The sequence below is a fragment of the Lagopus leucura genome, unplaced genomic scaffold, assembly GCF_019238085.1.
Source record: "Lagopus leucura isolate 7727_CA_CO unplaced genomic scaffold, USGS_WTPT01 Super-Scaffold_741, whole genome shotgun sequence".
In the NCBI taxonomy this organism is placed as follows: domain Eukaryota; kingdom Metazoa; phylum Chordata; class Aves; order Galliformes; family Phasianidae; genus Lagopus; species Lagopus leucura.
In genome coordinates, this window is record NW_024962256.1 from 7,525,247 (window position 1) to 7,652,591 (window position 127,345).

Genomic DNA, 127,345 nt, shown 5'->3' on the forward strand with positions numbered 1-127,345 from the left:
TTCTGCAGCAGGGAGAGCTGATGATTTGTTGAACTCTTTCAGCTCTGTATTTCTTTCTTCCCTTCACTGCTTCATAATTTGAGAAGCACCAGGATTTGTATTCTTAACTTTATTCCTATCTGCTGTTAAATAAAACCTGGTTTCAAACTTAAAGTGCAATGGCTTGTAGCCTGTCAGGGCTATTAGCCTCTTCTTGGCTTTTCTGGAAAGACTGTTCTGAAAATTCCTTTTCTGAGCCTGTATGTTCTTAATGTCTATGGTAGTTTTTAAGGGGTTCCATAGAACTGCTAAGTGAGTAAGCATGCATTTCCCCATTGCGTTTTTCTTGCTAATAACAAGAGTCTAAATTTGTACTACCTAACATCTTTCCAAAAGCTATAGTCCTGACTCGTTGGTATATGGAGTTACTGTTCATTGGTACTGGTAATGGCTGTAAGGTATTTACGGTGCAGTAAGTGTGGCTACGTAAAGGGTTTTTGTGAGTCATTGTAGAAAGACTGCCTCATTACGTTGTGATAATCTGCTAAACAAGAGTCACTGTAATTAATATTAACGTATAGAATTCTATGTAATGTGTGATGCCCTCAGAGCCTTGTGTAGTCAATCACCCCTGATGGCTGCAAGCTGGTTTTCCTGCTGCTAGATCCTCACTGGTAGAGCTGTGGATGTTCACAGGTGCATTGGGTTTGTGTGGTATTTGTTTAAATACCAGCACTAATAGGTGCAAACGACCTAAACCAACCCAACCATGTGAATTTCAATGGGTTTGCTAGGAGAGATGGAGACAAAAAAATATCCTGCTCTCAACTGCACTCTGCTAAAAACTTTCTTGTTGCTTCTCCTTCACTCTGAGATTCCACTCGGTTTCAGGCCAGGGCAGGCCAGAAATAGCGCTGCCTTTGATCACTGCTGAAATCAGTGGGGGTCAGATGTGGCTAGGAATTGTACTGTGCGTTATTTTCTGTCTGTGATAAAGTGAGCTTGCAGGCATGCTTACGCTCTTAAACAGGTCATTAACTCAAATTGCTTCTTTATATGATATAAACCTCCCTGAAGTCTAAAAGTGGGTCAGTCAAACTCTGTTCAACTTCAGCAAATCTTAACATCAACTATTCTCGCTGTTAATGAGACTCTCAGGTGTCTGGGCACACTAGGCTGAAACCAGTCTGATGGGTGTAGACAGCATTTTAGAATCCATGTGTGTTACCTCCTTGTGTTTGTTTGCTGCTTAAGCCTGACAAGAGTGGAAAGAGTTGAAAGGATATTCTTGTAGCTTGTAAGTTTGGAATACCTCAAGTCATCGATTATTAATGCCTAATTCTATTTAGAATCATCCAGATAGTTTTTATGAAGGGTTGGTATTAAATAGAACCTTTATTCCAGGTACTTAAGTAGGTTAATTACTGATTATGCAGGAGAACAGCGGAAGAAAAATCTCACAGTTTTGTGCAAAGTGAAAATTCTGGTTTGAACTTGAACGCATAGCACAGGGTTTCTTGTTGCCTTGTTTTGTGAATTGTTTTATTGTTGGGCTGTTTTCCCCATCCTCCCTTCATTTATTTGGCGTTGTCGATTCCCGTAGGCCATGTTTTAAATGTGAGATAATATAAAATTGCTCTATCTTGCATTGCAAATTACTAACAAGATCCATAGGAATGTGGCTTTGTGCAAAAAGTTAGGATACAGCAAGTGTTGGTGACTCATACAAGAGATTAATGCCAGGGTCTCACTGGGGTAGTATCCTCTGGGCTGATGGCCAACAAGTGCACCTACATTAACAGATGAAGGAGAGAAGTGACATAATTGACCTCCACCATTCTCAAAATAAAACCCTTTCCTGTGAGTGAGGCAATGTGTCGTCAGCACCATGTGGGCTGAGAAGCAGCTGCTGTCCGTGTTATGGTGGCTGGGTCCTCCTTCCCATCACAGAGCTGCTGCCATTTGCTGTGTGCTGCAGTTATTAGCCCCTCTACCCTAATGTAAGCAGGAAGGACTGCAGTGATGTTTCTCTCTGCCTCTGGCCTCAATCCAGTCAGTCATTAATTTTAGCCTCTTCTGGAGAACATCTTGAATTTTTCAGGCCCCCTGGTGCGAAAATGTCTCAAAACCATTTTATTGATTACATCTGAGATCTTCCTTGTGTATGTTCCAGAGTGAGAACATCTGGAAAGCTGCAGACAATGACACTAATAAATTATCCTGCAAACTTTTTCAAACCTTCAAACCGCAGTCTGAATTTGGGTCACTCATTTGGGGCTCATTTGTCTCACCTTGGTTAGACAGGTGTACTCCAGTGACTCCAGCACCCAGCTGCGTGACTCTTAGGACATGGTAAAGCTGCTTCTGTTTGCATCTGTAGCTGCTGGGCAATGCTAAAATCAGTATGTGAAGTGCTCTGGTGTTATGAAATGTGACTGCAGCAAGAAATCAGAGCCTCTGAAATGGTTGGAAATTCTGACATGGAGAGAAAGTCTGTGCTGTGCTCTGCATTGTTACCTGTTTTGGCACAGTCTGCAGCAGTACATCTGCATGAGGAAAGTTCCTATGAAACCTGGTGTGACTTTATAATAGCATTCTAAAATGTGCGTGTTAAAAATACTAGTTAGAATTTTAAAAAAGCAGTGAGGATTGTTTTCACCACGCACTGTGCTAAAGAAAGTATTTCAAGGACTCCCACTAAAGAGCTTTTTAGTTTTATAGCAGTGAGGATGAAGATAGAATATTAATTGTATTTATTCTGAACAAATCTTCAAGATCTTGAACACCATGCGAAACTGTAAGAGTTCTGAAACAGTTGGCCAAAACATCACTGTAAAGGCTTTGTAATTTGGAAAGCTTTTTTTTTTTTTTTTTTTTTTTTTTTTTTTTTTTTTTTTTTTCCCCCAAAAAAGTGTTGTATATAGTATTGCTTTTCTATCTGGAAACTCTTAAATTCCTGGGTGCCATGGAAATTGCATGATTTTTTTGGTGATCTTTCTTGAAGTGCAACATGGAGAGTAATGATGATGTCCAGCTTAACGCTTTGTTGCAAAATCCATGTTCAGTTCTAATTTAGACACACCCCAAAGGATTTTGGAGTAAGATGTCCAGCTTCCCAAGTTAGCATTACAAATACTTATCACATGAACCTCAGATCAGCTTATTTGGTGTTCAAGTTGAAATTCTCTTTAAAGGATACTAAACTTTCAAAGAATTATGTTAATGTGGCAACAAATTTTATAGGTTGCTTCTATAAAGGATCTAATAATTACTTAAAGCCTTGGTGATATTGTTAAGAATCATCACTCAGATGTCAGAGAAGGAGGAAGGCTGTGCAAAGCTGAGGAGCCCCAAAGAACATGCAGCTTGGCAGTTCTGCATTGCAGAGCAGATGCTGACTCCTTGGCTTGCAAGGTTTCTGCCTCTCAATCAGCAAACAGCATCAGATGGAGGCTGGCTTAATCTCTGAAATTTGGCTTCTTGGATGGTACTTCCATACATCTTGAGTTTTTCACCAAGAGTTTATGTATGAATGGCTTTTATTTCCTCTACGTTAATTTGCCATGAATTATCCATTTTTAAATGATCTACTTCATTTTAAATCCACCAAGGGACAAGTCTGGAAGGACTCAAGAAAGAATGTGGATCAGTTACATGGAAAGCTGGCCAAATAGCTGGCATTTATCTTTACTGTTGAATTTTGATCGCTGATGGTGTACTAATCACTGTAATAGTCCAACTCTTCCACTCCAGGATGTTAGCAAGTGACTTAGAGTTGCTGAAGCAGGGAGCTGGCAGGAAAATCCTTCCCACTGGGGATGCCACACATCAGCACATTGCTTATGGACAGGACAGCTACCTCTGCTCCGGGGGGCGCACTTCTGTGGCCCCAGGCTGACAACGATGAGCAATAGTTAACCTCTGGCTGAATGTTCTGAACCACGTTGTTATTGATAGAGATTGGGTTAAAATCAAAGGTCAGAACATGAATGAGTGGTAAAAAGCCCCAAGATATAATCAAATATTTGGAAATAAGGTAAAATAAAAGTTTTCCAAGTAGAGAGAGATATATTCCTGATCCTTTTCAATGATTCATACTTCTAGAATCTAAAAATCCGTTCTAAAATCTGAGGCTACTGGGTAGTTAGACTAAAGAAAATCACTCCTTAGTTTTAGAAATCCATTACTTATAAAAGATAATAAAAATAACAAGAAGAAAGCAGTTTTGGGTAGCTCTATGGCTTGTGCTTTTGTTGTGACAGGTGAAAAAATCCAAAGGTGAAGTTTTAGAGAAGCATGTTGGGTTGGATTGAATAGTCTCAGAAAATATACATACTGCAGAGAGTGTGCCTGGCCTTTCTGACTGCATCCAGCTGCAAGAATGTGTTTGTGTTACTGGATGGTGAGTGAAGTTTAATAGATTTCATTACTGTCCTGATCAATGAATAAACGAGCAGAAAAGTTTATTGCAAATCATGTGTTTGAAGAAAGCCAACTCACTAATCTAATTATGTACAATTAACTCCAAGAATGTTGTATTAGCTGCGGTTGTTGAAGCATCTACTCAAATACCTGAAATTGCACAGCACGGAACTGATAGATGTCGTGTTTGGTCATGCAGCCTGCACCAAATCACTGTGCCTATGGCCACCAGAGTTGAGCCAGCTGCCCCGTGCTGCACTGTGTGCATGGTTCACCTCAAACTCAGCAGGTCTGTGTTTCTGAAGCAGATGGGTAATAGTTGAGGAAAAGACAGCACTAATCCTCAAAGAAAAGTAATCTTTGTTTCAACAGTCAGTATGCAAAGTATTACTGATATTAGCTTATTGAAATCCACTGCGAAGCCCTCACTGTCAGTCATCATGTGTGCTTTATCTTGTTGGAATCTAAAGTACTGTAAGAAAGCATGTGGAATTTCATCTGCTTTGTGATGATGAAACTTGGATAGGGCAGCCCAAAGGCTTATTGGTGCTGAATGCTGGCTTCTAGACTGCCAAGCTGTGTGTGTGCCAGGCTTCCTCCAGTTTGTGCTCTCCCTTTTGGGGAATGATGGTGTCTCAAGGGCAGAGAAGTGACCTCTGTGCTAATGATGGGACCTGGAGGAGCTTCACAGCAGAAAACGGACACCAGCCAACATTTGGTTTCAATCAACTGAGCCCTGAGGATGCTTTGGACTTGATAAAATTCACAACAGCTTTTGGACTAGGGCCATGCACAGCTGAGGAGGGGTGAGAGGGCACAAAGGCCCACGGGAGGTATTGGATTTCCTGGTGTTTTTATCTGATTTTTTTAGTGCTTGGGAGGTTCCTTTAAAGCCAGATTTGCTGATATTTGCAGTCTCTCTGTAGTTCAATAAACAGCTTCCACAGAACAGACCAATAAAGCAGTGACCCACTTGAAAACAGGAACTCTCAGTATCAGGATGTAGAAGTGGCCCCAAGAAGGATGTCTAATTCCAGACAAACAAGAACACACAATTACTAGCTTATTTGCAGCTTTATAAAATAGAGGTAGGAATGGATGAACATAGAAATAAAATTTTATATAAATGCACTGCATTATTAGTTTTGTACTGTTTAAGTAGGACAAATCCTTTACCCTTGCCAATAATGGTAATTATAAATATGGTTATTCTTTAATAAATACTCTTGGTAAGTGGAAGGACTTCAATATTATTCAAGTCCAACTATCATTAAATGAAGAAATACATGCATAAGGAAACTTGTCTTCTGGACAGCCCTAAGCCAACACAGCACAGCTCATAGAAGTGGTACCAAATTGGCTATTGTGACTTGTCCAGAATGTTCAAGAATATCCTGAGCTAGTGTGCTTAGCTCAAATCAAACATCTTTTAGTATTCTGCAAGAATGTCTTTAACTTTGGAAAAGGGAAATAACAAACATCCAAAAAATGGAGCTTTAAAAAGGCTTGTGTGGATCCTGTGTGTGCCCTCTGCTTGGATGTACCAATGGGGTGGCTTTGCCCCTTGTCACTCTGACAGATACATCATTTTCAGTTATCCCTTTTGCACTCACAAGTAACTTTGGTAGAAAGCAAAGAGATTAGTCCAATTCCAAGGCTGCTGAAAACTTGATCTTAAGGTAATATATCTACACGATACAAGAAACTAGTTCTTCATGTCTCCAGGTATAAGGGTCTTGTGGTAACTTGTTAGATCAGTTGTCATTCTAGGAAATAGGTCAGTTATATCAGTTGCCATTCTCTCCAGAAAATAGACTAAGTTCTATTCTTTTTCCATCATTATTTATCTAAGGAAGTGGTAGCTCTGGTGTAGTTAAACCTAAATACTGGATTCTGAATAAAAGAAAACTTCTTCATGTCATTCATTATGTGATACGAATTACTATAATTAGATGTAGATAGAATTTCAACAGCTTCTATGGTCTGGTCTTCTATGACCTTATCCTAATAGTCTGTGTTATATACAGTTATGCACATTAAGCTTTATATTATCTGTTTAATAAGGAATTAACTAATGTAACTCAAGAAAAGTGACAAGGAACGGTGAAATCCTGGGGCTCCTACTGAAGCTGATAGCGAATTTGAAGTGGAAATTGAATTCAAATTGATATTCTGACACATTTAATTTGTGTTGCAAACGTGGATGTGATCTGCATTTGTGTTTAGGGGCCGAAATAAACTTACCGTCTGTCATCTTAAAATAAGCAGTAGCTTTTTATCAGGTGATTTGGAATAGAAACTTAAAAACCATGCTATGGTTTTAAAAACCTTGCTGTAGATCCATTGATGGCTTCAGGTTGGTAGCTATCTGTGATTGGAGGTTATAGGCAAAGATTTTCACCAGCTTCCCTGTGGGCTTACTCGGTTACTTGAAACCAAAAATAATAAAGTCCTGGGTAGTCCTCCTAGTGAGGTCATGGAGAAGCTAGGCTGTTAGCTGATTAACACACCACCAAACACAAGTTCTCTTTCAGCATCCCAGCAGTGTTGATGGGAACATCCCAGGTCTGGTCCTTCTGTCAGGGTTACAGTGTCAGCAGCAAATGTCATCCCTTGGCTTCCTAAATGTTTGTAATGCTTTCTAAAATGGAAAACATCTCAGGCACATCTGAATGTTAGTACTTTCCAAGAATATGAATATAATCTTCCCAAATAATTGGAAAAGGGTGCATTTCTGTCTCACCATGAAATCATACAGTGACTTATTGGCAGTTTTGTAAAACAGAAAGTTAATGAAAGGGAAAATTGAAAGTGTTCAGATAATAGCCTTGCATTTTTATTCTGAAAATGCTTGGTTGTATACTGTCATTATCTTGGTCTTTAGGCTAAGAAAAAAGAAACAATATTAAAGTAATTTTGTGGAGTATGAAACTAGCTGCGTGGAAGTTATAATATGAATACTTACTTGGTGCTTAATGATTACTCCATATGATGGTAGGACTTAATTGCCCCATACTTTGTTAGCCAGTGAAGTGGAAGTCTTGGGAAAGCCAGGTTTGAGTTGCAGTGCCCTGATTCTGCAGCTCTCAATCTGCAGTTGGTGACAAAGTTCAGAGAATGAAGACCACCGGAAGGAGTGGGAAACGTAAATGGGGAAAAAGTGTATTCCCCTCTCTTAGGCACGTTCATGTTCTGGTTGTTCCTATCTTCCTGAAATCTCTAGAAAGCATTTTTGCAGGCAGAAACACTTAGCAAATTCACAGGCAGCATTGTGCTCCAAGCTGGGATTCCTCGGGTAGTTTGCATCCATCACTTTTAATTTGTTGTGCTAATTCCACCAGCTCAGCACAAAACCTTGACATTTATCACAGAATTAAAGCTATTATTCATCTCATGATCTCAGCAGTCAGGGCTGCCACCAGCCTAATTGTCCAGTAAGAGGCTGCTGATGGAAAATTGTGATCTGCAGAGAAGGGACAAGTGAATACCAAAACTTTGAGTGCCATTTCAGCTTGGACCAGTATCATAGGATTTAATTGTTTATATGGAACACTTTGAGTCTGAGCAGCTGCAAGATAATAAACACAGATTGAAGATGATTTGTTTCTTTTGGATGCCAAACTGGGGAGTGAAATGCAGACCTATATCACCCTGTCATACACGAAGTTGCATTTAATTCCTCACTTAGATAGGGTCAGTGGCCCTCTATGAGTCCAGTTCTGTGATGTTTTTCAGTGCTTTCTGAAATAATAGCCACACTCAGCCTTACACTTCGTATTCCATACAGAATGTATATATTTGTTGCATTTTTGATAGCTTTTTTGGTGCATTCAAAATTCTGCAATGCTAGATTGCTCACTTCTTAACGCAGCTCTATATAAGAAGTCTATCACTGTCCCCTTGAAATCTCTTTATCTGTGAGCTTTGGGCATTATATAAAGCTACTACTTACAGTTCTGTAACTACAGTCTAGATTAGTGACCTGACAAAAGTAAGGCATCTTCTCCATGTAAGCAGGAATTAAGTCTTGTTCCCATTTACAAGTCAGGAGAGGTACGTTCTTGCTGTGCTTTGCTGTCTGCTTTGCTTTCCAGGAGGTTCCTTTTCTTTCCAGGTGGTGAGCAACGTAGACTTAGCACAAAATTGGAATTGTTAGCAAATTTCCAGCTCTGTCTGATCACCAGCTGTGAGCACAAAGACCACATTGCACGTGAGCCAGATTCCCTCCTACATGGCAATCCACCCAAATGAAGGATAAGCACGAATGGCTTTTCTCAAGTTCTTCTGGTTTCAGGAATCAAACTGATCAATTTCATCTTTATACTATCAAAGTACTCTTGGGTTTTGAGAGCTTTCAACTCTGTGCGCTTATCCCAGATAGCCCTGTAACATATGCTATGCAAAAAAATTTACAAGAAAGTGTCTTTTGAACAAAAAGATGTTTTTCGTTTAAAAAAAAACTATCAGTTTTCATTATAATACTCAGGGCTTTATAAATCAAAATCTAGAATTGTAATAACTGTGCACTGTAACGTTGGATTTGGTTGTAGTATTGAAAAGAGAAACAGAATTCTTTGCAATGATATGCACATTAAAAATACTTTCTTCCACTGGAACTTAATTGTAACAGTAGTAAAATATTACACAACCTGAACACGGAGTCTCCTTTCAGTGAAATCTCAGGACGTATTAGAACTGTGATGTCAATCGTGTGTTATAATACATCTCAACTTGCTGCCTTCCTTGATCATCCTATGGTGATAGAGATGTGCACTGTGTTTCTGTATTCCAATTTCCTTAGGATTTTATTTTATTTTTTTTCAGTGGGGAAAACATATCAGGCCTTTATCAGGTCTATTAAAGATATGTGGTTCTTCTGATATGTATGTGCTGAAAGTGAAGGTTCACATGGGCTGTAGAGAGGGGAAGTTGCTGCTTTGGTTTAACTCATGATGCTTAGCTAAAATTAAAAGTAAGTAGAAGGATGACTGAGTAATCTTGATCTCATAATGCTGTAGCATCTGTATGGATTGAATCAAAAGTTTGGCAATCTCTGGAAGTACATAAAAGATTGATAACTATTAGTGATAATGCGTAACCTGCACAGTACAGAAAATGGAGTCAACCCATTCTCAGCAGCCAGAATGCAGAACTTTGATTTAATTGTTATATGTGAAGGATCTGATTTTGCTGGTGTGTTTCCATGTTTTAATTTCAGTGTTTTCTTTAACAGTTTTCTGCCCCAAGCAGTTGCTCTCATAGTAGTTGAATATAAACATTTGATATACCTTATTTGAAGAGACACAATGTATTTGATGAGCAAGAAGAGGGGTGTAAATTAATGGGAGTGAGAAAGCTGTTTTACAGGCCAATAACCTGATCCATACCAAATTCACGTAGACCAGAAACAGGCATTTCTATAGAGATCTGTGCTCTATAATAAAAGCAGTACAGTACTTATTTTGTTCGAGTTTAATTCTGCATCCTTTCTTGGAATATGCCCAAAATTATGAATAATGAAACTTCATTTTATTCCCAATGGCTTTTATATTAAGACAAATGTAGGTAAAATTCCTGATTTTTTTTTTTCTTTTTTTTTTTTCTCATGGTTTACACATCACTTTCCTGCTCCCAAGCAGGAGGCTGCAGTTGTTCACTAAGCAGTGTATCATGCCTAAAGAAGGCATACTATGAATGATCAGAGAAATCCCTGCTTTTCTTCATAAATAAATGATATCGTGTTATTATTTGGCCTAATTTGTGCTATTCTGGGTCAAACTTACACTTAGAGCCAGTTTGCTTTTACCACCTATTCTGAATGTTCTTCTCCATTGCTCATTAATTCTAAGAAGATGTATTAGTAAAGCAGGACTAGTCTTCCTCCATTTGTTCCTACAATCTCATCCTTTTCTTTAAAGCTATGTCTACCAAACTGCTGAGCCCACAGTTCTGTACAGGCCAAATGGAATTACTGTGGCTCGTGCTGTGAATGTGAAACCCTGGTTGGAACTGAATGGCATCGTATCATTAATGAAAGTGTGCAAAATCCTGAGAGAGGGAAATTAATGGGGTAGAGAGACTTTTGTGTTGCGGAAAGAGCTGGTAACTAATCTTCCTTTTTATTATATATTTTTGGTTGTTTCTGCAATTTTTCTGTGCTTTACTTAAAAATCTGCAGCTGCAGGTCAGGTTAGGGAAACCACGGACAGACTTTAAAAGTAGAAGAAGACAAGACTTCTGAACGTTGCTTGCCTATGCTGCCATGATTGTCCATTAACTCTTCTCCATTCCTTCTGTCCCTACCATCATGTTAATCAACTCATCAATATTTTTTCTTTTATTAGCCCCTATCTTCTCCTTACATGTTAAAGATAAAAGCTTTGACAAAGGTTTACTCTTGCAAATCTCACTGCTATAGCACAGTTTACTCTTTGAGACACCTTTTTACTTGCAAAAGCTTTAGTCTCTCTTTCTTGTGATGAAACCAGCCAACCAAAAATAACAGAAACAAGTTAATTCTATGCTCTTGCCCATTAAATTTTCTCCAGACAGACCTGCTCTATTGATTGCACAAGGCATTGTGAAAGTTACTGGGATGTAGGCCATCCACAGTTGACTTCATCATTTATGTGTGTAAAGGAACTCATGGTGTATCCCTGGGCACCGGAAGAGGTGGAATCAAGTCCTGGCTGGATTTAGAAAGCTTTCTATCTGAACTGTAGGCTACATACATATCTCCTGTGAGGGCTGCCATGCCAAAAGGGCATACCATAAAGGGAGTGGGCCAGGTCAGCCATTGTTGAGTTGAGCAGTAGCCAGGTCAGCCGTTGTTGAGTGTCTGATGTAAAGATCAAGGGTTTAAGATTGTGGAAAAACTTCATGTAGCCTATTACACTTTCCCCCTTTGTAGAAGACATTTACTTGACACGTTCTTGACGCACACAGTTGGCACATCAATGGTGTACGAAAATTTTCTCCATGATGGATGATTAATACAAAGCCATATTTCATTAATCTTCCTAGACACAGATAATTTTGTTAACTTTGATTCTAAATACAGTAAAACTTCTTGGTGTTTTTATTTTTTCTGAGTCATAACTTGTTTCTGGATTAAACTTTTTGGGATTTTGTGGTTGTTAAAATAAAAAAAAAAAAAAGTAAACTTTGCGTAAGAAAACAGATCACCACCACTACATGAGCCATATGGTCAAGAGAAGAAAATGTGCAAGAAGCAATTTACTCCCTGAAGCTCAGTTATTAAACTTTGGTGATTGAATAAAAAGTGCAAGGATAAGGTATCTCAGCTATGCTTAGGCAGCCTTTTTCAGGAGTCAGCTCCCATAGGGTAAGTTCATGCAATTAGTTACTGCTTTGACTGAATCCACTAATAAAATGCTTATTATTTAAAAAAAAAAAAAAAAAAAAAAAAGGAATTGATATTGGTGTATAAGCTCTGATTTGTACTATAGGTTAAATCATGCCTGGAACAAAAGAAACAAGACTGGTCACATGCTTGTTACAGTGGGAACCCCGCATAGAATAGGACAAGCTTTTTTGGTATGCACTTTCTGCTGCAATGTACACTTATGTTCTGAACTGGAAGATCATAACATAGTGGGAAGCTGGACTTGTTAGGTTAGAGCAGAGCTCCCTCAGTACAGAAATAATCCGAGGAGGGGAAAACAAGCAAGTCATAAGATTCTAGAGGGATTCCCTGGAGTCCAGCCTCACTGAGAAGGAAGCAGGCATTGGTCTCCTTGTCATGGGTAAATGGCAGTGGCAATTTTGCATGTCCTGAGCATGCTGGAGAGAATGGGAGTCCTGGAGTGAGCTGTGCTGGGGATTATTATAGACCTCTCTTGAACCTTGAAGTGCTTCTACATTCCACATCTCTCTCTGTAAATGTGGTTAGCCACCATTCCTGCGTTTGGGTTGTAAGATCTTCAAAGCATTGTTTGCTTTTGCAGAAGACAATAGGGCTGAACTTTCCTGCATTGTAAGCCAACAATAATCTTTTATTGACTGCCTTGAAGGACACATGCATATTTAAAATAAAAAAAAAAAAAAGCAAAGCAACAACAGAACAAAAAACTGCTGTATTCTCTTGCTTGATTTTTGAGGAAAAAAAGTGTAAAAGTTTTCTGGGCTTGCAGAGGACAACGTTATTTGTATCTTAAGATCTGAAGAATGGAAGAAAACAAAATATCATGAAAACTAAGTAGGGAAAATGCATGAATTATTAGAAGAGAATCCTAACGAATATGGTTTGTATATCTATTGTATTATCTCCTAGGTAACAAATGATATTTCCTACAATCCACCTCCTCTGTTTTGACTAATAAAGTAGCTAATAACATGGTATGGCAAAATGAAGTTCAAATATTTCCAAAGGACATGATCTTTCTTAGATAAACATCACATAGAAAGGAATTAATCCAGACTGAAGATTTTTTTTTTCACAAAATTAATTTGTTATTTAATACTTTGACCCAATATATCAACAACAGATGCATTAATCTCTTCTCGAATCACTGTCAAAAACGTTCAGAAATAGATTTTAGTTTTCCTATTTACCTGTAAATGGGAAGAAATGAGTCAGTGAAGAGGGTCTGCTTTTTGGCCTCAGGACCCAAAGTGAGCTGGGGATGGATGAATGAGAACAGAGGGGTCATTTTTCCACCTTTACATCCCCTGTGACTTGTAATTCATTAGCCTGAGTCATTCTATAGGTCTCTGACTCTTCCTGTGTACCGTTCACGAAAAATATATGAGTAACTTAGGTTGGAAAAGAATGATTGTAAAATCTGATATGCATAGAGAGAAAGCACAGTCTGTGCCTCTGAAATGCTCTGGAGAAGGGAAGTCTAATAGTGCTGCTGCTGAGAAGGGTCCTCGGGGAAGTTTTAACCTCAGGCTTTGGAAAACTGTTCTTGTAACAGTGTAGACGTTCTATAGATTGGGAACCCCATTGATTCAAGGTGTACAAGTGAATGTTCTCCAGGTCAGGTCAAATAAGCTCCTGTCTGAAAGACTTAACCTTTTGTTCATGAATGTTGGGGGGAAAAGTGAGGTCTGGTAATGTTGGTTGTCATCTTCTCTGCTGAGAGAAGCACTCTTCATGTTCTGTTTCCTATCTCAGGGACAAGTGAGATTTTGAGGTGACTCTCTCCTCAACGTGTTGGCTCTGCAGTTCCTAGGATCTACACTTTGTTGGAGTGCTGTGAACTGAACTCAAAATACCATTTAGGAATTCATATTCCTGTCTTCAGCAGGCCCTAAAATTTAGGGTTTGAAGACCTTGGTGATGTAAAGCCTTCTTACAAGTTGTTCTGTATTGTTAGCCTGATTGCAGGGTACTATGAAGGATAATGAAATGCTGGGGAAGGTTGTATGTCATACTAGTGAGGTCAGGTAAACACAGTCATCTTCTCAGAAGATGAGGAACAATATTTACACTTTTTGTTTTTTTTTTTTTTAATCAGTGTCTCAGAACAAATCTTTTAAAAGTAGCTAAGTTTCATCTCATAAATTTGCAGGTAACTCCTTACTTATTCTGCATTAAAAAGTAGAAGAAATGTTTATTTGCTCTGCAAAGGTTCGGACTGTCAATAATTGATAGCTGCTTAAAGAAGAAGTATGATTTCTCTAGTTAGTAAATCAGCAGCACAAAGGAGCTTTGCAGGCTTTAAATATTGATGGAACCAAGCTCAGCCAGAGACTGAAGTGAAGCCACTCATTGAGCTGTCCGTTCTTATTAGGAGAAGTTGCTCTTACTGCAGTTAATGCATTGAATGAGTAATAACACCAGTGGTATCGTGAACTATTGTGAGACTCTGATTCAGAATGTATAGACATAGACCAACTCAGTTAGTTGGTCAAATTACTGCAGCTGAACTTCTCTAATCATCTGAAATGTGTTATCAGTATAGGTGTGACATTCTGTAGCTGGAGACCAGGCTCAGCCTGCATCTGCGTCAGGACAATTGTCACTGCTTGGGTGGCATATGATGGGGCTGTTAAACCTCAGCAGCTTGGTTACATAATGCCTGATACCTCCAAACAAGTTTGGTATTAGGTGAATTAAAGTCCTGGGGGTGTCTGATTGTCACTAATTTGTAGGACTACATTTTATGCAGTAATAAAAAGAGCTTGAAATTGGAACAGAAGTATTCTGGGTTTAGGGACTGATACTGCAGGGATGGATACTTCTTATCAAATTTCTTCCTTATGGCTCTTTGAAATATGGGTTCTTTTTCATGCAGGAATCACCTATTACAGGACGGGAATATCAGTTTATGAGCACTTTCTGAATCATTGCAAACACGTATATTGGGATACCCAGAGCTTTAAATCATAGATCAGCGAGTCACCATGCAGCTTGTGAAAATACTTCTGAAGGCTGTAAACAGCATCACTTTCTACATCTCTGATTAGTTTCTTTTATGCTTAGGTGGCCATTAAAAAAGAAGGCAGGTATTTTTATTTGCATGCAGGCAGAAGTCCATTCCCTATGCACACAGTCTTAACTGCCAGAGCAGTCTCTTTAAGCTACCTGTACGCTTATGCAAAGCAAATCCTTCATTTCTAAGGTGAAATGTAAATTAGAAACATAAGAGACAACTTTAACTGATTATTGGAGGCCCAAGGAAAGTTGTTTTCTCAAGAAAAATGGTGGGACTTCTCCCTTCCTCCTCAGGTCACAGAAGAAATATAAATCACCGCAATTGTGGCAGTGAAATATCTCCATTTCAGATCCATAAACACAAACATATTCACAAGCACCCATTGGTTTCTGGTACCAGTGAAAATAATAATGGAAAATGTTGGTATACTTGAATCAAAATATGTATGAATGTCTGATAAGCAGCGAAGTGTGACTCTGCAGGGTGCCTAACAGCATCAGTGCCCTCTGAAGCAGGGGCTGAGCCATTCTGGGGTTGTTTTCTCGTTCTAACTCCCTCCACACTGTACACGCTACACTTTGTCTGTCTTTTAGAAATAAAATATTTGTTTCAGTTTTCCCAGGAATCATTTCAGATAGAATGTTTAGCAATTGATGGGCTTTCCTGAGGTTTTCTAACTGCACCAGTAAATATTAAGTATCGGGTAAATGTAATCTCTCTAGTGAACATTTGCCTGCCTGTTTCTGAGCAGTGCAAAGTTCTATTGCCAAATGACTTAGCCAATAAAGGCTTCAAGCAGCAATAAGCATATCCCAACCCTAACCTTATTTTACATTTTGTGTCCTCACAGGGATTTCCACTTCTGATTTATACCCCTCTACTCAAGCTTCCTTGTGGTATGAATTTGGCATGGGCCAGGTGCTCTGCATTGCAGCTCCACTGCTGATTGTGGATGGAATGTTCGCTGATGCAGACCTTGGGGTTAAGAATTTCACTGTCCCCAGATGAGATGGCCCAGAGTGCAGATGGCTGCCTGATCTGTATCCTCAACCAGTGACAATTCACCAAGTTCTGGGGAAGCTGAATGTTAGCAGAACATGCAACCGAGCTCAGGCTTAGCACTTGGCATCTCCAGTAGATACTGACCAACAAGTACAGTGTTGTACTTGTAGTTGTACACAGTGTTGTACTGTGCTAATGCACAGGTCCTGTGCAGCTCATTAACAAACTCTGGGAAGGAAGTGACAGTATAGCTTGGGCTCGAATTCCAGCCTCAGCAAGGCTATTCCAGCCTCAGCAAAGGCAAGTCTGAAGAGCAGTTGAATGAGACCCTATGAGGTCTAAATTCTTTCTGCCTTTTGAGAACACCAGAATATCAGTCTTATGGACTTTTTCTCTAAATTATTATTCTGTAAGGGTGGCTAAGTTGAATTTTTTTTTTTTTTTTAAGAAAGAAGAACATTTTGAAGGAAATATTTTTGAAAACAAAATGGAACAAAACAAAAAGCCCAACTATACAAAGTTGGAATGGTTCTTTAAAAATTATATATGTGGAAAAAAAATTAGGGGGTGGAGCAAGCTGTCATCGTTTCTTGTCCATCTGCAATCTTTATTTATGACAAAGGCAGGTGGCTAAAATGCTTAAAATTAGTTACGAGAAATTGATTTGCTGAGAAAATGCTTAGATTTTGCTTATTTTACTGTCAGTGACATCAGTGACAAAATGTGGGAAGTATATAATAGTATACAGCTATGCTTTGGAGCAGAAAATCACTTTTAAGCAATGGTGAAGGAGGACATACCAGTAAATAAAACCTGGCCCTGAAAATTACTGTGTGTCAGATGTATGTGTCTTCCCAACGTTTTTCATCTTTGTTTGGCCTCTTGGTCCCACCAGGAACATCTTATTCAGCTGTAATTTCAACTTTTCCTTTATGATATTTCTGAGGGAAGCTGTTTAAAATACGCTTCTGGATTTTTTTTCCTTTTTGACATTGTTCCATTTTGTTCTTCACAGAAATCAGGTTATAGCTCTCCTAATTAGATTTGGGTAACTTTTTTTCCCTTTGTTTCTTGAATGTAAGATTTTGAAAGCTTAGGCTTTTGCTAAAAGCCTATTTTGAGAAATGTCCCTCTGAAGCCTTACAGAACTTAATATTCCGGTTTCTTATCTTTCTGACTTCTTCGTCCTTCTCAGCATGGAGACAAAACCATCAGGGTACAACACAGAAATGGAAGAATTTTCCACGCTTCTCACATTTTAAAGAAATTAACTGAAAAGCCAAAAATCTAGAATTGTTTTTCTTGAATTTTGTAATTTTTGCGATCTTTAGAAACGTATGCAAGGAAAATTTAAGTACTTTGCTGGATACAAGAGAAGTAAATTTTGCTGATATAGATGTACAGAATGAATCTAATTTATATTTCTCTTTGATGTTTTTTTAGGAGCTAAGTCTATTATTGAGCTAAAATTGTAATACAACCATGGAAAAATACAATGAGTGAAAAATGTAGGCATGAGAGAAATGTGTTATGAAGAAGAACGAAACAGTTAGCCATATCCATGCTAGGAACTGCTAAAAATTATTTTACAAATAGATAAAATTAATTCATCATTCTTCTGAGGTTTCCTAAAGGTGATGATTTTCATCTTTGTTTGTCGTACGTAGCTGAAGGTGAACCATGGGACAAGCAGAAACTTGTATGCATGATAAATGTTTCATCTTTAGCAGCAAATTATTTTATGAGTCCATGATTGAAGCACTAGCATAGTAAGACCATTGCTTTTGTAATAATGAGTGACTATTCAGAAATGAACTTTGAGGTGAAGTTTTCATAGGTCCTAATTGTGATCTAATTAGAAGATCAAAGAGGTGGAATTATTAGGGTAGCAGAACCATCCCTAGCCTTGGTTTCCATTTGGAAATGTGGAAATCACCTGTGGCTGATGACTTCTCAATCTCCTTTTGAATCCACTACTTACTTTTTGGTAGTAATCTTATACTAACCTGGAAGTGATTCAGTAGTAGGGAAAAAATGGTACTTGTAGATATGGAACTCTCAAAGAAGCTCAAAAGTTGGTGAATAAATTGTTTCAAATCACTTATTCTAAAAATATCAGAAATCTCTGAGTATGAGCCTAACTTCTTATTATTGCATTTCTGGAAATGATCTACTACATTAACTTTACTTAACAAAAATTCACGGGATGAAATACTGTAAGTATTAGTTTCCCAAAAAAAGAAAGTGAAACAACACCTTTCTCTGTTAGATTCAGAAGCCTTAATATTGTGTGATATAAAGTAAGAAAAAGCTTCAGGTGTGCTTAGCAATAATCCATCCATGTTCTACCTTTATTGCATGTCTTATGGGCTCTTCACCTCTCTGTTCCTCACTGTCAGATGGGATTTTCAAGTGATATTCATCTGAACACAACAACCCCATTGACGTTCCTCCTGCTGTCATGCACAGCAGTGAAGACAAGTCAGCAAAAATGCATCCAAGATTTCCTTCCTTATCTATTTACAGAGAGAACTGCACTCATTTGGTGGAGATAAGCTCCAGGTACGCAACCCAAATCATGTTCTCTGAATCCTGGACAAGGCCAGATTATCGCTGTATTGTTTGCAGCTCTACCAGTCTTTCTCAAAGCTGTTCTGAGGTGGTTTCATCCATTTTTGGACAGAACAGACATCCTAATCATGAATAGAAAGGTTTTTGATAGGAACTTTATTCCGCCATTTTGAAATCTGTGAGTTTTCTACCACCAATGAAGCCAACTGGATTAGAGATGTATCTGGTGCTAAGGACACAGCTCACACTAAGAAGTTGTCATGTTACAACCTAAGCCATGTCTGAACCTAGCTTTGAGCTGCTTCCTTCCTCTGTTGCTTTCGTTTCCCTACAGCTTGAGCAGTGACTGCCATTAGACTGCCCTTGTGCTGAGTTATTCAACATGCAGCACATCCCCTAGTTTCTGTGCAGAATCCTAGAAAATTTATGTTGGATCCGACATCCAGAGAACATCTGGTCCAGTCCTGCCTGCTCAGGACAGAGCCAGCTCTGAAGTTAAATCCGCTTCCAATGCTTGATCTGGTGGCTCAGATCCTTGTCCAGCCAAGCTTTCAGTTTTTCAAAGATAGGAGATTTCAAAACCTCTCTGGGCTCCACTCCAAAGCGAAACTGCTCACACTGTGAAGTGCTTTTTCACAGTGTCTGGAGCAATCTCAGAATGTGGCATTCATTTCACTTGCTGAAACACATGTGCAGCAATTTTAATGTAACCTCTGAGGTCTGTCCATCTTTGCTTACTTATAACCTTCTGTTTAGGAGCCACAGACAACAACTAAGCGCTTTCTTTCCCACCCAGCCCTGATCCTTGTGGTGGTGACTGTAGTATATCAGTACCCCTCCACTGAGAAGCCTGCAGCAGCACTCTTCTCTAGCTGTAGTCTCACAAGAGTTTACAGTGGGTAAAATACAATGGCCTGGTGTATCTTAATTACTGCACAGGCACATGCTTTGCTTGCCCATCAGGAATGCTGGGTCCTTTTGTGATTTGTAGCCAGCCAGGCCCTAGCCTGCTCTGTTGTATATGGTGTTACTCTGTCCCATGTGCAGAACTTGCATTTGCCTTTGCTGAACTTCAGTTGATTTGTCAGCTTGCATCTTCAGCCTTTCTCCCTAATAAAGTTCTTCTTAACAAGTTTCCTCTCAGCCTTCACTGCCTCCATTTCCCTTGACACTTTGGTCTCCATCTTCAGGTGGATTGCTGATTAGTTTAACAGTTGTGTTGGCAAATTTAATCTTGTCCCACTTTGTCAGACAGGTTTTCTGTTCTAGTTTCTGTTAATCAGATATCCTTTATTGACTCCCTTGTCTTTCAGGTTGAATATTAGCCAAAATTTCTTGTCAGAAAGAGTGGTAAGGTATTGGCATAGGCTGCCCAGGGAGTGGTGGTGGAGTTACTGTCCCTGGAGATGTTTGAGATCCATGGAGATGTGGCACTGAAGGATGCGGTCAGTGGGAATGGTTGGATTGGGGATCTTAGAGATCTTTTGCAACCTTAATGGTTCTACGAATCTAGGAAATACCTGGACGTCATTTGCCAGTTTAGCTTCTCCAGCAGCACTGGTGGCACCTGGAAAAAGCCTAGAACTTATTTTCTCTGTTTGGTTTAGTTTGCCTCCTTTCTAAATCCTACAATTCTGTGCCCACAGACACTTGAATAGAGGCACATATCACTTGAGGGTTCTTTCCAGTCTATGCAGACTTTGCACAGACAGTTTTAAGAAGTAGTGGAGAAGTTATTCCTTGTGGATTGGTAGAGTAATAAAATTAATCGTGAGTGCCTACCAACAAAATATTTGTTGTTAAAGTTCAGAGACGCTGCACAGTTCCTTTATTTGGTTATTTTCCCTCATGACTCTTCTGCTGTGCTTTAATAATCTGTACTATTTTTATTCATCCTGAACAACTGGTCTCAGAAAAAATAAATTAAACCGCTAGGATCCTAATTTGCCAAGCATCACATAGGAGCTTTTTTATTTGTTTGTTTATTTGTCTGTTAGTTTAATTATACATACTTGAAAGACTCTAACTAAAAAGGCTGGAGAATATTAATCAAAATAAATATTATCTAGAAAAGTAATTTGTCTTCAAATGCGGGCAGTTCAGGTTAAACATCTCAACAAAACAGCCACATTTTGAAACTTTGAAATTTTAACTTAATTACTGTTTGTAAGATAAAGAAGTTTTTACAGTGATTGGATTCAGCAAGATCTAACTAAAATTCTGCATGTTGCTTTACCTGAGATGCAATTGCCACGCTATGTTTTCTGTTTATGCAAGCTATCGCCTCAATATGCTTTAAGCCAAAGAATTCATACAAAAATTTTCATAATACTTGTTTTAGAATGTATGAAAACAGTCAGCTGATAATTAAAAACTATGTCTGGAAACATTCTGAAAATATAGTCTATAAAGCTGCAAGCAAGTAAAATCATAGAATGAATCATAGAATGGCTTAGGTTGGAAGTTTAGCTATACCAATAATCAAATCTTCTCCCAGATGTTACGGAGTACTTAAGAACTTAATATCTAAGAGTGAGTATAAGGATTTTCTGTTTCATGCATATTGTGTAACAATTACAGGAGCTCCTAATAAAATGTAGTGATCTCTAGCATCAAGGAGCTTTGTGTTCAACAAAACGTAGAAAATCTTGCAGCATTTTAGGTAGGAAAGTGAAGGAGACTCTCAACCCATATGGGAAGCTTTGGGGAAAGGTAGGAGGAAGAGATGTCATTAACTGAGCAGAAATCTAAAGGAAGAAAATGTATATTTCTGCAAAGGAAGTTCCATGGTTCTAAGGGGTTTGTTTTTTTACTATTGTTTTAAATCCTTTTCAAAACATCAACATCAACAGAGCATCCCTGGCCTTAGCTCTGAGGTCCAAATACTGAGATATAGCTCTTTATTTATAATCCTTCAGATATTAATTTCTAAGAACCATCCCTTACTGCCTTAGCTCTGAGGTCAGGGTGTGTTTTAGTGTGGACTCAAAGGGATGAACTCACAACAAATGAAGTTAAACATCTGTCACACTGACAGTGTTCTATGTGTACTCTCAAAAAAATCACTTTCACAAAGTGCTCTCTCTGTGTTGCCTAAGACTGTTTTCCACTTTTTTTTTTTGTCTTCCAGAGCCACACACTTAATTCCAATCCATCACTTTTTTAAATGCCATATGCTAAAGTTGCTACAAAATGGTATTTAATGCACAAACTGGCATTCCTAAGGCCTATGTTGACATTTCTGTAGCAAGAAATGTGAGGGTAACAAACAGCATAAATACTTTCAGATGCCCATGCTCTGTTGCTCGTGTCCCAGATCTAATCCCCTTCTTGTGAAGGCAGATTTTTCTCCAAACCCAGCAGCTGATAGGGTAGCAATTCCAATAGGATGATGAATTAACTGTGGAAAAAATCTGGAAATATCAGAATGTTTTAGCATTCAATTTTATTTTAGTGTATGTTTAATTCATCTGATTCTCTTTATTCTTCCTGTGTATAAAAAGCTCCCTTGGTGTTGCTTCCCTTTTCACCCGCTCTATCTTCAGGCATGTTTTGAAACAGCTGGAAAAAAAGCCTACCTTCCTAGGTTTAACTGGGTTCATATGAGATCATTCCTTGAAAATTAGATGTGGATTTGCAGATAGGCTGTTCTTGCTCCCCATAGGTTTGTATATTGTGATGCAAATTCTGAGTAACTGGTGTTTGTATCTGTCTTGCTTTTAAGTATCCAGAAGCAATATGATGTTCATAAAGAGCTGTGTGTGATTTCCCTAAAGAAATGCTCAGAGTCTGTAATCAGTTATGAAAATTTCTGAGCCAAGTTTAATGAATTTTACTTGATATTGTAGGATGTCAGGACATACCACTATTAGTTCTATTCCCATTGAAAAGGACAGTAAACCATTAGCTCTTAATTTATAACCCTTCAGATATTACTTGATTTCTAAGGACCAAAATACCAATTTTGCTGCAGATGGGAGAAATAGGCACTGGAATGGGCTGCACTGTGGAGGTGGGGGTTGGAACTACATGATCCTTGGGGTCCCTTCCAACCCGGGTGATTCTGTGATTCTGTGATTCTGTGGTGGAATCACCAACCCTGGCGGTCTTCAAGGAACGTTTGGACATTGTGATGAGGGATATTTAGTGAGTTTAGTGAGAATTGTTGGTGATAGGTGGATGGTTGGACTGGATGATCTTGTAGGTGCTTGTAGAATGCTATGATTCTATGAAATGACAGAAGCACAAACACGCAATATAAAATTATCTACAATTTAGTTTCTCAGTATTTATGAAAAGTCCACAGGAGGTCTATATATATATATATATATATATTTTAAATAATTTGTTAAAACATGATCATCTTAATAATTACATTTGCATTTAGGATTATAATTTTTTTTTTTCACTCGGTAGTGAATGTAGTATGACATAAATGTTGATATTCCCCAGGATACTGCTGCTTTGTGGCATAGAATGGAGCTGCATTCAACAATTACTTATTCAGCTCACACAATTGGAAGCTTTTTTGCAAATATCATTGCTGTTGGGCATCCTAGACAAGCTTAAGCCAGATTTGGGAATGTTACAGAACCATGGCACCATCAGAGATTAGGGAAACCAGGAGGAGCTTGGGTGAGCATGGGTGCTGGTCCACCTGCACTACTGAATCTCTTCCAAAGACTTTGGACTTCAGCCCTTAAAAGGGGAGCCATTTCGATTTCACAGCAAATATTCATCTGAAGGCTGCTGGCCCAGATCTTTCTTTGTGAGGCCGTATTGACTATTATGTAAACCTCTCCTGTCAGAAATTTGGCCATCATATTGTTGGAAACCACCAGTGACAAAGATATAACAGCCACCTCTGGTAATCTGTTCCCATGTTCCACTGCTACTGCAGTCTTCCTTTTACCCAACCTCAAACTTCCTTGTCACAGATTAAAACTGCTACTTGTGCTATGCGATGCTTAGGGAGGATCATGTCTTCTTTCTATAATGTATTTGAAAATCCACCATGTTTACCCCCACTCTTTTCTTCTCTGAACTAAATAGGAGGAAAAGAAAAATAATTCCATCTTAATGGTCAAAAAATAATGACTGTCAAGATAGAATTAATTTTATTTTCCTCCTGTTTAGTCCAGAGAAGAGAGACTTCAGAGGGCAATTACCCAGAACCGTGAATGTGAGCATCTCTGACTTTTATAGACAATTTTGCCAAATTCTCATGTTGAACTCTTGAATTACTTTCTTGAGAAATCTTATGGACACCATAAATCTGATTTCAACAATCTGAAACATACTTTTAAAACAATGAAAGTTTTCTGTGTCATTTTTAGAGCATTTCCTTTAGTTTCACAAGCATAGTTCCACGATCATTCAATCCACTGCAGCTTAAGTTCTGACACCATGGAAAACTAGATAACATCTGATGAAACCCAGGAGATGTAGAAGAGTATATTTGGGAATAATTGGAGCCCATATATCCATTGCTTGTCTGTGCTGGCTTTGTCTTCCTTGTAAGTGGATCTGACAGGATACCATGTTGCTACAAAAAAGGACTTTGCTCCTTCCTATTTCCATCTGTCCATTGAAAGCTGCGGGTTTCGATAGTTTCCTGACAAGTCAAGATAATGCAACCATATTCCAGTTAAGGTTAAAATAATCATTCCAAAAGAGTTCTATCAGCTCTGCGTGTTGGATTTCAGAGTAGTCATGCCTAGATCTGTCTCTGAAAGTTAAAGATAATTATCAAGTAGAAACAGAAAGCAGCTCAGAAGGGAACTCAGATGTGCGCAGCGCTAAGCTCTGTGTAAAACTTCCTTGCAATTACATCTGTTCAACAAACTTTTATAGAGGAGCAAAGTAAATGAGGAAAAGCTAAACTACAGGGAAGTTTCTTCCTCCTGTAGGTTCAGTTTGATAAGTAATAGTCTATATAAGTAAGATAAAAAAAACAAACAAACAAACAAAAAACCCTTAAGTTACAGGGTCAGAATAGAGGAATCCAGACTTTGCCATCTGTCTCCTCCAATCCATTCCTACCACAGCCCTCCTTGACAAGCATGCAACTTCTCAGTAAGTGAGGCAGGATTGCAGCCCTGCAGTGCAAGGGGTCTGACTTGCTGGCATCTTTGATTCTGTTTGTGCCTTCTCACTGCCTATTATACATAGATATTTAATGAAAAAGAATGGCAAAGATAGGTGAAATGCACAATGCCAGGTGAGTCAAGGAACCATGAGTACTTTCCTCATCAACGTGTCCTAACTGTTAACCTGAAATAACACTTCTGGCTGTGATAAAGGATGCGGACTTTTTTGTTAGATGCTGAGAACAGTGAATTATTTTACATAGGTCTTCAAACAGATGTTGAGGAGGTCACTAAAGCTGTATCTAGCAGTGATCTATGATGCAGAGCATGAATACCAATTAATTCAGCTGTCAGGTCCAGAGAGAAAGAAAGGGCAGCAAGAGAGAGTGCAGGACAAGCTGAAGAGTAGGGGAAAAGAGGAAAAATAAGAGGAAATGATACTGTATGAGAAGTGCCCTGGGCTGATGGCACCCTAGCAAAGAGAAGTGGGCATTGCTGCTGGAGCACGAGAGAGCACGGCGGTCCTGAAGCTGTTTAAAGGACAGCTGGTATGGTGTCACTGTGGGCATGCTTGCTTTCTTGATACAGGACAACTACCACACCTGATGAACATATATACATGCAGTGACTTATATGAAGAGAAGAGGACAGCATCCTCTAAGAGTAGTTCTTTACTGATGTACATAAGAGTTTGGTATCTGTGCATGTGACAGGAGTGCAAAAAGGAGCACACAGATGGAAGCAGAGACTCCTGTTGTGATCATGAAAAGTGGTTGCCAGCCTGTCTGACACATCATTTAAAAGTAGATAGAAGGAGATCATACGAGGTCATCCAATTTATCATCCTATCTTCTTCCATCTAAATTACCTGGCCAATTTTTGATTTACGTCCTCTGAGCAATGCTCTACAATACAGAATCTGCTTTCATTCAGTTTGCCCTTTCTATTTCTGCCCCCCTGCCATCCCAGGCAATGCATTTTGGACCTCACCTTTGACATATCGGGAAATTGAAGGCCGAAAGAGGTCCTCTGGATCACTTTGGCCCAGCTCCATGCATATCATGCATTGTAAATTACAGAGCCTGTTTACTTGAAATCTGTGCAACAAATCTGAAAAGACCAAACTGTATCTGATTCTCTCACAAATCTGAGGGGAAAGCTAATGTTCTCGTTGGCAGTGGGATGAAAACAAAATACATTAAAATGCATCCCAGCCAATGTTTTCACTTTTCTTTAGAGAATATAACCTTTTAAACATGCTAATGTGCTATTGTAAAGAAAAGGTTTGGAACCTGTAGTATTTAAATACGGCAATTTCTAACTTTAAAGTGTGCTCTGTGAGTTGATATATTGCCCAGGAGAGCAGCTTATGAGCGCTCTAACGATGACTTTTGCTCACACAGTGAGCAAGTCTTGATGTGTTTTCAGGAAACATCCCAGGAGTGTGCAGGCAGTGCTGGTAAATCATTGCTGATTAATCACAGCTCCCTCACTCCATCCCTTGCCTCCCTCCCTGAACTCTTTCACTGACATTTCAGTGTTTACTTCATCAGTGAACTCGGTGGGATGCAGTGTGTATTTCAGACTTGAACCTATTAGGCAGAAGCGCTTACCAGCAGCAATAATTTACAAGGCAGAGAGGAAGGTAGGGAGTGGTGACAGCACTTTCTCAGCAAGTGCAATATTAAAGTAAGCAAAGGTTTCACCTAGGAAAAAATGTACCACAGCTCCAAGCTGATGCAGACTTGTGTATTGTTGAAGTAATTTCCAATATTTATTTGTTTGTTTATTTATTTATTGGAGAGTTGTATGTTGTACGTTACCTGTTTTTGAGAAATTGGGCTTGTTCCTGATGATAATTTTCTTTTGGTGTAGCCCATGTACTATTATTCTGATTGCAAGTCTATGGTTCCCATCTGTATATGGGGAAAATGCCACACTTTGCACATACGCTCAATAAAGACAAAGAAAGCTAGATTAAATCTATCATGAAATTTGTTTGCATGTTGACTTTAATAACCCAATATCAGAAAGCACAACTCAGAGTGCTGTCAAACACATTAATGTCCCAGTCACTCAATCGTCTGTGTTATGTCACATGTGAAGGCACCTGTTGCATTTCATCCTTGCAAAGCCTAAATGTTTCTGCAAGGATAAGAACCCCCATAGGGTACAGCTTCCATAAAAGTGAGAATTAAGTTCTTATTATATATTTTATGTATCATAAGATCATAATTTGATCTCTGGAGGTCCCTTCCAGCCCCTACAATTCTGTGATTCTGTGATTCTGTGATAAGTGAAATTTTTACATCATACAGGATGCTTTCTGCGAAGAGGGGAATTTGAAGAAATCAAGACATTGTGCATCAGATGACAAAATCCAAATTAAAGAAATGCAGGAAAAAAGTATGACCTCTGTTTTTTTTGTTGGTATCTTTTTATACATTTATTCATTAGAGTGTAATTTCCAATATCTTTATATGGTTTCTATTAAGTTCAGTTTTAGACATTTAGAAGGTACTTTTTCCAATGAGGTGATCCTCTTGATATTTGATTTGACGTGAATGTAACTGACGGAGTGGGGTGACTGATGGGTCACTTCAGAGCTTTGGTTTGGCAAATCTTGATTGGGAATAGGTTTTGATTTTGAGAGAAATTGTGGGTTTTGTTGTTTTTTTTTTTGTTTTTTTTTTTGTTTTTTTTTTTAGACACTAGTCTAAAGCACTTGTTAATTACTGATTTTCTAATGTTTCATGTTATTCCATGCAACTGAGGTCCCAGTTAATAATAATGTATTTCTATTAGCTGAACTTCTTTTTCCTACAATTTGCTAAATTGCTTGTGCAAGTCTCAGGTTTCCTCTTTACTAATGATGTCTGAAGGCTGTTTTTAGCAAGATGTAAAACTAGTAGGTTTGAGTTTATTAGCAGACTTCACAGCAAGAATAGTTTTATGATCAGACTTGGCTCCTCATGCAATGTTATGGATTAACCAAGCTGGATTGTAAATGACTTGTTCCTTGATGTGATGAACTAAGCATGCTGACTGCTAAAAGAAATGCCTAGCTGCTTAAAAATGTGCCTTCCATGACAGAGGAAATATGCAGGAGGTAATTTCTTGGGCAATGAAATGTTTTAGAGCTTTGCTTGTGTAAGAGCATTATGTTAGACTTGATACATGGATCTTAGAAATTTAGAAGTAAATGGAAACCACATCTGCTGAAATGTTAGCATATAAATCAGATACACTGGCTGCATTCATTCAGCAGAATTAACACTCAAATCTGCTGTGCTGCACCCACCAGAGTAAGGATTGTGACTGCATCCTTCCATCCCCACCAGCTACCTCTGTGCTCAGTACCTCGGCATGGTTCAGTTGTGTCACTGCATACTCAGTGATGCTGGTGCCTCCTCCAGGCTGGTTAGGCTCAGGGGGATACTTCATCCTGCTTCTGAAATTTTTAGAAGCAAGAAATGGTCCAGGAACCTGTAACTTTTCTTCATCCTATAACTTTTCTTCACCAAGCACATCCTGGAATTCCTGCTCCCTTAGGTAGGCTGCAGAACACATGGCTTTGGTGTGAAGGTTTTAGAGCAAGTACAAAAAAGGAGTAGAAAACAGTTTCACAAAGAGTTTGGCTGAGATAGAGAGGATTTGCTAAAGATGTTCTCTGAACACTCAGAGAATTTGCTAGACCTTCTTGAAGCTATTGCTTACGTGGAATAAATGCATCCTTTTTCCAACACCTAAGTGCAACGCAAACTCATTTACATGCAGAGATTTGTTCATTTGTGAATCCCCTAAAATCCCTCTCTAAGAAAACCCAGTCAGATGGCTGTTTGCAGATACCAACAGACAAAATGAGATGCAAGAGACTAAGACTTGGAATTATGCAACATAATCATGCATAATTTTTCCTCAGTTGATTGAGGCTGTTGATTAGTATCGAATAAAACCATTCTCCAACTTGTAATGACTCTCTGCTTACATTATTACCTACTGATGCTGTTGGCGATGCCATATTGTAATTGCCCACCTCAAAGCTAGAGGTGGCTTTGTTCTCTGCTTAATACTATCACCTCTTTAGAGAAAGATGCAGCCTTATCATAAGCAGTCCTGGATGCTGCCTGCTCCTGATTCTGCTCAGCATCTTGGGAAGATGAAAAGTATCTGTCCCTCTGAATCTCCCAAGGCTGACAGGCAAGGTGAGGATGAAATTTGCTCTGTCCAAGCAGTTATGCTGCCTGCTGAGAGAGCAGTGGGGAAAAAGAACAGGAACTATCTGTCCTGTGCTAGAGATATCATTGCTTTTCTTCTATTTGTGTATTTTACCAAAACACTTGAAAATGTAACATTTCCTGAAACTAAAGAAAAGTTACTGGTGAATGTATATAATGTGTATATAAAACAACTTCAACAGATACAGGCTTGTCTTTATCTGCTCCTGCTTAGGAGAACACAAATGCATTATCCGACCCTTCTTCCTCAGCCTTTTCCAAGCCCTCAGCTACCTTGGGATGAGTTTGTGGTATCTGTGTTGATTTAAAAGTGACTTTTAATCACAGCATTTGCAGTCGTTTGGAATAGGTATTGAGGAGCTAAAAGAGAAAATGAGCTTCCAGCTATCCATCTCTTTTCAGCAGATGGCGGTGACCTGTGGGCAGCCCACTACTGGGATGACCCATAGCTGGGAGCACAAGGCATGTCATGATCACAGGGAAGTATGTGGGTCCTGGCATAACAATGAACTGTTGCTTCCAGATTTATGGAGCTTGGGTCTGGCTTCTTCACAAAATTCAGCATTTTTTCTGCCAGACAATTTATTGCACCATGCTTTTGCCTGCCAAAGTGGATGTTACAGTGAACACAGGGGCTCTAGCAAGTGATAAAAATAAAAAAAGATTTATGTGTAAGATAGTGAGCCTATGTCAGTAAAGTCCAGGAATTGTAATGCAAAAAGATTCTTTCACTTGGAGAAGAAAAAACAACCAGAAATAAGTAATGTTCACTTTGACCTCAGGAAAATCTGGCTAAGACAGGCGTTCCTTGCTGTGTTTATAGTTTTCTTAATCAGAGTGGTTCTTTGCAGAGAAGTGCTTTTTAATGATTAGATGAGGGAAAAGAAGCCACAGAGGCACTACAGAGTTTTGTAGTGCACAATGTTTTTCTGTTATCCATATTTGCTTACAAGTACAAAATAGCAGGGCTGCACTGGGCTTGGCTAAAGCACTTCAGTGAACACTGCTTTCCAGAGCAAAGCATATGCTCTGGTCACTCTCATCATTGCTCCCCATCTCTTCACCTTGTACTGTCTTCTGTGCCATCCCATGCATGTTACCATTTTGTCCTGTATTGAAAACAAGTGGGATGCAATACCACCTCCTGTACTCCCAGCCACATTTGTCACTGTGCTGTTTGAGGCACAATTCAGACCTTGTTGAGGGGTCTTGAGTTTATCCAGTTGTGCTGAGTCTTATCCTTTTCCTTCTTTTGACTGATGAGCTTCCATTATACATGCAATCCCTGTTTTCATTACCAAACTGTGGTCTTTTCTATTGTCACATTTGGAGTGATTGTACGTTTTGATTATGTGCTTTTCTGATTGCAAGCTTCCCTTGTGATCATCTCCATCAGCAACTTGATTTTCCAATTTATTTTTTTTAATCTCAAAATATTACCACTTCACTGGATTTTCGTTAGTAGTAAAATCAATCTTAGTTTGGCATTTAGACATACATTTTGAGTTTCATCTCTATTCATCAGATGCTCAGTAGTCTACGTTTTCACCGTAGAAAATGAAATATCTGCAATGAACAAACCAATAATGCAGACACAGTTTGTTTTTTTTTTTTTAATTGAAAGCTTTTATAGTTACATTGGCAATCCCAGCCTTTCCTGATTTCAGCCACTAGAGGAAGACTGCTGCTCTAATTAAGAGCTTGATTCCAGGCTGGGCAGGGGAAGACTGCCCAGGAGATAACGTGGAGATCCCAACAAATCAATGTGTTTCTTAGAGAGCTGTGGGAGTTCGTTTATGTCTTTGTGTCCTCATGAAGAGTCATTTGCAGCCCTCCTTTCACAAGGGACAGAAAGAAGTGTCTCTGAAACAAATCTGTGTGTTTTCAGTCACCTTTTGGCCCATGTAATGGCTCCTGTCTTTCAGATGCTGGGTAGGGAATAGATTACATTTTTCCTTTCTTAAGCAGGTGAACAAATCACACCTATGGATTTCTGCCTTTACCTCTGGCAGTGCCAGTGCAGAGACTCTGAAATGCATTTGAAGCATGTAATTATTCTGGGGAACCCACTGAGGCCAGAAATGGAAAAGCTGAAGTCAGGAAGTGCCTGCTGGCTGCCATGAGGTGCCCAGCATGGTGCTGGCACCTGTAGGCTTCAGTGATGGGACCAGCACAGAGCCCACAGTGACTGGCAGGAGCTCAGGTGTATGGAGCACAAAAGGAACTGCCACAGCTGCTGGGTGGAATCGAACATGATTTTCAAGCTTGCCTTATGCAGCATCAGCTTGTGAAGTTCATGCTTATGCTTGAAAGGTCTGTGCCGAGCTGTTACAGGAATAGGAAGGAAAAGTTTTAGTCACAGGATGTTACAGCAGAACATTAAGTGTTGGGCATTAATTTTATTCCTTGTAAACGTCCTGGTCTTCAACTTTATGCCACTTTCTGGTCTCCAAGGTCCCCTTGTTGCAGGGACTTCCTTGGAGGCCCGGTGACATTTCCATTAGGCTTTAAGCCTCAGTAGGTGACCCCACTGTCCAGAGGCACCTTGCTCTCCTGCTTAGCTGAACCACCTGAGACAAAGTTTCATACAGACTGCTAGCAGCTGGGGAAACTGGGAGAGAACTTAAATATGCCTTTCAACCAGCCTGATTCACAGCGAGTTAATGGCTACATGACTGCTGAAGCAAAAATACCAGGCTGTATGAATCCTTCTTCTTGTCTGCATTTGTCTGTGCAGCATCTTGAATTTGTAATTATTAGGTTACCAAGGACACCTCAGGATGGCTTTTTACTGTTCAAGCAATGGAGAAACCTGCACACACCCTGTGATATAAGTAGATCCTGATGTCTTACGGCAGGCTCTTGGTGTGCAGAGCCAGGCACACAAGCAGGGAAACGGAGACAGATGTGATTGGTAACAGGAATTAGGATCTTGATTTATGGGGGAATTCTACAAGAGCTTTTACTTTTGGGCATTAAACAGAATTAGTTTTCTGAGAGAAAACAACTCCTCACACTAAGCAGATCTAAAAAGGAACAAACCAGTGCAGCAAGCACAGGAGAAGCACATCAACACCACAGTACATGAGGAAAAAGACACCTTGCTTGAGGCCAAAGGACTGAAGACTACTGATGTTTCTAAATGGGACCATGACTTGTGCAGGTGCTGGCACAGCCACCTGGAGGTAGGAGCTGGTGATAAAGATGCCGAACCTCCCAGCTGCAGACTGTTTTTAAACAAGAGCCAAGAAAAAGGAATAGGGGAGGTCATAAGCAAAGGAATCCTGTTGTGAAAGATACTGTCGTCTCCGATTTTCGCTGTCATCCTGTTTCTTTTAGTGTTCCCATTGCCTTCAGAGATGAAAACATTTAGCAAGACCTCATCTATTTGCTATTCCTACAGGCCGTTCCTGTGTGACAAAGTTGTGTCTGTACATGAGCACATTTTCAGTACATAAGTATGTTTTCAGTAATGTATTTTGGTAAAACCTAGGTAGTTTTCTCATTTCTTTGATGAGAAGAACTTGTGCATACCCAGAAGATGTGGGAATGGAGCAGCAGGACCTGGGGTTTAAATGAGAGAGGCTGCCTAGCTGTACACAGCTGTGGAGGTGTTATGGGCTATTCGAGTTCCCTGAAAGAAAAAATCTCAACCATCCATGTTATATAGAGATATTTCAGTGATCCCTGCTAGGCTACAGAGAAGCATGTCACAACCCAGCTCAGCAGAGAGCTTTCTAGCTAGACTGGATGACTTCTGGTTCACTGCCATATTTACTCACAGAAACCGTGCTGTGCATGAGCTTAAATGTCTTTAGTCTTGTTCTCATGCTGGGAGGTTACAGATGCGTACTGAGTGCCTCATTGTTTGTGGGTTCAGGCAAGTCAGTCTCAGCCTTCACAATTCACGGATCTGTCCTAATATTTGAGTCTTCGGAGAACAAAATATGTTCTTCTGTAGGGAGAGGGCCAGCAGATATTTTGTCAGGTTAATTAAATTCAGCAGTGTTGCCAATGTTGCAGCTGTTAGAAATTACAAAAGAACCAGGCTTCTGTAAGCCTGGGGAACCAGCAAAGTATTTTCTGGCTTATGCAAATCTTTGCAAATACAAAAAAAAAAAAAAAAAAGGGGGGTTGGGGTTCTCAAAATAGCTAAATCATAAAGCTGCTTCTGTCTGAATCTTTTCAGTGTCTTGGATATGAACCTGATGGATGTTCTTCTCCCCAGAAAAGTTATACTGTAATGTAAGTTGAATGTAATGAATTAACTTGCAGTATTTAGGAGCAGTATTGACAAAGCTTCATAGAAAACCATTTGGTAGTTAAAAATTCACAGTCTTTTTAATGAGACGACACTTAATATGCTTAATGATGCTGATGTAGCAAAATCCTTACTGGCATGAGATGAATGTTTCCTTAATAGAAGAGAAGGAAGAGGAAGATGTTGAGTCACATCTGCATCGTCCATCTGCCTGTTTAATGAGCACTGGATATTAACTAAAATATTAAGTAATCATCTCCAGTAAATGATATGGAAATGGGCTTGCTTCAGCTAGAGTAAATTCACTGACACATTATATATATTCACCTTGCACGGTAGCACTTGAGAAGTTTCATGTTTTCAGGTTTCTTTCTCTTCTTTTTCTATTCATACTAACAAAATCTTACTCCTGAACATCAAGGTTGAGTTCGTGACTTTGGACAATTTTACAGATTCTGTGAGGGGTTTTTTTAGCTACTTAGATTCATTATTTTTATTTTTATTTTTTTTAAGTTTGGACAAAGTTTAACAAAGGACCCTTAAATATCAGTTTTTGAAAGTATGCTTATAATGCTACATTATATATAATGTAATAAAGATATGGCTTATAGACTTTTAGCTACAATTATGGTAGGTCGAAGGTTATCTGAATATTGCAGCAAAGCTCCATACTGGTTGAACAGTTCTATGTTTTGATAAATTGCCTTTCACTGCACTTTTCCTTTGTCAGATTTGTTAGTATTTATTTTGCATTTATGAAATCGTTGTGCACAATTTTTGGAAAATACATCTTTAATGGTTTCAACCATTCAATCTCAGATTATAGGTACTCTAATTTTAGGTTGTATCTCAATGTTCAAATCAGAAAAAGTGTTTATACACTTCTTTGAGGTATGAAGACCAATTCATACCAAAATCTTCTTAAACTTTTGGATCATATTTTAAGGCTTGTACTTAAATTTCAATAGTTTAGGTGCAATTAAATACATTTGTACTTAAATTTCATGCTGTCTTAGAAACAAATTTAATTCAAATTTTGTTTTTGCATGCACAGCCATAGCACCTACAATTCTGTTTTACATTTTCAGAATAAATAAAGTAGTTCCAAGGCAGAAGGTAAATCAGTGTAGCGATGTGTCATCCTGAATGATCACTAATAAGTGCCAAGTAAACAGGTCAGAAGAAGCACTTGGCACTGCAGTGTTACATCCAAGGCTCTGACCAAGCTGAGCACTGTTACATTGAGTTTATGGGTTGTCAGCGGGCTGCTGGAAAAGTTTAAAATGCCTTTATCTCTCAGTCAGTTCAGAGAGAAATAAGAAAGTACACAGACTTCTTTGCAGACCAATTATAAATGAGCTCTCTGCTAGGATACAGGTATTACAGGCTATAGAAAATGCTTTCTGCAACTTCTTTTTATTGTGTAAAAACTGATGAAGTTTCAAAAGTCATTATTGTCATCGAAAACAACCTGTTCTAATTAGACATACTACACGTCAAGAATAGTGGATGATCATTTGTTTCTGGTGCCATCTGTTTTTACTGCAATAATAGACATTTCTGGGAAATTGAATATGGTAATGCTCTTTTTTGGGTCTCTTTTTTTTTTTTTTTTTTTTTAGTCTTTTGTGTAACAGGAATTTATTTCAACATGTCTCTTTTCTAAAGACACACAAAAATAAAGGAGAAAACAACCATTCAGCAAGTGTATCTAGCTTTCACTAACAACCAGCCAGTCTAAGTAGCTTGAACTTGTTTTGTATTTTATATCCCAATATCTTGTAGCAGCAAAAGATCTATGAAAAAAATGTCAAGTTATCCTTCTTTATTACTTCCATAGGCTAAGGGCTCTTCTGTCTGTGTACACTGTCAGCTTTCCTTTTTAGCAGTGATGAGGATTGAAAGGTCTTTATCAGAGTGCAATTTCAGAGCAGAACTCTTCTGCTTTCACTGCCAGCTCGAGCATGTATTCAAATGGTTTCAACTGAATACCAAAATTTTATTGCAACTTTCATTTGGGTTATTAAATGGGAAATCTGTGTTTGTCCTCTCTATTTAAAGGTGTCATAATGTGTTGGCACAACCAATTCAGTACAGCTGAACTGTACTAACTTTTTATTGGTGAGGTGACCAAGGGAATATTCTAGTTCTGAAATATTTCCATTTTCCTTTTACTCTCTGGGTAGATTTCATGCTGCCTTCTCTAATGAGAGTTCTTTTGAACTCACTCAGACTATTTTCCATGTTTTTTCATCTTCCTCATTCTTATGTTAAAAAGGAAACCAAGCAAGAGCAAAATATCATTGACTTAATGTATGTTACTGTTATGATCAATAATAGAAAAGAAGGCACAGTGGTTATTTTGGGAATATTTTCCTATATTCTAATGGTCAGGATGAATAACGCAAACTAAATAATTGTCTGTGCAAGCCTGAATGGGACTGCCTGATTTTCTGTGTGTGGAATGGCAAAATGATTATATCTGATAATTAATAGTTTTAAGACTCAGCTGGAATACACAGTGTTGAACTCAGCTACAGTTTAGCTCAGCCACATCCAGAGACTAGCTCTTCAACCTTGTCTACTTCAGACAATGGCTACAGGTTACGTCTCCAGATGATTACTGACTAGCAGCCCAACGTAATGTCCTCTCAAGCCCTGGGTAGCCCATAGTCAGGGTACTTACAAACCTGTTTGGAAGTTACCTTACTGCCTCTTTCCATTACAAGAGCCACCATTACTCTTAGAATCAGCTTTATGTGCTAAAAGATTGGAACTTGAAGAGGAATGAACCCATTCTTCACTGTATTGTGAAGGTTTCTCATGGGGCCATGTCAAAATAGTCTAATGGGGGCTTGGGGGGTGTGGGTGAAATTACTCTTCTAAAGATAAACAGAAAATATCACTGCGCTGAATTCCCAGCCAGCATCAGGTCTTTGTCAGCAATCCTATGATCTCCTAAGCACATAGTTCTACCATTGACGTTAATCTGTCTGATAATGAAAATTTAAATATATGTAGTTAAAATCCTGATGACTACAGAAGGAAAACAAGAAAGGATCATATTTTCCCCTTTGTAACAATAAAAAAAAACATAGTTATTGGGAAAGATGAAAATATACGAAACAGTGCCAAACATCAGGTTCTTTCTTTCCTCAAAGATCCATTAAATTTTTGCATATAATAATAACTTTGCTCCCTTAACAAATTCCTTTGAGGACTATACTTTTATCTCTCCTAATAAATGCAATCATTTAAATATTGGAGCATAGTGAGGTTATTATTCATCACAGGGCAGTATGTTTACAAAAAAAGATCTTGGGATCTGTGGAATTAGAGGTTTAGCTTTATGTGGTTCTTTAAAATGCAAACCAAAATTGCCCATCAGTTATTTCAAACATCATGTAGACTTTGAAATCCTTGCTTCTACATATAAAAGGCAAGGTTTCAAAGCTGCTTCCAGTACACAGCCATGGCTCCCTCTGTTCGTATTTAAGATGCCCAAAAATGCAACTTGCTTACATAAACTTTATTTCAACAGCTTTGCCTGTGCTACATACGCACCTATGCCTAATTCCTTCTATAAAACAAGATGTCTTATTTTTCTCTAAATTACCCCACGATTTAAGATAATTGGAGTCCAAACCTCAGTTCTTAGCTTTACATCTAATATCTGACATTGTGTGGGGTTTAGAAGCACAAAACATTCATTGAGTCTCTGTTACTTCTACCTCTAATTCTTAAGAGTCAGAACCAAGAAGCAGAACTGAGAGCAGCTGTGCACTGTTCTTGTGCTTTCTTTTCTTCTTCTTCTTTTTTTTTTTTTTCCTCAAAGAAAGGAATTTTTGACTTTTTTTTGGCTCCTTTTCCATCCGTATATAAAGCAAGAACACACAGAGATTCTTGTTGTATTCGGGTAAATTCTGAATTTAATTTTCACTTCATCCATAAATCTGGCCTTTTAGTTTTCAATTAAAGCCAACATTTGATTTTTAAGCCAGTTAAGTCTGCCCCAGAGAAAGTCCCTAATCCTGTACTAATATTTCGATGAATGGAGCCTAAATTGAAGCCAAACAAGTTCTTCAAAAGTTTTAGGCAAATCTTTTAAGTGTTCTTTTCTTCCAAAAATCCTGTTTCACCTTTATGCCTTCATGCCCTCTGCTGGATGTAAGCTGTCTTGTCCAGGCAGCTGGGGCTGAATCCCACAGGCACTGAGCTCCTCATTCCCCCTCTTGGTGACATCCTCACTTGGGAATATGCAGCCTTTCCACCTTTCCCTCCTCCTCACCATGGGAGAAGAATTCTTTGTGTTTGTTTTTTTTTAAGCAAGTAACTTTTTTCTTCTTGTTGGTATAATGAGGCCTTAGCAAGCTCAGGTCACAATTGAATTCCTCTTGCTGTCAACTGCTGCCAAATCTTTTAATCTTTCCAACACTCTGTAGTATCTCAGGACAAATACAGTCAGCTGTATCCCATTCCTGATCTCTTTCTTCTCTGGTATTCAACCATAGCAGTGATGGGATTTCCTAATGCAGATGAATTTGTTTTGCATTTTGTATATAGAGTGACTGTCTTCATAAAACAACAGTTTTTCAAAGGACACTGCAAACATTGTTAACATCATCCTGCGATCTGACCTGTCTCTTCTATCAATTTCAACTTCTGACACCAATATCTATTAAAAGTAATTACATTGTTCTGTCGAGAAGACGTGTCTTAAAGAGATACACATGATAAAAATCACACATTTTCATCCAAGGAAGTTCTTGTTCCCCAGTGGATGAATAGTTTTAGAGGAATTTTATTTAACATTTCCATACCTTTGTTTCACAGCTACAAGACAGAAATGCAGCACCCAAGCTGCTGTGACTCCATTTCCACGTATTGATGTAACAAGGTACTGCATTCACTGAAAAGGGAAGATTAAAAAAAGGAACAAGGTGGTTCTTCTGGAAATTAGACTGCACTTCCCTCGCACAGATCAGTGCACAGAGGATTATATGAGGGCATTAAAACAGAAAAAGTAGTCTCAATATGAGATTAAAATAACTTTGTCAGGATTTCTTCTCTGGTAAAATCCCTTTCCCCCTCATGTCTAACTGCAGTGAAAAGGTTTTCTTTATCTTGTTTATTTCAGAAAATCACTTTAGTAGAGCTCTGCAATTTTGCATGTTTCCAGCTAATGAAATGTTCTGTGCTTTGCTTCAGTGTCAGTTTTTACCAACAGGGAGGAAGAAAGCCCGTTAAATAACCTCTCCTCCCCCAAAGGAAAAATAATACAAAGCAATCATTAGCTAACTGAATCTGTCACATGCATGCATTCCTATCTTTGAGCTGTCTCATGACAGGCCACTGTGAACAAGGATCTTGAGTAATCTGTGTTGTGATGCAGCTTAAGTACAAGCTCCCAGAGCAGTGCTGGACATGTCAGGAATTGAGGCACATGGGAGTCTGTGATGATGATGTTTGGGCAAAGAACAAGTAGCACTGGTAATTATTGCTTGGCAGGGCAGACTGGAAGCACAAGCCAAGAGAGGTTTCTAGCTTGGAGTGTGGATGTAGGCTTGGCATTGGGTGGTGTGAACCAGCTCTCCCTGCTGAAGTTTGGAAGTGACTTTTGTGGTTGATGCATAATTTGTGGGACTTTACAAAAGACCATGATACTTTTGACAGCTTCTGTTGAACACAAGAGGCAACGCAGCCATAATTTTGCTCACCTTATGATAAGAATTCAGGAGCATATTTTTGTTATTAAACTAGTGAAGAGTTAAACAGACTGTCTATAACGTGCACTGCTGGTAGTTTTACATTCAGTTTGAGTTTCCTTATTCAAAGATGAGTGGAGGCTTTTGCTACCTGTAGGCACTTGTGGAAATCTTATCTTAAATTAAGAAAAAACACAGTATGATCTCCTGGAAGAAAATATCAAGGAGGTTTGGGGATAAAACCACAAAAGAGGCAGGTGTTCCTTTACCAGTTTGTTGCTCAGCTCTGCTGCCATCTCTCCACATTGATTTTCTTTCACAATAACATATTCATCATCACTGACAAGTCAATTCCAGATAGAAAACCCTCCTTTCCTATTGTGCAGCCTGTGCTCTGTTGGGGCCTCAGAAATGCCTGGTCTTGTCTAATACGAGGAGCTCAGACGTTCTCTCTGAACAACCCGCCTGGTTTGTTGATTAGCTGGGATGCTTTCCCAGTCACCCAAAGAAAAATTATTTCCTCAAGTTAAGATAATAACTGATGAAATAAATTTGAGTTAAAATTCAGTGAGCTGGCTCCATCCTTTCCCATTTCTAGTCTAATCATGACAGTACTGTTTTTCCCACATTGACAATGACAATCTAAATCCCTCTGTATTTTTTAGGGCAGGTTTTTTAATTTCATATCTACACCAATGACAAAAATGCAAAAAATAATACATAGTTTATGCCAGATGGGAAATTACTAAAGTTTTGGTTTTTTTTTTTTCCCCGAAGACCTCTTCCTATCTGTAATATTAAAATTATAGAACCCAAATTTTTGGATGTGGAGGAGGTCTTTGCTTCAAAACTTAATTATTTATATAATATAGCTTGTTGATAAACTTTCTGGTGATCTCTTCTACTTCTGAGCTCAACATGTATATGTGGCTCTAGTTCAGGAAACCTCTAAAGTATGGCTCTGCTGGAACCATATTGAGTGCAATAAAGTCAATAGAATAAGAGACAAAAGTTTAACTTCAGCATCTGCTTAGAAGCTGAGTTCTTTTAATTTTTGATGTACAGCTCCTTTTTGTCATCTGAAGGACTAACTCAATACAGAGCTACTTCTGAGCCTTCTGAAACAGATGTGGGTTGCTGAATACTATACTTCCATCATTCTTTACACACCTTCCTTTAGGACACAAACCTTCCAAATCTGAAGCAAAATGTCAGTGTGGTGTTATTGTGTAAAGAAGCACTACTACTTGAAGTCATAGAATATCTGTGATTAGTGAGAGGCAAGAATGCAGAATTGTGTATTTCCCCTGATGTAGTCAGGCGTATCCTCAGAAAGATCATCATGAGATCTCCTAAAACATCTATATCATTGATTCAATTTAGATAGAAAAATGCAACAATACTATATACTTTTTGAGAACTCAGAAATAATTAATACAACCACACCATAGGAAGAGATCTTCCTTTTTCTGAAGAGGAGGCAGTGCCTCAAAAGGCAGAATTCATACTTCAGTACCTTTAGGTTTCTCCATTCTACATACTGTAGAGATGCAAGATCTTCACCCCAAATAAATAGTCAAGACTCATTTATCCTGGCAGTGATTTGGGGCCACAGAACACTTGATCTTTGATTACAATCAGAAAAAATGTAGAGGTTTCTCAATTCTCTCCATCAAGTACAGGAAGATGTGACTTTCTCGTGAGTAATGCAGGAAACCACAGTGCTGCAGAGATGCTATAATAGATCTGGATAAACATACAAATGGAAGTGTTCATGTGTGAGAGCACAAAAAGAAACTGGAGCAGGTTTAAAAGATGTGCATGTACTTGTAAACCTTGCTCTCTGTGTCACACATCTGTGACCCTTACCAGACAGTTTTGATTTACACATCTCCTTGCTGCACTATGACTCCCACATGAGTTTGTCAGTACTGGAAGCCAAAGCAAAGTCTTGAGCATATCTTTCCTTATCTATGTTTATTTCAGAAAAAAAACAGATATTTGCCAGCAGTAAAAGGCAATGGGCATGACTGTCCCACCTGGATATGGGGCCCTGGGCACCCTGCTTCTAGCCTAGAGCCACAGCTCTGAAGAGTGTTTGACTTGAAGAGAGCAGAGGAATTGCACGGAGAGCCAAGAAAGCAAACTTTTCTGAGCTGACAGAGAAATGAGGAAAGCAGAGCTCTCAGCACATATAACCTTTCTGATTTATGGAGGAATCACAGATCCCTAATGAGCTCTATGAGTATTAGCAAAGTACTCTAGGTATCTAAAGACCTGGCAAAGGTGGTGAAATGAAATGTCATGGAGTGCTGTGTGCCTCTTTAGTCCTAAAGGTTGATTGCATGCAGAGGTATGGATTGCAGCTCCTGGTGTTGGGGGTAGCGTGCTGAAAGACACAAACCACAAGCTGGAAAATTAAAAAGTTCCAGAGGCAGATAGTCAAAGGAAAATGAAATCAAATAGCGGCAGCTGAGAGGAGGAGGTATTTGTTAAACACAAAGGTCTTCCAGGCTCTGATCATGCCTCAAAGGAGCAGCTATACATGCAGTAACCATGTGAGTTATACATGTGACAACTGCCCAGTGATTTTTTAATGAAGATGGAAATATTTCCGCATTCAGAGGAAATTCTGTTGTTGCCTTCAGTAGGGTCAGTGCAGCATGCAAAGTTGTGGCAGGCATGCAGTATAAAGGAAATAATTCACACCTGAGTTTAATTATAGCAGTTGCATACTTTTGGAGAGCTGAACCTAACAAACTAAATGAGAGAAACACTCCTGCAATAGGAAATGTTAGTGAAAGCAGCTGTTAAAATCACAGGAGGGCTCAGTGTGTGTGTGAGGTTTTGTGCATTTGCTTAAGCAGATGCATGCTCTTAACAGAACTGTGGGAATATACTGGGGGAAGAGAATTTCTGTAGGAGCAAAGGGATTGAAAAGTTAATTTACTTTTATTTACTTTTAGAAGTTATATCCTTGACTTAGGTAAGGAAAAATTTATTTATTTATTTTACTTTATATAAATTCTGTGTATGTGGGAATAAATGAGCATTCACTGTTTTACTCTCGTCCCCACATCCCATGAATTTTCTTTGAATCAAGATATTCTGCTTTATGTTGTATAAATGGGTTTCTTATGATGTGTGTTGGTGTCAGCACATACTCAATGTGATTTAAGTCTGCAGTGCTTGCAGCTGATAAGATCAGAAGCTGTGGAGCAACTCAGGGAACTTACTTAATGATGAATGAAGCTTTTCTGAGGGTTTCAGGAATAGAAAACAGTGGAAAACTTAATTTTCTACTTGGAAAGCTATCCCTAGTTATGTGTATTATTGATGCCTTTTTTTTCTCTGTATAGTTTCCTTTGAGTAAAGTTAATATTTGATAGCAAATGCTTTACATTTCCAGGGTTTCAAAGGTTTGAGTAAATTTAACCTGAGTGCAAGTGATGCATAAAATTCTCAAGACTAAATATCTTGATAATTCTATCACTATCTAATGTGTACTTGAAATCCACATTTCCACTTAGAGTCCGATGAGAACATGGGAAACTTGTTGATCAAGCCAGTGTCTAAGGTTATATATGTAACCAAGGAGTGCTGCAGTGACTTGTAATTCTTCTTAAGAGAAGGTTTGGTAATCCCTTGTAGAAATAAAAGTGTATGATTTGGTTGGAGAATAACTTTCAGAAATACAGACATGGCATCTCTTAAAATGCATCTGATCTTTCTGGAAACAAGCTGTGGCGAATGTAAAATGGAAGAAGTTATTAGAAGGAGCACCCTTTAGCAGTCCCAAATCTAAGCTGGTCATTTGGGTACCAAGAAGGTTGTAGTGAGGTGAGATCCAAAATCTTCTCCTAGGTAGCGGTGATAGGATAATAGGTCCTTATGTTGTGTTAGGGGAGGCTCAGGTTGGATATTAGGTACAGTTTCTTCTCAGAAAGAGCAGTGAGGCATTGGCACAGGCTGCTGCACAGGGAAGAGGTTGAGTTACTGTCCCTAGAGGTGTCTGTGAGCTGTGGGGATGTGGCACTGATGAGTATGGTCAGTGGGTATGGTGAGGGTAGATTGGAGTAGCCGGTCTTAGTCATCTTTTCCAACCTTAATTGTTCTGATTTCATATATGAAAAGATATTTTCTGAAAAGTTGTCACATCAAGGAATGTATTATTGCTCGTACATCTACCATTTGTGTTTGCCTGTGATGATTGTTGCTATTGTGATTAAACCTTTTTATGATTAAACCCTTTTTGTTTAAACAGCATTTGCTGGTGATGGCTATTGAGACCACTGAAGGCAGCTGAGGTCTGCTGCATGTTAAACAGAAGGTCAGGAAGCTGAACAATCCAGGTTGGTGTGCAGTAGGAGGTAGCAATGGAATACAGCAGGTTTCCGAGTGTTATTTTTGATAGTAAAATACTGTTTGTTGGTCTTCCTTGTGTCTCAGTGGGGCTACTGGGGATTGGATTCCAATTTCTATTCTGTAGGTGTTTTTTCATTTCCTTGTATTGTTGATATTGCTCTTTTTTTTCTTTCACTTCTGAATGAATGCATTCAGAAATTTCTTTGCCACTGCAAAGAAACAACACAGGAAACCTCATAACTAACTCATTCATCACACACCCTGGGCTTTCTGTAGCTTAAAGAATTGTTCAGAAAAAAACACCGTCACAGGACTCCTGATGGACATGCCTAGAGCTGTGTGTGGTGTGAATAGAGCTTTATCACTCTTCTTACGAGCAGGTAGAAAGTGACTGACACTTGTCCTTGTGGGAGGACTCTGCTGCATAAGAAGAATTACCAGAAATGTCTGATGCGTGACAGAGCTGCTTACAGAAAGCTGGAGGCAAAAGATGCAAAGGGATATTTGCATGCAAACAGCGTAAGTGGAGCTGTACAGCTGAAGTCTTTCCCAAATCTCTCTTTTCCTTAGGTGGTCACAGTGCTGCTGTCTCTTAAAGGGTATCTGTGGTGTCCTTGGCAGAGGCTGCTTGGCCTTGGGTAAATACCTGGCCTTCAGCTGCTGTGCTCAGCACTGTGTGCCCGTTTGGCTGCTTCTCTTGGATGTACCAGTTGGTGTAATGAAAGTTACTGCATTTTCCTACCAACTGTGCCTTCCTTAAGCATTCTGAGGAAGTCTAAAGAGGAATATAAAACATCAGTTCCTTATGTCTTTAATTAAAAACATCTCAGCATCAAGAAATCCAGACTCTTGTTTTTTTTTCCTGATATGCCTGTGTGAATAGAAATTACTGTAATTAACTCCAGGTTCCTAAATATTAACAAGTGCAAGTGGCTGTATACCCTCCAAATGAGCATCACTGAGAGAACACAGACATCAGAGGTCACTGGGATAATTCCCATCCAAAGAAAATATATGGAACCAACAACAGAAAACTGGATTTGTAAAATTATGTTCAATAGGGGAAATATTAATGTAAAATGTAACCATTTTACTGAAATGCAAACAATTCATCTGAATGTAGGCAACGCTTATTTGATTTAAAAAAGCAAATAAACCAAGCCTTGCTACTCATTATTGCATTTGGTGCCTCCTGTTTTTTATGAAACTCTAGGCTCAGAGGCTGGTATAGATGGCGTGTATTGAAGTACAGCTCAGTTCTTGGACAGAGAAATCCTGTGTACTGGCTGTGACAGTCAGCTGTAACTACAGCAGCAAATGCAATCATAAACATGTAAGTGCTATGGTAATTATCAAGTACTGGCATAGATAACAGGCAAAACAGAAAACAAAATAAGAGGTGGTAGGCTGGGAGAACGCAGAGCTGGCTTCCATCATTGATCTTAATGGATAACTTATTTGATTGGAAACGAAAGAAAGAAAATGAAATCTGTTTAATATTATATGTGCTACTCATGGCTGGGCAGCTGGATTTCTTTGATAAGGGTCAAGTGCCAGTTGGAGGAGTATATGATCAACTCTGCAGTCAATGATCTGGCCAGAGTCAGTGGCACAGGGGAGCTGGGGACCTCTGCACTCAAAAGGCAGCAAATGATGTATGGATTTGCCATTATTTGAAGGAAAATTATACATTTGAGCTGCCAAGAGGATCCATTCTGTTTTCACGTTCTCACATTAACATTTTCAGTCCAACTTCAAGATGTTCCATCTTTTTATTTTTATAAGGTACTTTACAAAGGAAAAAATAAGCTCAGTGCAGCAGTCAGCATGCTTTGACAGTGACCTTCAGAGCTATTTTATGCAAGTTTTGTCTCAGAAAAAGATATTCTTTCACATAAATTGTTTTCCATTAAGTAATATAATGTTCTGACATAACTCCTGTGAGTTTTTAAATTTCACTAGTGACATTTCTGTTATTCCCTGAGTCCTCAAAAGTAACCAAAGGGAAGTTATCATTAATTTGAGAACAGAAAGAAAAAAAAAATTGTTTAGTGAAGATTTCAAACTTCATGTTTTATTCATATTTATTTCACGTACACACACACAAAAAAAATGTAGAATGCATTGAAATACTTCATGAAATAATTCCCTGGTTTTAGATACCTTTCCTAACAGATAAACTCATTCTTACTCTAAATTCTTAGAATTAGAAATCATCGAAATGTGTTCAGGGTCATGATTCAGCCATGTGCTGTTAGAGTTAGGGTAGTATAGTTAGGTTGCAGTTGGACTTGATCTTTAAGGTCTTTTCCAACCTGAGAAATTCTATGATTCTATCTTATCAACAGAAGTGTCTGAAGTATTTGAAATGAGAAGTAGACCAGCTTAGGTAAAATACTGGCATGAAATGCAGAAACCAAAGGCTCTGTGCCCTATTAGATCTGTTTCCCTTAGTCTATTCTTGAGTCTGTCTATTAATTCTGTAGATGTTGTTGCCATTTCTTTTGTGCTGATTTTCAATTTTGTCCTACCAGACTGCCGTTTTGTTTCTCACTGGAAGGTTTTCTCTCTCCTCTAAACGCTGCCTATCTAACCCAGCAATCTGTCAGACTAATTAGGAGGCGGGCAATGCCAGTCTGAGGCCACCTGATCTCACTGAATAGTGCTTGATGTGGACTAGTTTTGTCAACTGGCCACCATTGGCAGCTACCTCTTCTCATCAGTCACCTCTGAGGTTGGTGCAGAGGGCCTCATGTGGAAGGAGGTCAGGGTACTCTGTTTTTGCATCTGTGTTGTAGTTAGGGCACTGGCTGAATGCAATTAAAATAAGATTTGATCAAGATTGAATAAATCAAAAAAAGGAAGATTAAAATACTAGCTGGTCTCAGTAACTGAATGGAGAGCTTTAAGGTTGCTTGATAGCATGTGAAAATTGAACAAGTTAGGGGAAATAAGCTGCTCTTCACAACTGACTTTAAACCTTTTGTGCAGTTCTGCACCTAATCTTGTGAAATTAAGAAATCTACTTTTTGGAGCTGTTAATTCAGTGGCTATCAAGCTTTAATAAGTTTTCTTTTCCTCCTATAACTGTCGCTCTTTTGCTGTAGTTATTGCAGCGGCTTCATGGACCTAAAAGTCATTGTCTAATCAGAACAATTGCATTTGAAAATGTTGACTTAAGTGATTGGCTCAGAAAAAACTAATGATACAGGAGGATTACAACAGAGAATTTCAAGCACTGTGCTTCCTGCTTTTGGGATAGAGAATCCTTTCCATCTTGAACTGGAAATGATTTTTATCCCTATTGTTCACATCCCCCTTTCTCTTTCCAGCCAAATTTTGGTATAGCTTTTCTCCATTTTAATGTCAAAACTTTCTTCCACTCTTTTCCACCACGCCAAAAACCCTTATTGATCTTTCAACCAAGTATTTTGTCTCCTGTGTCTCACACTCATCTCAAACTTGAAAGCACTGCTCTTTCTATTAGGTCTTCCTATTTTTATTTTTTTTTTTTCTATTCTCTTCTATTATCCCAATTGTTCAGCTGTTTTTCCAACCTTTCCTTCTCTTACATCAGCTCTTCTCTATACTCGGTGTTGATTTTCTAAATCTTCATTATTTACCGAGCTCTGAAAGGATAAGCTTTAATTCCACCTGATGTTGCTTTCCTCAAATTTCATTTTCAGCAGCAAAGAGGAAAGATGCCAAGTTTTTATGGTAATTCACGTCAACTACTAATTTGGACCTGCCAGTACAGAGCCACATGTTGACATAGATGTACTCCTGGGAGAATCTTTGTCTGTTTGTGAACTGAAGACAAGAGATGACAACAATGGAATGTGTACTGTTGTGAAAAGCAGTCATGGAAGATCATCTGCTAATTGTTTCCTTTCAGTACCTTCTGGAGAGCATTTTACTTTTGTTTTGTCAGGCTAAGCAAGTGATTCTATGGCTGCTGGGTAGAAACAACAACCTGTTCCCTATACAGAAAGGCTCTGATTAGAAGATGTCACACTTGGGTATCAATAGATTAGGAACAGCCGGGTGAATGGATAAGTGCAATGAACTATGAAAAAAATTAAACAGCAAGATTGTTTTCTGTTTTGTTTCTTGACCTCTCCGAATTGCTAAAAGGTTCTTTACAATAACTTGTCCAATAACGTTTTCTAAGATAGCTATGAGCTATGTGAAAGCAAGGGAATGTCAGGAAAGCTTTTCTGCACTGCTGAAACGCTTCCCCTGAGGGATGGTGGCCACTGTGGTCTGTGCGAGTTAATCCAGCAAATATAAAATGTTCGGAGCAGCTATGGGGAAAAAAAAAAAAAAAAAAAAAGCTATAAAATACCTGACTGTACCAATAGCTGCAACGGAGGTTTGCTCTTCAATCAAAATAATTAGTAGGAAAAGAAAACACCAAACCTTTGCAGTACAAAGGTTTTCATCTTGCTTAATTAGTTTCCATAGGGAAGAAAGGAATTTAAAACCCAAATGGTCTTTGTCAGGGGATTACAAAATGATAGAACAAGAGCCTCGGGCAGGGATATGAGAATGGTTATTCAAACAGACTGATACAGTGTGATGGGGCTTTTTTTTTTTTTTTTGCTTTTTTTTTTCTTGTCTCAAGCGTTTTTCTGTCTGTGGCAGATAGGGGTGTGCTTTTGGACTCTGTCTATACAGCCTCAGCACCCGCTGTCTGTGACAGGCAGACTAAAATGGATGTTTCTGGTACCTAAGAATTGAAACCCTTACTTTGTTAGCGATGATGGGCTTTCACTTTAAACAAAAACTGCATCTTGGAGAAAATGAAGCATGGAAACCCAAAGGCTGATGAGGAGCAATCAAACAATATTTGCAAAATCTCTAAGGTGGTTATGAATGCTGTGAACGTAGCATGGAATTTTGTTGCTCTGAGTGGGAAAATGTCACTGATTCTCAGCGATACAGGCATGTGCCCTCTTCTGAAGAGCATATTTTATTGCATGATGACAAGGGGCAAGTATGAGCATTAATTAGCCCTTGGAATGGTTTTATTGCTGTAGAGAACATTGGAAGGGAAATCTTCCAAATGCAATTAAAATATCAAAGTTACATTAAAGAGTTTGTAGCTTTCCAGAGCAAAGTAACTAGGGGACAGCAGGAATGGGGTATGATTGAACCTTCCTGCGTTGCTTTTAATGAGGGAAATGGGGAGCTGTTTGGAGCTGGGAAGGACAAAGAGGAATGCAAGCAAGTAACATACTTGTAGCTAAATTGGAGAAGTTATTTGTATAGGAACGCTAAAAATTGCCTGCAACAGCCTCTTTTTCATGGGGATACCTTGAAACAAAGGAAGGAAGGGCCAGAGGCAACATTTGCCTTCTTCAATCTGGTATTTCCAGAAACAGGGAGTGGATGTTTACCAAGCTGTTCTGTCCCTGAAAAACTGAAGTTATCCCACAGAGGAAATACTGCTTCTGATCAATTTTAAATTGTCGAAGTAGTTTAGATTACAGAACCATGCACTGCTATAGTTGCTGTACCATTGACTCCTGAATGATGGGTGGAGAAGAGTTGGAAAATCCAGGAGAGTTCTCTTAGAGTAAATGAGCCAGTGCAGGGGAATCTGTGGTGCTTAGGCAAGTAAACAAGAGCCCTGACTGTATATCATAAAAGACAATTTTAAAACAATAGATGCTGTGGGAGATTCAAGAGAGAGTAAAAGCTTTAACTCTGCCACTGAACCCTACTATCACCACTCTTTTCTCTCACCCCATTCTCTTCTACTCTAATGATAAATTGTTTCCTATTAACAATGCTTTAGCCGCATCCGTCAATTCATTGGCTTTGTTTCTTCTTTTACTCAGTTCAAATCCATAATCAATAACAACAGAAAAGCAGAAACTGTGTTCATAATGAGCTTATGAAGATTTGTAGCATCTGAGTGTTTTCTATCTGGTGTTCCAAAATATCTCGTTGCAAAGGTGTGAGTATGTCTGATGCCTGTGGAGAGGCAAATTACTTGTTAACGACAGGATGTTCTACAGTTATGACCATCAAGTCTGATTTATGTCACTGAGTAAATCCATTGCATGTTGCAGCCATACAAAAACCAAGTCATGCATTCTTTTGCTATCAATTTTAACAAGTAAATGAGTTATTAAATGATGATATATTTATGCTTCTCAGTCTGTCACGTACACCAGATTATAAACTCCATCAGTAGAGACTTCAATACATGCTGGAGTCCGATGAGAGCCAAAGCTGAGACAAGCATGTATTGAAGTTCAAGATACGATACAAATCTATTTTATGTCAGGACATACTATTGTTAAACTGTTAATGAACAATTATTGCTAATTAAAACGCATATTTCTCCTTGTCTTGGTACTTCTGTGACCTTTGATCAGCTCAGGTTTAATACCTTTGTACATGGTTGCTCAGAGAAAGAACAGACTGCTGCTTTACTTTTTTAAGCAGTAGAAGAGTGGAAAATGTGTACTTGAAATAAGTGAAGGTATTAATTAAAACGTTCCTTTAAAACAAAAGGAAGTACTTTTATAAACCTGAAGGCAAATTGTTTTTATATATCCTTGGTGTTGTGTAGCAGCCAAGATTTGCATTCAATTTTTGCTTTCAGTTACTATCTGGTACTGAAATAACACCTGATTTGCATTAGCACGAATGGGGGCCAAAACTTGTTATTTATGATTATATTGCTTAATTAGACTGATTCTGTGCTAATTAAGAAAATAAAATTATAAATACGCTTTATTGCTTAAAGGGCAGAAATGTAACTGAAGGCAGCAAAGGGAGATGTGGGTAAGTGCTGGTGAGAGATAAGAAACGAACGTCTTGCACATAAAGCTACTTGGGTCATATTCTGTCTTTGTTGCTGCCAAAAAACATGCTGTGAAGAGGAGCAGTTGTGAAGCTGGTGTTAGGAAGTCAACTGCTTTGGGATTCAGTGAGCTGAGTTTAACTAATGGCAGGAGCTACATCTAAAGAAAAGAAAAACAAACCTGAGGAATGATATCCCTGTGAGACTGTGTGATCAGGCACTGGGAGCATCTGCAGGGTGCTGCAGCCTCAGTACAAAAGTTGCTTACATCCAGTTTGGTTTAAGTGTTTGCAGTTTGAAGTAGTAAACCCTGACAGTGATAATGAAATACAGAGCAGTACACTTTTCTACTTCTGCACATTGCTTTGGTTTTTTCCTTTTACTTCTTCTGCCTGAACACTTCCCCTTCTTTTGCTTCCATCTTTTTCAGTCTAATTTTCCCCTCAGGCAATTTCTGGTCCTATGTACATTCTGTTATTTCATTCTCTCTTTTCTCTTGTAACTTTCATCTCTCTCTAACAGCTATATTTCCTTTCAAGTATTTTCCCTTCCTTCTTTAAGGAGATTTCATTAATGGTGATTTTTAGTTTCCCACTCTAGATCCCTTCCCTTTTCCTCTCTGCACCCTACTAAGTATGATTTTGTCTGTGCAATAAATTTTGTTTTTTTCTACATGTTTATTACGAGTTGTGGTCTTCTTAGGTGGAAATTTCATTCAGTAACCTAAAGATTATTTTGATAGATAACTATTTTCTCTCTGAAGGATACCTTTTTATCCTTATAATTTCAAGCATGCTTCACTCCTTTCAACACGAAAGCAAAGAATGGCTTGTTTCAACACCCAGTTTGGGGCCACTTGTGAGATTCGACCTTTTGGCAGTGAATTATTCTAAAATGAAGAGAGGGAAACACAGGAAAGATAAACTGGAAATTGTAGGCAAATGTCAATTTTCATGTTTCCTATAAGCCATTATGTGTCAGCCAACAACCCAAAGCATAATGGTGCAGGGGAGGAAATCTATTGCATTCAATTTGTTAGCTCTAATAGTAAAAGGAACTTTGAGAGTTGTTTGTAGAGCCAAATTAAGGTTTCCAATGGCTGCTGTACATTAGGGCTGATGAACAAGAGTGGTTTCATGTGTAAGAAAGAGAGCCTCAGGTTCCAGATGCAGACTCAGTACTACCAAATCAAAGCAGCAGTTTTGGTCTGATCAAGGATTTATTACATGTTTACTTTGTTGTTCAGTTGAGGTGCTGCTGATATTCTCTGCTCAGCCCATGTGTGATCTTAAACCTGAGGAGGCTAACGAGCCCCTAAGCTTATGACTATCTGCACCACAATTTTTGTCTTCAAGTGTCTTGGCAGCTTTCACACTGGAAGTTCAAAACAAATTGCACTACCAAAAGTATGTCAGGTGGCATTTTCTTAGGTGATTTCTCATGGTAAAAAAAATACATTCTATGAGAGTTGCTGCTATATTGAATGTAATGAGGTTGGGATGAGGAATGAGTATTTTTGGCATAAAACTCCATTTAGAATCAGGTAAACATGAAGCTGTTTTATATTGCATTTAATTTTTTTCATATATTAATTTTCTGCTACTGAAGTAAGTGAAAATACTTTCAAGCACAACGTTTGGGGATTTATCTTACAGGAACTTTAAAATTGTCTGGTTCTGACAGTATTTTGATCTGAGAGTACTCCATTCTAATCAGCTCCATGAAGCTCTGCTGAACAGTAGTTTCTTATTTGAGTATTCTTTGCTATGCAGTAGGCATTTCAGTACTTTGGTACTCTTCTGTGTTGATGGTGGAGATGTGGTTTTTATATTACCTTGAGATTCTTCTTTAATATTCATATCTGTATGTATCTGCTTGCCAAGGCTTTTAGCACTCTGCTAAGGCTGTAGTTAGCCAAGAATTATCCTTCTTGAAGGGAAAAAATAAAGATACAATCAGTCTGATTTCTCCAAGGTCAGGGAAAGTATGAAAAAAGAGAGTCTAAGCAGAGGAAGAAGTACTTACAGGATTAAAGACAAACCAAAAAAATATAACACACTACAACTGGCGTCAGAATCATAAGATCCTTAGAGTTGGAAGGGACTTCTAAAGGCCATCTAGTCCAACTCCCCTACAACAGAGACACGCACACCTAGATCAGGTTGCCCAGGGCCAAATCCAGCCTGGCCTTGGAAGTCTCCAGGGATGGGGCATCAAGCACACCTCTGGGGAACCTGTTCCAGTGCCTCACCACTCTCACTGTAAAAAGACTTTTTCCTAATATCCAACCTAAGTCTACCCTCTTTAAGGTTGAAGTCATTTCCCCTTGTTCTATCACCCATTATGTCTGTCCCTTCTTTCCTGTAACTCCCCTGTAAATATTGAAAGGCCACTATCAGGCCACCTCCCAGCCTTCTCTTCTCCAGACTGAACAGCCCCAGCTCAACCTTTCCTTGGAGGTGAGGTGTTCGATCTCTTGGATCATTTCTGTTGTCCTCCTCTGGATGCACTCCAGCAGGTCTGTGTCTCTCCTGTACTGAGAATTCCACATCAGGATGCATCCACAGCCTCTCTGGGCAGCCTATTCCAACACCTTTTGTCTCCCTCTAGAGTGAAACATTTATTCCTAATATCTAACCTAAATCTGTCTTCATGGAGCACTGATCTCTTGGGTGAGTTGGTACCTTCGAGTATTCATGCAATAGTTCTGGAGTTTTAAGAGTTAGTAACTGAATAAGCCTCTTTCATCTGGAAATGTTTTACAGCCATATAATCAATCCCTCATGAATTTGTAATTCAGGGAATCACATTATAAAAGCACTGGGTTTTCTAAAGATATGATGAAATAAGATGCTTAAGTAATAAATTCCTATGGGTGACCTGCTTTACATTCAGTTACTTCAAAGCACAGAATACTTAATGAATGTCTTGTATACCACTAGGAACTGCATAAATAATAACAGTAATAAGGATTAAAGCAAACTATAGTAGTAAGGATCATGTGGAGCTGAAATTACAAGGTAACTCATCAGTCTATAGAGCCAGGCAGAGTTTTAAGGTTGAAAGCATACAGTGTTTTGAGCAAGCTGCACTCGCAGGAATTGACAAAAATATGGTCTATGAATAAATTGCATTAATGAAAAACATTGTATGAAAGAACTGTAGCATGTTGAAAGATAATCACAATCACAATATTTGGATCTGGCTTGAGACAAAAAAGGAAGTATGCTCCTAACCTTCCATGGCGTGGAGTTTGGTTTCTAGATGCAGATATCTACTTATCCCTATTTATTAAATAAAAATTTCTTTACTTTCTTGTGTTTCTTGTGTAGATGTGCTACATGCTGATCTAAAGTCCTCTGGAACCAGTAGAATTATTTATTTATGAATAATTATTTATTATACACGAGATGAGACTTGATGTAGGTTATCATCTTGTATCTTTTGGGAATGAAAGTCTAATTATTTTGTGCATTTGATTCTTAATGGGGCTATCTTGCCCCATCCTTGCTTAAAACACCACATGCTAAACTCTCAGATGATACTCAGAAGTCCATCAGTGTATGTTTACTGTATAGGAGGTCAGCCACAAAGCTGGATTTGCTATCTGTACAGCCAGAAAGCTTGACTCCAGGCACAGATTATTGTATAGGCTCCCAACTGCTCGTGTACTGCTTATTTAATACACTAATAGCTAGCAGGCACAAATATATATACCTATGTCAGCCTACTTGTGCTGTTGAAACTGTAAAAACCTGCTCTGAAGCTAAGTGGATGAACTGAAGATCAGCCTGTGTTTTATGGGCACTTTTAAACCACTCATCAATATAGTATTATTGGCACAGATAGCCCAGCAGCAATAGATGTACTTTTTTGAAAGGGCATAGATGCAAATGCATAGTCAATTATTGCAATTAAGCATCAGGGTAACAGATAATACCATAGGCTGAGGAGGGGGAAAATGCACGTGTGTCTCCCATTCTGCTACATAATTCAGTATGAAATTTCTGCTGCTTCTCAGATATCTTTTAGTTCAGTCCTTCCTCTTCAGCAATCCAAAATGCAAAGTTCTCTTTATGTAGATGTCTTGCAGGTTTGATTATGCTGGAAGACTCTGAATTGATTCCAGTATCGAAGGACAGTGAACGTGTCGGTCACGTGTTCAGCTCTGCAGTTAATATATTTTCAATGTATAGGTAAGCAAAATTCCACCAGTGTAGTATTGGCATGAACTTTATTGGAAAATGCATTGAATGTTGATCTGTCTGACACCAGATATTGACATCTAATGTGGTCGATAACAAGAAATCTCATTAAGTACTAGCAGATAATGATTTAAGGAATTGGCCTAAGAGAGGAACAGAAAGATCAGTGTTGATATACAGACAGCTGTGCTGTTACTAGCTCTATAAAAATGACAGCAAATAAAACAAATTTCTGAGTCCAGGAGCATGTGGTATGTTTCTAGATAACAAAAAATGTCCCTGTCAGTTTGAAATATGAAAATGTTTTTGAGTATTCTAAACACTTCTAACTTTCAATTACTTGTTAATACAAGAGACATTCTTGAGAATTGAGATCTGTAACAATCTCTGAATAATTTCCTGCATGAATGACTTTATGTAATTTATTATAGTTGCATGAGTATTGCTAAGAACTGGTTAGGCTCTTCACAAGTTCTACTTTTCCTTATTAAACACTTGTGGGTTGAATGTGAGCATTGTTTTTGCTGTAACAACTCACTTGTACTGTTGATATTATGAAATGCAACTCTACGCTTAACAGAACCATATAACTTAGAAGTGTATTTTTCACTGTCTAGTTTATCATTCCTTATAGTATTCTTATACTGTTTTGCAGTTCATGCATACTCAGAAATACACAGAAGTCTGAAGAACACAGTTATTGTCTTTTAACATTCTAAGTATAAAAAGCAGATGAAGAGAAAGATCTTGTTTGTCACAGTCCACAAATTCTTATCAATTAAATCATGCTTTACAATGAAATCAGAGTGCACACTGTACTTTTATAACTACAAAAAAGGTTTAAAAAAGGCTATAATTCTTGTGAGAAAGTTATTAACCAAGGCAATTTGTGACAGAATCTAAGGAGCAACTGACTTCTCTGTAAGTTGCTATAGATTTTCAGACTGTATAAAGTGGCAGAGTTTTGAAATACTGAGAAAATGGGGAGTGAAGGGCACACATCAGGAGGCAATGCAGTGATGGGCTCAGCTTTGCTGTGCTGGCCTGTGCTGGGCTCTCTGGACAGAGGAAGGAAGAAGGACATGCAGGTTTGAGTTTCTGAAAAAGGTGAGAGGGCAGGCAAAGCATATAAATATACCTGTGCATTGTTGCATAAAACAGTGAACAAAGCTTAACAGCTTCATCTTTTCAAAAGCTGGATCAAGTTTTCCTCACTCTATTCATTGCATTTTTTGCATTGCACTGCAGCAAAACTTCTACCTGCTCTCCACATCTCTAGATATATTTCCCTGCCCCTAATATCCCACGGTCACAGAATCATAAAGGCTGGAGGAACCACAACAATCACAAGGTCAAACTCATCCCCACTAAGCATATCCATCAGTTCCACATCTCCATCGTTCTTGAATACCTCCAGGGATGGTGACTCCACCACCTCTCTGTGCAGCCCATTCCACCACCTCTTTTGGAGAAGAAATATTTCCTGAAATCCAATCTTAGCCTCCCCTGGTGCAACTTCAGACCATCAGCTCTCAGAGCCCAGCTGGTCAAACTGAGAGCACTTAGCCCATTTTTGCTGGTTTGGAACTTTCTTTGCCCAGAAGTCTCTTGAGAGGAGGACAAGGCCTGAGAACCTTCCCCACCTCTTCTATTCCACGAGTGTGTACTTCCCAGCTTCTAGGCTTCCTTCCAGTTGTTCTTCCCCTACTCATTCCCCAGGTCCATGTTGATCTATCTCAAGCAACAGAAAGGCAGCTCACCAAGAGCAAGGTAGTTGCTTTGAGTCTTTCTATTAACAGAACTGCAGCTCCAGCAGCAGTCACATCTCTTGCCTTCAAGACCACAACTTCTGAGGCAGACTGTGAATTTTGTGCTGAGGTGCAGCAAACTTTAAAATATCATCAAGCAAAGTCCCTAACACCTTTGATTTGCCAAACAGAAATTCATCCTTACGAGATACTTTTGTTGAGAGACCTAAGCCCAAAGGTTCCTGGACAAAAACAGGTGGTATTTGGAAAACCTCCAGGGAGCAACAGCTAGAATCTAATGTTTAAATTAGTATATTTCAGCTACTTAACTCATTTTCTGATTTCTTTCTTAGGTTGAGATGTTATATTTCATTTAATATGCATATCTTTATTCCATGCTGTTCTTCACAATTTCAGCTTTAATTCTGAAAATATGGCTCACAAGCTTCAAGACTGGTAAAGAAAAGAATCCCCAAGATCAAAGAGGAGGTAACAGATGAAAGAAAACTAGAGAAAGCCTTCAGGGATTATTAAGGAGTGTTGAGGAAGAAATCACCAAAAATGCATCACCAAAGCATGGAGAAAAATCTGTAAGGGAAAAAGTAAGGAGAACTATATGGATTATTTAGGCAAACACTGAATTTTTCATGTGTGTTGTGTGTGAGAGAAGGGAAGAAAAAGATTTCTTTTTTTAACCATTGTTCTAGAGGCAAAAGCAGAAACAGTGACCTTATGTTAGAATGTTTATTATTTATAACACTTCAGATGAAATGTAAAATAGTCCATGTTCCATGTGATTTGAAGCACAGGGAATGCCTTTCCTTTTCCAGTGTTTACAGGCTGTCCTAAGAAAACTTAATGTTTCTGTAGGAAACTTGATAGTTACATCATCACCTTTCACTTAAGTATGGGGAAGTAATTTAAATCGCACTACAAATACATAAGATTAAGAAAATGCTGACCTACACTAAAACATCTTTCCCAACAGTGCATTTAGATAATAAGCATACTGAAGTCCTAAGATGAAGCTTGTTATTTAATGGAAATTCTTTCTGCTGAATTTAGTTAGCTTTTGTTCAGGTTATGGAAGAGAAATAACTATTTGCTACCAAATTCTAGATAATTACTGCCTTTCTCTCTGACATTTAATTGGTGGCATTGGTGGTGGTAACCTGTTCTGCTCTGCTGGAAATGTGGTCGAGCAACTTTTCCATGCGGCAGCTGAGGGCATCATTTTTCTCACTGACCACATGCAGTCAATAGAAGCTGTGTAAGACCTAATGTTGGCTTGTATTGCATGAGTGACTTTCACTGCCTTAAAAACCATTTAGTTGTTCTCTCTTTGAGCCATCCCAGAATCTTAAAAACTGGATTATTTGGTTTCTTTTTAAAATATAAATTAGTCTGTGACATTAAGGACAGTTTGTAAACAGTGTTTGCAATCAAAGTGCTCTGCCTAATTAAAAGCAAAAAAATGGCTACTATTTTTAAGGGCTATTATTTGTTGCGTTCATTATCTGATGACCCTTTTGAAGACTATATGGACAAATGCCTTGCATCATGGAAAATATTTTAACTTCTTTTATTCTCTCTAACTCTAATAATTAGCTCTTTTATCTTGTTTTAGCAGCACACAGCCATGACATCTAAGGCAGAGAGCCTTACCTAGGACAATAAACAGAGCATTTTATAGAAAACTCTGCCCTGAAACCAGCCAAGCCTGCAACAAGTTTGGATATACAAAAAAGATTTGGGCTGGGGAAGACTGTTCTGTTAAGTGGGTAAGTGGCTGGAATGAGGAAGTGGTGGGGGTGTGCATTTCTACCACAGGTTGTAAAATCCACATGTAACTGCTGCAGGAAAGTCCCTTCAAGCCTCAGACTTGTGAAAAAATGGACAGGATTTACTACCATAAATGTCACCACAGCCAGTTATTTATCAAAGCACAGTCCATTGCACACTGGAATGCTATGTTTTACTGGGCATTTTGGCAGAATAGCCCCCCCCCCCCCAAAAAAAAAAATAATAATCAAGCAGTTTTAGAAATTATTTAAAGGATCCTAAATATACCCTGCTTGAGTTATTAAATTATAATTGCAACATTAGTCCTTCACAGGCCATTATTTTATCATTAGCTTAATGTCATCAGTTAATGATGACTTTCAAGAAACACTCATGCAGTTATCATATGTGATTTGTTAGACCACACAGTCATAGACAGTGGATGCAATTAAAAAGCTGCCAAAGATATCAGCTTTGCAATAAAGTGTTATCAGTATCTACCAGTAATCCAACAGCATGTTTTCTTGATGGTGGAAAACAGTTTTAATTTTACCGACATGAGTGTTTGTTTCCTACTAACCCTAATTTTGCCCTTACAATCAAGCTAGGAAAACTTCTGTCATAAATGATTTATTGTGCTTGCAATCTTATCCCCCACCTCACCTCTGCATTAGGCAGATTTCAGTAGTACTAAAGATGCATATTTAGCATATGCCACTAAAAGGAGGAAATGAAATGGTTTGAAAGAGTGTAGGCACCTAAATGATGATACCCCTACAGCAAAATTACCATGCTGCATTTACTTTTCACTTTGACTTCTTGAGACTGAAATTTCTTTCAGCAGGAGCTGTATCAGATTTCAGAAAATACTACCCACCTCTGCAAAACAGTGATTTAGCATCTTTTATCAATATTGTACAGTTTAACAAGTAATTAAGGCATTGTTTAATCTCACCACATTTTATTATAGGGAGTTTAAGACTCACTGTAGAAAAGATATTAACTAATTAAGCAGAGCAGTTGGTATGTGCTCTTTGGGACTGATTCAGCAAATGCAAGAGTTCATTTCACTGTTTAAAGAAAGGATAAATCCCAATGAACTGGTTACCATTTACTTCGCTTGCTAGTAGTACATTGCAATTCTGGCACAGTGTACCTGGAAAATCTTATATAGTAGCTACATTTCTTTTTGTCTGCTAACATTCCATATATAACAAAATGATAGCTGTAGTAAATTCCTGCCTAGTGTTTTAGACTAAAAAGATCCTCATACATAAAAGAGTTGCCAATTCGGACTGAATCTGAGTTGTTTTAGAACTTTAAATCTACTGTTTGCTTTCCATTATAGATTTCTTTTGAATATTCAGCCCAGACTGAAATGACAGTGGGTACAAATTCATGACATCTGTATGTCACCCCTGAGTTTTAAACAACGCTTTGAATGTTACTTTCATCTGTTGCTCTCTTTCCTCATGCTGTCCTTCCTGCAAGGTGCAAAATTATCACAAGTGGTGAGAAGGGGTTTGTGTCACATTAAGGCTTTGTAAAAGAGCCAGAATTCTCATACTTTATTAATGAGGATTTTCTTTTGACAGATGTGCTTTGTATTCCAGTAGCTGCAAGTGGTTTTTGTGTTACAAGGACTTTTATGGGAGATAACTGGGTTACTCACAGCTAAACAGTGATTTTCAAGGAAGAGTTGATAAGATTGCCACAGTGCGTGAGTTAATGAGGAGTTTTTGTTGAGCAGCTTCCTGCTGGTTGTGAACCCTTTCAGGTGAGGGAACATGTTTCAGGGCAGCAGACTGGGATGTGAGAGCCTCACACTTTCTTCCTTGTGTCACCACTTTGTTGGCTGCTCTAGATGAGCTTATCATCTGCCTGTGATCATAGAATCATAGAATGGCCTGCATTGAGAAGGACCACAATGATCATCTGGTTTCAACCCTCCTGCTGTGTGCAGGTCACCAACCAGCAGACCAGGCTGCCCAGAGCCACATCCAGCCTGGCCTTGAATGCCTCCAAGGATGGGGCATCCACAGCCTCCTTGGGCAACCTGTTCCAGTGCCTCACCACCCTGTGTGAGGAAAAACTTCCTCCTAATATCTAACCTAAACCTCCCCTGTCACATTTTAAAACTATTCCCCCTTGATCTATCACTAGACACCTTCATAAATAGTCAAGATCCTGCAAGCTTTTTACTAGAGCGCAATCAGCACCTAGAAAATGTGTGATGAGGAATGCTAATATGCAGTACAGCACAGAAGTATTCTTTTTCATTGAAGTTATAAGATTAACTAATTCTGTGTTTGGTGGTTGTTGTTTTTTTTTTAAGCAAATAGTAACCACTGTTGATCCCTTCTACAGATTCTTATTTTCCTATCCTCATTTAAGCAGGACCAATTAAACACAATTAACCAAAGGCAAACTTTTTGTTGTCCAAGGTACCACTGGCTTTTGACTAGTGAGGACTCGCTTTTGTAATTTAAAAGCATAACCAATGGGTAGCACTCACAGCTCCTAGCAAAGAAACTCCCCTTTCCCACTCACATGCCTATTGGTACTTTGTGATCTATATGCAACTTGTTCAGTTGCACTGCCACATTATTCAATTGCCTATTACTGAATCACATCATCACAGAGCTGTAAGGGTTAGAAGGGATCTTTGGAGACCACCTCGTCCAACTATCGTGCTAAAGCAGGTTTCTTAGGATAGGTATTGCTGAATCTTTTTGTACACTGAGGATCCTGAGCCACTCACTCACTGAACAGATATTGAAAAAATTATAAATCAGATTGTTTTCCACCTAATCAAAGATGTAAGATCTCATTTTGCCTGGTAGCTCTTCTGAGAACTGATGAAATCAACATGAAAATTGGTAAAAAATTGCTGACTAGCAATAACATACTTTTCATTGAGCTTCCTAATTGAATGAGGAATGTGCTTAATTATGTGATCCCAGTGGTAATATCTGATATAATCAGGTTTCTATTTGGTTCTCTCTTTATCCCTCCCTGCCACAACCTCGTGTAATTTCTAATCTTGCCACAATAATTGCTAAACTGCTCTCTGACATTTAATGCATAAGTAAGGATAGGAAGAAGGCTAGAACAATGTAAATATTTACAGTGCCACCATAATTAGTCTCATCCATTGAAAAAAACAAATTCATTGTGTGTCACATAATGAATCCTTCCAAGTTCTGAAAACATGAAAAATAAAGAAAAAAAAGTGAAGAAATGTGGTATCATGGCAGGGGAAGGAATCTCTGAAGGTTTTTTTTTTAATGTTTGCTGTGTTTTGTTTTGTGTTTTTTTTTTTTCTGTAAATGAGCAATTATCTCTCAGTAAATTGTAGCACAATGCTTGTCAGTACCATGTAAAAATTAAGCCCTTGAGATTACTTGTGTTTAAATTAATTTAGAAGGAATTACAAAACAGAAAATGATATTTCAGAGCTGGTTTAAAATTAGGAAAGAAATCGTGGCTGTTGGCCATGCAAATTATCTGCATGTATCCTATTTATTGGATTTTGTGTGCCAGTAAGTTCTGCATCCTGGAAAATCAGGAAATCAGGAAAATCTGGAAAATTCCAGTATCTTCTGGAATTTAAGATTTCCTATTTCCACAATCTTGGTGAATAGGAAATGGATATACATCTGGGTATACTGGGTACAACTGCATGTACTTACCATATGTGTGAGAAGTCTTATTTTTGGCAGTAATATACAACTTTTCCTAACCCAGATAAATGACTGAGAAATCCTTTAAAAGGAACTAAGAGCAATCCTAAGCTTGTAAATGAAACAATCAATGTTTACTCTTTGATAAACAGAATTTCAGTGCTGACCCACCTAGAAAGCAACTGTTGTGGATATTAGGGACAGAGCTGCAGATGGAATATTTGCTATGTATAAACATTTTCTTGGAGGATAATGGACACTGATGATGACAGCAGACAATAGATGAAGTAAAAAAAAAAAAGAAAACCACCATGTACTTGCAGTGTGCTTTTTACCTGTTAAAATACAAGTCTGAAGCTTTGGGCATTAAAATCTCAGAAATGCATTACGTAAAAATTTAGACAAATTATTTGTTTATAGGTCAGACATTTTTTCATTATGAAAATCAAGAATGCTTTGTAAATATCACCACTCTGATTTCAAATCCCTGTGGCTTTAATACTGTATAACTCTTGCTAAATATTTCATTTTTTGTATGTTTTTTGCTCTGAAGCATGCATGTGTGCAATGTGATTCAGACAGATGATTCTCTCTTCAAATCATGGATATTTTATTGAAATTTCTGTGAAGAATAGGGAGCTAGAGAACTGTTTGATCCTTGAAAATTGATCTCCAAGAATACATTATTTGAAAAACTTCTGTATTCTCCAGTATGTCAAAAAGTAGCCAAGGGGAAAGAAAGAATGAACATGAAAATACAAGGATGAAGATGGAACAGAATTGATAAGCAAGCAACATTTTTTTTAGCCTCACAGTTTTAGATCTGTTGATCTTGTCAGTGCAAAAATGATTGTTTAATTTGTATTAAAACCGAGTATCAGGCCTTCTCATGGGAGAAATTCCATAATTGTCAAAAGAAATAGTTTGCAGAATAGGAAATAAAGTGAAGGAAATCTTTCAAGAAGAGTTGAAGACTTAATCTGTAAAAATAACATTTATGATAGACTTAAGCTTACTCTGGGTCGGTAACAGCTGAGATCTTAATTAGCCACGTTGATCAGTGCCGCCCAATTGTATTTTCAGGGTCCTTCTTCTTTTGAACTTCCCCACTGCCTCTCGTTTAATGCATCAGTTACTTCTTAGAAGCACTGTGGCTCTGATTGGCTTTGAAAAATTAAGGCACCCTACAAACCCCAGGAGAGCTGATGTGAGGAATAACCATCCTAGGACTGAAGAAAAGTGATCATCTTCCCACTGAATGTAGGAGGCACTGGCATTCTGAGATGTATGCCACTTATTTTAGTAAACCAAATTCTGTTTTGATAATTTCTAATAGATAATAATTTGTGAAAAAATATGAGTGTCTTTTCATTTGCACAGTCTGCAGACTGGTGCCTCTCAAATCCATCAAGATTCCTTTGTTTCCCACTTCTGTACTTAATACCAAAGAGACGTAATGGAACTAGTTTCTGATTCTTAAAAGTGTGTGAGAAACACTTTGTTGTACTAAGCCTTGCACAGTCAGCATGCAGGAAAACATGATTCTGTCCATTGCTATTCCATCTCTCCACCCGAGGCTTACATCTGCCTCTGTGCATTAAGGTTTTGAAGATGAGGATTTTGGTGACAACAGATACTGTGCTTTTAGTACACACATGTAAGCCTTGAAACTCAGTGGTTACATATAACAGTAGTTGGAAGCAAAAGTTTCTCATTCCTATGATCTCTCCCAGCATGAATGCCAACCATTAAATCTGTTACGCTAATATTTCCTGAGATAACTGCCTTCAAACCGAATATATTTCATCCTTCCTGATATCATAGGGAAAAACAAAAGGATTTCTCAAGTAGTCCATCTTTTCTGAGATTTTTTCAATGTTTATTGAGTGACTTCAGTTGACCTTAATGATGTGCAGAAGAACACCATGTGTCCTTGTAGAAGTCCTACATTTCAGAGATTTAAGTCCTGAATTTCATTGCAATTCCCACTTGAGCAGAGATCATACTTCTGAGGCTTGAGAGCTCTCCAGCTGATAGCACTCCTAGAAAGAACATCACGCCAACCTCTGGAGGCCCGGTTGGTTTCCTTTTTGTTTGTTTTAAACCTCCCTTTGTTTGTCTTCTGTGCTTAACAGAGTAAAGTCAGAAATGGAAAGGTAAATAAAATCAAGTATGGGAATACTGTCATAGTGGGTAAGTTTAGAAGTCTGCTTATCACATGGCTGAAGCCAAACAGTCTCTTGCACGCATGGGAATGTACTCAAATAACAGCTGTTTTTGTGTGTGTGTGTGTGTGTATGACATCCACTGCATGTTGAGAAAACAGGATTACGTTTTAGAGAGTCTTCTTTAAGATAGAGGATGTGAAAATTGTAGAAAATGATCAGTAAATCAAAGATTCAACTTTCTATCCACTACTTTTACTGCAGGGAAAAAACAGACACATACTGCTGATGCCACAGAGTGTAAAACAACATATACAGCTCAGACAGGATGGGGAAGGAATACATTTTAATTCACCACCAGGTGGGGAGAGGTCAGATGTCTATTCCAATATCTTTTTTTTTTTTTTTAAATGGACACTTCAGAGGATGATTCCCAAATATATGCATACATGGCATTTACCTGTTAATACAGTATTCCAGCCAAGTCACTTTCCACTCCACAGGCAGATGAATAGGAGATTTTATGTCTTGTGAGGATTTTTGCTTCTATGTTGCCTTGATCAGTCCCATAAATATTGCTTTTTCAGCACTATTTCAAAGCGAAAAACTTATGGGAAGCATTTACATAAACTCTTTAAAATTCTACATCTGAACAGTAATACACTGCAGTAGAAGTACCAAGGGTCACTTGATTCTCCATAACTTAATGCCATGTGAGAAAGCAGTCTAAAGCATGAAAATCAGCCACTGAAGGAGGAAGCCTTATTGAAGAAACACTTGTGACTGCCTTCACCTGTTAACCATATGTTCTTTTTTTCCATGGTTCCTGTACTCTTATTACTATTAACTTTCATTTCTTCTCACTTCATATGCACATGATGTTTCTGTAGAGCTGCCTTCTACTGTCACTATCAAGGGACCAACTTTAGAAGAGGATTCTACTGACATTTAATATATAATGCTTTAGCTGAAACAATAACCTAAAGCCAAAAATGAGTACAGAAACTCAGAAAAAATAACTAAAATTAGTGAGGTTAATGACTGCTAAGAATTCTGCAGAGTGGATCTATAGATCATGTTGTCTTCAAACTGTGATAAAGTAACAAAGAAGCCCTCTACATCTCCAAACAGCAATTCATCAGCTTTAACACTGACAGAGACATTTTCAGATGAGAAGATTTTGAGAAATAAAAAGTTAAAGTTCAGCTGAAAATGGTGGTCAGCAATGTACTGTGATTCTACTGTTTTATTTATCTAGAAGAGAGTTGGAAAAGGCACCAGCTGCAGATTGCTCTTTGAGTTCCAGCTTGCACAAATTGAACTGTGATTAAAAAGAGAAAAAAGAAAGAGAAGAAAAGAGGAATAGCATTTTCAGTGGCAAAGTGATGCTCCAGCACTGCAAAAACATGAAGCTGGCATTATGATCATGCTAACTTTGGCCATCTAGTGGCATCTTTTCCATTATGAAAAACAACAAACAAACAATTATTAGCAATCTCTATTTTGAAGAGAGATAACCCCCCAAAAACCAGAATGCACATCAAGCACAACTCAAGAAACCTGCTTGGAGCTACATGCTTTCTTATTGATGCTGTGGCATAGAAAATATATGTAGAATCATAAAAATCAGGAAATGACTTGGGTTTGAAGGGACCTTAAAGATCTGGACTGCAGATGGGGCCTCATGAGGGCAGACCAGAGGGGGACAGCCCCTCCTTCACCCTGCTGACACCTCTCTGTTGGGTGCAGCCCAGGATGCAGTTGTGGCTCACGTCCAGCTTTTCATCCACCAGAAACTCCATGTCCTTCTTGGCAGAGCAGCTCTCAGTGAGTTATCCCAGTCTGTCATGGATCCGGGATTGCCCCGACCCCAGCGCAACACCTTGCCTTTGCCCTTGTTGAACCTCATTGGTTCCCAAGGTCCCAATTTCAAGCCTGTCGAGGACCCCCTGGACAGCATCCCTTCTTTCTGTTGTATCGGCTGCACTGCTTGTAACGTTTGGGTGCTTTGCACTTGGTGCCTTGCAGAGCAAACAGGCACTGCCCAAGGAGGCTGTGGATGCCCCATCCCTGGAGGCATTTAATGCCAGGCTGGATGTGGCTCTGGGCAGCCTGGTCTGGTGGTTGGTGACCCTGCACATAGCAGGAGGGCTGACACTAAATGGTCATTGTGGTCCTTTTTACCCCAGGCCATTCTATGATTCTATGAACCCCGCCCTGGGCCCGACGGTCGGGATATGCTCTCCAAAAGGCGGGGCGGCCCGGAACTGCCGTTCTCGAGGCGCGAGGCGCGGCGGAGCCCGGCGGGGCGGACCGGCGGGCGGGGCGGTGCTGCGCTTCCTGCTCCGCGGCGGCGGGTCGGGCCGCGGTCGGTAGGCTGTCGGCAGCGGGGCTGGGATCGGTGCTGCCCGATTCGCCATGCAGCCCTTCACAGTGAACATCAAGCTGTCGGCGCGGACGCTGACGGGCGCCCTCAGCGCGTCCAACCGGGGGGCGGCGGATTGGTGAGAGGGGCCGGGCCGGGGACGGGTGTGGGGCTACGGGGGAGGCGGTGCTTCATCCCTTCCCAGCCCCACGATGCAGAATGGTCACTGATACAGTGCTGATCCCTCCCGGCGGTACAAAACACCCGCCTCTGTGTTGATGTTAGGGGAAACGGCTGTTTAAGAGGGTGGACAGCGATAGGACAAGGGGGAATGATTTTAAACTGAGACAGGGCAGGTTTAGGTTGGATATTAGAGGGAAGTTTTTCCTCACAGAGGGTGGTAAGGCACTGGAACAGGTTGCCCAAGGAGGCTGTGGATGCCCCATCCCTGGAGGCATTCAGTGCCAGGCTGGATGTGGCTCTGGGCAGCCTGGGCTGCTGGTTGGTGACCTGCACATAGCAGGGGTTGAATCTAGATGAATCTAGTCCTTTTCAACCCAGCCCATTCTACAGTTCTATGATTCTATGATGTGAAGTGCTACTTGCTCTGTTTGTTGCCGGTTTGATGATGAGATGTGCTTTCCTAGGGGCTGGCAGGGTCTGATTGCATACGGATGCCATTCCCTCGTGCTGGTGGTGGATGCCAATACTGCCCAGACCTTGCAGGTTCTGGAAAGGCACAAAGCAAATGTTGTCAAGGTGAGGTGCACATGATTTGAGGTGTATCACTTGTCTCTGGTATACATATGGTGTACGTACCTATACAGACATGTATGTTTAATCACTTCAAATAACTGAAATTATATTGCATACATGTTTACATAATCACGTATTCAAAGCAGTTGAAATTGTTATTGTCAAACCACACATACTCAAATTGGGACTGCGGCTGGCGGTAGACTTTTAGATTTATAAAATCATATTTGACTCTTAGTAGGGAGAGGTTGTTTCTCATTTTTCGCACATAAAAGATTAACCAGTTAACCAGAGCCTGTCGTACCTTTTGGCAGCTTGTTTGGGCAAGCATCCACTTAGCCTCAGTTGTTTCTGGGCTGGCCTTGAAAATGAATAAGACATCTATTGTAGCATTGATAATTTTGGGCTCCTCACTGCAAGAAAGACATTGAGGCTGTGGAGTGTGTCCAGAGAATGGCATTGAAGCTGTGAAGGATCTGGAGGAGCGACTTGGGGAACTGGAATGGTTTTGTCTGGAGAAAAGAGGAGACTCAGGGGAGAACTTATTGCTCTCTACATCTCCCTGCAAGGATGTTGTGATGAGGTGGGAGTTGGCCTCTGCTCCCAGCTAACAGCAACAGGGTGAGAGGGGATAGCCTCAAGTTATGCCAGAGGAGGTTCAGGTTGTTTAGTAGGAGCAATTTCTCCTACTCTCCTAGAGTGATGAGGCACTGGCATGGGCTGCCTAGGGAGGTTGGAGAGACCCCATCCCTCAACAACTGTGGAGATGTGACACTGAGGGACACGGTTTGTTGGCGTGGTTAATGGTTGGACTTTATGGTCTTTTTCCAACCTTAATGATTCTACGATTCTGATAGTGTAAAAAATACAGAAAGTGCAAGCGGTATGGATATGGCAGCTTTAATGATGTCTGTGTTTTAACATTTCCACTGAGCTCAGATAAGTTATAGCAAATATTTTTTGACTCAGGAAATGATAGCATTTTAGTGTACTTCAGTTACGTTCAGATTTGAGGAGTAACTGTTTCAATAGGAAACCAGATTAAGTAGTCCAAGTAGTTTCTATGTAACTTACAAGATGCGTTTTTCACATCCACTCTTTGGTGAATTATTATCAGGAATAGACTGTAAGAAACTGACTTATTTGTGAAGAAAAAGACTGAAGAGAAATTCTTTTCCACTTTAAGTAGAGATTATTTGAGAGCTGTGATCATTGGTAGATATCTTTGTATGCGTATGAAATATTCTTCAAGTCCTGTTTCTATTTATTTTTTTAACAGTTTATAACTGCTAATAGCTTATATAGACTGGAGGAGATATATAAGAGATCAGCTATGTTTGTCTGACTGTTCAAATCTTTGTAGCAGAGGTTCACACCAGCAAACAGTTTTCTTCCTCAAATCCCCATGCTTCAGTTTTGAAACATTTCAAAACATACCACTGTTCTTAAAAAAGAAAGAAGCAGTTGTTTCATAAACTTTCTGCAGTCTGTTTAGCTACTGATCTTTTAAGTCTTCCTGTGTTACAGCTGCATCTGGAATTGGCAGCAATTGCATTGAAAAATATCCCACGTCGTTTGTCAGGGTGGTAATTCTGTGTTCGTGGGAGACTGATAAATTTGTACAGAGTGGGTTATAGCTTTTTGTTTTTTTTCCAGCTTTGCAAAGAGTGCTTGAAGGAGTGCTTTTACAAATGAAAGTGTAATTACAGGAAAGACTTTTTGATCCATCACAAAAAGAGTGGATTGAAATCTGCCTTGGTGTTTCTTTCTTCATGTTAATGAACAGGGCTGATAAGGCATCCTGGTCCTCTGACAGGGGCAGCACAGGGCCCTGGGTGCAGTTATAAATCTAACTTTTGTTGCAATTAGTGATGCCCAGATGCAACTGTATTACCTAATCACCTTTTCAATACCTGCAGAAAGAGTTGTGTTTGACCTGACCCTTTCTCCATCAGCTATGGGGACAAAATACAGCAAGATAGCTGCAAGATCAGTTTTGTAGTAGATGAATTCGATTAGCATAGTATTAAGGTTTATTTACTCCTTTTGCATCTTTGTTCTCTGTCAGCAGCAAGTAGCAAAACAATTCTGGATTGAATATTTAGGGAAGGAGTCAGTGTTATCTCCTTGTGTTATCTCAGTGTTATCTCTGCAGACTTGCAGACAGAATGTTTCGTATGTCAAGATACCTAATTTACGTGTGTATTGCCATCTTCCTGCAAGCCATTGTAGCATGCAATCCCAAACCAGGAAGTGGTGTATGAAAATCAGTAGTGGTGGCACACTCAATGGCACAGAGATAGCAGATGCAGTAATGGATGTTATCAAGTATTGCTATGCTTTTTTGGTGAGTTAATTATTGTTTGTTCATCAGTCTGAACAATATTAAGTTGGATTTCTCTGTTGTATGTGTTTTTCTCATTTGACCACTTTTCATCTCTGTCTTCAGGTTAAATGGGCTAAAGAAAATTATCATCACAATATTGGCTCTCCATATTCTTTACGTTTAGCTTCTGCTGATGCTACTGGTAAAATAATTGTGTGGGATGTGGCAACAGGAACAGCTTGCTGTGAAATACAAGAACATGCAAAACCAATACAAGGTAATGCATGATGTTTGATTGAAGGTTGCTTTACGGAGTAGCATGGACAAGTCCATATCCTCGGCTCAGTTCAGCCAGTGAATTTCAATCTGAAACATCACTCTGTATTTATGTTGTACAGAACTGTGTCAGTTGCGATGAAAAGAACCGTGCGCCATCTCAGATTGACAGTGGGGTGGTGTTAGTATTGGACCTGGAAACAGATGTTTTCTTCTCTATACTGTTAATAGTCTTAATGCACTTAACAAAAATAGAAGGGTATGACCGATAAAACCACAGAGAAGTATGCTTTCAGAAGACTTCTGTACATCTTGTTACTAACAAGTTGCCATTCACAGTGTATTACAGAAAAAGAATCGTTTTAGAACAGATTTTTTCTGAAAATTAATTTGGGTGTTTACTGGTCCTTCTTTCTTTTGACAGACATGCAGTGGTTGTGGAATCAGGATGCTTCTAGAGATTTACTGCTTGCAGTTCACCCACCTAACTATATTGTGCTGTGGAATGCAGACACGGGCACCAAACTTTGGAAGAAAAGTTATGCAGAAAATATTCTGTCTTTTTCATTTGACCCATTTGATCCATCCCACTTAGCACGTAAGTTTGTTTGTATAAAATAATAAGAAAAGACAGATGTAATTTTAGTTAATTGGAGCTAGCAAAAAACCAAAATGTCTGTATGATTGTGTCAAGAATTGTGGATACTTGTGTTATAGGATATAGTATCATCAGTTCAAATTGGAGGGGAGCTGTAAGGGAGGGGAAAAAAGGCGTGCTCTAAGTAACATAGAAAGGAAGTTGGCAGGTGTGACCAGGAAAAATGTGAGATCAAAATGTCAAAGTAGATAGAGAAATTGAGATTAAAGTAATGGAATAGATGAGATGATGTTATTAATGCTAGGAAGAAGTCTCTAAACAATGACAGGGAGTCTTTGGCCTCTATGAGATTGTCTAAAATAAATCGGAATTGGGAGAGGGGAGGGCAAAAGTGCTCACGAACAGAAAATATAGGGATCTGAAAAGAATCCTTTGTGATTTCATAAAGAAGTTGGAATGCACCTTGGAGAGGAAGCCAGGCATAGAGAACCCTGTTGAACTGATATAAAAGGCTATAAAATAATAGGATGCTGAGAGAGGATTCAGTGAGATAAGAGCAGACCTCAACTAAACAGTGTCTTCAACAGAAGTTTTTGTTAGAGGAGGAATGTGAGTATCAGTTTCAGAAACAATTCAAATGATAAGGGGGATGTAGCGTGTGCTAATTCAGGTTTTAGTGGAAAGAAACTAAGATAAATAAGAGTCACTACTTTTAGCTTATCTTGATCACTCCTGATGTGTTAAGAGATGAACTGCAGTTTCCACGATTTGTAGCTGTGATTTCCTTTTTTATATCTGTTGTACCATTCAGCATGGGAAAAGAGCTTTGCAGTATAAACATGTAGTAAAACCTTAGCTACATCTTTACAGTTTAGCTGAATCTTTATCCTGCCACACAAATAGCATGTGTTAATGGTTCTTTGAGCAATGAGAAGATCAAATGGTTATGCAGCCATTTTGGGCAACTCTACTTTCTGTTGACACTGTGAAACTTAACAAACAATAACTGATGACAGAATAACTGTACTGAACAAATATGGAGTGACAAACAAGAAATTTCTACCATTAATCCGTTGTGTTTTTTAATACTGACTTAATTCTGAAATTAATTGCTTTTTATGCATTTTCATTCATGGTAGTGGGCTATCTTTTGCTCTTTGAGTAGAAGGTGCCTGTTGTCTAGAATTATGAGTGTTCTGTGTTAATGCATTAATTAGGCTATTATCATTTATCTCCACCAAAACTTTATTGAAGTAAAATGCCAAAACAAAATTGCAGATTGCATTTTGTAATAATTGTTTTTCCCCATACAGTGCTTACCAGTGAAGGGATAGTGTTCATCTCTGACTTCTCTCCTTCCAAAGCTCCTGCCAGCTCAGGGAAGAAGGTTTACATCTCCAGTCCCCATTCCAGTCCTTCTCATAGGCTGGCTGCTACTACAGGGGCCAAGAAGGCCCTTGATAAAGTAAAAATCTTAATCAGTAATGAAAAACCAAGGTAGGTTTCTTTATGGATACGTTTTTTTAATGCCTGTGTGTTCAGTAAGTAGTATTAGATTACTGTTAGACTGAATATAATTTAATTAACTAAATCTAATTAAATATGAAAAAAATACATGTATTGTGGGGTATGTAGGCCAGTCATAATTTCTATTGTTCGTCTTCATGGCATTGAAAGTAAGATGCATCTGTGAGGAAGGTCCCTGGCTTCTTTTAATTTATGCTTATTCAGCTTTGTTTTTTTAATTGAGATTCAGTTGATGCCCTCTTTCAAAAAATGGTCCCTCATTTTAGTAACATCTTTCTTTTTAATATAATATTTTTATATAATATCTGCACTGTGTGATTTGGTTTTTTTAGTCACATCTATTTATAATATAGACAAATATCCTTTATTTGCAAAAATCACTTATTGCCATATAAAGCAAATACAGCCTTTAAGGAAAGCTGGATGTTCTCTTTTGATATCCCTGAGCTCTGAATGAAAGTTCTGACTGTCATTGATTTTATATCAGATAAGGAGAAGAGGAGTGGGAAAGTGACTGCAAACACAAGGTGGCTTATAGTCCTGGAGACAGAAGCTGATAGTGGGGATTTAGTGTATGGCAGATGTGATCAAAACGAACAAAAAACCCTTAAAAAGGGCATTAAATCAGTTAAGAACATGTCCAAACTGAACACAGTGTAAGAATAATTTTCTTCAGCATGACTTGCATACATGCAATTCATTGAATTTTATACACCTAACTTGAAGAAAGTTGCTTTCATTTTGTGGGCCACTTAAAGTTTATTTTTCATGTTTTGCAGTGCTGAATCTGTGACACTCAATGACTGCCTTCAGTTATCCTACTTGCCTTCCAAAAGGAACTACATGTTGTTACTCTATCCCAGAGAAATTCTGATTCTTGACTTGGAAGTGAATCAGACAGTGGGTGTGATTGCAATTGAAAGAACAGGTGTGCCTTTCCTACAGGTAATGAAAATTGGATTGGTTTGTAATGGATCATTGAAATGAATTATAAGTTCATGACCTACTGATTGGTGCATTTTGATTAATGCTAGGGGATGAAAAGAAAAATATTCATCAGGAGAAGTATCCTCTGTACCAACTGCTGTTTAACTTAGCGTTCTGGTGTCTGTAGCAAACCTGCTTCCTTTTGTTGCTGCAGAAGCTACCAGCATGGAAACAATGCTGTGAAGAATAGGCATTTCATTCCCTTCTGGTTAAGCTGCTCATCCAGAATTTAATACTAGTTCCTTGGGTGTTTGCCTTTGCTTAACTGGATGTCTGCATCTAGTCTGAGGTCTTATCGAAGCATCTTTATTCTCATGAACATCTTCAGTGATTTTCATGATCATCTTTAATCATGAACACCTCTGTTACCAAAACATAATGTTTTAAAACAAAGTGATAACTAGAGACTGCATACGAGTTTAAAGAAGGAATGCAACAGACAATTCAGACAGCTCACTGAAGTTCTCAAAGCCATCTGTTGGTACATGAATATGCCATAGTGTAGTTTTACTATTTGATTTAAAAATTTCTCTTTAGTAATAATGCTTTTAAGAAATCAAACTTAAAATCTTATCAGTCTTAAACACTATTGTGCTCTTGCCTGATCTTTTTTTTCTTTCTCTAACTTTTTCCTAGCACAGATTGTTGACTTTTCCTTCATTACAAGTAGCGTAGCTACAGAAATTCATTGAAATGATGGTTTAATGGTAATTTTTTGGTGACTTACATATTCATTCTGAGTTTTATGTTTAGTTAAAGAGTTTTTTGCAAAGGTAAAATTTTCTTAACCTTATATAATATGTTTTCTTCGTGTAGGTAATTCCTTGTTTTCAGCGCGATGGCTTATTTTGCCTACATGAAAATGGTTGTATAACTTTGAGAGTTCGCAGATCTAACTGCTCTGCAACTGGAATTCCAAATGAAGAGCCAGGTAATTTATGTGTCAAAAATGGCATGAAATCAACTTCAAGGCATTTTATTCAGTACTTTAGCATCAGTGTCAGCCATCATGCCTTGTGCAGAGTGGTGAATTACAACTTTCCTAGTGTTTTTTGTCTTCAGTAAATTTAGGCTGTGTTCTACCAAATTTATTTATTTTATTTATTTTTAATTTTTTAACTTTTTGGATGTTTATATGTTTTCTGATCTAATTGCTTGTTGTGGCATGTTGATGTTACAGATCCAGACCCAGTTCAGGAGCTGGTTTATGATTTAAGAAGTCAATGTGATGCAATTAGGGTAACAAAAACAGTTCGGCCATTCAGTATGGTGTGCTGCCCAGTGAATGAGAATTCTGCAGCTCTCATTGTCAGTGATGGCAGGGTAATGATCTGGGAGTTAAAATCCAGTATTGCCAGCAAAAATCTGCGTAACAGGTAATGACTTTGTTTTTCTGATCAAAGTTTCCATCTGATACATTTACAAGTGATATTTAATTATATTCTGAAAGTAATGGTGGTGTGCTTCTGTGTGTGACGTGTGCTATACTTGTGTATGAATGCAAGGATGAGGCAGACATTTGGAATAAGGAAACAAAAGATAGGAATGAATATTCGCATTATTTCAGGGGAACATTTTTTTGTAATCTGGCTTTCTGCAAACTGTATCATTTTCTTCAGGATTGGAGCCCTTAGTTTCAATCATTTGCAATTTGTCAGTTTGACACAAAGCAGTGTGAATGCACAGTAGGTGGCTTGAATATGCCTGTGTGAACTGTTAATGGTTTTACATATGAAGCCTTTACAATTTCAGGTTTTAAGCAGCCTCTCATACATATCAAGGTTATTCTGTTGCACTAAGCCTTTAATATATTATTGGATAAAATAGATAACTTGTTATTTAAAAAAATACTTAATATACTTTTAAATGCCAGAAATACTTCTCTTAACATTTTAAACATAAAACATTTTCTTTTGTTGCACATCAGTGTTGCAACATTTTTATCTTCTCATTCCCAAAAATATTATTAGATGGATTCACTGTGGTGTATAACCAGTATAGCTGTATAGGATCTATGCGTTGCTGGGATGTATTTGTTGGATTGCTGGGCTCATTTCTAAAGCATTGATTTTTGTTGTGGCTATATAATCCAGCAGAATGTTATATTACAAGCAGCTTTGAGCCTGGAGGAATCTGGCTCAGTGATTGCAATGAACAGTAGTGCATATTTCTAGTTGGTGCAGAGTCTTTAATGGCTACTTAAGGAGTATTCCTCCATTAGCTCATGGTTTTGTTGCAGCTTTGAATATACAAAGGCAGTTGCCTTTCTTTTGTTTACATGAAAGGCATTGCTTCAGCTACAGGTTTTTTTATCTGGAATTGATGTAAGAAGGTTTGGGAATCTGGTTTTTAATATCAAACGTGCTTAGCAATGTTTCTTAGCTGTATTTCTTAGCATAACTCTAATACATTGAAAAGCCTCCACTGAGTGATGAGGTGCACTTCAGAGCAAAGGATACATGAATTTGAGATGTGTGTATTTCTGTTTGCATCATCTGCTGGTAAGAGTTGGGTATAGTCTTGTCAACATACTCTGCAAGCAGTAAGTGAGAGAGCAGCCTGTGGAGAAAGCAAAACTAAGAACCTGAGTCAATAAGTGGTCAGTTTGCATCAGGAGTTTGTTTTCATTTCTTTCGCAGCAGTTCAAGTGCATCACCTTTGTATTCCCCAGTCTCATTCTGTGGAATTCCTGTAGGAGCATTCCAAAATAAACTTCCTGACCTGTCATTAGACAACATGATAGGTAAGAGTATTTTCTACTAATATTACTGATTTCTAGGATTTTTGAATCATTGTACATTTTGGTTTAAGATTGCATATGTTAGAATTATTTTGTGTGTAAATTAAGTACTAATTCTAAAAGAAAAGAAATATAATACCCATCTGTTAGAAAATATTAATCATTTTGAGGTTATTCTGTTGAAGACCAACATTCAAAGTTCACTTACTCTAAGAAAAAAATGGAATTTAAAATGGAATTTACCCCAAACCCCTTTTGTTTTTAGATGTAATCTTAACTGTATGAAGACAGTGTTGTTTGATAAAATCCATCTTTGTGAAATCTAGATGGCAACATCAGTACTGAGAAGTGTTCCACAAAGAACTTCCATAAAATGGTTACCTTCGTGTTTTTAAAACTAATTTATTAGTGGAAAAGTGGTGCTCCTCAAGGTGCACATTTGGATTTGCTTTCGGAAAGAGGATATTTAGAGCATGATTCTTCTCTGATCTGAATTTTCTTTAGTTGTTGGTCTCATAGCTGTTGTTAATTTGTACTTGATGACACTTGGACTTGCATAGTTGATTGCAGCAGGTGGGCAGCAGATGGGTTTTTGTACCCATCTTCAGAGGGCCCAGCTGTTCTGATTGTAATATTGGTGAAATGAGGTACATTGCTCCAAAAAGTTTTATCATACCAAGTTCAACAAGAAGAAATGCCTCTTCAGAGAAGTTTTGGTAGTTTGTAAAATTACTTGTAGTTTTTCTTTTATAAACTCCTGTGATACTTTCTGTAATCCCAGATTAAAATTGAATACTGACAAGATCTTTAATTTTTAGCAGGGCAGGGTACAGTTGCTGGAGAAGAGCAATTGAAAAGTTCTTTTCTGCAAGAAGTTCATCTCAAATTCCTGCTGACTGGACTTCTTTCAGGCCTTCCTTTGCCTCCATTTGCTATCCGCATGTGCCCACCTCTTACAACAAAAAACATTAAGCAGTATGAGCCACTCCTTGCTGTTGGTAAGTATCTTGACTGGTTTATTGATTACTCTGCAAATTATGCATTCTGGATTAAATACAAATACAGTCATGTGTTACCAGAAGGTCATTTCACGGGTGAGAAAGTGGACTTATTTTAGCGATTTGGTAAAATCTGTGCAGGGATTGTCCCCTAGGATTATTGGTGATTAAGATTTAATACTCTTCCTAAAGACATTTACTCATCTTTGAGTCATCAAAACAAACAAACAAAAAAACCTTCCTGTTTTCCTGCATCTGGATGCCTTGTGATAATACAAGAAGAATCAACAGGCTTTCCGTAGGCTCTACAGGTAGGTTCAGGAAAATGAAACTGATTCATTTATTCAAACTGATTTTGCTGGCTGCAGAATCTTGGAGGGTATGAAATCTGAGGTTTGAGAGCTAGAAATCAAAATACCTTTTCTAAAATTGGTAAAGTACTGTAGTTAAAAGTGGCAGAAAGGAGAAATAGCTGTAAATCCTGCATTTTCACTAAAATATGGAATAGAAAAATAAAACAAGTCTGAATATTCTATGATTTATTTTATTAAATCACTTTTTATAGGTACAAGTAATGGCTCTGTCCTGGTGTTTCACCTTACAAGTGGACTATTACACAAAGAGTTGAGCATCCATTCCTGCGAAGTCAAGTAAGAGTTTAATTCACAGAATCACACAGAATCACAGAATCACCCGGGTTGGAAGGGACCCCAAGGATCACGTAGTTCCAACCCCCCTGCCTAGCAGGGCCACCAAACATACACATTCAGATCAGGTTGCCCAGGACCCCGTCCAACCTGGCCTTAAACACGTCCAAGGACGGGGCATCCACAACCTCCCTGGGCAGCCCGTTCCAGGGCCTAACCACTCTCCTAGTAAAGAACTTCCCCCTAACATCCAACCTAAATCTTCCCTCCTTCAACTTAAAACCATTTCCCCTAGTCCTGCTGTTATCAGCCCTTTTGAAGAGTTTACTCCCCTCCTGGGTGTAGGTTCCCTTCAGGTATTGATAGGCTGCAATGAGGTCACCCCGCAGCCTATTCCTAGCATAATCCTTCAGGCAGCCAAAAATTAAAACATATAATGCATTCAAAGCAAAGTGTGGTGTCTCATTTCATTATTAATGACACCCAAGTAATTGCCTGTTGAGCAGTCTGACTGGATGGTATCTTCATGTAAGCAGTAACAGTGTTGAGATTAGAGTGAAAAATCCATTGAACTATAAATATTTGAATTTCTTCTGTTCCTTCTGATCTAGTGTGTGTGTGTCAGCTACTTTCCATTTCTTTAGCACATTCTGGTACAAAGAAATCTTTTTAGCACAAGCACTATTTCAGTGTCTTATTTATAGTCCTGACTAGCACACTGTGTACTTTGAAATAATTCTGTTTTGTACATCAGAATTTATTTCCTTTGCTCACTTGTGAAATTGCTGTTAACATAGTTCTAGACCTAACTGAAGTCCAAACAATTTTATCTTTAAAAATCACACGAAGACTTTGAAGACTACATACAGGACTCAGGATTTAGCTATCCTAAGGAACAGAGTCAGTTTGAAACCTGTTGCACGTGGTGTTTGTGTGTACACAATGGAATAACTATTCATGTAACTAATGGCAAAAATATTCATGATGGTGCTGACCAGATGTGTATTTTCAGACAGGATTAACCAAGGGAAATAAAAATATTTTAGTAGCAATATTAATTAAGTTTATGTCAGAGGTGTGGCTTGAAGCCTTCTTGAGACTAAGGTCTTCATTTTACTGTTCATTCTACAAAAAGAGAAGAGGAACAGAGCTGTCTGAGAATAACTTCATCTGAGAGAGCTCATTATGTAAAACTGCTTTGAATCTACCACAAAAATCACATAAGCAAATTTGCATTTGTGGTGTGATTAGCAGACACTTCAAAAATAGAATTCCTCTTTCTGTTTTAATCCATTTGAGTTGGGTTTTTTTTTGTTTGTTTAATGCCATGAAGAATACTTAGAATATAAATCTAATTTTATATTCTGTTATGCAGCCTGGAGAGATGCTGATTTTTTTTCAGAATAGTTTCTAGAATTCAAAATTAAAACCACTACTAATGCTTCACAAATTAATAAAAAATAAGAATAAAAATTGGAGAGGCAGCTTTGAGAACATATTTCTTTTTCTTCCAGTTCGTGTCAGTGTCAGGAGTGACTGGGAGTGCTGTTAGGAGGTGCTTTTCATGTTGCAAAATTTCTGCGATGTTTAACAAGTGTTCAGAATGCATTGCCTTCCTTAGCAGTTGTCCTCACCCAGGTGGTATTTTTAGAACACAAAGTGATTGTGAATTTTGTTCAAAGCTCAGTCATTAAATCCTTTAAATATTTATTTCAGTTTCTCAATCCAGCCCTTAATGGCAAGAGTGACTTTCTACTTAATCTTCAGAAGTTCCCGGGAGCGCTTTAAGCCATACAGAAAAAGGCACTGTGGTTATGTTAAATTAATATTCCTGGAGCATAACAGTTTTTCTTTCAGTGGGAATTCTTACTTTACTTCTGAAATGCAGATAATTTGCATAATGCCTCTGTGTCAGTTTTAACTGAAAACACACCTTCAGGGAGCACCATTTTAGTGTGTAGTTAATAATGCCCTGTAATTATAACTCAGTGCCTTGTAGTGCACACAGAAAATGTAATGGAACTAAGGGTCTTTATATTGGCAGCCATCCTTTACATGTCAGTTGTGCTAAAATAATAGCCAGTAAGTTTTCTAGATACTAGCAATTATTGCACCTTTTGGAGATTAGTGCTCTTTTCTTCCAAGCTAGATTATTTGGTCACACGTGGGTTATTTTTTTTGAATGTATTTATTTCAGTTCATGGCTGTTACTTTACCATTTCACTGGGACTGTGTGGATTATTAGTTTTCCTTTGAGTTTAATTTGCTTTCTATTAGGAGTACAAGGCAGGAGGAAACAGAAATGCTTCAGAGTCCACAGAGATGAAAACTCAATCAGGCTAAGCTCGGAGCATTAGTGGGCAAAAAACAGCAGAGATCATAGCATGTGTGGAAAAAGAAGCTGTGAGCAGGAGGTCGATCTTCCATTAAGACACAGAGAAATGTAATATTTTTTACTGATAAATGGAATGTGAAGACAAATGCAATAACTAATTCTTACAACTTTTTTTTTTCTAAGTTGAGCAATCTAAATTATTCTTGTACATTAATGAGGTAGAATCACAGAATCATTTGAATTGGAAGTGACCCTTCAAGGCAGTCTGGTCCAACTCCGCAGCAATGGAAGGGAACTCCTACAGCTCCATGAGGTGCTCAGAGCCCTGTCCAGCCTGACCTTGTGTGACTTCAGGGATGAGGCATCTCTGGATAACCTGTTCCAGTGCCTCACCACCCTTATTGTAAAAAAACTTTATCCTTATATCCAAACTAAGGTTAGATAGGTGAAGATAGTACATTTTCAGTGCAGAGGAAAATACATTCAATGTGTACATAAAAATGCCCCACTGGCTATAAATAGGATGGCCTGCAGGCAAAACTCAAGGGTTGCTGAGTTACATTCAAGTTTTGACAGTTGAGTTTACACTCATTCTCCTTTGGGAGACTGTTCTGCAAACATTCATCACCTTCTAGAAAAAAAAAAATCCTGCCCAGGGTAAGATAAATAAAATGTTTTCCACTTCTGCCATACAGGTGTTGGTGTGCTAGACTTCTTTCTGTGTGTTTTGTATTGTCTGATGAGTGTTAAGTGGCATAGCAATGAAATCTGCCAATCCAGAGCTGAATTCCAAAGTCGTCATTATGTGAGGTTGTGAAAAGCAAAGAGTATAAATGGGTTCAAGTGGACTGTAAAAAGTTTGTACATCTCCTAGTTTTGTTTCCATTCTTACCTCTTTCTTTCTTTTTTATAGTTAATTGAACTAACAGCTGCCTTGTTGTAAGATCACAGTAATTCTTTCCAAGCTAGAAATGTCCTTTGTTTCTTTATCCATTTTAGTCTACTCTGTAATTTGTCTGCAATGAAACCATTCATCAGAACAACTGAGTTTTACACCCAAAGTAACTGAAATGAGTTGCATGTCTAGAATCTCTGAATTTTACATTTTGAAAGAGTAGGTGCTATTTGAGAAACAGATTGCAGCTGAACGTAACCTGTAGTTCTAGGAAATAAAGCGGTCTCTTATGGAGAAATCTTGCAAATGGAATTACTGCAATAGGGAAGGCATCAGTTGTTTCCTTCATTAAAAGGTAAACCACTGTCTTCCTTAATTTGGTGAATAAGTAGTTCCTTCAAATTTCTCAATTTACATGTAGGACAGTAACAAAATTTGTATTGTTTCAGGTGCAAGCTGTTAGCTAGGCTGAGGTTTGTGTTTGATGATGGGTGCCCTCGGATTCTGTTATCTTCATTGGCACTGATACATGGCCAGCTGGCAGCAAACAAAAGGACTTGTGGTGTTATATCTGTGCAGATGAGTGAGGGGAAGAAAATGCCTCAGGTCTTTGAGTGAGAATGATGAATAACTGTTGTCAATAACAATGCATTATGAGCATTCTGTGCTTTTTCCAAAAAAGCACAGTGGAATAAAAGATAATAGATTGCCAAGGTGTCAGAATTAATGTTTCTTCCACTGCAGAATATCCCGTATTCAGGACTGTTTGGAGGCTTGAAATGAGAGACATTGCAATCATAGATTTCTGTTCAGTCTTGTAGTGTTTTGCTTAATAATTGTGTATTTCTAATGATGATTGAAGTTTCTGGTTAAACTTTTGCTAGTCTTGGTGGGAAAAAGATTGGATTCTGAATTTTTAAGCTTTTCTTGAGGACTTGGAAGTAATGCTTCCTTTTTTCTTTTTTTGTTGTTGTTGTTGTAGTAGTTTGAATTAGGAAGAAAAGAAAGATAAATATGGCTATAGTTTATGTATATAGTTTATGTATAAAATGTTATGGGAATGATTTTTTGCTTTTCCTGCTCTAAATTGTGTTTAGGAAACTTCTACTCAATGCAATCTAAATTGGATTTATTGATAATAAATGATAAATATGTGTTACATATTTCACACGTATTCCCTACAACAGACCTGGATGTTAGAAATGATGCAACGGAAGTAATCAGTGTTTGAAGGATTTGAGGAAAACTTAAACCCTTTAATTCCTGTTGAAATTAATTTAGGGACAGGTATTTTAGGACAGTCTCAGTTTTCTTTCAGATTAGTACTTGATTTAATTCACAAATAGAGCACTCAGATATTCCTACTGGCAGTGTGTGTAGACAGTGGGGAAGGATGGGACCGGACCCAAAGGTGCTTACATTGTTACACACATTGTAACTTTACAACTTGAAGGCATTTTGGTTTGTGGCTGCCTTTGCATGATCTAAAGGAGCAGAAAAAATAATACAGACTGTTAGTTTGTTTCTGGTAGCTTGTGAAATGTGTTCAGGGCCTCCCTTGTTTTATCACTTCTGTTTCTCTAGACAGCAAGATACCTGTCTTCTCACCCTGCTGTCCGCGAATATTTCTCCCTTCTTCTGTGCTTAAAAATCTGAGTTACTTAATGGGCAACCTGTTACAGTGGGAAGAACCAGCGAGGTTGTGGATGCCCCATCCCTGGAGGCATTCGAGGCCAGGCTGGATGTGGCTCTGGGCAGCCTGGTCTCGTGGTTGGCAAATGTGCGCATAGCAGGGGGTTGGAACTAGATGGTCATTGTGGTCCTTTTCAACCCAGGCCACTCAATGGTCTGTGATTTGGTAATCTACTCCAGTGCTGAGTACGTGAAGGATTTTTCCACAAAAATTATCTGTGCTCCTGACTGAAATTTTTGTTTAACCCAACAAGAACCTTATTACCAACATTGTCCTAAAGAAAGGCATTGGTTTTAACTTAAACTAGTAATCTTTATTTGTGTATTTATATCATAGTTGTAAATGCTTGACTTCTTTCTATGCTCAAATACAGTATTTCCATAAAATGTAGAAAATTACCTCTGTGGTATTTTCAAACTTGAAGAATTTGAGAATAAATAGTGTCTTTTCTATCCATTCGAGTATCGCAGTTAATATGCTCTGTATTGTTTCTTTTGGTCATAGGGGAATAGAATGGATCAGCTTGTCTGGTTTTATTTCCTTTGCCACATCAACACCTAACAACTTAGGGCTGGTAAGAAACGAGCTGCAGCTGGTGGACCTGCCAACAGGTTGGTGTTTCCTGAGACATCTGTAGAAGAGGCTGTCAGATTTGCTGAAGAGTCACAAATAAAAATTGTTAATACTTTATTTTGTCATGACAACAGAAGGGAAAAAAAAATAAAGAGGAATGTAATTGATTCTGTTCTTCCTTGTGAAAGCCACGTGGTGTGTTCCAACTGGTGCTCTAAGCCAGATTTGAAACAATACCTTTGTAGAGATTCCTGTGGCTCAGACATGCATGTGTGTCAGCAGTATCTTAGGAGCATTCAGACAACATTTCTATTAGTGGTATAGCGTGTTGACAAAAGGCATGTATTTCCAAATGTGTTTTTTTAGAGCCTGAGCCCATTGTTACAGGTTGTTCTTCTGAGTTCAGTAGTCTGTTGTTTTTTGTCTTTGTATTTCTGCATGGTATAACGCTGGAGTTTACAGATAAAAATACATAAGTGTGTATGAATGTAAAATCGGTATTGTAGTAATTATATATGTATAACCCTAACCCTATATATGTAGTAATTAAATAATAAAACAGGATTATTCTATAAAGGATTGGAAGGGTTAAAAATAAGTATCTTTTTAAAAGATATAGTTGTTAGCAAGCCTAATGTGTTTTTCAAACCATTCCAAGAATACCAAGAACATTTCTGGTTATTATTTGCAGAATACCAGGAGGTAAAATCTGAAATGTTAGAGAGCACTTTAATAATAATTTTAAATTATTTTTGAGTGGGAAACCCTAGAGCCATTTAATTTCTAATTGAAGAGCCTGAATCTTGCAGCGCATGGCTAATTCTCAATTGCTTTATGTAGCATAAAGTGATTTTTTTTTTTTTAAACTTATGTAAAAGACTCAATTTCTGCATTTCCATAGCTGCTAAAAGAAGCTGTCCTTCTAACTGGCAATATTGTGTATTTTTTTCTCAATAATGTCTTTTGTTTGTTTGTTTAAATCAAAACAGAAGAGGTACATCAGTTTCAGTTGTGCTCCAGAAGCAAGTCAGGGATTGTGATACACAGTAGTGTTTACATTCAGATTTTGAGATACAGTATAACAATGACTGGAGTAATGTCAGTTATGCAGGTCACTTGGGGATGTTCTAGGTAAGTGTGGTTAAGTGTTTTTCCTTCCAATCCACCATGGAAATTTTTATGTTCATATCATGATTGTGTTCCAGGCAGGAGCATTCCATTTCGTGGGGAGAGAGGCAATGATGAGCCAGCTATTGAAATGATAAAGGTGTCTCATTTGAAGTAAGTAATTATGACCTTTCTGAAGTTAATAAATTTTACTGTATTGTGTGAAGGTCCTCATTGCTCAATAGAAATAACAAGAATATCAGGAAAAAAAGAAAACCCACTAGTCCAGAAAGGATAAGTGAATATGTAACAGCATTAATGAAAGCATAATGTAAAGTATTAGAGGAAATGTTGGAAATGTTTTTGTGGTAGACTTTCTCACACGCTTCGGAATCCAATCACAAAAGATTGCTTTGCTTTCCTGGGTAAATGGAATTAAAATAGTGTTGAATTTAAGAGTTTTTTCTTTAAAATTGAGGGAAAAAAAGTAATCTTCTCTGGCTTGCATAGTAATATTTTGGAAAATGTTTATGTGGTCAAGTGTTCAGCCATATAATGGTCTTGCTGATATATTAATACTTAAGAACAGCACTGGCTTAAATGAAGAGACTACAAAAAGTTGAGTGAGAACAAGAAAGTGTAGTTTGTTTGAATAGAGGTTAATGAAGTTGAGAGGAGTACATAAAGCTATAGAACCTGTCTGTATTTTCATGCAACATGTGAAAAGTGGAAGATTGAAGGTGTTTTCCTAAATTAGCTGCACAGATGAAAGATCTGAAGACATGACTGACGAGTGGTTTAGTGTAAGAGGATTTTATGGTCATTTATCACTGGATTAGGAAGGTGCCATGTGTCTGGAGCAGAAAATAAATCTATCCAGACTGCAGACTTGGTGCATCTTTCTGATAGATTGTGCAGTCATTGACTTGGGATGAATGTGGCTAAATTAGAGGGGCTGCTGCTTTCTCTGGATTCATTCCTTTGTCTCCTGTACGGTAACTGAACAGTGCCACCAACCTGACAGAAATGTCTGATTATTTTAGCCTTGAAGGAGACCTTCATTTCAAACTGAGTCTTAAGCAGCTGAGTAAGGCAAGGAAATCACAAGCTTTGGATTCGGATCTGAGCCACATTAATTTACTCTTCTCTGTCTTAGTTTTTGAGTTTTGGTTGTGGGGTGGTTTATTTTTCTTTTCAAATCAGCACTTTCTGGAATATGGATGTGGAAAATGTATGAAGTAAAATGCTAAATTTAAAGTGAAAAGATTTCTTTTGATATAGTAAATTGTTGTGTGTTTCAGGCAGTATCTAGCTGTGGTATTTAAAGACAAGCCACTGGAAATATGGGATGTCAGAACTTGCACTCTGCTCAGAGAAATGTCTAAAAACTTTCCTGCAGTGACTGCTCTGGTGAGGAATAGAATCTTCCTTACTATTTGTTAAATGTAATTTGTTGACAAAGTATGAAAACCTATGAACATTTCTGCATCAGAATATTATTTTATCTGTAGTAGATATGTAAGTGCTTTCTCTTTTTTTTTTTTTTTTTTTTTTTCCCCCCCCATCTGTTACCAAATAGAGGAAGGAAAAGGAGATACTGCTAGATACTTGTCTGTCTTTTGGATGATGAAGGAATGTGTCAGAGAAGGCAATCTTCATTGAAACCATTATAATTAGCAGACAGGTTCCTCTGTGAGTTCTGGAAGCAAACATTAAAAAAGCTTTTTTACAGTAGGGGATAGTGAAGCACTGGAACAGGCTGCCCAGGGAGGTGGTGGATGGCCCATCCCTGGAGATGTCCAAGGTTGGGCTGGATGGGGTTGTGAGCAGCCTGGTCTAGTTGGAGATGTTGCATTTATTGCAGTGGAGTTGGACTAGTGATCCTTGAAGGTCCCTTCCAACTCAAATAGTTCTGTAGTTCTGTGATTAATATTTTTCATTTTTCTTCAACAAATTTTTGCAGGAGTGGTCACCTTCTCATAACCTGAAAAGCCTGAGGAAGAAGCAGCTTGCAGCCCGCGAGGCCATGGCCCGGCAGACAGTTGCATCAGATACTGAAGTGAGCAGCGTCGAATCTTCTGTTATCAGGTATTTCTGACTCAGATTTAGTGCTGTGATTTATCAGTTGTTCATTTCCCCATATGCTGTTGTTCTAAAAAAACAGCATATTTTCAAGCTGATTGTTGAGTACATACCAGGCAAAAACAACTTTCTGTGCCACTCTTGAACTTTCAGGCACTGATCTCTGATTTACTGCAGAACGAGGAAAACTGTACCAAGTGTAACTAGTGTCTGTTGCAGACCATTAAAGTTGTTCTTTTGCCCCCTGAACTTTTCCAGGAGTGTATAAATGAGTTAAGTGTTGCAATTCTGCTTTCAAGAAACAAACACTTCTGCCTCATTGTGTTCTTTTTCAAGCTTGTTACAGGAAGCCGAAAGTAAATCTGAGCTGAGCCAGAACATTTCTGCCAGGGAGCACTTTGTATTTACAGATGCTGATGGGCAGGTCTATCATCTCACAGTAGAAGGAAACTCAGTGAAAGATAGTGCAAGAATTCCTCCTGATGTAAGTTTCAATCTCTTGTGTAACGTTTAGATATGATCCCAAAACTGTGGAAAAGTTTATGAATATGGTACAGATCCATTACTTCTGATCTACATAAAGCGAAGCTGAGAGCTATCAAGTTGGAGAAACGTCATTTCCTTTTATTCCTTCTTTTAATTCCCACAGATAAGAATTGTTTCATTTTTGTTCTTTGTTTTAGCTAGTATTGTGTTTAATAATTGACTGTCACATTGGCATTTCGTTGTGACAAGAGATAGAGAGCTGATTTCTGTTGCTTTAAATCCAAAATTTCCCATGGGGGTCACTGACATTGAATAGAATTCTTTCCAGTTTTTAACTGAGAAGCATTTGTAATTTCATACAATTTTTTTAAAATTAAATATTAAAGCTTCCATGTTTATTCCTATTTGGCTCTACTTACCATAAGATTTTGTCCTGCTTCTGAAATATTTCCAGGGAAGTATGGGTAGCATTACATGTATTGCCTGGAAAGGGGATACCCTGGTTCTTGGAGATGTTGATGGAAACTTAAACTTCTGGGATTTGAAAGCCAGAGTATCCAGGTATGAATGCAAATGGTGTCTGGTAAGCTTGTGATAATGAGTGTTAGAATAGAATGGTTTTAGTCCCTCATGTTTGATCTTCGCTGCAGGAGGTGTTTGAGGGGAAAAACAGAAGTATTTTGAAATACAATTTCAGAAAATGCAGAACAATTCTCTACATCTTATTTTTTGTGTTTTCAGGTGAATTAACATTTTATCAAATATTTCAGTTTAGCAAGATATCATTCTCATGTTAAATCTGCAATGGCTTCTCAAAATTTTGAGCAATATTAAATGCCTGAAACAAGCAACTACCTTTTTACTTTCACAATATCTTGGATAGCCAGATGTACCTATTCTGTTGGTAGGGATTGTTGTTCTTCTCAGTTCTTTCTCTGTACCATATCATGATGTGTAGTATTCACAGAAGGGATGTAACTGCCCTCAATGTTAGCTATAGCATGATTGATAATAATTCTTGTGCTATGCTGTTCTTAGGGGGATTCCTACACACCGAAGCTGGGTGAAAAAGATACGTTTTGCCCCAGGGAAAGGAAATCAAAAACTTATTGCTATGTACAATGATGGAGCAGAAGTTTGGGATTCAAAAGAGGTAAACATTGGTTGTGTTTTGTTACATGTTTCTTTGCAAAATACACATATTGCTTCTGAATATCAGGAAAAGTCAAAGATGAAGTTTTACCTATTCATGATGTCTTGCTGACAGTTTTACATTGCAGGAGGGAACATAAATACCAGTTGGTATTACAGGAGGGTTGCAAATTTCTGACATAAAAGCGTAGTTCAGTTGTTAAAACATATCCCAGGTTGTTTTTTATTTTTTTGTGAATAGCTAATCATCACATTCCCATAATACTGTGTTAATAGTATGTTTAAGTATATTTATAGGCAAGTTCAGTATTTATCGAGGAAGTTCGTGAAAGAATGAGTTAATCTGACATAAAGGCATCAAAGCAGAAGCAAAGGATGGGAGTTGACAAAGGATTTCCCCAATTTGCCATGGAAATTTTATTATGAGAAAGATAACAAAAAGAGAGTTATACAGTTGTGTTCAAAAAGAATTTTTTCGTAGTTATTGATTGGGGAAAAAACATGGGTTTAGGGCAACTGAGTGCCTTGCTTAAAGGTTTGAGCATTGCCAGCTCTCCCGAGATTGAAATGATTTACAACTAACTTCACATTTTATTGCAATCTCGTGGCATGCCTCAGAGCATGTGACAGAGTCTCATACTGTATGATGGAGATTCTACTAAAAGTGAAAAATACCTCAACTTTTCAAGGTACAGATGGTGAGCAGTTTAAGAAGCGGAAGAAACGTGAATTACCGAATCCTGGATGTAGACTGGTGCACTTCAGACAAAGTGATCCTGGCATCAGATGATGGGTGCATTAGAGTTCTGGAGATGTCCATGAAACCATCATGTTTTAGAATGGATGAACAAGACTTATTAGGTATGTTGATTTCTATTACGCTATTCACTGCTAGATATTTCATTTTGAAGGAGAATGCTAAAAATGTTCAACAACTTTAGTAGAAAATAAAATTGTCATATGTGAATGATTAGGTATCCTGCACTGTTTTTCACAGTTGCAACTAAAATGAATCAAACTGCAGATAAATGGTAAACACAGAAAATTCTGAGATAGAGAATACTGTTTTTAAATTAGGAATCAGTTGAGTGCAGTGAGTTGCTATCCAAAATGAGTAATGCTTTGTGTAGATTGTTGCTGTACTTGATAAATATTTTTATTTGAATCTGTGTCAATTTTCATCTAAAAAAGCAAATTGAATTTGGTAAATAATCAGTTCAATCACGCATTTTGTTTGTAAAGGTACATAAGGAATCTACCTTCTAGATTCCTCCATGTGCACGATTCTGTTATTGATCTGGGAAACTCCTAATGAAAATTAAAACTAAGTCCTTGTTGTGATTCAGTACATTACCATTCCTTTCTGGTATGCTGCTTACAGCCCAATGACTAAGGAACCTTGCTGGACTGACAGTTCTGTCAGCTGACATCCTTTGCTTTTCTTATGACAGACCACACTGGCAGTTGTAACACAGAGCTGTATTTGTGCTTTGAGTACATTTGCACAGAATCTTCACGTGAATAATACATACTACTTTCTTTTGCTTCACATTAAGTTTCTTCACCTGGAGGCTTAAAAGTATCAATGTTGTTTTGTAAGCTGGCAATCATTTAGGTTACTTTGATTAAAATAAACTCTTTGTATTTTATAGCTATCAAACAAGCAATTTGGTCTAACGGCCCGTTGTTTCTCGGACATCAAAAATCAATTCTCTTTAATCTTGCTGTAGCTGGGTACTTAGCCTTCTTTTCTTACTACTAGAAAAACAAAATCCGCAGGAGTTCATATATTGCAAGACTTAAAACAGACGGCCTGCTGGCATGTGCTTAATGCAGGTAGATGTTCTTCTATATCATATATCAAAAAATGCTTTCTAATTGGGAAAAAAAAAAAAAAAAAACTCTTCTGGATTTTGAAATATGATTTAACAGAGAAGGTTGACTCCCAGTGTAAAGTATGGCTTGTAAAGTACAGTTGAATGGTAAGTTTTGGTCACTTATCACAGGAGAATGATGTGCGTTTGACCTCCTGAGGACTTTTTTCAAGGTGAGGCCAGTCTGTTCTGCAGGGTATCACAAAGCTGTACTTGCACAGAAGTATCCTCAAAGGAAAAGGAGATTGAATCACAAGAGTCAGATTCACCAAGAAACATTACTAATAGTAAACTGATGAACATAAAACTATTAATGGATAAATAAATCTTTGATACTGTTACCGGAGTCCCACTCTTTCCAAGGCAGCTATGCAGAAAGATTATATTTTCTGATGCTCACAGTGCCCTATAAAAAGAAAAGAGTGAGCATGGTCTGTGTCTGTGATCTTGAGCCCAGAACAAAAGGCTGGGGGTTATGAGGAGGCTTTTCATAATGTCTTGGATGCCTTAAGAAGCTCTCTCTCTCTCTCTCTCTTTAGAGAAAGACAGGATTGATTGCGAGGGCTTTCATTAACCACCTTCACCTTCTCTATTTTTACTGTTTCGCTTGTAGCCCAGGCCCATCTGCACAGGTTCCTTAGAGCTTTCAAATCAGGAAATAATTAAAATGCCTCATTATTGAACTTCTAAGGAATATGGGGAGTTCTTTCCTTTTTTTCTGCTGTTATAAATAACTGCTTTTGTTGTGATTTTTCTTTTTGTCAGTCCTGCCTTGACTCATTAATCTCCTTAAGTCAATAGATTCTGATTATGATGCTCATAAAAAAAATAACGATGTGGGAAATTATGGTGTGGAGTGTTTGGGGAAAAACATCATTTATCACAACCATTTTTTTAAATCAAATGAATGTTCTGCAGTGTTGAACTATAAAAATTAATGTTCAAAACCAAGCACATCAACATTAGAATATGCCAGGACTAAGGTTGCCTTCCTCTATGCTGTTACAATCATTTAATTATAAAAATACATTTACAGGACTCCTACACCATTCAGTACATGCAGAGCACTGGAATTTCTGAATATTTATTTGATAATGTAACTGGTTGATACCTGTTTTACCCATAAGTCACTGGGTATCAGGTACTGCATACCATCCAACCCTTATCCTGAATACAGAGTCTCTGAGCTCTATATTTGTATAACACAGGTAGTGCTATAATTTTCATCTTTTTTCTTTGCAAATATAAGCAGGTATTTAACTTCACAGCATCCCTTTGGGGTAATGAGTATTAACCTATGTGGTATGTTGCAGAAGCTCTGATTGCAATTTGAAAGTAAAATGCACATTACAGTGCATTTGGTGTAGCTGTGCTTACTTTCAAGCATGCCCTTGTGGCAGCAGTAAGTATTATATATGGCTCTGCTCGATGTTAGTGTGTCGTGTTCCAGAAGTCTGTAACTAAATTCGATATGGGATGTCCTGAAATTCTCATTTGAGCATGGTTGATAACCCTGTGCCTTCTACAAAATGCTGTTGCTTAAGTGTTACAATAAGCTTTTATCTCCAGTAACACGTGCTGTGTGTAAATATATGACTGTATGACTTACAATTCTCTTCTGGTGCTTACAAACAAGGTGGTACATTTAATGGTTTACCTAACAGAGTGTTATTGCACTTTGCCATTCAACAGTGAATCTTTTCTGTTTGTTTCAGAACCTGCATGGTGTCCCTATCTACTTGTTCCAAGGGCTTCTTTAGCTTTAAAAGCATTCTTGTTGCATCAGCCGTGGAATGAAAAATATTCTCTGGATGTTATGAACATGTAAGGAAGGGTCTTTTTGAATTCTACCTGTATATCTCTTATCAATATTCTTGTGTGAATAACTCTTAGCAAGCCTTCCTCAGTCTTTGGGACTGTCAGAAAGATAATAGTGTCACTTGGAAAGTAATAAATAGGAAAGGCTTAAGGTCAAATATTGTGTTTCCTTGAATTTCATTAGCCCTTAGCTACTTAAAAAGGATTTCTGCTTTAAGGTACTGCCAATGATTTGTTATTTACAGGTTATATTACTTTAGAAATCATCAGCGTGTTCTGTTTTTACAAGAAGTTAACTTAAGAACAATCAGAGTTGGTCCCTAAAGTGTAAGTGAAGATGTCCTAAGTGATGTCTGAAAGATGTATAGTTACTTTTAGTGAGCTATATTTCACACCATAGGGGGAGCACCTTTCTTTATCCTTTATTGCATTTGTTTACTGTTGGTGATCACTGACCCATAAAACAAAATTGTAAATGCAATATAAGTACGTGCTCAAAAGATACTGCAGTACACAACCAGGAGTATATAAGAATTGTGCTCAAAGGTAATAAACACATAAGCTTATATTATTCTCTGACTTGATATGAATAAATATGGAGCATATACAGCGAAGAACTTCTTGACAATAAAGGAGCAGTAGGTCATGGGATAAAAAAATAAAAGAAAGGGGAATCAAATTCTTACAAAATTTTCATTAAAGGATACATGGAGATTCATAATTCAGATGTTGCAATGAGGATGAGATTACTACTAGAGGGACATAGCAGTTGTAGATGCTTAGGGAACATGTATTTTGTAGAATGAGTAAAGCACAGGGGTAAGGATTGAAGATAAGACTGCAAACAGGGAAGAAAAAACAGGAACAAAAGGTTTAATGTGTAAGAAAGAGTTGCACTACAAGAGTGTAACTGCTAAGCTTTCAGTTTTGAAATCATAGAATGGTTTGGGTTGGAAGGTCCCCAGGGATGATCAAGTTCCAACCCCCTGTCACAGGCAGGGCCACCAACCTGCAGATCTGGTACTAGATCAGGCGACCCAGGGCTTCATCCAGCCTGGTCTTGAATGCTTCCAGGGATGAGGCATCCACAGCCTCTCTGGGCTTGGTGTTGGCATTTTCATTAATTTCAAGTGTGAAAAAACTGGGAGAAAAGAAAGATCATTTGTTCTGACTCTGAGGTTGAGTGAGTGCAGACAGTCTTTGATGACTGTCATGAAATTAATGACTAGACAAAAACCTTGCAGAAAAGCTTTCTTTAGAAGTATGCTAGATTAGTTTCATATGTCTTGTATATACTCTTGGTTGTTTTTTTTTTTTACTAAGAGTAATACACTTCCTTTACAGATAATGTGTCATCTTGGTAATCAACTTTTTTTTTTAATGCAGCGATTATCCAGAGGATGAAAACATCAAAAATCTGATTCAAGAGCAGCTGAATTCACTGTCAAAGTAAGAGTTTTCTCTTTAATGTTTTATTAAGGTAGTGAGTTCAGAGAAGGGGGGGAAAAGAAATATATTCTCTCATGAAAGAATAAACCCTAATACAATACAATTCTTACTATATAGGCAACTGTCTCAAAGTAGTTGGTTAAATATTGACCCAACAGTCAAAATGTGTTGTTCTGACCACATAAAGTCTGATGGAAGTCAGTACTGAATGTTTACCATTGTAGTAGTGACTGCCAGCAAAAGATTTAAAGGTACTGATTAGAATTAGTGTGTAATTTGTAACTGGCTCATGACATGCTGAAGTTTATTAATTTATACTGCTTCTCCAAGGTTTGTTGAGATATTTAGGCTCTCAAAAGGAAAAGAAAAACTCTTGTGAAAAATACTCTACTGGAGATAGACCTGCAGCATGTAATGTTCATGCTCTCTGCTCTGCTTACAAAGAAAACAGGTTGTTGGCATTCTGCTTGAACTATGGCAATTAGATTGGAAGCTTTTCCATTTTCCCTTTTCTTTCATTTAATAGGATGGAAAAAAAAAAACTTAGAGTATTTTTGGGCACTTTGAAAAATACATAAAAGCTCTCACTTCATACACTGTGTAATTATGTAATTATTTGTAATTGAATTAATTTTGTAATTTGTAGAATCAGTGCATATTGAATTACAGCATTGTATACACCCTTGTGGTGGCTTCCTTTATTGCAAGAATAAGGTGTTCTTGACACTCACTGTTGGTATTAAGCAGGTAGAGTAAGTTGCTCATTGTGGTTATTACGTGTCATTAAATGGTTTTTGCAATTACTTTGATAGAAACATTTTTTTTTACTTCAGAAAAGAAAATGATATGTTTTTAGTTCTGTTTTGTTTTAATTTGTTAGATAATATGTGCTAACAAAAACCTTGCACAGCATTTTATGGATTTCTCCTTTTGCAGTGACATCAAGAAACTTCTGCTTGATCCAGAGTTTACTCTTTTGCAGAGATGTCTCCTAATTGCCAGGTAGCAGATATTCAGAGAACTGTATGAAATATGTCAGAATAAAATCCTTATCCATTTAATGCATATGAATATGTCAAAATTTAAGGTGCCAGCTAATTCTGTGTTAGCACACTGAAGCTGCTGAAGTACTTTGCTGTGCATCTGTTACAGCGTTTTCAGGACTGAAAGTGAAAATGTTACAAAGCTGAGAGAGTTTTGTTTGCTTACTGCATATACAGATCCTTTGTTCTTCGTGATGCTTTCATAGGATGTATTTCTGCTCTAATGTGTTGAACACTTGTACAGCATTCCAAGGCCATAATTGAGAACTTTACAACATAGAATAGATAGTGTAAGCAGGGGAGGGCCTATTTTCATTTTATTTCTTTTTTTTTTGTGGTGTAGCTCTGTATCAGTCTGTATCCAGAGACGTGTTTTCAAACATTTCTTTTAGTTTGTAAACAGTGTTGTTGTTTAAGTGTAAAATATTAGTTAAAAAAATCCATCACTTACAAGCTGAAAATTCAGTGAGTTTATTTGCTGTTGTGAAAGTCTTTTGACCAACCTCTTATCTATCTGTCTGAATCTTTTCTTGTAGTCTGTCCCATTGATAATGCAAAATTGTCCCACAATAATGCAACTTCCTTGTAAAAGGACAAGTTAAATGTACAATATTTCTATCTTAAAAAATGCTGTCTTGTTTCTCATGCTGAATTCTGTTTTCTCAGACTGTATGGAGATGAGTCTGAACTGCATTTCTGGACCATTGCTGCCCACTATTTGCACAGTTTATCCCAGGAAAAACCTGCAAAACCAACAGATGCAGTTATCCTTCAAGAACAGCTGGTTAATCCATTGGATATATGCTATGACATACTATGTGAAAGTCATTACTTTCAGGTATTCCAACGAATTACAAATTATGCAGGGAAAAGCCCTAAGACGTATATTTCACTTCTATTGTAAGCACACAACTCTGAATTAAGTCATTCCCTGTTATTTAAATAGGAGCTTTTTAGAATTCCCCAAGTATTTCCTTGGGGTTTTTTTTTGTTGTTGTTGTTTTTTTTAATTGCTTGCTTCTCTCTCTTCTCTTAGTCTTATATTCTTAATAATTCTTCTTCATGCAGAAATTTCAGCTCGAAAGGGTAAATCTCCAGGAGGTGAAGAGATCAACGTACGATCATACCAGGAAATGTGCTGACCAGCTTCTTCTCTTGGGCCAGGTTTGTGGGTAATATTTGAATGTTGTGTCCTTCTGCTCTGTCTGTTTTATATTTTTGCCCTATTCAGTTAATGTCTGTTTTATCTCATGTTGTTTCATCCCACTAAATACTTTTTGCTGTCTTAATGTGTTATTATGCTGTAGCCTCCATGTGACTGCTTGGTGTATTATAATGCACATATCATTTTCATGGGAACCTTATAAAAACCTTTCCTTGTATTCCTGGGACTAGAAAAGAAAAATTACAATTTGAATCATACAAAAGTCTAACAAACCCAGTATCTTTGGTCTAACTCTGTCTGCACATAGTACTCTCATAATAGGTAATAATAGGCATGTCTGAGCTTTCACTGCAGTGTCTCTGATCTGATGGGTCTGTACTGAGCAGTAAAACACTGTAGAGAGCTGCTTACTGAGTCCCTGATATGAATAATTTGAATCTAAATGACTTCTGTACCACTGTGTGTTTGGGCACGGCAGCAAATATATGTAAAAATGGCAGAAACATTACCTCATTACAGTGAAGTGGCAGTGGTGCTCCACCTGTGGGGTTTCATTCCATTCAGAAGCAGGTTGTAGTTGGTGTATGAGCCTCCATAGTTCAGCTCTTGAGCAGCTACTCTAGAGTCGATGGCTGTCTTGAGATGCCTAACATTTAAACGGATGAATTCCTCCTTTGTTTCAAAATACCAGCTATTAAATCAACTGTTCAGATCCTGGTTTTTATATCTCTACATTATATTTCTCCTCTGCTTATTTTAAGTGCTTCTCTTCCTTCTATAACTTTGCTAAGATTCAAGGAAAGAAGTGTTCTCAACTAAACTTTTCTTTTGCCCCTAGTAGAACTCGTAGGCTGTGGTTAAACATTATGTGCATGATGAATGCTATCCTAAGGTTGCTGTACTGAAATAAAGCTATAACCATTACTACCCTGCTACGTATCTCTGCAGTCTGCTTTTGAATAACTTTCACTGTTGTTTGTTTCATGTGTTAAAAAGAGTAACAAATATATAAATATAAGGACTTCTGTTTGAGAGTGAATGACTTGAAGTCAAAGCTGTATGTTTTTCTCTTGTCAGACTGACAGAGCAGTACAGCTGCTGTTAGAAACAAGTTCAGAGAATGCACATTACTACTGTGATTCACTCAAAGCTTGCTTGGTAACAACTGTCACATCATCAGGTCCATCTCAAAGCACCATCAAGCTGGTAGCAACCAACATGATAGCTAATGGAAAGCTCTCAGGTAAAATGGGACTTGAATTTTGTTTGCTTATAAATTAAGCAATTCTGTGTGTTATTAATGCTTGTAATGCCACAGGGAGTGGAATGAGTCCTTTTCTGTAGCATATGTAAAATGGAGGAATGCTAGGAAGAGATGTATTTAATAGAGCTATTTTTTTCTGGTGGTGAATGATCTGCTCACAGTTGTATAGTAACACTTTTTTTCCCTTATTATATATTCTAATTTCTTATTTTCCAGAGGGTGTTCAGTTACTGTGTCTGATAGATAAGGCTGCTGATGCTTGTCGCTACTTGCAAACTTATGGTGAATGGAATCGTGCAGCATGGCTTGCAAAGGTTTGCAGTTTCTCTGCTTTTGCTGTCCTAACATGAATGACCTACATAGGTATGAAGCACAGTGATAGTATTAAGATCTCCAAAGTTAAAAACCTGAAGGATCAATTTGAAAATAATATTTGTTCTTTCCATGTTTTAAGCTTTAAGAAGCCAATGTTTTCAGCTAGCACTCACAGGTCCTTCAGCCTTTTGACTGCTGAGGTCTGCCCTACTCATCCAAATGACAAGATTGGACCCAAAATATAGTTGGAATACTAAGTTTTCTAACTTCAATTTATGAAATTGTATATAGTCACAACTACAGAGAATTCATTGTGAAGTGTAGAAACCCATTCCTGGAAGTGGATAAATAATTAGACAGTGATTTAGTGCAGAGCTCCATGTAGCATTTGTGCTGATCTTAACATGAGCACCAGCCACATTAGCACCAACTTTGGTTTCAGTATGTACACATTATAAAATCGTGTACCTGTAAAAGTACCTAGACTGTATTAAATTGTGTAGGAAACAAGTCACTGAGGATTATCTTTGAGTAGTCTGTTTCTCCTGCAGAAAGCATGGAAAAAGACTTTCTTGGATTTTTTTAAGTGGATCATTCTCTCTCTCAAGAAAAAATAAAGATGCATTGTCCTTCAGTCTTCAGAAAAAATAAACATTCCCAACGTCACAATACCTGAGGTTTTAGTAAAGTCTTATTTAAAGGAAAAAAAAAAAAAAAGAAAAAAAAGAAGAAAAGAGTTAAGTACATTTAAATATTGAGTGACCTGAGTGGACTTCTGATATATCTGTGTAATTCTTTTTTTCTTTGTTGTATTTGCTCAAAGGATTAGGACACTTTTTGAAATAAAATTGTTAATTTGAGATGCTTTTCCTTCTGCCCGAAGGACTGGAAGAAGTGGAAGAAAGCTCTGTTTAGCTAGAATTCATAATCATTTTTCCATCTCCTGAAGGTTCGCTTGAACTCAGAGGAGTGTGCTGATGTGTTAAAGCGTTGGGTGGATCACCTTTGCTCTCCACAAATCAACCAGAAGTCCAAAGCCATTCTTGTCCTTTTGTCACTTGGTTGCTTTACAAAAGTTGCAGAGATGTTGCACAGGTAAAACTGAAACAGCCATCATCTGTGTTTTATGAACACAGCAGCTTAGAAGTCCAGGGGGAAGGAGAGGGCCTACAATTTGCTTTTAGACATTTGTTTCTATTTCAGTATGTGTTTTGTGGTGTGTGTGTGTGATGTGGGAGCGTGAACATATGCCATGGTGGCAGCTCAGTGGTGGCACTGTTTTAACCCCGGTGATGTTCAGAAGCTCGGTACAGCTGTCAGTGCAGAAGAGATCTGCCACTCCAGAGCTACATGCAAACTTCTAGAAAGTCTGTGTGCAACTGTTTTGATGCAATATTGAATACTTTTCTGTTTTGCTGTCCTAACAAATAATTCCTTTTTTTTCCCCCCATTTTGCAGTATGAGATACTTTGATAGAGCGGCTTTATTTGTTGAAGCTTGTCTGAAGTACGGGGCATTTGAAATCAATGATGATACAAATATCCTTTTTCTGAAATCCTGTTTTTTCATCTGTGTTACTTATTTACAGTTTTGTGTGAGTCAGTGTTAGGTTAACCAGCCTGCACAGGAATAGAAGATTCTGCTTTTGTTTTCCAGGATGTGTGCTTGAAGGAGATGTGAGGAAAGAACTGTAAAGGAATCATTTGCATAGATACATAAAACCTCCTTCTCCTGATGCTCTGTGAGGTCAGTGGCACTGTGAAACAAATGAACAGTTAAAAATAGAAGTACAGATGATAAAATGTTCTTTACAGAGCTCAGAAGTTGTTACTTCAGACTGCATAGTAAGGTCAGTGGTTTGACAACCCTCTGTTGACAACCATACTGCTGACTGAAGTGCTGTGTGAAGGTTTCAATTTTGGGAAGGTGAAAACAAATGAAGTTAAAGGTCAGGATTCAGGGTAATCTGAAGAAGTATCTAAAGTCTTCTGCAGTACAGTCTGCCCTTCTGGTCTGATCTTCTTGAACTCTGAACATTTGCTCTTACACTTTTATTTAGGTGTGTGCAGTAAATGATAATGCACATGTAAATAATACTTGACTGTCATCACTGATGACTCCTTGTAAATTAAAAAAGCCACTGTCCCATTATGGGAGGTAATGTCAGACACATCAAACTGGTGACCACATGATCTACCTTTTTTTTTCCACAAATTTTGACGTTATATTGCTGTATATGCTTCTGCTTATATGGAATTTGTCTGTTTTATCTTATAGCACTTCATGTATTGCCTGGTAAATGGTAATATGCATTCAGTAGTAGAATTTAAAGCAGCATTTTTTTCCATTTTTTGGTTTAGAACATATAGCAGCAACGTTCAGCATTTTCAGCTTGGGAGAGCTGAGGAGTGAGTTTAGAAAATGGGTTCTTATATTTTCATTTTGCTTTTGTATCTTCCTTAATGCTTCCTTTACATAAACTGATCCATGCTGTCTATGCAGATTATGCCAAAGGCTTGAAGCTCCTGGGCTTTAGGCAAGGAGCTATTTTCTTTGCCTCAAAAGCAGGAGAAGCTGGTAAAGATTTATTGGTTGAGCTCAAACAGCCTAAAGGGGAAGCGATGGAAGTGACAGAAGAGTAGCAATTCTGTATTTACTGCTAAGAGGAGTTCTTCTATCAAACTGGATTGTCCATCAGATTGATATTGCACTGTGTGAAAATGCGCTTTCTCTTGAATCGCTGTAATAGCTCATGTGTGATTTGAGCAAATAATGTTAAATGTGTGGGGAGGCAAATTTAAGAACTGTTTTGTTTATTCTTAAATTGTCTTCATTTTCAAGAGAGAAGGAAAAAAAGGCTATGATAAAATTATACAGGAATATTTTCAACTTTTTCAACTGTAGCGGAAATCGAACGGAACAAAATGCTGAAAGCGTTCTGTACCTGTGTGAGAGCCTGCTCCATTTACTTCCAAAAATCAAAGCTTTATAGTTCTTCACTACTGTTGTATTTATATGTATAAATGATTCAATCTGTACTATAAAAATATGAATTTATGTAAAGAATAAACACAGATCACAAAACACACACAGATCATTCCTGGAAGGTTGTTTTCTCAAATCCAATTTTTCTCTTTAAAATTACTGTTATTTTACATGAGTTCCCTTTGTTGTCTTTTTCACACCAGGATGGAATGAAATCTAACAGATTTATTTACGAAAGATTCCAAACATTCCAGAAACCTATGACATGTCTTCTTTTTCCATTAAGATCTTGTTATATTTGGTGTCATTCATAATTGAGCACTGCCTGCACTCCTTAGGGACTAAATTCTGCCTTGTCTTGACTGTTTAATGGGATCAAAGGATGGGAAAATTATCCTACCTCAAAAAGCAGTAAGGTGGGCTCCTCAGAATGTTCAGAAGGATGCTAATGCTCTCTCCACAGCTACTATTCTGTAAGGTATTTCAATGTGTCGTGAATCAAGAGGTGGAAAGAGCGTTGGATGAAGCAAAAGGTGTTGGTTTTTTTTCATTACTTTATATGATATCACATCTTGTGGTCCATATACTTAGGGATGCTACTGAAAGCATCTCTCTTCATTTTTTTGCCAGTATTTCAGCAGGATCAAAACAGCTTCCCACAGTATTTTAGTGTTGATGCATTTGTTTTCATTATTGTTCCTCACATTAGAAATGTCTTTTCTATTTATTACTGTTTGACTGAGAGATTTTGCAGCTGAAGAGTGGATGCTAATGTTAGACTGCATTTGCAAATGAAAGACTGTGGCATGTGAAAATAAGAGTTGGCTGAAAAGGCTAATTATTTAAAGGAAGTTGTTGGAGCTGCTGAAGTTCAGTATGCAGCAGTGAGAAGAATCATATCATGTAAGAAGTTTCCCATCTGAATGTAATTCATGACTTTACTACTTAATGTAGTTGTGTCTTTGACTCTTCTTAAGCTTGAAGATTTGTAAATGCATATTCCATATTCCTTCTTAGAGCAGCACTACCTTCATTACCTCTCTTCAACTCTGGAAACCTTTTAATTAAAATCCAGCATAGCATTTCTGAGAACACACTGATTTTGTACAAGTTGAAAATGTTTTGTTGCTCTAAAAGTGAATGTTTTATATAGATAATGTATCTTATGTAGGTTGTCCCATATCTTATACACATCATTAAAGATGTTCAGTGGCTTATGAATTATACCTACATACTTGCTTGGGAAAACAAGCATACAATGAAATTTGCCTTAAGTATTAGCTGGTGAGCAACAAAGTTAAGCAAAGTAAAATGTCATTATCAGTGGGCTAAATTCAGGCTGCCATTGACTACAACAGCACTCCTGAGTTCCTTTGCTTGATTTCAATAGCAGTAGTGCAGGACAGGGACACCAGAGACTTAATGTAAGCACACTCAGACTTTGGCAGATTACACAGAATGGTTTGTCACTGGGTCTCTGGCAAAGGCCTTTTGCTACTGAGTGTTTCTATATACTTTCAAGTGTGAAGGTGCAGAATACCATGTGCTTATTCCCTCATGAAACTTTTATGATGAAAATACAGTGTAGAAGTGATTTAAAAGTTTTCTTTAGATAGAAATGCAATCACAGTAATAAAAGAAAAATCTTTCTAAATCTGTGTGTCTTTATTTAATGCAAAAATGTCATCTGTTGCACTTGGAATCTGGAACGATGCTCATGGCTGCTTTTAGAAGGGGAAGTGATCACCCTTTATATGTATTAGGCACAATTTCTCTACTGGTCCCAATGACAGTCACAGATTCTTTAGGACTAAGTGGGTTTGATCAGCTGCCCAAATCTGTATTCTATGATATGTCTAAGTACATAATTGCTGGTGGTGGATAAAGTAACAACACTGCTGAGTATGGAAAGTGCTGGAATGCAGAATAGTTTGCTGAATGTGGTATGTGAACTGTTTGATTCTGCAGTGTGGGCAGTAGTGAAAAGAGGGACCTAACATTTCTCTGCTGGGTCTGAAAATCAGGTGAGAAAGGTAATTAAGCTTGCCTTGGTTGTGCTTAAGTTTTAGCCTACCCAATTTGTCGCATGGTCTGAGTGGTCAGAGATATGGGTTGATGGTTGGACTTGTTGATTTGAGAGATCCTTCCAACCTTAGTGATTCTATGAAACTTAAAAGCACGCTTTGTGGCTCTGTTAATCCCAGCAGAATCATTTAGTGGGGAACTCGATTTCTGATAATACCATGACAGTTGTACTGCTTCCATTGGTCCATTTATGACTTTATGATAATATGTGAAAATAAGACTACTCTTTGTGTGTATTTGCTTTTACCCTCTGCTATTTTAACAGATACGCAGCTTTTAATAGAGTATCTAATTGACCTTTACAGTGGACTATTCTTGACTTTCCAGAAAGGTAAGGTCTGAAATTGATTTGTTTTTTGAAGCAGGATGGAAGATTTGAACACAGTGAAGTTGTTTTCTTGGATCATGTGCACAACTCCTTGTTCTTTTCAAGCTCATTCTTCTTAATGGGTGGGCACATGTTGGCAAAGCAGCAAGTGAGGCTTTGCTGTCTGCCTGCAAAGAACTGTGCTTTGTTGTGACTGCTTCCTGTGAGTGTCAGAGTTGCAGTTCAAAATTGGACAGAATGGGTGGGATCTTTGTATTTCTTTAAAGAGGACCCCAAATACAAGATTTACCCTTTCTAAATGCCTTGCTTCTGTGACAAGCATTCATTATAGGCAGTGAACGGAGAGGTCTGACAAAAGTACACACTGACAACTCAAATGGGAGACACTGATTTCCGTCCTGCAAAATTTAGCAGTGCTGAATAACGAAGAGAGACTATTGTTGATAGAACCAGTTTCAAAACTACCAGAATGCTCCCAGCCTCCCCCAATAGAGAACTCTGACCTTTTCAGTGTGTTCTGTTATTTTGCTGTCTCCTCAGCCCGTGTGAGCAAACAAAGTTGTAATGAGTTGGGAAGAGACGACCACCAGGTGACCGTGCAGCTGAAACGTCCTGAAGTTCCTGTTGCCCCAAGAATGTAAGTGTTAGTTCCACAGTCTGAGGACTTTCCAGCGAATTATTAGCACTGGTTTTTGCTGCTTTCTACGTTATACAACTTGTCAGTAGGAGCTGAAGAAAAATACTGCGGAAAAAGGCTTCCATTTCCCTACATTTAGGAAAGGAAGGCATGCACAGTTATTTTTTCAAACTGGAAAAAAAATAAAATAAAATAAAATAAAATGGGGTGTTTTCCTTCTCCTTTCCCTTTAGAAAAATAGTTCTCGAATACTTATCAAGCCAAAGAGACTTTTCTTTATGATAGTTTCTTCCAGCTCTGTTCTGCGGTTTACCTCAACATCTGCTTTCTTTTTCCACTTTCCCAACTTATGCCTGGTTTTGATTAAAACCAAGCCGAGATGCATGGCAAGAAAAAAGCAGCCTTCCAACACCAGGAGAGCAGGAAGGCGATTTGTCAGCGATCGCCCGGTCCGGAATGCGATATTTTCTGGTAGCAGCTTTTGCTCCTAGCAGGACTGGGCTAACATACAGCTTTTACATGATTATTGTATGTCACAACCATCTCATCCAAAAGCCAAGAGACGTTCTTTGAACCCAACCAAAATCATCTGTTTATTCTTTTGGACTGCTTTGCAGGCAAATTCCTCACCACAGAATTAGGGGCAAAGGGCATTCTTCTCTTTGTGATTCCGCCACGTTTTCATTTTCAATGAAGTTTTATAAATGTTTGTTTTTCTTCAAAATTCCACTGTTTTGTGGCAGCGTGCCTCTAACCTGTCAGCACAAGAGGTGGTGTAAGTAGGCAGTGTAGATAAGCTAGCCTACTTTTATATTGTCTCACTGGATGTCTCCCTCACAGATACAGACTGGTGGCTGGATATAAACATATATATTTTACTATTATATTTGTTTTCTATTATTATTATTATATTTACTCTCCCCTCTCTCCATTCAGAAGCTCTCACCATCACCCCTTCCCAGCTTTATTTTTGCTCATCCTCCAACTCCTGTCCCCTCCTCAGGGTAGAACTACATCTCCGGAAGCCGCAAGATTGCGGTATTTCATTGAAACCCTCCCAGAATTTCTCAAACCATCAGTTTCCAGTTCATGCAGGAGAGGGCAGCAGAGCTCAGGGAATGGGGACAGTCACTCACAGCGATAAAATGAGTTCTAAGGGGCGTGCTGCGTTTTACCCCTAATTCTGTCCTCGAAGTGGGGCAGCCCTAAGGAGCCAGCCAGGCAGGACAAGCTGATTTCGGTGTGATTTACGACTGGCTGCAGGCTGCTAGGGAGAAAAGGAGGATATTGAGGACAGCCAGGTTTCTTATAATGCGATAAGAAGTTGGAGATTGGGATAAGCTTAAGCACCAGGCTAACCCTCTCTTGAAATCTGCTTTGGCTTGATAAGTAAATGCTTGAAAATGCATGATAAGTACAATGTTAAGCATTACCTTGCCTCTAATGCAGACAGGTAGATCTGTTACATTCAGGTGGCTGGCTGTAGCCCAGTCTAGTTTGGTCTGTTTCTGTGTTGAACAACTGTTTCTTAATCATCCATTATTTACAATAAAGGGGAGATTTTGCTTCCAAGAAAATACTGAGCACAGAAATCACAGCAAGCGTGTGCTCTGTTCAGGTGTTGAAAGCAGTGTTTCTGCACTGACCTGGAGAATCAGAGGATGCTTATGCCAATAACCCATGGCATAATGCTGGCAGCGCTCCTGCGAAGCACCGTGGATCACAGAAGCTGATTCTGTGTGTGTGGGAGGAAGAAAAGAGCACAGAAAATTTACAACAGGAAAAGTTCTTTCTGACTGTTTTGAGATTTACATACCTCAGCACTGCCGGAATGGGCATTTCTGGTGCATAGCAATAGCTGGCTGTGAGTTTCAGTATGATTTGAGCGTTTTTAAGTAAGCAAGAAGCATTGGGAGCACAACTGGCCGTCTGTTTTGAACAACAGATATCCTTAATCAATCTATTATGAATATTGTTGTTGTTTGTATAGTTTCCTAACTCTTGCACCCTGCTGTGCGTCTCCTGGCTACACGGTGTCATCCTTTTTGGAGAGAACCCAGCCGGAGCTGCCTCTCATCCAACCCACAGCCAGGTAGTGACACTTCCAGCCCTACCTGAAACAGATCTGAATGCAGAGCAGTTCAGCAGGAATCCACCCCTGTGTGCTCAAATCAAGAGAGAATCAGATATATCCACCAGCTCAGCGAAGGACATGGTTTCTTTGGACCACGTGTGTATCCCCTTGGAGCTTTCAGTGGCTGGTGTCTATGGTGAAGTTTGCACTTAATACAAAGCATCTCATTTGCTAGATAGAATTCTTTAGCTAACATGGTAGAAAGCTGTGAGAAAGCCCATGATGAGTCCCACGTTGAAATTACTCTCACAACTACTGGAACAGGTTGCCTAGTTTTACTTCATCTTTCTGTGGTGGTGCTCACTTGTTTGCCCACGACCTTGAGGAGGCAGTGAGATGCTCTGAGCAATGAGTATTGCTGAATCTCTCACTTGCACATCTAGTCTGAAGCCAGCTCAGACTGACAGAAGTTGCACCCCAGGAGAATAATAAATTGCTTGCATAAACAAAGATGATGTAAACGGATGATGTCAGGGGAGCTCTTTCCTAAAGCTGTCCTGGGTTGTCCTGATGCAGTCTTTTCATAGCTTTCATCTTACAAAAAGGTCTAAGGAATGAACTTCCTTCTCTCAGCCTCTGTTGTGATCCAGCAACAAAGCTGGGCGCAGGACTGGGCTGCATCAGTCAGGACCTACCCATATAACCTAGCATAATATGCAGAATACTGATCGTAATATCACAAAGGAGGGGAAAAAAAGAAAAAAAAAGATATTTTATAGATTGCATGTATTTTTGGCCCTACTACAGCAGGAATGTTTTCATAGGAACCAAACATAATATTTGGAGGGGTGCCTCTTTGTATGTTAACTACATATCTGTCTTTCAAAATAAATCATTGACTTGATCAGAAAATAAGAGGGCCATAATTGTTTTATCTCAAAATTTCAGCAATTGCATTTGTTTGTAGGGATGTCTGACTAACCATGCAACCATTGTGAAGTATATCTATATTGAGAGAAATAGTTCCTGTTTAGTATAGCTCTCTGTCATACAGAATTTTCAGTAAAAGTTATGTTAAAGCCATTTCATCTGAAAGTCCTTAGCAGTAATAATAATCTTTGGAGAACCTCATAAGTGTACTTTTTTTGTCAGTGTAAAGCTTCTCAATCAGTACATTGAGAGTGAACAGGAGTTGGATTTGGTGGTTCTGGTGGATCCCTTTCAGTCTGGAAATCCTATCGTTTCAGATATTGGCCAACAACCACAAAACCAAACTATTTGTGAAGCAGGACTATGGCAGGGACTGAGCATTGCATTGCTCCAAGAATTGCCCTCATCTTTGGTGAGGTGCCCAAACAGGCAGGACTGGAGCAAAGAATAGTGACAGTTTTGATGTTGTGCAGCTCAGAACCTATTGTAGCTTGAAAGAACAGAGGAATCCCAACAGTAGAAGACCTTCTCTTTTTTTTTTTTCCTTCTTTTTCTTTCTTTCTTTTTTTTCTGTAGCACTTCATGCACCACGAATTAGAAACAATTTAATTTTCGTTTTAATCAGTTGCATTGCCGGCTGTTGACTCATCTGTTCTTCAAGATAATGTTTGATGCCACTCATGGCACTTTACCCGTGTGATGTGCGTTGCCATTTGTTTCTTATTTATAAGAGTACCTGGTTTGCTCCTGGCAAATCTTCCCCAGTCTTTTCTTGAAGAGTCTTCTCAATGATGACATGTTTTTACAGAGGAATGACTTGTACTGAAGGCTTGGTTCCCCCCAGAACTTTTCCTTCTTTTCAGGTCTCAGCAGGGTTAGATCCCAGCCACCTTTTTCCTTAAGCTCTGTGTGCAATTCAAACTTTTTCTAGTCGGTGTCTCCGTGGCAGAGGGTTTTATGGCAGTAATTATCTCAGAATGAATACTTGGTTGGGTTGAAAGGCCTCAATTAAGGGCCTTTTGTTTTTGTGGTTTTTATAAAATTTCTGCGTGTGAATCATAGGCTGCTCTTTGATTTTGTTTTCCAAACTTCTCATTATTTAAAAAGTGGGGGCTTTGATCTGAATAAGATTGTTACAGGTTCTCTGTGGGATTCCAGTTCAGGATTCAGTAATAAAGTTGAGGGAAGAGTTAATTGCTTGGGCTCAATCCCATACCATTGTTCCATCCCCTGACTCAATAACCAAAATCTTTAAGCTGAGATAGCTGATGGGAACAGTTGCTTTCATACGAGGTGAATAATCTCCAAGAGAGCTTTTCACATCCACTGTGGTGCATCTTCAGGATGTAACTGAGCGTAGCTTTACTGCAGCCAATTGAAACAGCTGAGGATTTGCCCAAAGATTTCTTGCGTACCATTCCATCACTAAATTCATTCGTGGTAAGTTATTCAAAGGGAATGAAGGGAAAGGAAAAAGGAAAGGGAAGGGAATTCATTTTGCTGTGAATCTTTGTAGAAAAATGTTGGATTCTTTCCTGCATCTTTGGCAGTTTCTGATTCAGCTCTGGCAGTAAATATTCAATGTGAAGATGATTCTGTCTGAGATAGAAAAAAAAAAAGTATATAATTCCCAGGGAGTCTTGACAGTCTATGCAATTAAACTGATCTCTGACATCTCTGGACAGTGGGATACGATGGAAATGAAGTTCGTATTTGAGATTAATACATTCTTAAGGACACAGTGTTTCTGCATCTGTCCCACAGTTGCAGGAGGTCATCTTTTAGAAAGATACCCAATGCAGATTTAGATCCTTATTTAAAATCACAGCTTCTACTAAAAATAAATAATTAATAAAAATAAAAAAGCTGTGTTTCCAGCTTGAATCAGCCTGGCTTCAGCTCCTCACCATTCATCAGAGAGCAGCCAAGGGCATCTCTGTGTGTCAGATCCAACAGAGGGATGCTGGGCATTGGCCAGGTCCCACCCGAGTGGGGCTGTGGGCCGGAGGAGCTGTGCCACTCACCCTGCTCCCCTGTCCCCACTGGCTCATGGCCCTGTTCCATAGGCACAGTGGGGTGTGGAAGCCTCCCCCTGAAGCACTGCGTTTGAGTTTTACCAAAGCGTTGCGGGTTTCTCCCCACTTAGATGTGCCTTCAGGAAGGTGTTGTTTTACCCTTGTCAGTCTCAGAGCTGAGCTGAGATTTTCATTCTGATCGTATTTCAGCTCCTGAAAATCATTTCTGAACTTCCCACAGCAGTGATTCTTTCTGTGAAGACTCTCATCAAACAGCTTGTGTGAGATCAGCTGTGTTATCTACCCAAAGCAGAAAAGTCTAGGCTAGGCTACATTTAGAACATACCACATGCTGCTAATTGATAGAAAGTAATCACTCCAACCTGTCCTTAGCAGCAGTTCTGATGGTCTTTCTAGACATAACAAATAATGTGACCTGTTATCTTTCTAATGGGTATCAGTGGTGAAATGTAAGCTCAATTCATGATTCAATACAAGTTAATACCTTTTATGTTATGTACTGGAAATAAGTAACTTCTGATCACTCCATGAGCCTGTACTTCTGTTAAGAGATGTTTGCTGGATCTCATGGTCCAGGGAGAGTCTTCTCTTCTGTAACCCTCAGCTGGAGTGGGCAGGTCAGCAGGTGAAAGTTGAAAAAAATATTTCATTTTGATAAGAAAATGCAGGTTTTTTTGGACTGATTTTTTTTTTTTTCATAGCAATGCATCTGATTCCAAAGGCAGATCTTATGATGAGACTGTTTTGTTTAGGATTGCAACTCAGTCAGGTGAAGACACCAAAGCCAAATGGGCAGCCCAACAATCCCATGTTCCTGTGAGCACCTGACCACCATGTGAGTACATGGCCTGAAGTTTTTGCTTCCCAGCTACTTTTTTTTTTTTTCTTTGCAGGGGGAGGGGAGGAATTCACAGATAACATTTGGTTTTCTGAATGTAATGACTCTTCAGAAGTCCTGTTTTCTTGTCATTCCTAACTGAAGTTCCCCTTTCTGGCCTCTGTCTCTCTCTCCCCTCATTTCCTTCAGCAGTTGGGATGGAGTCTCAGGCTTAAACCTTATTACACCTTGAGTTGCTGACTCAGTAAATCAGAAAAGACTTTGGCAACATCTGCTTGTGATCCTGTAACCAGATCAACAGACTTTGAGCCAGCACAGGGATATGAAGTGAAGGTCAGGAGCACAAGGCATTAGCCAATACTATTCTCATCATCTCCAGACGTTTTCTCTGAAGTGGTTTATCCATACTCCAAACTGGATCAAGCCAAAAAGGGAGTGCGAGCTTTAAGGCATACATGGTATATACTTAATAAAAGGAAGCTTTCAAGAGAGGAATGTATGAGATAATGCAATTCAAGAGCAAGAGTAACTCGTGCTTCAACAAGTAATATGCATTTCAGTGTCTGTAGCTTATAGCCTGCCCCTACTTGTCCATGCTAATTACCTCTGCTAAGGAGAATGTTCAGCTCTTTGTGATCAAGAAAAACTTCTTAGCTGCCAGCTAATACATTTACAAATATATGTGACTTAGTGAATCAGCATGTAGACATGTCTATTGAGGTTGGTGAACAGTCTCCAGTTGGATAACATAAGCGTGACAAAGAAGAAAAAGCTAGACTAAGAACAAGACACATACTAAATCTCAGAGCCAAACCAACATGATGTGTGATGATATCTTTGTCATTTGGCGTCCTGAAGTAAAAAAAAAAATAAATGCCAGAGCAAATTTTGTAACCTACACCAGACAAGGCTTTTTTAAAGAAAGACACACACATGCTAAGAACAGCGTAGGTTGATTGTCCAAGGGCAACAGAGTAAGGCTGGCTTCTCATGGCCTCCCACAATACAATTTTCTGTCTGCATTAAATGTGCTTACTGTCTGTATCAAATACATCGTCTAGTGCAGCTGAAAAGACATTGCTTTTTGAGTCTCAGTTGACATCCAGGCATTATGCCGTGCGCAGCCGTAAACTCCTCCACACAGATTATACATCTCAACTGCTAAAAGCTTTTGCTAAGAGGGAAAAAGCATGTTCCTGAGCTAGTGGAAAGAACGAAGGTGAAAAACATTTCCTGCTTCTATAAAATATGCATTTGAAAATACAATATTTCATTACAATGGTCATTTGGAAACTGCAGCTGGGTTTTGTGCAGTCTGGTGTTGAAAACTCGCAGGGTGGAGACAGCACAGCCTCTGGGGCAGCCTGCTCCTCTGACCTTATGAGGAAAAGCTTTGGTACTGGCATGTTATGGCACTTGACTCTGGTTATTTGTAATGATGAGATAAATGCAAGAACAGTGGCCTTTGACACTCCTCTGTTTCTGTGAGAAGATGTGGCCCTCCACCATCTGTCTTTGGAGGCAGTACTTTGTCACTGGATGGCTCCCTGTTTTGGGAGAGGATTTATCCAACCTCTTCTGATGGACCTATTCCATCTAATAGTAAGCATTTCTGGAAGGTAAAGAGAGTAGTTGGCGGGACGCTTGATGAAGACAGCAGACAGGAATTCTTGCTCTGCAGTATTTCACAGGGGGTCTTACCTGGAGGGTGCTTTACAGCTGCCTGTTTGATGTGTCCATTGAGTAGGCTGGGATGAAAGAGTAGCTGAATTTTAGTGCAAGATAGTGCTTCTGCAGTCTAGTCTGTGTCTAAACTCCAGGAGCTTTCCTAAGGGCTTTAGTTGCCTTCGCCATTGCAGATTGGGGTTTTAGAGGCTATAAACACGCACTTCCCATGGGTTACCTGCTATGAGTTTCAGTCTTGGCCATGGATATCACAGTCTGATCTGCACTGGGGATAGCAGTGGAGAATTCTGAAGTTTTTTTTCTACCTCCCGTGCTTCAGTGGAGCAACAAAGAACTGAAACTGTGCTCAATGTGTGTTTTAACTTCAAACTTTGAAAATAGCTGAATAGCAGCAAAAGCACGCTCTGCAGTAGCAGTATGCAGAGCCTTAAGTGGTTGGCAGGCAATCATCTGATGTTTCACTAGGGCTCCTCACACACTCCAATTTCAGCACTTGTTTAACTGTTTGGCTGACCAAAGCCAAGAACTCTGAATACTGAATAATCACGTCTCGTGTTGGTACCTGTATAAGTATGTGTATATTATTGACGTTGGATGCCTGGAAGTAATTTGAGCTCTGTTGATAAACCCCCGGGGGTTGTTTTCTCCTCTTCTTCTCTTTCTTTCTTCTTTTAGAATTTATCTTAACAGATTATATACAAATATCAGTATCTATTTAATGGTGGTAATATGAGAGGTAGAAATTCAGAGTTTCTTTGCTTGTTGATGCTGACCTCTTCTATGGCATTAGGAGTGACATGTATGTATGTATGCAAAACATGGCAGGAATATTAACACCTGCAAGTCATTAGGCTTTATGGCTGTTAATTAAGAAATTCTTTGAAGAGGCATTTTTTAATACTAAGGATCACAATGTGATGGCATAGTTTGAAGACTTTGATTGTTGCTTACTTTGACATTAAAATAATGATTTCATTTTTTGACTCGAAGAAAAACTATCGAAAAAAATCCAAATGTTTGCCAAAACGTAATGTCTGTGTTTATGATGGATCTTATCTGTAAAGATTAACCAGATGGGAAACGGAGACTGTTTGAAAAACTCTTTGCCATAGAAAATGTGATTGCAAATGTAAAATTTTAATTTTAAAGCATGTAAGGAAAGAACAGTGGATTCTGAAAATGTGTACTCAGAAACGGCCTTTACCTCTGCAGTCCTCTCACTATGGATGGGACTGTTCACACGAATGGAGGTTGCAGGACTGGATCCACAGTAAGTACTTGATTTAGTGGGATAATATTCTGAGCACTTTGAAATGCGATTCAGGATACTCAGAAACATAATTCACTGCAAGTGTTTGCTGTTCCCAGGTTATTTGTCTTTCTCTATTGGTTATATCTGATACATAGCATACAATAATGCCGTGTGGAACACAAGTATTTCCCACTCATTTTGAGCATGTTCAGGTTAAATAACATAGTTTAGAATACCATTAAAAAACAAACAAAAAAGAAAACAAAAATCAAACCTTCTCAATTTCTTTCATCATAAAGAAAACACTGAAATCTCAGGATAAAAAAGTAAAATAAAATATGGAAGGTTAGCCTGAATTATGACATGGATTCTGATATGTTCACATTTCTGTTGCAAAAAAAAAAAAAAGTTTTTTGGAAGACTTCTGACCAAAAAAAAAAAAAAAATTACATAACTAAAATGACATTTAGGCAGAATTTACAGAGCTATGCCAGAAACATTGATATGGAGATCCTGTTTTTGTGTCTTGTATCTTTTCCAGGTTCTGAAACATTTGTGTGGTGCCTGGTCACCCCCATGGAGCTCTTGCCTCCTTCTGGACTATCACTGTACCTGCTGCAGGTTGGACAACTTCATTCACAATCTGCTGTTGCATTTTCCATAGCAGACTGATGGTGGGCGGGTGATAGGCTCTCCCTTGCCTCCTTAGCTCCCACTTCTCCCAAAATTGTTCTGCTTGGTCCAGGCCCTTGACTATTCTGTGCAGAGACAGCTTCAGCAACAGAGGTAGGTGATGAGTTGTAAAGCCATGAATACAGAGTCAAAGGCAAAGGGGAATCAGCCAGGTGTGTGCTCACAAGACTTTGGTGCTACTCCTTTGGATCCCATACTGTTGTTTCTGTCATTTGGAGTCAGTTCTCTTGGCCTCTTCCAAAAGATGCAACACGTTTGTTAACAAGGGGATAGATACTTTACAAAGATCTATGCAATTCGTCACTTACTGAGGACCTAGTTTCTGCTGATACATCTGCTAAATGGTGCACTTGGTATCAGGAATAGTCCTGCTGAAACATCTCATCAGTGAGCATACGTATTTATGGTTTGCAATAGCATATTTGCATGAACTAGTTGCTGCTTGGCTTCCTAAAAAAATGTTTAAGAAATTGCTTCTGTACCGTTCCGTGTTATGATACTCAACTCTTCACTTCTTCAAAACACATTTAAATTTCCATCTAAAGGATATTGGCTCTACAGAGAGCTGTTTGAGAGTTGGCATGGCACTGTTAATGCCCAGCCAGCACTTCTGTATGTGTGCATGTGATTAATGTACTTGGGATCAGATGGTGCTGCTTCTGATTGAACCTGAGCTTTGTGTATTTCATATCTCAAAGTGTGGTGTGAGGGACAGGGGGAGGGCGCAGCATCAGGCCTTTTATCATAGAATCATAGAATGGCCTGGGTTGAAAAGGGCCACAGTGATCACCCAGTTTTAACTCCCCCTGCTATGTGCAGGGTCACCAACCAGCAGACCAGGCTGCCCAGAGCCACATCCAGCCTGGCCTCAAATGCTTCCAGGGATGGGGCATCCACAACCTCCTTGGGCAACCTGTTCCAGTGTGTCACCAGCTCCTTCCTACAGATACCTCCAAAGATTTATTTTATTTTGGCTGTAATGGTGAAAACAAATTCACCACTTATGTAGGTTACAGAACTTATCAAACATAGTACAAAGTGCATTTTACATTCAAGCTGTGAACCCTTCGAAATAGGGGCTTATAAAGATGTTGCAGACAGAGTGTTTAGCATTGCAGTGGAGTTGATGCAAGCGTGGTTGGCTAAAATAATCTTGCTTTTAAGGTAAAGATTTGGATCTGTTTTTACACAACAATGTCTTGGAAATAGAGGGAAAGCATTTCTCAGGATGACTCATAAAAGTGCTTTAGAAATGCCATTAAGATTTAAGGCATAATACAGATCCTATAAATCTACTCTGCATTCTTTCACTGGGAATGAGTGACTTTTATGAAAACTAGGGATTATAAATCAAAAGCCTAAATAAGGGTGTTTTTTTTTTTTTACATGTAAACATAGATTATACATTAGCTGAGCCCTGCCTTGATGGCCTTGTGTTTCCACCAGGGGCAAACAAAGTGAGCATTATTCTCCTGAGCACCAGTTTTACCTTGTAAAAGCTAGTTAGCAAAAATGTAGGGAAGCATTGCTGCTGGGAGAAAACGAACAGTGGTTTGGGAAGGGGAACATTCTGCTGTCTCACTCAGTCCTGCTTTTTCATCTCCCTGTTCATTCATCTGCTTGTACAACTGTGTGTTTCCATGGCAGTATCCATGCCAAACTGCCCTTCAGAACGATGAAACGTCCTTAGGAGATGCTGATAGCTTTCCATCGTGCTAGTGCAAATATACATGACCATTTGGCCTCATCCTAATTTGTTTTTCGCATCGTATCCTGTCCCCATCCCATAATTCTTGGGTGAAATCTGGTGCAGCAGTGCCCTCCGGCCCCCAGCCCCTATCTGCAGCCCAGGCTCATGGCAGCAGTGGTTTGCTCAGCCTTATCTGCCCTATGATTCTATATTTAAACAAGGAGGGCTCTTGTTGGCTGAACTTATATAAAACATCGCTTGCCTGGATGGCTGACTTGTAAAGAAAGGGCATCTATCACTTTTATGCGGCATTTCAAAGAAGAAGGCATTTAATAACACCGTAAGACAAAGAAGGGAGTCTGTCTCAGTGCACAACTGGCCGGCTAATGATTAACTTCTCAGTACTTAATTGGTTTGTGGCAGAAAAAAACCAGCACTGAGGTATTGCTCAGTGTTGTGCTAAGGAGCTTGTCGCACTAAAGGGGTACCAGAAACATGTGCAGTTGGTGTAAAATAGTGCATAGCTATGATACTTGCAAGTGCTTATGTATTTAAATGCAAGAGAGAACACTGGGCCTCATGTGTGTGTTGGTTTCCCTATAGTACTAATCCTTTTGCTCTTAGTTTCTACTTCTTAGAGAACCAAGAAGTTTGCTTATCTGTCTTCCTTCTAACTACTCCAAAAGCTGTAGATAAACCTTTCTTCTTCCATCTATGGACAGTTTGGGTAACTCTTAGCCGGTACAACAAGGGGCAATAAAATCCTCTGCAATGTTTTTACGTAATCCAAAAGCATTTCACAAATACAACTTTTTTTTTTAGTGAGTTTCACATCTCCCTTGCTAGGCCATAGCACTCCATACAGAGCTCTAGCACAATAGCAGCCTGTTGCATGGAGTTCGGTGTTGTGTGAGCAACGCTATCCCTAAAGATGGTGTGAGGAACCAACAGAAAGGCCGGAAAATGGAGAGCAGAGAAAAATTTATCTTTCTTTTAGCTGGGATTGCAGCTTTCATAGTTGTTACAAAACTTGTGGGTATTTTTACTCTCATCTATGAGTCATAATTTTGCTGAAAAAAGACAGGTACCTTATATGTCCAGTTTGTTTTTAGTGACATATATTGCAAATGAGAAAGAACAGGATGTGTTGACAGTCCATTGAAAGACCCAATGTTGAATCCTCTTGGGAATTATTGTTATATGCCCTTCCAATTGAAACTGTTTAAAAGTGAGACGGGAAAAAAAATATATATCTTTCTATGTCAACTATAGGAAACTGCTCAGAGTACCTTTGAACCTGCTGCGGTTTATAAAAGCAGCAACACTCAGCATGCATCTTAGCAAGTAGTCATGATCCTGAAAATGGTTCAGCAAAGTGTTGTCCCCGTTGCAATTACAACTGCTGTATGGCTCTGGCCTGCTTACATTTTGGCCTAAATTTCTTAAAAGGTGTTTGAACTTTTGTGAACCCAAAAAGCCTGTGCTGAGGACATGGGGCTGTGATTATTAAACACTTTTTCAATGTCTCTAACAGCTTTCACCCAAAGACCTTAGGACACTTGAATGCACTCATGATTAACTGCACTCTCTGCACTTTGTCCCAGTAGAAAACACCTGGGAAAGACATGTCAGCTCTGAATATACTTTCCCAACATGAGGACACAGTGGAGCGGGACCTGGACCAAAATCTACTTTAAAATACTTCAGATGCTGACGCGGTTCTGCTTTCCAGCTCTGCGTTTTGAGTGGCCCTGTTCTTCACCGCGATTTAAATCGTTAAAACCACTTCCAAACTCCAGACAAAACGCAGATACAGTACAGCTCACCACCAAATGTTTGTGATGATTATACAGCAAGATGAAGTATAGGTGTATGATTTGAAGACACGGTTTCCCATGTTTTCTTTTCCCGCTGCATGACTTTAGAAGAGGAGAAGAAGGAAAGAAACTTTCCAACTGCAACACAACATACTGTGTAGAAAAATGTACTGAAGACTGAGCCCTGCCCCACTGTTAAGATGACAGCAGTCAGGCATATGCCCCCATAATCTAAAGTCAATCATTGCCACTGATCCAAGTATAGAGCTGGCACTGGGCACAGCGCTCGTGTTTGCTCTGAGGATGTTCTGCAGCACTAAAGGACGTGGTTTAGTGGTGGCACTTGGTAGGTGAGGTTGGCAGTGGGACTTTGATGATCTTGAAGGTCTTTTCTAACCAAAATGCTTCCCTGGGTTTATGAGTCTATAAAGAACTATGCCAGCCTCTTGAAAACGAGCTGCATCAGTCACTCCACACCACAGGTGTGTTTGGGTAGGGATGGCTTTCTTTTTAAAAGAAAAAAAAGCCATGTTAGTGCTGCAACTGGTTTTGCTGTCTATGTGACTGGATTTTGTTTGAACATCTCTGAAAGCAACTGTCAACACTGATGCTTGAAAGTCTACTTCGTTCTTTCAGTATTTAGGACACATCTAAGCATAAAACCACAGAGTTGCAGAAAGGCAAAGCTTTCTGCCAGCTCTCTTCCGTGACTGGGATTTTATAGTGATATCACACCTAGGTGTGACTGACGATTCATAAAGACCCAGAAGTTAGAGGTGGAAAAGATTGCTGGTCACCAGCTCCATTTCCCTGCCAGGGTGGGATATATGGCAGGTGTTTCTGCTCTGAGACTCACAGAAGTGCTGTGCCAGTGATGGTTGTCATTCATTATTGTCCCTGGGAGCCCAGGACTATCCTGTGGTTCTGAGCACTGCCTTCCTACAGCAGTGAGAGTCCCATTGCTCAGCTCTTCCCAGACTTAGGACATCACTGTTTGAAACATGATCTCCTGTGATCTCTTGTCCAGAAGACTGGAGGACAATAAGGCACATGGGTTAATTTGCTTTCTACACATGGCTGGTGAGAGCTGGACAGCAAGCTGCACCCACTCTACATGATATCTTAGTCTCTCTGTGCCTATTTGTAAATCAGGGAGAACTTTCCTTTTGCTATAGCGAAGTTCATTCACAGTCAAGTGTTCTCTTCCCCTTCTTAGTAGCTGAGTGTTAAACAAAGTCACTGAAGTCTTTTATTATAATGCTTTCTGCAAAGGATGTTTCAAGCTATTCATTACTAGCTAGATTTTACATATTGTTTGTACTTGTAGAAGTAGGTACATTGTATTATATATATATATCTATTGCTTCTTATAATTGCAAGTAAAAATTAAATTCTTTTACTATTTTATGAGACTCCTAATACATCCGACACGAAGAAACTAGAATTAAAGCAAATAGTATTTCCATTTTTTACCACAATATGAAATCCTGTTTGCTCTCTGACTGCACATCAAATGTTGACATTAACTAGCAGATATGCCACTTCCATGCCAGGGTTTCATTCTTGGAACGTGAGATCAGGCTGATTCTGTGAAAATAAATACGAAAGAAAACACGTTCAGTGAAGTGCTCAGCTCATAAAGGCGCAGTGCTAGGAAATCTGGGCAGCTACCTCCACCCCCTCTGAGCTCGCTCAGCTTGCAGCTCGCACTTCCTAAGATTGCATTACAGTTGTATTTTTTGCAGGTAGCCAGTATGACTCCATTTTTGTTTAGTTATACTATTTCAGTCTCCAGTTCCTCCCAACCCAGTGCCGTGTTCTGAACGCGCTCTTTTCTAGATACTGCAAGTATCAGATCTGTGATTATTTTTCAGCCTCTTCTGTTTCATAATAACCTGGCACTTCTTCAGTTTGTTGCAAACCTTGAGACTTGTGTTTTTGTAAAGTGTTTTTTTCCTTCTCTTTGTCAGCTTCCTTAAGTTTCAGACATGACCGTACGACAAGACCCAGCATGCTGTGAGCCTACACTTTCTGCACAGTGGCACACAGTCCCCTTGCCTCATGTTTGGAAGATTTGTCTATAGGAATTAGAATCATAGAGTCCTCAGAGTTGGAAGGGACTAGAAAAGGTCATTTAGTCCAACTCCCCTGCAATGAACAGAGACAAGCACAGCTAGATCAGGTTACCCAGGACCTGATCCAGCCTTGCCTTGGAAGTCTCTAGGAATGGGGCATCAACCACATCGCTGGGCAACCTGTTCCAGTGCCTCACTATCCTCACTGTAAAAGAAGTTATAAGAAGCTACTGCACTACTAGAAAACTCACAGCATTTCTTTTGGGCTGACAGTCTAGGCTATGGAGTGCACTCGGCTCTACTCAAGGAAGGCCATCACAAAATTCAGTCTTTGGCTGTAGGTGGGGAGAGCAGCAGCCTAGTTCATTCAGCCTTTGTTATCACCTTTGAACACGTCCAGTGAGATGAAGTGGACCCATTTTCTACTGTCCCTTTCTCTTCTGTCCAGACTCTGCCCAAAGAGATATAAATAATATCAATATTGTCTGTGTTATGCATATATGTATCTGCTCCATCCTTTCTCTGAGGATATAACAAACTCAGGCCTACCCTTCTGTGTAGGGTGATACTCTGAGCACTGTGTGAACCTGCTCCTTTCAGGATCAAGGCTAAGAAAGACCAGATGAAAACAGGTAAATGTCTAAAGGAAAAAAAAGGAGAGGGAAATTTTCTCCCCTAGGATTGCATTTAGAGCTGAATAGGGAGTCCTGGGTTGAAAGGTAAGAAACAGAAATCATTTTTGTTTCTGGTGGAATTCTTGTTGAAGAAAAGTGTTGAAACAAGAGAGCTTTGGGGTTAAGAAAGTTTCTATGATCAAGTACGTGGTAGCTGAGAATTTGCTTTAAATAATTTCAGTATAACTAGTGAGCAGGGAAATTAATTTCCTTTCCCAGTGATGTGATGGAAAGGCAAAATGTTGGGTTACACCTCAGACAAAAGGAAAGGTAAACACTTTGCATTAAGTTCCTTGTGCATTTCCTAGTTTTACAGACAGCTTTGAAATTTATAGTGCAGATGCAGTGGTTGGAAGTACATGCTCACCTTGCCTGACCTCCCACACAACACCAGCCTTTGAATCTGACCCTGTAATTTCTGCATCAAGCACCTCTCTCTCTTTGAGCTATAACATTTCTCTTAGATATCCATCTAGTCCTAACTAGGAGACTGCTAATAAAAGAATTCCATCACATGCATAGGTAGCTGTGTTTAAATCACTAAGATAAGCCTGTAGGTCTGCAGGTCCAAGCATTCTGTTCACAAAGCTCCAAATTCAGGAAAGCACAAAGCATTGCTTAAGGTGCCACACAACATAAACGAAATATTATGGAGAGGACTTGCTCAGAAATGTGTTCTTCACAAAGTTAAAAGACTTTGATGGAGTACATTGGTCTTCACGGCTGACAGGTGGGAGACTAGACATAATTAATTGAGATCAAATTAAAAACAATTGGGGAAAGTATGTATGTGTAACGTTACCTGTGAAAACATATATTTCTTTTCATACTATATCTCTTTACAACCCATCTTTTCTCTGTCCCAACTACTGTAACAATACTTCACTTACTTTTTTTGTCACTGGAGGACGTTCAAGGGTTTATTGTTTTTTTTTTTGTATAGCTGTAGAGAATGGAGGGAAGCATGTTTCTATCTTTCTGCTTCCTATGTGGTTCCTCTGTCCCAGATCATACTGTGGACCACCAAGTGGTCACTTAATGCATCCTGACCTGCAGACAAGTGGTACATTCCTCCTTCAGCATCCTTGATACCTCCTCCCTGGAAGGAAAGACACAAGGTGGTTGCCACCATTCCCTTAACACTGCTTTTCAAAAAACATAGCCAGTTTCTCAGACCCGAGTATGAACTCTCAGGTAGGCCAGTTTCAATAGCAGTTGACAACATGCTTTTTGTATTACTGAAGCAGCATTGTTCTTATCAAAGTCTGAACAAATTGGCCAACTCGAGCCATGCAATGGCTGTGTATCCTTTTCATATAGATCTTTTGATATGTTTTAACATGTTGAGGAATTTTCTCGTCTTTCTGTGTTTTCTTATCTCTAAACCTGTATTGTAAGCCCCTGAATCCTTACACTTTCACTTAATTCCTTTTCTGTCTCCCACTCTCCTAAATACAGACCTTCTGTTCTTAGCGCACATCAATCAAAGCATAAACCCCAGAGACAAACACCTTGCCCATGCAGCTGCTGGGTGGCAGGAGCCTCGCATGGCAGAACCAAGGCACTGCCCAGCCCCCAGCTGGTGCCCATCAGCCCAATTGCTCCATCTTCATTGCATCACACTGGAAAGGCTTTCTGAAACACATGTGCTCATTCTGTGAAATAAGCCCTGGCTGACTCACTCAGAAATAACAATAGGATTTCCTCTGAAGGGAATGTGTGTAGAAATGCCCTTTCAGTGACTCTACCGCCTTTGGGTACCTGCTTTCACTTCATATTCCAACAGTGTTAATTTGTATATTTCCCACACTTTGTCTTCTGTTTGTTGTTCCATCAGTGAGATCTGTGAAGTTTAAACCATCTGACTTTGCAGTCAATTCAGTTCCATAATCTCTTAGTGGATTTATTTTTCACCCGAGTTAACTTTCCCACTGATAGTTCTTTAGTTCCTTTGTCTTGTGCCGCTTTCCCAATTTCAGCTATCCAGGAGAGATTTGCAGTGTTTGAGATGACTGAGGTAACCCCTGGGTTATATTGTTCCAAGTGTTTCTGTGTTCATCCAGACCACTCCAGCACTACATTTGCTTCCATGCTACAGAAAGAGCTGTTCCATGTTTTCAGTGCATCTCAGGACAGAATGGCCACTATTGTTCCTGAATGACTACATAGGCATCTGAAAGCCATTCTGGTTAATTTAACTACAAAGGTATAATGAACCCAAAAAAATGTAGGAACCTTGCTTAGATTCAGGAAAATCTCTTTCAAGGCTAATGAAATTCCCCTGCCTCTCAGAAAACTACCCAAACAAGTGCTCTGGTGTGGGTTCCCCCCCCATAGAAGCCTCTTAAAAGGAGAGCGAGTGGGTCACCACCAGGTCAAGAGCCTGTGGTTATGAACATTACCTTTCATTCACTGGAATCAGTCATCACACAGCCCTGCATGATGTCGGGCACAGCCTTGTGTCACCAGTCCTTCAAGATGAGGTAAGGTGTTTATGGGTGGCAGCATTGAGTGTGTGGCCCAAAGTTGTATGCTGTGCAATAATTCACCTCTTCCATCCAAAACTTGGTTAAAAATTACGCAGAACAACTTTAAAGGAGTAGAACATGCTGTGTTTTTCATCCAGCATTCGTTTCAAGTTGTGGGCAGTTTATCTAGCAGTTATTTAAATGCAGTTGACCTGTGCATTGTGAATAAAATGACATTTTAAAAAGCTACTAAATGCCTTGTATGAAGAAAGTACAACAAGTACAACCCTTAAAATACTTAGGCCTGAGATGTTTAAAAAAAAAAAAAGAAAGAGAAACATCTTCAGAAGTGTGTTTCATGAAGACCAAGGTAGTCATGAGGAAAAGATTAATGCTATTCATTAATCAATCATAATACATCTATTCCAATTATTTTAGTCTTTATTAAGAAATAATATCTGAGGATACACAAAATACCAAAGTTCACCCTTCTGGGGCACAGTGCCATTAATGCATCTAGTTTCATGAATATGGACACAGAGGTTATAAGCACCTGATAACATGGTAGCTGCCTACATCAACTTTTATTAAGCTTCTATTATTTGCTCTACCATTCTGAAAATTATAGAAGAGTTTGAGAATTTAGGAGTCCTATATGTAACATCCCAGTTAAAAGCCCTCATTCTTGAGTCTAGCTGCTGCTTGGAATTAGCAGACCTGGAAATGAGTTAAATACAATTTATTTATTTATTTATTTTTTTAAGTCAAAATAACAAGCATATGCTCTGCAGAGCTGTACACTTCAAGGAATCTATTATACCAAAAATAAAATTCCTATCTGAGCCAGTTATAAGGGAAAAGAAAAAAAATCCCTTTGGATTACTTTTCCAGGGAAATTTTGTAGTATTGTTCTTCCAGGTCAGGAGCATGCTGGTAGATGTCATAGTTACCAGTGCTCTTTCCTCTGGACTGTTCAAACTGATAAAACTTTTAAAATTACTCAGTAAAGATGGAACTTGCTTCATCAAGTATTAACTATTTAAAAGTTTGAAATCTATTTCAAACAAACTACCTATCCTAGGCAAAGAGGCAGACACTAAGTGGCAATTCTTCCCACCTATTTATAGAGGGCTATCTGAAGACAGGGTGGGTACTAAAGCACTCGTTAGTCTCTCTTTATGCATCAGAAGCAGAACTTACCATGCTGTTAGGCAGAGCATAGAAAATATGAGGTAAAATGTTTATTTTCCAAGAGCAATTAAGTGCTAGTGAGGTCCTGCCTGAATTTGGGCACTGCTTCTGAAGGAACTGGCTAGTTTGGCAAGTGCTGGCCTATCCAACGCATGATGATATTTGTAATGCTATAATGTGATGGAAAGTACAGCAATAATAGCAGAGTAGCAATGACTTGACTACAGCAAACACAGAACAAGTCCAAACGCAGCAGACATAGACACAAAAACAAAGAAAAATTAAATTCTGCTTACCTTTGGAAAGCCTTAGGTAGGCACAAACCTCCAGGGAGATAACCTTGTCTCCACTGCCAGCCCTTAAATGAGGGCCGGGAAGGGGTGAATCCTGGCTCCAGCCCTTCTGGTCATTTAGCTGCATTGCATGCACCTGAGCTCCCCTGGGTTGGCCCTGCCTTCCCACCAGGTGCTCAATCACTGCTTCAAGCTGTGACTCAGCATTTCCACTACAGTATTAAAAAAATAAAAGCACTCAATTTGGAAGGCAACATCCAAGTAACTCCCAGTGGTGTCTAAATCATATCTTAAAGGAAAAAAACAACAATAACAATAACAACAACAACAAAAACACCCTAAAAAGAAATAAAAAAGAAATTAGGAAAAAAAAAAAAAAACACTAAAACAACCTAATGCTCTTCCTACAATGAAATTCACAGATTGAGGTAGATTTGTACTGCCTAGCCTTACCACCTGACTCCCAGTTCCCTCCCAGACCACTTTGCATGTCTGAATTAGAATCACATAATCATAGAACCTTTAGAGTTGGAAGGGACCTCCAAGGGCCAACTCCCCTGCAATGAATAGGGACACCACATCTAGATCAATTTGCCCAGGGGATTTTAGTCATAATTAGCTATAGCTCATGCTGAGCACTCAGAACCAAATCATGTTCAACCTACATCTATATCGTCCTGGATCTGTTTTTCTAGGTCTTGCTTTGACCACTTGTTTTCTTTTGATCGATTAACACAGCATTAGTAGTTATTATTGAAGCAAGATAAAGTTAAATCAGACATTTTCCAAAAGTTATGGGAACTATGGACTCACGACCCAGGAAACCTCACCAGATACAAGTCAGCTGTGGTCACAAAGTATAGAGAAGCATTTTCAGAAATTTTCTTTCAGTTGTCTTAATTTTACATATCACGAGGTGCTTAATAAGATGCCGTGCGCAATGCTTAAGTGAGCTGCTTCTACTTTACAAGTGGAATTACCCAAAGACAAGCCAGGTTTTGTGTGGATTTCTGCTGGGACGCTGAGGAGGCGGCAGGTGGTAGCGCGGTCGGTGCCAACTATGACGGGGCTGCCCGACTGGAAAGAGAAGTGGAGGTGAAAAATGTTACCACATCCCTAGGTCACCTTTCCCCCTTCAGAGCCTCCCACTCTGAAGGAAGTCTTGCTGGTCAAAGACTCTCATTGTGCCCCTGGTCGATCTAAATAACATAAAATGTTCAGCGTGGGTGGGCAGTTAAGGCTAAGGCAAACACCCTGCATTGCCAAGCAACGGGGTTATTTTAAGCAGGAGGCAAGATGCATTTCAACAGATGCTGTTTGAAAAAAATAACCACAAAGATATAGGAAACACCTGCAAGTCTTTGTTGTGGGGCCCAGAAGGAGTGTGAAACCCACCTGTACCTTTTCTGCAAAAATTGTTGTGTTAATATCCATTAGGCAGAAAAAAAAATGAGACTGTTGATTGGGCATGCTTTGTTTGTGAAAATGAGCTCGGGTTCACGTGATTGCTACTACAAATGTGTAAAAAAAAATTCCATCTTCAATATTCATGGAGAACGGTGGAATACAGGAAAGGCCTGAAGGGTTGGTTGTCCCTTCCAGTGCATGGCACGCCTGCACCCACCTGTGGGACACCATGCTGGCTGTGTATCTGTTGTGTTTTAGGATTTCAGCCTCAATATTTACTTACTGACATCCCCACAGACACAGCTGTGATTTGCAGATGTCACACAAGCAGTTTCATCAAGCACGCTTTGTCTCAGCTAGTTTCATTTGATGGCTTGAAAATATCAACTTGAATGGGGTGGAGATGGTCATCTCTATAGGAACAGGTAACTACGTAATATGTTTTTAATCACATGTAGATTAAGGCTAGAAGGGAATATTATGATGATTTAATCTGGCTTTCTACATAGTACAGGCCAGACTAAAATAGTAAGTAGAAGCCTATCTTTTATAAAGAAATCAAATTAAAGAAATTTAAAAAATTAAGTGCTGGGGAAACCATGCATGAGAAATTCCTGCAGTGATGGGCTGTTATTAAGTTAAGGCTGTCACCTTTCTTCCAGTTTGACTTTGTTTAGCTTTAGCTTCCATTCTCAATTTCACAGTGGTTTTGTCTGATGCGTTAAAAAAAATATCAGTGTGTTTTTTTCTAATCCCTTTTGCTCTAGGTTAGGGTCTGGGTAGTCTGGAGACTACCCTTTGGAGATTCAAATAGATCTAGCTTCTATTATTATTCCACATTTTCCAAAAGTTGTATTATTATTGCATCTGTCTTCTGGCTTCAGAAGTGGAAGACACATTTTTTTTCCAGATTTGACTTTTTAATTTCTCATTTCCTCTACATTTCTTTACAAATTTGCCTCTTGGTTCTAACATGGTTGACAGAGTAGAACCAAAAACCTGTAGGAACTGGGAGCTGCCACTCAGTCCTGCATGCAGTAGTGCTGCTTTCAGAGCTATGTTTTATTTCTGGATGTGTTTCAAGCTGATGAGTTCTTGTGAGAAGCAGCAAACATGGTGAATATGCTGACACCAAAGAAGAATAGAAGAAAACCAGGGCAGCCCCTCTCCCTGGGTTCCTGTGTGCCTTGGTCCTCACAAACAAAACTCAAAGTACAAATGGCATTGCACTGAGGGACCCTTGTACACACCAGGTGGGTCCAGTGCTGTGAGAAGTTTTGACTTAACACATCTACCTCTGCTACACTTTCTTAGGAAAATATCATATTAGTGCTAGCTAATGTCAACATATTCCCATAAAAAGCATCACAGCAAGGATCTGAAGTAATGGCAGTAGTACAGCTTGGAGCTGTGGAGGTCTTGGACTACATAGTATGTTTGTTATGTCAAAGACCTTTTCCTGGACTCTAGCTGCAGGCTGTAGCATGTATTTGTGTTTGACAAGCACACATAGCCTGTCTGCCTTGATCCAAGCAAAGTGGAAGTCATGTAACCACGTCTGCTATGGGAGTAAGTCTAAGAGATAAAAGGTTGAGAGTCTGAGGTAGGATTGGAATAAGGCTACATCTGCCTGCAAAAATACTATGCATTCATGCACCTTCACTTTCCCCACCAAAAATATAAAAGTTAATAGGATGTATGAAAACAAAAAGAAATCACTTCCCTGCATCAACTGAAGCTAATCTGCATCTTTATATGCTTCAACAAATACCTGGTGGAAAGATCCCTGTTGGATGAGCCCCAGCATGTGGCTCTTGTCAAAACTTACACAGATTTCATCATCGTGAGACACTGATCTGTTTCCTGTGTCTGCCTGCAGTCAGATCTATTTACTTTGGTCTTTAAATAACCTATTGCTGCACTCGAGGGGTTTTTCTTAATCCTGTAGAAGTACAAGGCAACTGGAGTTCTGATTCACACGCTGTAAGTTAGTTTTTTTAACACTCCCATTGTGACTTATTTTTAGAGATTATGACCCAGAAAATGTCCTTTACTTTTGTAGGGCTTTCGGTGATGGACAGCAGCAAACCCATCCTTTCAGTGCTGAACTGAACAGGTTTGATCTAGAAACAGTTGCTGTGTAATAAATGAGGAGCCCCAGGATGCCATTTTTACAAGTTTGCTTCTTGCAAAAATCTTCTACTCTATTACATTAGTTTTCTCAACAAAAGAAAGGCCTCCTCCTTTATTGGGATAATATGAAAAATAGAGAAGAGAAAGAGACCATCTAGGGCTGAAGGAATGCTTACAAATCCCGAGGTTTTGATAGGTTATAAAAAAAAAAATAAAGATCAAATACCTAAGCATTTGAAGTTTTCTTCCTTGAACTGTCAAAAGTCACATATGAATGTATCTTGATCTTTCCTTGTAAGAATAAGAAAAGACTTGTTCTAGGGCATGGCTCTGAGTCCCACATTGTGATTTGGACAACTATTTCACTGTCCTACGGGACTGAGATGTCTTCTTAAAGTTTGTTCTCTCAGCTGAACTCTCCACTGCTGTCATATTGCAGAAAGAAGAGATAGCAGTGCTATGCATCTGTATCCAGTAAAATACCACTAAATTTGCTGTCCAGAGGCTCATCTCTTTGATCTCAGAGGAAGTAAATGCCCCCATTCTAATGATCTCTTCTTGCTCTCACTTCTGAGACTAATGTTACAATTGCAACAAGGTGAATCAGGAGAGAATAATTCTAAAAGCATGATGTGTCCTGAGAATGCTGTTCATGTTTGGCATCCTCCAAAGTGGGCATGGTGGTGATGGCTGATGGCTGAATTGTTGATCTTAGAAGTCTTTTCCAACCTTTTATGATTCAATGATTCTGTGATCTTATTTAGAGGAAATAACAGTATTAAACAACTTCTTTCCTCTTTGTTTCAGGCATTGTTCTCAAAATGTAGTCTGTAGCATGATAAGAATCTTTGCTGTCAGGGAGAAGAATGAGTTACATGAAATTTTTGCTTTGCTTAAGGAGCACCATTCCTGAAAGTTTAATAGTTGTATTGCTTTAAGCAGAATGGACTTTGGCCTGAAGAAAATGACAGGCCTTGGGTTCATTATGCTATTCATAAACAGAGAAAATACTTAAAAAGTTTTCAAAACTCTTTTCATCTGACAGGTAACTGATGCATCTTCTTGGATTAATGGGTCATTATACAGGATACCCCTGCAGGCTAAGGTTCTGCCCTTTCCCTTCTGGCAAGTTACAGCACGACGAAGGTATGCAAGTGCCAAAAGCATCTCTTCCATCATGATTGGTGTCACCCAGCTAAGTGATGAAATACCAAGCAACCAAATCAAGGCCCGTTGCCATCAAAAGCCTGTTGTGCTGACACTGAGAACTAGAACAATAAAAAAGATACGTCATTTCTATTTCTTTGCACAGAAAGTGATGATTTTATGTTTATCTAAAGAACAAAAGGATCCTGATCCATAACTAGAGCTGACATTCAAAAAAATACTGAAATGAAAGTACCACCAATGTGAAATAGCTAACTAACTTCACACTGGGCTTTGTTCCCACTTGGTGGAGGTCTTATTTCTAATAGTGTCTGGAAGTCATGCATGGAGGTGCTTGCCTTTTTCCCTACCAGCAGCAATAGCTCTCTTCTTTCAAGGATGACAGGCCAATATCATCCCAGGGTGTACTGAACTCATGCCAGCAGTATTTCTCCTTTATGGATCAAATAGCAGGAATTGGAATGAACCTTCCTCAAATTCTCTTTCAGGATCTCCTCCAGGCAAAACTTTGAGGTTTGCATAACTCTGAAAAGTAATCTGACTTCACTTTGGCAACGAAAAAGATGCCTCTTATTTTTGCCAAGCAAAAAATATATTTCTTCTTAGCAACATCTTTCATTGCTAGTATGTAATTTCTTTCTTAACCTTCCCTCTCCCTTCTTTTTTTTTTCTTTTTTTTTTTTTTCCCTCTTGCTGTGGTTTTTCTTTCTTTTAAGGACATTTCTACATATATTGTTTCGGGCATGCTGAGTGGTTTATCAGAGTGTGTGAATTTGATGTGGTCAAGAAAAACATTTTACTTTGTGTTCTGAATGTGTTGCTGAGAATTGAAAGATGATATGAATAAATGGAAAATTTTATTTTCCTTCTTTTCTTGAAGAACTCCCAAAAGAATCCCTAGGGAGTATCCAAAGAAAAAGAAAAAGAAAAAGAAGAGGAGAGGAGAGGAGAGGAGAGGAGAGGAGAGGAGAGGAGAGGAG

At 38.7% G+C, this 127,345-nt stretch overlaps 1 protein-coding gene and 1 long non-coding RNA gene across 6 annotated transcripts; one reads left to right on the top strand and one right to left on the bottom strand.

Moving 5' to 3' along the window:
* The first annotated feature begins 65,784 nt into the window (after window positions 1-65,784).
* WDR11 (WD repeat domain 11) lies at window positions 65,785-100,545 on the top strand. Of its 4 annotated transcripts, none has more exons than XM_042863864.1 (29): window positions 65,785-65,939; window positions 66,448-66,559; window positions 69,006-69,159; window positions 69,583-69,756; window positions 71,070-71,253; window positions 72,063-72,228; window positions 73,087-73,201; window positions 73,451-73,646; window positions 74,910-75,013; window positions 75,829-76,008; window positions 76,574-76,658; window positions 82,083-82,189; window positions 83,357-83,432; window positions 84,560-84,668; window positions 85,222-85,346; window positions 85,677-85,824; window positions 86,281-86,387; window positions 86,865-86,979; window positions 87,668-87,839; window positions 90,568-90,676; window positions 92,057-92,119; window positions 93,056-93,121; window positions 93,829-94,000; window positions 94,231-94,326; window positions 95,405-95,570; window positions 95,808-95,905; window positions 96,856-97,001; window positions 97,365-97,444; window positions 98,382-100,545. In XM_042863864.1, the coding sequence occupies exons 1-29, from the start codon at window positions 65,854-65,856 to the stop codon at window positions 98,546-98,548; spliced, it is 3,678 nt and encodes a 1,225-aa protein (XP_042719798.1). In that variant the 5' UTR covers window positions 65,785-65,853; the 3' UTR covers window positions 98,549-100,545. The 4 variants fall into 4 exon arrangements, with proteins under 4 accessions (XP_042719798.1, XP_042719799.1, XP_042719800.1 ...); XM_042863865.1 differs by having other exon boundaries at window positions 75,832-76,008; XM_042863866.1 differs by having other exon boundaries at window positions 74,913-75,013.
* A 14,943-nt stretch (window positions 100,546-115,488) lies between these two features.
* On the bottom strand, window positions 115,489-121,690 carry LOC122175858. 2 transcript variants are annotated; one of them, XR_006177527.1, is made up of 4 exons: window positions 121,662-121,690; window positions 120,109-120,386; window positions 118,597-118,805; window positions 115,489-116,544 (listed from the first exon to the last, which is right to left on the bottom strand). It is a non-coding gene; the product is annotated as an uncharacterized LOC122175858 (long non-coding RNA). The 2 variants fall into 2 exon arrangements; XR_006177528.1 differs by lacking the exon at window positions 120,109-120,386 and having other exon boundaries at window positions 121,662-121,682.
* Between the last annotated feature and the right edge of the window lie 5,655 nt (window positions 121,691-127,345).

Excerpts from the sequence above, each read along its gene's own strand:
- WDR11 (XM_042863864.1), top strand. The coding sequence starts at position 65,854 with ATGCAGCCCTTCACAGTGAACATCAAGCTGTCGGCGCGGACGCTGACG. Across the intron at positions 82,190-83,356 it reads GCTGGTGGACCTGCCAACAG|GCAGGAGCATTCCATTTCGT; the intron begins GTTGGTGTTTCC and ends ATTGTGTTCCAG. Across the intron at positions 94,327-95,404 it reads AGCTTCTTCTCTTGGGCCAG|ACTGACAGAGCAGTACAGCT; the intron begins GTTTGTGGGTAA and ends TTCTCTTGTCAG.